This window comes from Salvelinus alpinus, chromosome 28 (assembly GCF_045679555.1).
Source record: "Salvelinus alpinus chromosome 28, SLU_Salpinus.1, whole genome shotgun sequence".
Classification (NCBI taxonomy): Eukaryota; Metazoa; Chordata; class Actinopteri; order Salmoniformes; family Salmonidae; genus Salvelinus; species Salvelinus alpinus.
This window is the reverse complement of record NC_092113.1, coordinates 14,059,509-14,203,687: the sequence shown is the minus strand read 5'-3', so window position 1 is coordinate 14,203,687 and position 144,179 is coordinate 14,059,509. Positions and strand designations below refer to the sequence as shown.

The 144,179-nt window shown below is 43.5% G+C and overlaps 1 protein-coding gene across 1 annotated transcript; it reads left to right on the top strand.

Moving 5' to 3' along the window:
- The first annotated feature begins 53,210 nt into the window (after nucleotides 1–53,210).
- LOC139557235 (multiple epidermal growth factor-like domains protein 6) lies at nucleotides 53,211–141,328 on the top strand. Its single transcript, XM_071371764.1, has 34 exons — nucleotides 53,211–53,543; nucleotides 67,295–67,417; nucleotides 70,263–70,388; nucleotides 73,712–73,834; nucleotides 73,957–74,079; nucleotides 74,405–74,542; nucleotides 74,670–74,792; nucleotides 75,277–75,399; nucleotides 75,664–75,837; nucleotides 79,642–79,770; nucleotides 80,171–80,299; nucleotides 80,492–80,620; nucleotides 82,272–82,406; nucleotides 82,677–82,811; nucleotides 92,082–92,207; nucleotides 93,539–93,670; nucleotides 94,460–94,588; nucleotides 100,653–100,784; nucleotides 100,968–101,096; nucleotides 101,396–101,524; nucleotides 103,251–103,379; nucleotides 104,909–105,037; nucleotides 110,391–110,519; nucleotides 122,271–122,399; nucleotides 122,650–122,778; nucleotides 124,376–124,507; nucleotides 124,770–124,898; nucleotides 125,117–125,245; nucleotides 125,378–125,506; nucleotides 125,859–125,987; nucleotides 126,084–126,212; nucleotides 126,399–126,527; nucleotides 126,759–126,887; nucleotides 140,988–141,328. The coding sequence occupies exons 1-34, from the start codon at nucleotides 53,375–53,377 to the stop codon at nucleotides 141,074–141,076; spliced, it is 4,425 nt and encodes a 1,474-aa protein (XP_071227865.1). The 5' UTR covers nucleotides 53,211–53,374; the 3' UTR covers nucleotides 141,077–141,328.
- The last annotated feature ends 2,851 nt before the right edge of the window (nucleotides 141,329–144,179 follow it).

Below are 144,179 nucleotides of genomic sequence, written 5' to 3'. Positions count from 1 at the left end.
GTGGTTAGCATGCACTTCATTGTGGGTTGCTTCTGCTAGCATCTAATCTGCTTCCATTAGAAAACCCTGAAAGGAGGATGTCATAACCTTCATGTCATAACCATAACCACATAAGGCTATGTCATACGTCACATACACTGTAGATTGTGATACAGTATATTGATGATTTCAGAGATACATACAACAGATGTACAACAGATGTACAACAGATGTACAATATAGGTTGTTAAGAAAAAATAACCACCCATGTTTTAGCCCACATATTATGGAAAAAATGTCCCTCCTTGCGCCAGGACTTCCCTGCTTAGGGCAGGTACTGCTCAGGGATGTGGTATCGGGGACAGTGATTTGTCCTGTAATCATCTGGAATTTGAATCGCTCCTAATATGTGGTAGAACCAGTGCGCATACGATAGGAATCACACCGTTTCACACTTCAGGTTTAGACTTGAAAGTCTTGTCCGCTCAAAACATGCTAAGCATGCAACTCACCCCATTCTGTCCTGTAACTGCTTAGTTTATGCTTGAAAATTATATTTTATGGAAACGATACACAAACTTCATGCTGATCACTATCTCAAATTCCAGTGAGTACTCTTGGTTAAGAGTACTTACCTGGCTTCCGGGTTAAGCGAGCAGTGTGTCAAGAAACAGTGCGGCTTGGCAAGGTTGTGTTTCAGAGGATGCATGGCTCTCGACCTTCGCCTCTCCCGAGTCCGTACGGGAGTTGCAGCAATGGGACAAGACTGTAACTACCAATTGGAGAGAAAAAGAGGTAAAACATACAAATATACATGCAACATGTAAAGAGTTGGTGCCATGTTTCATGAGCTGAAATAAAATATCCCAGAAATGTCCCGTATGTACAAAAGCTTATTTCTCAAAAATGTTGTGCACATATTTGTTTACTTCCCTTTTAGTAAGCATTTCTCCTTTGCCAAGATAATCTATTCACTTGAAAGGTGTGGCATATTAAGAAGCTGATTAAACAGCATGATCATTACACAGGTGCACCTGCGGACAATAAAAGGCCACTCCAAAATTTACAGTTTTGTCACACAATGCCACAGATGTCTCAAGTTTTGAGGGAGCGTGAAATTGGCATGCTGACTGCAGGAATGTCCACTAGAGCAGTTGCCAGAGAATTGAATGTTAATTTCTCTACAATAAGCTGCCTCCAAGTCGTTTTAGAGAATTTGGCAGTACGTCCAACCGGCCTCCCACCCGCAGACCACGTGTAACCATGCAAGCGCAGGACCTCCGCATCCGGCCTCTTCACCTGTGGGATCGTCTAAGACCAGCCACCCGGACAACTGATGAAGCTGAGGAGTATTTCTGTCTGTAATGAATCGCTTTTGTGAGGAAAAACTCATTCTGATATGCCGGGCCTCCCAAGTGGGTGGGCCCATGCCCTCCCAGACTGTGCCTCTGCCCAGTCATGTGAAATACATAGATTATGGCCTAATGAATTGATTTCAATTTACTTTATTTAAAGTCAGTAAAATCGTTGAAATTCTTGCAAGTTGCGTTTATATTTTTGCTAGGTATATGTATAACTTTATAAGCTGGATTGCCTGTCTTTGCAATTTAGTTTATTTTTCGTTTGCGCTCATTGGCATATTTAGCTAGCAGCCTCTATGGAAATGTGCAATTACTTGTGCTAAATTTGTTACCATTCTGGTAATATACTCCCAATGGGCTTTGTTTGTGTTTTAAGCGTCCCCTTGTGTACTAAACTGGTAAAACCATAAATGTCAACGATGAGGGAAGGACGGTATGACGATTTGAAAATCTGGATACCGACAACCCTAGTTACCAGGTCAAAGTATTTATTGTGAAGAGTTACCACAGTAATTCCCCAATATATCATTCAAAGATGCCTTTGAAGACTGTCTCAATACTTCTAAAGTCAAAAATGTTAGTCATGTTTTTACAGATAGAAGTTCTTCTGCTGTTGCTCCACCACATCACTCTACGAAGACCCATCGATGACCAAACTATGTGTCAGAGTTCCTTCATGGTCCGATGCCTTCCAATAAAGCCTTTGTATTCATTAGCATTTCCAAGTTCCTCAACCTAGCCACCAAAGTAAGTCATCCAGCACTTTGACCAAAATTACAAAATAACATCCCAGGTAGCACATTTGGTTCCTTGGAAGTTGTGGGACCGTATGTTTTTTGTTTCCAATTGGTTCTGGGAACAAAGCCATAAGTTTCCTGACCGTTAAAACTGACCGTTTTCTAAACATTCTGAGAATGGATGTGAAAATGTCAAATGTGCAACAATTTGGGACATGTAGCCTATTTGAATCATTATGGAACCCATGCCATATGCATCAGTTTAATCCTGGAGCCTAATGCATAGTTCACGACGACTGGACCATTGTCATCACCGTTCCATGATTAGTGAGGATTATTATGGTAGATTTATAGGACTCCTGTTAAACCTATCGTGTACACTTTTCTCACCTTCCAATATTTCATGGATTGAACAATTAAATATGACAACTTTCAGGATGAATAAAACCACTGTATTTTTGATTCACCAATATATTTAGTGCCTAATGGCTCTCCAAACCATTTTTTTTTTTTCATAAATACTTTCTAACCCTAAATAATATAAAGATCAGAGCATTTTTTATCAACCAATTGGTGCTGAAAATAAGATGAATATATCTGTATTTACATGGCTTTCTTTCATTGATCCCTAATATTCTGAACTGTTCTCTAAATATATTCTAGTGAGTCTGTCGAGAAAATTGGAATTAAAGGTACACCAAATTTTAAAAGGATGGCTTTAGATAAATGTACTGAAAAACCTATTGAATGAAAACTCCACGAGAAAATCTGTTGGCCAGGAAGTGGGAGGCTTTTCAGCTGTTGAATTACATTTATTCAGCGAACGCAAGGGAACCACTCCTTCAAAGCCCGTTACGCACCTGCATAACGTAAATCAAATAAAATGATATTTGTCACATGCTTCGTAAACAAAAGGTGTAGACTAACAGTGAAATGCTTGCTCACGAGCCTTCCCAACAATGCAGAGAGAAAAAATGTAAATAGTAAAAAAGAAAAATAATAACACAAGGAATAAATAGTCCAATACTAACTACTCAGAAGTGTGTAGGAAAGGCGCAAAGTCTGCCCAAACTGAATTAGAACCAGAAGCACCATGGAAATAACAAATCTCCTTCTTGAGTGTTTTATATTGATTCATGTCCTTGACCTTGGAGGCATCTCCCATGCATCTTCCATGCTTTTGCTAATGGATGGTTTGGGAGAGCCAAAGAATACAAGATCTCACAGTTACAAACTCCTTCGCCACACTGGAGAAGGCATAATTTTACTCAGTTATTGTTTTTGTACAACATCTGGTGGTTAGCATGCACTTCATTGTGGGTTGCTTCTGCTAGCATCTAATCTGCTTCCATTAGAAAACCCTGAAAGGAGGATGTCATAACCTTCATGTCATAACCATAACCACATAAGGCTATGTCATACGTCACATACACTGTAGATTGTGATACAGTATATTGATGATTTCAGAGATACATACAACAGATGTACAACAGATGTACAACAGATGTACAATATAGGTTGTTAAGAAAAAATAACCACCCATGTTTTAGCCCACATATTATGGAAAAAATGTCCCTCCTTGCGCCAGGACTTCCCTGCTTAGGGCAGGTACTGCTCAGGGATGTGGTATCGGGGACAGTGATTTGTCCTGTAATCATCTGGAATTTGAATCGCTCCTAATATGTGGTAGAACCAGTGCGCATACGATAGGAATCACACCGTTTCACACTTCAGGTTTAGACTTGAAAGTCTTGTCCGCTCAAAACATGCTAAGCATGCAACTCACCCCATTCTGTCCTGTAACTGCTTAGTTTATGCTTGAAAATTATATTTTATGGAAACGATACACAAACTTCATGCTGATCACTATCTCAAATTCCAGTGAGTACTCTTGGTTAAGAGTACTTACCTGGCTTCCGGGTTAAGCGAGCAGTGTGTCAAGAAACAGTGCGGCTTGGCAAGGTTGTGTTTCAGAGGATGCATGGCTCTCGACCTTCGCCTCTCCCGAGTCCGTACGGGAGTTGCAGCAATGGGACAAGACTGTAACTACCAATTGGAGAGAAAAAGAGGTAAAACATACAAATATACATGCAACATGTAAAGAGTTGGTGCCATGTTTCATGAGCTGAAATAAAATATCCCAGAAATGTCCCGTATGTACAAAAGCTTATTTCTCAAAAATGTTGTGCACATATTTGTTTACTTCCCTTTTAGTAAGCATTTCTCCTTTGCCAAGATAATCTATTCACTTGAAAGGTGTGGCATATTAAGAAGCTGATTAAACAGCATGATCATTACACAGGTGCACCTGCGGACAATAAAAGGCCACTCCAAAATTTACAGTTTTGTCACACAATGCCACAGATGTCTCAAGTTTTGAGGGAGCGTGAAATTGGCATGCTGACTGCAGGAATGTCCACTAGAGCAGTTGCCAGAGAATTGAATGTTAATTTCTCTACAATAAGCTGCCTCCAAGTCGTTTTAGAGAATTTGGCAGTACGTCCAACCGGCCTCCCACCCGCAGACCACGTGTAACCATGCAAGCGCAGGACCTCCGCATCCGGCCTCTTCACCTGTGGGATCGTCTAAGACCAGCCACCCGGACAACTGATGAAGCTGAGGAGTATTTCTGTCTGTAATGAATCGCTTTTGTGAGGAAAAACTCATTCTGATATGCCGGGCCTCCCAAGTGGGTGGGCCCATGCCCTCCCAGACTGTGCCTCTGCCCAGTCATGTGAAATACATAGATTATGGCCTAATGAATTGATTTCAATTTACTTTATTTAAAGTCAGTAAAATCGTTGAAATTCTTGCAAGTTGCGTTTATATTTTTGCTAGGTATATGTATAACTTTATAAGCTGGATTGCCTGTCTTTGCAATTTAGTTTATTTTTCGTTTGCGCTCATTGGCATATTTAGCTAGCAGCCTCTATGGAAATGTGCAATTACTTGTGCTAAATTTGTTACCATTCTGGTAATATACTCCCAATGGGCTTTGTTTGTGTTTTAAGCGTCCCCTTGTGTACTAAACTGGTAAAACCATAAATGTCAACGATGAGGGAAGGACGGTATGACGATTTGAAAATCTGGATACCGACAACCCTAGTTACCAGGTCAAAGTATTTATTGTGAAGAGTTACCACAGTAATTCCCCAATATATCATTCAAAGATGCCTTTGAAGACTGTCTCAATACTTCTAAAGTCAAAAATGTTAGTCATGTTTTTACAGATAGAAGTTCTTCTGCTGTTGCTCCACCACATCACTCTACGAAGACCCATCGATGACCAAACTATGTGTCAGAGTTCCTTCATGGTCCGATGCCTTCCAATAAAGCCTTTGTATTCATTAGCATTTCCAAGTTCCTCAACCTAGCCACCAAAGTAAGTCATCCAGCACTTTGACCAAAATTACAAAATAACATCCCAGGTAGCACATTTGGTTCCTTGGAAGTTGTGGGACCGTATGTTTTTTGTTTCCAATTGGTTCTGGGAACAAAGCCATAAGTTTCCTGACCGTTAAAACTGACCGTTTTCTAAACATTCTGAGAATGGATGTGAAAATGTCAAATGTGCAACAATTTGGGACATGTAGCCTATTTGAATCATTATGGAACCCATGCCATATGCATCAGTTTAATCCTGGAGCCTAATGCATAGTTCACGACGACTGGACCATTGTCATCACCGTTCCATGATTAGTGAGGATTATTATGGTAGATTTATAGGACTCCTGTTAAACCTATCGTGTACACTTTTCTCACCTTCCAATATTTCATGGATTGAACAATTAAATATGACAACTTTCAGGATGAATAAAACCACTGTATTTTTGATTCACCAATATATTTAGTGCCTAATGGCTCTCCAAACCATTTTTTTTTTTCATAAATACTTTCTAACCCTAAATAATATAAAGATCAGAGCATTTTTTATCAACCAATTGGTGCTGAAAATAAGATGAATATATCTGTATTTACATGGCTTTCTTTCATTGATCCCTAATATTCTGAACTGTTCTCTAAATATATTCTAGTGAGTCTGTCGAGAAAATTGGAATTAAAGGTACACCAAATTTTAAAAGGATGGCTTTAGATAAATGTACTGAAAAACCTATTGAATGAAAACTCCACGAGAAAATCTGTTGGCCAGGAAGTGGGAGGCTTTTCAGCTGTTGAATTACATTTATTCAGCGAACGCAAGGGAACCACTCCTTCAAAGCCCGTTACGCACCTGCATAACGTAAATCAAATAAAATGATATTTGTCACATGCTTCGTAAACAAAAGGTGTAGACTAACAGTGAAATGCTTGCTCACGAGCCTTCCCAACAATGCAGAGAGAAAAAATGTAAATAGTAAAAAAGAAAAATAATAACACAAGGAATAAATAGTCCAATACTAACTACTCAGAAGTGTGTAGGAAAGGCGCAAAGTCTGCCCAAACTGAATTAGAACCAGAAGCACCATGGAAATAACAAATCTCCTTCTTGAGTGTTTTATATTGATTCATGTCCTTGACCTTGGAGGCATCTCCCATGCATCTTCCATGCTTTTGCTAATGGATGGTTTGGGAGAGCCAAAGAATACAAGATCTCACAGTTACAAACTCCTTCGCCACACTGGAGAAGGCATAATTTTACTCAGTTATTGTTTTTGTACAACATCTGGTGGTTAGCATGCACTTCATTGTGGGTTGCTTCTGCTAGCATCTAATCTGCTTCCATTAGAAAACCCTGAAAGGAGGATGTCATAACCTTCATGTCATAACCATAACCACATAAGGCTATGTCATACGTCACATACACTGTAGATTGTGATACAGTATATTGATGATTTCAGAGATACATACAACAGATGTACAACAGATGTACAACAGATGTACAATATAGGTTGTTAAGAAAAAATAACCACCCATGTTTTAGCCCACATATTATGGAAAAAATGTCCCTCCTTGCGCCAGGACTTCCCTGCTAAGGGCAGGTACTGCTCAGGGATGTGGTATCGGGGACAGTGATTTGTCCTGTAATCATCTGGAATTTGAATCGCTCCTAATATGTGGTAGAACCAGTGCGCATACGATAGGAATCACACCGTTTCACACTTCAGGTTTAGACTTGAAAGTCTTGTCCGCTCAAAACATGCTAAGCATGCAACTCACCCCATTCTGTCCTGTAACTGCTTAGTTTATGCTTGAAAATTATATTTTATGGAAACGATACACAAACTTCATGCTGATCACTATCTCAAATTCCAGTGAGTACTCTTGGTTAAGAGTACTTACCTGGCTTCCGGGTTAAGCGAGCAGTGTGTCAAGAAACAGTGCGGCTTGGCAAGGTTGTGTTTCAGAGGATGCATGGCTCTCGACCTTCGCCTCTCCCGAGTCCGTACGGGAGTTGCAGCAATGGGACAAGACTGTAACTACCAATTGGAGAGAAAAAGAGGTAAAACATACAAATATACATGCAACATGTAAAGAGTTGGTGCCATGTTTCATGAGCTGAAATAAAATATCCCAGAAATGTCCCGTATGTACAAAAGCTTATTTCTCAAAAATGTTGTGCACATATTTGTTTACTTCCCTTTTAGTAAGCATTTCTCCTTTGCCAAGATAATCTATTCACTTGAAAGGTGTGGCATATTAAGAAGCTGATTAAACAGCATGATCATTACACAGGTGCACCTGCGGACAATAAAAGGCCACTCCAAAATTTACAGTTTTGTCACACAATGCCACAGATGTCTCAAGTTTTGAGGGAGCGTGAAATTGGCATGCTGACTGCAGGAATGTCCACTAGAGCAGTTGCCAGAGAATTGAATGTTAATTTCTCTACAATAAGCTGCCTCCAAGTCGTTTTAGAGAATTTGGCAGTACGTCCAACCGGCCTCCCACCCGCAGACCACGTGTAACCATGCAAGCGCAGGACCTCCGCATCCGGCCTCTTCACCTGTGGGATCGTCTAAGACCAGCCACCCGGACAACTGATGAAGCTGAGGAGTATTTCTGTCTGTAATGAATCGCTTTTGTGAGGAAAAACTCATTCTGATATGCCGGGCCTCCCAAGTGGGTGGGCCCATGCCCTCCCAGACTGTGCCTCTGCCCAGTCATGTGAAATACATAGATTATGGCCTAATGAATTGATTTCAATTTACTTTATTTAAAGTCAGTAAAATCGTTGAAATTCTTGCAAGTTGCGTTTATATTTTTGCTAGGTATATGTATAACTTTATAAGCTGGATTGCCTGTCTTTGCAATTTAGTTTATTTTTCGTTTGCGCTCATTGGCATATTTAGCTAGCAGCCTCTATGGAAATGTGCAATTACTTGTGCTAAATTTGTTACCATTCTGGTAATATACTCCCAATGGGCTTTGTTTGTGTTTTAAGCGTCCCCTTGTGTACTAAACTGGTAAAACCATAAATGTCAACGATGAGGGAAGGACGGTATGACGATTTGAAAATCTGGATACCGACAACCCTAGTTACCAGGTCAAAGTATTTATTGTGAAGAGTTACCACAGTAATTCCCCAATATATCATTCAAAGATGCCTTTGAAGACTGTCTCAATACTTCTAAAGTCAAAAATGTTAGTCATGTTTTTACAGATAGAAGTTCTTCTGCTGTTGCTCCACCACATCACTCTACGAAGACCCATCGATGACCAAACTATGTGTCAGAGTTCCTTCATGGTCCGATGCCTTCCAATAAAGCCTTTGTATTCATTAGCATTTCCAAGTTCCTCAACCTAGCCACCAAAGTAAGTCATCCAGCACTTTGACCAAAATTACAAAATAACATCCCAGGTAGCACATTTGGTTCCTTGGAAGTTGTGGGACCGTATGTTTTTTGTTTCCAATTGGTTCTGGGAACAAAGCCATAAGTTTCCTGACCGTTAAAACTGACCGTTTTCTAAACATTCTGAGAATGGATGTGAAAATGTCACCTTTTCTGGGAATCTTAATGATTTAGCTTAGGTTTTGGGAATGTTAACTATTTAGCTTAGGTTAACTGTTTTGAACACCAAGCACAGATAGAACTTCATTTCCTTAGGCATTAATCATTCAAACACATTTCTTTATTGTTGTGGCATTGCACCAGTGAGATGCAAACCTATAATCTTCTGCTCTTTATCCATGGAATTAGTCCACTGCGCCAACAGGGTGGAGCTAGCATGGCATGTATTTTTTAACTCATACAAAGCTGTTCATTTTAGTCTATTCAAACAGACCCTGTTTCAAAGGAAACAAGCACTCATTAAGATCATCTGTGGCCAATTAGTGGGGGTGGCCAACACACCTGAACACACTTAACAAGATAGTGGATAGAGAGTTTTGTTGATCCTGAGAACGGAATGTATATGTTTTTATATAACGTTTGTTGAACGTTACTGTTTTATTTTAATCCTTATTTTACCAGGTAAGTTGACTGAAAACATGTTCTCATTTACAGCAACGAACTGGGGAATAGTTATAGAGGAGGGAGGATAAATGTTTTTTATGGAAAGTTTTCTTAATGTTCTGAGAAGATGCCCTTAAATAGAACAGTGCAGAACCTGCAGAAAATGTTATGGTGAATAACTGAAATTCCCACAGAAGAATGTTGTTTCTTAACATTTTCAGGAACAAATTGAGAACATTACTTTAGAACCATGAGGAAACCTGTTATAGGAAGGTTGTGTGTAAAATAACCACAGGACAACCACACTCTCACCAATCTCTAAGAAACATACACTGCCTTCAGAAGGTATTCATACCCCTTGACTTATTCCACATTTTTTTGTGTTACAGCCTGAATTCAAAATGGATTAAATAGATTTTCACACCCATCTACACACAATACCTCATAATGACAAAGATTAAACAATACAGAAATATCTCATTGACATAAGTATTCACAACACTTTGTTATGACACTCCAAATTGAGCTCAAGTGCATCCAATTTCCTTTGATCGTCCTTGAGATGTCGCTGCAACTTGATTGGCGTCCACCTGTACCCAATTCAATTGTTTGACATGATTTAGAAAGAAAAACACCTTTCTATATAAGCTCCCACAGTTGACAGTGTGTGTCAGAGCAGAAACTATACCGTGAAGTCCAAGGAACTGTCCGTAGAGCTCAGAGAAGGGTATAAAACATTTTCTAGAGTGTTGAGAGTTTCCAAGAGCACAGTGATCTCCATCATTGGGAATTTGAACTACCCAGACTCTGCCTAGAGCTGGCTGTCTGACCAAACTCAGCAACCGAGCAAGAGGGACCTTGGTCAGGGATGTGACCAAGAACCCAATGACCACTCTGACAGAACTACAGAGTTCCTTGGCTGAGAGGGGAGAACCTGCCAGAAGGACAACAGTCTCTACAGCACTTCACCAATCTGGGCTTTATGGGAAAGTGGCCAGATGGAAGACACTCCTGTGAAAAAGACAAATGACAGCACATCTGACATGCTTTGAGTCTTTCACATAAGGCAAAATATTCAGAGACAAAAAAATCTAACTCTTTGTCCTGAATGCAAAGCGCTATGTTTGAATAAAATCAGGCACAGCTCATCACCTGTCTAACACCATTCCTACCATGAAGTATTGTGGTGGCAGCATCATGCTATGGGGAAGCTTTTCAGCGGTGGGGACTGGGAGACGGGTAAGGATAGAGGGAACAATGAATGGAGCCAAATACAGGCAAATCCTTGATGAGAATCTGCTTCAGAGTGCAAACAACTTTAGACTGGGGGCGAAGATTTACATTCCAACAGGACAATGACCCAAAGCGTGCGTCCAGAGAAATTCTGGAATGGCTTCAGAACAAGAATGTGAATGTCCTTCAGTGGCCCAGCCAAAGCCCAGATGTGAATCTCATTGAAAATCTTTGTAAAAACTTGAAGATCCCCAAATCCAGCTGTGCAAAGCTGATACAGACATACCCAAAATGACATAAAGCTGTAAAAGACACCAAAGGTGCTTCTACAAAGTTTTGACTCTGGTCTAACAGATCCACCTGTACCTGAATATCTGAGACCAGATCCGGGACCCTAAATAATATCACAGGTCTGGGTTGGATCTGATATGATAGTAACAGGTCTTGGTTATGTGTCATTTTAACTGACCTGTCTGGAAGGGCACGTACAGATCCGAACGCAACTGCTGCAGTAGAGAGCGAGAGAGAGAAATATAATTTATGCTGCAGCTCTTGCTTTTCACGAGAGTGGAGCATGGCGCATGTTGGCCAATAAGTCATCAAAGCGGCAATAGGCTACAGTCATAAAACCCTGTGTATGGCAAAAGTTAGGACATATCTAATCAATGGAAGATGGAATTAAAATGCTGGAATTAAAAGTTAAAGGAGGATAGGCTACAACCACCAAGAGCCAACAGGTGGGCTGCTACTTAATATTTGTTATTTGTTAACTGATTAAAGCGCATGCACTGCAGCCTCAATTAGACTAGCTAGCTAACATTTGATGCAGTCATATTTGATAATATATAACCTAGCTATGGTAGCTATTGGTCTACTATAGCGCAAGTTCGCTTGGTTGGTTGCTGTCTCTCCCTCCCTGCTCCTGTGTCTCTCACTCACGGTACGGGCCCTCCCCTGCCTGCTAGAGCGGCACCCCTCTCTCCCTCCTCTCACACTTTTAACAGCTCCGATTTAATAAAGTAACTTAAAAAAATATTTTCTGCTGCTTCTCTCACTCGGATCGGACTGGGTATGGATCTGAGCAGGTCTATACGGAACGTGTCTCGTTCAGAATTGTTCTCTCTATCTATATATATATATACACTGCTCAAAAAAATAAAGGGAACACTAAAATAACACATCCTAGATCTGAATGAATGAAATATTCTTATTAAATACTTTTTTCTTTACATAGTTGAATGTGCTGACAACAAAATTACACAAAAATTATCAATGGAAATCAAATTTATTAACCCATGGAGGTCTGGATTTGGAGGTCTGAATTAAAGTGGAAAACCACACTACGGGCTGATCCAACTTTGATGTAATGTCCTTAGAACAAGTCAAAATTAGGCTCAGTAGTGTGTGTGGCCTCCACGTGCCTGTATGACCTCCCTACAACGCCTGGGCATGCTACTGATGAGGTGGCGGATGGTCTCCTGAGGGATCTCCTCCCAGACCTGGACTAAAGCATCCGCCAACTCCTGGACAGTCTGTGGTGCAACGTGGCGTTGGTGGATGGAGCGAGACATGATGTCCCAGATGTGCTCAATTGGATTCAGGTCTGGGGAACGGGCGGGCCAGTCCATAGCATCAATGCCTTCCTCTTGCAGGAACTGCTGACACACTCCAGCCACATGAGGTCTAGCATTGTCTTGCATTAGGAGGAACCCAGGGCCAACCGCACCAGCATATGGTCTCACAAGGGGTCTGAGGATCTCATCTCGGTACCTAATGGCAGTCAGGCTACCTCTGGCGAGCACATGGAGGGCTGTGCGGCCCCCCCAAAGAAATGCCACCCCACACCATGACTGACCCACCGCCAAACCGGTCATGCTGGAGGATGTTGCAGGCAGCAGAACGTTCTCCACGCCGTCTCCAGACTCTGTCACGTCTGTCACATGTGCTCATGTGCTCAGTGTGAACCTGCTTTCATCTGTGAAGAGCACAGGGCGCCAGTGGCGAATTTGCCAATCTTGGTGTTCTCTGGCAAATGCCAAACGTCCTACACAGTGTTGGGCTGTAAGCACAACCCCCACCTGTGGATGTCGGGCCCTCATACCACCCTCATGGAGTCTGTTTCTGACCGTTTGAGCAGACACATGCACATTTGTGGCCTGCTGGAGGTCATTTTGCAGGGCTCTGGCAGTGCTCCTCCTTGCACAAAGGCGGAGGTAGCGGTCCTGCTGCTGGGTTGTTGCCCTCCTACGGCCTCCTCCACGTCTCCTGATGTACTGGCCTGTCTCCTGGTAGCGCCTCCATGCTCTGGACACTACGCTGACAGACACAGCAAACCTTCTTGCCACAGCTCGCATTGATGTGCCATCCTGGATGAGCTGCACTACCTGAGCCACTTGTGTGGGTTGTAGACTCCGTCTCATGCTACCACTAGAGTGAAAGCACCGCCAGCATTCAAAAGTGACCAAAACATCAGCCAGGAAGCATAGGAACTGAGAAGTGGTCTGTGGTCACCACCTGCAGAACCACTCCTTTATTGGGGGTGTCTTGCTAATTGCCTATAATTTCCACCTGTTGTCTATTCCATTTGCAAAACAGCATGTGAAATTTTTTGTCAATCAGTGTTGCTTCCTAAGTGGACAGTTTGATTTCACAGAAGTGTGATTGACTTGGAGTTACATTGTGTTGTTTAAGTGTTCCCTTTATTTTTTTGAGCAGTGTGTATATATATATATATATATATATATATATCTCGGGTCATATGTGGGAATGCCCCATGTCCATTTCGGAACGGGTCCAACTTTTTGGACCGTGAAGACCTCTAGTGTGAATACTTATATAAATGATATTTCTGTATTTCATTTTCAATACATTTGTAAAATTGTGTTTTCCACGTTGTCATTATAGGGTATTGTGTGTAGATGGGTGAGGGGTGGGGGGGATATAAATGTAATACATTTTGAATTCAAGCTGTGGATTAAGTCAACTTTCTGAACTCACTGTATGGTTCCCAAAATATTATGTGCTAGATGGGATTAGAGGACATCTGGGTGATATAGGTCCTACTGAACACAACCATGGCTTGACGCACCTGGTCCAAGGAGACTATCCTGTCTGTATGTACTGTAGGATGGGGATTAAAGGGTGACTTACTCCTACTAACCACACAATGCCACCCGTCAGGCACTCTGTTTGGGTGTGTTCTCCTTGAACTTGCTGATCACTATGGGGGTCAGGAAGGAAGGTTAAGCTTGTGTGCTTTCAGTGCCAGAGGCATTGGCACTGTGGAGGAGATTTCACAGTTGATTTGTTCTTGTAAATTGGGTGGGGGGGGGGGGTACAGCAGGTCCTCAAAACACTGTAGAACACATGCCCACACACACTCACACAAACTTGTCACATACTTCCACAAGCCGTCTACTATCACGTTAGGCACAAACTAGTGTGCATGTGGAAACATGCTTTTTCAATGTACTCAAAAGTAGCTGATAAATTAAGTTGTTTTGGAGCAGGTTATGTAGAAAGAAGTCATAGCAGTAATTTGGGAATTCTGACATTCCTGTCTGTCTCCTAACCTTGCCTCAGGGCTCTGTGAAACCTTCCAAATGTCAGATGGAGACTCAGAACATACAAACACTGCCCAGAAGGTTAAAGCCAACTGTCCCAGGAACATGTTTGCTTCTGTAATGTAATTTAGTGCAGATAGACAGACAGTTGTTTGGCCTTCTCTGCACAACATCATAATAGTCAAAATCACTGTTGACTTGGGCTACTTGGGCTATAATGCACATCTGTATCTGATTAGATGCCTATTGGTTGGATCCTGCAGGAACATGGTGCATCCTGGGTTTCTATGCCCCCAGCAACGCACACTTGTACACACACACACACGCAGTGTGTGTACACAATCACAGTGCTCAAAGGGAAGTCCATGTTGATGCAGTTCTCATAGGAGAGATCAAACAAGCGTCACGTTTTTTCACACATACAGGACTGTTTGCCATTGGTCCACTGAGCTTAAAGACAATGTTTGGTTGTTCAGGTAACTGTCAAAATGAAGGAAACATGTGAGTCAAATCAAATCAAATCAAATTTTATTAGTCACATACACATGGTTAGCAGATGTTAATGCGAGTGTAGCGAAATGCTTGTGCTTCTAGTTCCGACAATGCAGTAATAACCAACAGTAATCTAACCTAACAATTCCACAACTACTACCTTACACACACACACAAGTGTAAAGGGATAAAGAATATGTACATAAAGATATATGAATGAGTGGTGGTACAGAACGGCATGGCAGATGCAGTAGATGGTATAGAGTACGGTATATACATATGAGATGAGTACTGTAGGGTATGTAAACATAAAGTGGCATAGTTTAAAGTGGCTAGTGGTACATGTATTACATAAAGATGGCAAGATGCAGTAGATGATATAGAGTACAGTATATACATATGAGATGGGTAATGTAGGGTATGTAAACATTGTATTAAGTGGCATTGTTTAAAGTGGCTAGTGGTACATTTTTACATAATTTCCATCAATTCCCATTTTTAAAGTGGCTGGAGTTGAGTCAGTATGTTGGCAGCGGCCGCTAAATGTTAGTGGTGGCTGTTTAACAGTCTGATGGCCTTGAGATAGAAGCTGTTTTTCAGTCTCTCGGTCCCTGCTTTGATGCACCTGTACTGACCTCGCCTTCTGGATGATAGCGGGGTGAACAGGCAGTGGCTTGGGTGGTTGTTGTCCTTGATGATCTTTATGGCCTTCCTGTGACATCGGGTGGTGTAGGTGTCCTGGAGGGCAGGTAGTTTGCCCCTGGTGATGCGTTCTGCAGACCTCACTACCCTCTGGAGAGCCTTACGGTTGTGGGCGGAGCAGTTGCCGTACCAGGCGGTGATACAGCCCGACAGGATGCTCTCGATTGTGCATCTGTAGAAGTTTGTGAGTGCTTTTGGTGACAAGCCGAATTTCTTCAGCCTCCTGAGGTTGAAGAGGCGCTGCTGCGCCTTCTTCACAACGCTGTCTGTGTGGGTGGACCAATTCAGTTTGTCCGTGATGTGTACACCGAGGAACTTAAAACTTTCCACCTTCTCCACTACTGACCCGTCGATGTGGATAGGGGGGTGCTCCCTCTGCTGTTTCCTGAAGTCCACAATCATCTCCTTTGTTTTGTTGACGTTGAGTGTGAGGTTATTTTCCTGACACCACACTCCGAGGGCCCTCACCTCCTCCCTGTAGGCCGTCTCGTTGTTGTTGGTAATCAAGCCTACCACTGTAGTGTCATCCGCAAACTTGATGATTGAGTTGGAGGCGTGCATGGCCACGCAGTCGTGGGTGAACAGGGAGTACAGGAGAGGGCTCAGAACGCACCCTTGTGGGGCCCCAGTGTTGAGGATCAGCGGGGTGGAGATGTTGTTACCTACCCTCACCACCTGGGGGCGGCCCGTCAGGAAGTCCAGGACCCAGTTGCACAGGGCGGGGTCGAGACCCAGGGTCTCGAGCTTGATGACGAGTTTGGAGGGTACTATGGTGTTAAATGCTGAGCTGTAATCGATGAACAGCATTCTCACATGGGTATTCCTCTTGTCCAGATGGGTTAGGGCAGTGTGCAGTGTGGTTGCGATTGCGTCGTCTGTGGACCTATTGGGTCGGTAAGCAAATTGGAGTGGGTCTAGGGTGTCCGGTAGGGTGGAGGTGATATGGTCCTTGACTAGTCTCTCAAAGCACTTCATGATGACGGAAGTGAGTGCTACGGGGCGGTAGTCGTTTAGCTCAGTTACCTTAGCTTTCTTGGGAACAGGAACAATGGTGGCCCTCTTGAAGCATGTGGGAACAGCAGACTGGGATAAGGATTGATTGAATATGTCCGTAAACACACCAGCCAGCTGGTCTGCGCATGCTCTGAGGACGCGGCTGGGAATGCCGTCTGGGCCTGCAGCCTTGCGAGGGTTAACACGTTTAAATGTTTTACTCACCTCGGCTGCAGTGAAGGAGAGCCCGCAGGTTTTGGTAGGGGGCCGTGTCAGTGGCACTGTATTGTCCTCAAAGCGGGCAAAAAAGTTGTTTAGCCTGTCTGGGAGCAAGACATCCTGGTCCGCGACGGGGCTGGTTTTCTTTTTGTAATCCGTGATTGACTGTAGACCCTGCCACATACCTCTTGTGTCTGAGCTGTTGAATTGCGACTCGATTTTGTCTCTGTACTGAGACTTAGCCTGTTTGATTGCCTTGCGGAGAGAATAGCTACACTGTTTGTATTCGGTCATGCTTCCGGTCACCTTGCCCTGGTTAAAAGCAGTGGTTCGCGCTTTCAGTTTCACGCGAATGCTGCCGTCAATCCACGGTTTCTGGTTTGGGAATGTTTTTATCGTTGCTGTGGGTACGACATCGTCAATGCACTTCCTAATGAACTCGCTCACCGAATCAGCATATTCGTCAATATTGTTGTTGGACGCGATGCGGAACATATTCCAATCCGCGTGATCGAAGCAGTCTTGAAGCGTGGATTCAGATTGGTCGGACCAGCGTTGAACAGACCTGAGCGCGGGAGCTTGTTGTTTGAGTTTCTGTTTGTAGGCTGGAATCAACAAAATGGAGTCGTGGTCAGCTTTTCCGAAAGGGGGGCGGGGGAGGGCCTTATAAGCGTCGCGGAAATTAGTATAACAATGGTCTAGTGTTTTTCCAGCCCTGGTAGCACAATCGATATGCTGATAGAATTTAGGGAGTTTTGTTTTTAGATTAGCCTTGTTAAAATCCCCAGCTACGATGAATGCAGCCTCAGGGTGTGTGGTTTCCAGTTTACAAAGAGTCAGATAAAGTTCGTTCAGGGCCATCGATGTGTCTGCTTGGGGGGGAATATATACGACTGTGATTATGATTGAAGAGAATTCCCTTGGTAGATAATGCGGTCGACATTTGATTGTGAGGAGTTCTAGATCAGGTGAACAGAATGACTTGAGTTCCTGTGTGTTGTTATGATGATCACACCACTTCTCGTTAATCATAAGGCATACCCCCCCGCCCCTCTTCTTACCGGAAAGATGTTTGTTTCTGTCGGCGCGATGCATGAAGAAACCAGCTGGCTGCACCGACTCCGTTAGCGTCCCTTGAGTTAGCCATGTTTCCGTGAAGCAGAGCACGTTGCAATCCCTGATGTCTCTCTGGAATGCTACCCGTGCTCGGATTTCATCAACCTTATTGTCAAGAGACTGGACATTGGCGAGTAGTATGCTAGGGAGTGGAGCGCGATGTGCCCGTCTCCGAAGCCTGACCACGAGACCGCCTCGTTTTCCCCTTTTTCGGCGTCGCACAGGGTCGCCGGCTGGGATCAGATCCATTGTATTGGGTGGAAGGCAAAACACTGGATCCGTTTCGGGAAAGTCATATTCCTGGTAGGAACGATGATGAGTTGACGTTAATCGTATATTCAGTAGTTCCTCCCGACTGTATGTAATGAAACCTAAGATTACCTGGGGTACCGATGTAAGAAATAACACGTAAAAAAACAAAATACTGCATATTTTCCAAGGAACGCGAAGCGAGGCGGCCATCTCTTTTCGGCGCCGGAAGGTTCAACATGATAAATGAGGGATACAAAGTATATTGAAAGCAGGTCCTTCCACACAGGTGTGGTTCCTGAGTTAATTAAGTGATTAACTTCCCATCATGCTTAGGGTCATGTATAAAAATGCCCAGTTGCCTATTATTTTGGCTACCATGGCTAGAAAAAAAGATCTCTGTGATTTTGAGGGCTTTCACAACAAATTGGTTGAGAGTGATTTTTCAAATGACCCCCTTGTTCGGTCCGGTTCGTTTGGACTGGTGTGAACACTCTAACCGCACTCGGACGCGTACTAAACAACGCACCGTGGTTCAGTCAAAAAGGGTGGTCTAGGTCCGATTACATTTGTACTGTGGTGCAGTTTGCTGCAGGTGCGAACACAGTCCGGACCAAACACAGAAAAAGAACCATGATGAGCATTTAATGAAATGCACACAGTTAGGCTACCATAACTTGATATCTCTGAAACATTCTTTGAGTAGCTTAGCAACACATTTATGTTATGAGTGCATCCGATGCAGATTAGGGGAGACAGGGATACACAGTGCATTCGGAAAGTATTCAGACCCCTTGACATTTTCCACATTTTGTTACGTCACAGCTTTATTAAATTATTAAATTATTTTTTTCCCGACTCATCAATCTACACACAATACCCCATAATGACAAAGCAAAAACTGGTTGTTAGAAATGTCTGCAAATGTATATAAAAAAAAAAACTGATATCACATTTACATAAGTATTTCGACCCTTTACTCAGTATTTTGTTGAAGCACCTTTAGCAGCGATTACAGCCCCGAGTCTTCTTGGGTATGACGCTACAAGCTTGGCACACGTGTATTTGGAGAGTTTCTCCCATTCTTCTCTGCAGATCCCCTCAAGCTCTGTCAGGTTGGATGGGGAGCGTTTCTGCCTAGCTATTTTCAGGTCTCTCCAGAGATGTTCGATCAGGTTCAAGTCCAGGCTCTGGCTGGGCCACTCAAGGACATGCAGAAACTTACCCCGAAGCCACTCCTGCATTGTCTTGGCTGTGTGCTTAGGGTCATTGTCCTGTTGGAAGGTGAACCTTCGCCCCAGTCTGAGGTCTGGAGCAGGTATTCATCAAGGATCTCTCTGTACTTTGCTCCATTCATCTTTGCCTCGATCCTGACTAGACTCCCAGTCCCTGCCGCTGAAAAATATCTCCACAGTTAAGGTTGGTTACAAAGGATGAACACACTGCAATTTTATTTTTCTCTCTTTTCCTTTCTCTTCCCATCATTGCATTAAGCCCTTCCCATTTTTGTCTTGGATTGCCTGTACAGAACCTCTGCTCCACTTTATCCTTGAATTCCTTTTTAGCTTTCCACATTTTTGACCTGAATTCAGTATCTCCTTTCAGGAACGCAAACTTCCTTTCATTGAGGCACATTTTCAAGTCCTTGGACACCCAGGGCTTGTTGTTGGGAAATACTCGGACAGTTTTTGTGTTAATGATAGTATCCTCACAGAACTGGATGTATTATGTGATGCTGTCTGTCAACTCGTGGGGATCCCTGCAAAGAAGGTAAAAGAACACCTCCCAGTCTGTGATGTCAAAGCAATCCTTGAGCTCAACGAGAATCTCATAGTCTCTGGTGCACACTTGTTCAATCACATTACACTGCGTGGCCCAAGTATTAACTACAAAGATACATAGCCCCCCACCTATTGATTTAAGTGATGTTTAGTCTCCATCTGCTCTAATGAGTGTATCCATCAATGTTCACATCAATATTGTCCTGCTTGAGCCACGTTTCTGTAAAGCAGATTCAATTACTTCTCCTAAAGTCCTATTTAAATGTAGCCATTGCCGCTATCTCATCCAGTTTATTATTTAGTGACCTCACATTTGACAGGGTGATCCCCAGGAGCGAGTGACGGCTTCCCCGCCTCCGTAGTCTCGACCACATCTTGAGCCTCGCTTCGTCTTAGTTTCCCTTTTTGACTTTGTCGAACAACCATCAGGCAAGGCAATGCTGTTTTGGAGAGTGTGAGCTTTTTTTTTTTTGGAAAGAGCAGAAATTCGAAACTAGAGTGCTGCAGGGATGGTTGTCCTTCTGGAAGGTTCTATCTCCACAGAGGAACTCTAGAGCTCTGTCAGAGTGACCATCGGGTTCTTAGTCACCTCCCTGACCAAGGCCCTTCTACCCCAATTGCTCAGTTTGGCCGAGCGGTCAGCTCTAGGAAGAGTCTGGGTGGTTCCAAACTTCTTCCATTTAAGAATGATGGAGCCCACTGTGATCTTGGGGACCTTCAATGCTGCAGCATTGTTTTGGTACTCTTCCCAAGATGTGTGCCTCGACACAATCCTGTGGGGTCTGAATAGTTATGTAAATAAACATTTCTAAAAACTTGTTTTTGCTTTGTCATTATGGGGTATTGTTTATAGATTGATCAGGAAAATAAGAAATTGAATCCATTTTAGAATAAAGCTGTAATGTAGCAAAATTTGGAATAAGTCAAGGGGTCAGAATACTCTCAGAATGTACTTAAGGCTACTGAATATAGGCTGCTAACATTGCAGTTCAAGCAGCTATTGTTTGCTTCCTTATGTTGTTGAAAAAGTTAATATGTAGTTTGGGACACAGGTTAATAATCGAAGATGGATTTAATGTGATAAACAAGTGACTTGCATGGACACTTGGTTTTGTTTAGTCATTTTAGTTAGTCAGTTTAGTTTGTGGCATTGTGAAATCAACCGGACCAAATGAGAAAAAAATACAATGTGACAAATAATCTAACTCTGATTCGAACTATAGTTTAGAAATATGTGTGAAAATGCCCAGAAAGAGGGGTCTCAAAGGAGCATATGGGGTTTCAAGGGTGTTTGTGTGTGACTCAGTCACCAGATCTCAACCCAATTGAAAACTTATGGGAGACTGGAGCCATAGCTGAGACAGCATTTTCCACCACCAACAACAAAACACCAAATTATTGAATTTATCATGGAAGAATGTTGTCACATCCCTCCAATAGAGTTCCAGACACTTGTAGATTCTATGCCAAGGCTCATTCAAACTGTTCTGGTGGCGCCTATTAAGACACTGTGTTGGTGTTTCCTTTATTTTGGCAGTTACACTGCAAAGTTTATGGCTTTAAACTAACTCCTGGCCGTACTATTAGATTGTATAATGATCAATTTGAGAGTGTGATTTAAAAGGTATAGGAATGGGTGACAATGTATCAGTGTTTAAGAATGTTCTTTATGTCATTTAACATTTGCTTTATGATGTTGAAATTACTATAGGATTGTCAAGGCTTTATTGCGCTATCCAGCTTCCATATTATCCATATTATCATATGATCATAGACTTACACAAAATAGACCAATCTGTTGAGGACTCTAATTCACTTACAGCTACAATGAGTCTGTCTAATGTTGGCTCGACGCGTCTTGTCTGGAAACGCTAGCCATGATACTTATATATGTACAGTACAGCGAATCAATACCAGACTCCCTTGTGGACTCTCGGGTCCTGGAGCTCTTGGCCGTTGGCTAGGCCGTCTTGAGGAACTTTTGGAGATTTTTTTTATTTGAAGAATTGAGGGAGATGACGCCTATAGGAAATACTCCAGCAATTTGTCATGACATTAAGCATAGCATATGTAGATGCAGTGATGGACCCACGCATCCAACACTCTCTTTCCACTGTCCTGCATTCACTCCATTTCTGCTTGATTGGAAATCCCACTCATCGCTCACCGAGCCTCCTTTCCACTAAAAATCGCTCGTCGCTCACAGGAACAAAAAACTGCCGCTCCAAATTCGCTCCATTCATCTTTTATAGTCTACCATTTTAAGAAAGAAAGAAAGACATTTTTAAGCATTTGCGACACGCTTTATGCAGCACGACCACTCTGCATTTCAACAACACCTTGTTGTATTTAATCAACAAAGCTTTTAAATCGCGCCTTTAGGCTGTAGAAAATGAAATGCAAAAATATACTTTGAATTTAAGAACAATGTATAAAGAAAAATGCCTTATTAGGCAATACAGACTACAATGCCTTTGAGTTCACTTTTAGAAACACCATAACTGCGCAATGTCGTCCAGCATAGCCTAGTTTTTTAGTTAATTTAGCCTAGTAGACGCTCTTATATTCCCATACCCTAATTACAATCAACATAAATATATTTGATTAACAATATAATGGATTAAAATATAATAAATAAAATAAATAAAAAATCCTATATGAAAAAGTTGCAAATGCATACATGATGATATGCGGCCACTGTGTTAAAAAAACTATCCCCTTTTCTCTAATCCATTGATGATCAGATACTTCAGTTGTAACTGGCCCTGTTGTGCTACATTTTTACAGTTGACAGACAACTTTAGACTATCCACATTATTAACAATATCCTCTGTAGAATGTAAAACGTTGCCGGTGCTGCAGCATTCACTCATTCATTGTCTTGCCATCATCAATTACACAGGCTGTCAGTAACATATTCCTTGGTCGACTCATATCTCTGCGCATTACTAGTGGTGTGGGGTAGGCTAAATAAATACAACAGAAATAGGCCTTATTAAAGTTATAGTGATAAAGGGAACGAAAAATGCTGGGCAAAGCATGCCCAGACCTTATGACTGACCGGTACCGGAGCGAAATTGGAGTGAGAGAGAAGGCCGATGATCTAACATTTTTTACATCCGCTTCACGCTCCAGACAAATTATGCACACTCCACCCCTCGCTTCAATCCAACTGCACCTGCACTCCAGCTACGATCCACTCACATGCTCTGGCTAGTGTGGCTGACTGAGGAGGGGGAGGAATTAAGTTCCTAATATGGATTCCGTAAGGCAACTATTTGGTCACCTGGAGATACAGGCAGCAAGCATCGAAATAGAATAGCACCGACGATGAAGCAGCAAAGTGTAACCGATTATTTGTGCCGTCTCATGGATGAAAATATGATCAATGAACTAAGCATTACTTTCGCAATGGAAATTGCTGTCTTTTGTCATTAAAACAAGAACCGCTGGGCCTCGAAGGACCCCCCCCCTTCAAGCTAATGAGCAGTCATTCTGACTGCAGCATTCGAACAGTGTAAACAATACCTATGGAACCGAAAGCATGTGTTGGAACGCGGTAACAGCTTATTTTTGTAATTAGAAAAAAATCAAATACCCCAACCACCAAGATGCGCGGTCAAATGATGAAAACATCAGTAGCCTAAACATAATTTTAAGCGCCAAGTGTGCTTGATAAAGAGTGAAAATCTGCACAAAAGCAATAATTGCATTATAATGAATATAAGTGTTGATATGACAGCAAGGCCCTTGAGAATGCACTTAACCTAATTGTTCATGTAAGTCACTCTGGATAAGAGCGTCTGCTAAATGACAACGACAAAAAAAAGCTGGTGAGTGCGTTGCTGATGTTGTTTTCTTGCTTGAGATGTAGGGCCTATTTTCTGTGATGACATTTTGTGCTGTTAATCGGCCGTAGCATTGTCACCAGCTTGTTCTAGCCAAACGGGGCCATCCCTTCCTATCTCCCTTACTATCTCCTGTCTCACTATTTGGTGGTGGCGCAGGCACCTTAGTGCGCAACATTCTGGAATTTTTGGCTTAGGCCTCGGAGGTGCAGGTTCAGAATCAGAATAATAATCATCAGAGATGTGATAAGTCATTTCTTCCCCAACTGAGTCGTTTTCATTCAGATTTTGTAGCATCACTAACACAGCATGTGCATCCATTCATCTTGGTCTTCTTGCCATTGTAAATTACCTACTCTCTCACTGTGTACTCCACGTAGGCCAGAGTAGACTGACACAAATTCTTGAATTCGGTGGACTGATATAGGGTACATACCATTTTTAGATTATAATTAGAATAAATCACTAGAATAGAATGGCCGCCCTGTTCTTCATTCGCAATTGGTGATTACATCCCCTCGCTCATCAACTCACCCATTCTCCCCCTTTCTCCCCATCATAGTTTGCTTCATTTATTTCATATGTTGTTTATATGTGTGAAATTAGTTTCTGTGTAGTTTATGTTCAGTTTCCAGGCATTTATCGGGGTTATTATCAACTGAGCATTGCACCTTCAGAAGGCCTTTCTGTCGGGAGAAGGAGGGGCAATGGGGGATACTGGTTATAACTCCAGTTTTGTTTGTGATATTAAGATTCTAACAACGGCAGTGTTTATATAGACTTATTTAGGACAAGTCAAGGATGGAGGGGGGCATGACTTAAAACAATAAATAATAAAATGAGCAGTCCAAATGACCTCATCAGCGGTTCTAGTGTTAACAACATGTTTGACGGTGGCCATGGTGATGGAAGAAAGACACACATGTAGGTCCGTTTGCCAACACAAAGTCAGAGTGTTTGTGGATGCTTTCCTTGGAGATACTAAGGTAGCATAGCATTAGCATATCACTGGTTGTTCCCCAATCTGAGAGGGAAGGGGAACAGGAAGAGGTTTTATCTGAAGTGCTTTCACTGGTTCTTGTGGAGTAGAGCATTCCTGGGGCCTGGGCCTGGGCTGTTCCCAGTGCAGCCTGTCAGGAGTGTCCTCTGTCTTGTATCCTGAAGAATGCAGTGTCATTTTGACAGGCAGCAGAACACTTGTTTGATGAAGCATGTCATGAGAGAGAGAGCGGTGTATAGACTTGCACACTGAAGCATGTCAAGTGTGTGCGCTGTATGTAGTGTTCTATGTACATGGTATGTATACATTGCCTTCAGAAAGTATTCATACCCCTTGACATTTTCCTAGTGTTGTTGTCGCAAAGCCTGAATTTAAAATTGATAAAATTTTAATTTTGTGTCACTGGCCTACTCACAATTCCCCATAATGTCATAGTGAAATTATGTTTTTAGAAATATTTACAAATTAATAAAAAATGAAAATCTGAAATGTCTTGAGTCAATACGTATCCAAACCCTTTGTTATGGCAAGCCTAAATATGTTCAGGAGTAAAAATGTGCTTAACAAGTCACATAATAAGTTGCATGAACTCACTCTGTGTGCAATAATAGTGTTTAACATAATTTTTGAATGACTACCTCATCTCTTCACTCCACACATACAGATAATTGTAAGGTCCCTCAGTCGAGCAGGGAATTTCAAACACAGATTCAACCACAAAGACCAGGTAGGTTTTCCAATGCCTCACAAATTGTTGAGGGAAACTCATTCGCGGAATCGGGCAGGACTCATTTATCAGCAATAAGAGGTTTACTTGAGCAATTGCAAGGAAGATCACTCTCTCAGGATGAACCAGTAATATTAACTTTCAGGACATACCGGAAAGGAATTCTCAGGATATACCGAAGAGGAACTCTCAGGACATATTGGAGAGGATCTTTTTATACTTAATCTGCACAAATAGCTGCTTACCCCTCAAAGAGGGTGGAAAGGTTACAGTACATGAGAAATCAGGGGTACTTAGCTCTACACCCTTAAAGCATTAAAACATATAAAAGCAGGTTATAACCAGTTCTCACAGCCTATGTGTCTAAGATAGGGGAGTGATAAGACCTCAGTCATGTAGTGAGTTTCAAACACCAGGGAGGTTGTCTAATGCCTCACAAATAAGGACACCTTTTGAGAGATGGGTAAAAAAAAAAAAAAAACAGACATTGAATATCTCTTTGAGCATGGTGAAGTTATGAATTAAGCTTTGGTGTCACGCCCTGGCCTTAGTATTCTTTGTTTTCTTTATTATTTTAGTTAGGTCAGGGTGTGACATGGGTATTTATGTGGGTGTTGTAGTGTCCAGGGTGATTGTAAGGTTTAGGGGGTTTATTTAGAGTAGTTGGCTTTATGTTTAGTATAGTTGTCTAGCTGTGTCTATGTTGTGTGTAGTTGTCTAGGAAAGTCTATGGTTGCCTGAATGGGTTCCCAATTAGAGACAGCTGGTTTCTGTTGTCTCTGATTGGGAGCCATATTTAAGGTAGCCATAGGCTTTAGTTTGTGGTGGGGAATTGTCTATGTAGAACGTTTGTAGCCTGTGTGTGTGTGTGTGTGTGTGTGTGTGTGTGTGTGTGTGTGTGTGTGTGTGTGTGTGTGTGTGTGTGTGTGTGTGTGTGTGTGTGTGTGTGTGTGTGTGTGTGTGTGTGTGTGTGTGTGTGTGTGTGTGTGTGTGTGTGTGTGTGTGTGTGTGTGTGTGTGTGTGTGTGTGTGTGTGTGTGTGTGTGTACTACGTTATTTAGCTTCACGATCGTTTGTTGTTTTGGTAGTTTGTATAGAGTTTTGTGTCGTGTTCATCTTCGTGGTGTTAATAAAGGAAGATGGCTTATTTTCCAAATGCTGCGTTTTGGTCCGAATCTCTTCCACACGATCGTGACAGAATTCCCCACCACAACAGGATCAAGCAGCATGATCGGAACCAACAACAGCGGCAAAGTAAGCAGGACTCATGGACATGGGAGGAGATCCTGGACGGCAAAGGACCCTGGACTCAGCCAGGGGAATATCGCCGTCCCAAAGCGGAGCTGGAGGCAGCGAAAGCGGAGAGGCGGTTTTATGAGGCAAAGGCAGAGTGGCTGGAAGCCCGTGAGTAACACCCAAAAATTTCTTGGGGGGGGGCTTAAGGGGCGTGTGGCGAAGCCGGGTTGGATACCTGAGCCAACTCCCCGGGCTTGCCGTGGAGTAAGAGGGCGTCGTACTGGTCAGACACCGTTTTATGCGGTAAAGGGCACGGTGTTCCCAGTACGCGAGCTTAGCCCAGTGCGGGCTATTCCACCTTGCCGCACTGGGAGGGCTAGGTTGGGCATCGAGCCGAGTGCCATGAAGCCGGCCCAACGTATCTGGTCTCCAGTACGTCTCCTCGGGCCGGCGTACATGGCACCAGCCTTACAGGTGGTGTCCCCGGTTCGCCTGCATAGCCCAGTGCGGGCTATTCCACCTCGACGCACTGGCAGGGCTACGGGGACCATTCAACCTGGTAAGGTTGGGGAGGCTCGGTGCTCAAGAGCACGTGTCCTCCTTCACGGTCCGGTATATCCGGCGCCACCTTCCCGCCCCAGCCTAGTACCACCAGTGCCTACACCACGCACCAGGCTTTCAGTGCGTTTTCAGAGCCCTGTCCCTCCTCCACGCACTCTCCCTATGGTGCGTGTCTCCAGCCCAGTGCCTCCGGTTCCGGCACCACGCACTAAGCCACCTGTGCGTCTCCTGAGTCCTGTACACACTGTTATTTCTCCCCGCACTCGTCCTGAGGTGCGTGCCCTCAGTCCGGTACCACGCACCAGGCATATAGTGCGCTTTGAGAACTCAGTGTGCCCTGTTGTTGTTCCCCGCACTAGCCTTAAGGTGCGTGTCATTAGCCCGGTACCTCCAGTTCCGGTACCACGCACCAGGCCTACAGTGCGTCTCAGCCGGCCAGAGTCTGCCGTCTGCCCAGCGGCGCCTGAACTGCCCGTCTGCCCAGCGGCGCCTGAACTGCCCGTCTGCCCAGCGGCGCCTGAACTGCCCGTCTGCCCAGCGGCGCCTGAACTGCCCGTCTGCCCAGCGGCGCCTGAACTGCCCGTCTGCCCAGCGGCGCCTGAACTGCCCGTCTGCCCAGCGGCGCCTGAACTGCCCGTCTGCCCTACGACGTCTGAACTGTCCGTCTGCCATGAGCCTGCAAAGCCGCCCGTCTGCCATGAGCCTGCAAAGCCGCCCGTCTGCCATGAGCCTGCAGAGCCGCCCGTCTGCCATGAGCCGCTAGAGCCGTCCGCCAGACAGGAGCCGCTAGAGCCTTCCGCCAGACAGGAGCCGCTAGAGCCTTCCGCCAGACCGGATCAGCCAGAGCCTTCCGCCAGACCGGATCAGCCAGAGCCTTCCGCCAGACCGGATCAGCCAGAGCCTTCCGCCAGACCGGATCAGCCAGAGCCTTCCGCCAGACCGGATCAGCCAGAGCCTTCCGCCAGACAGGATCAGCCAGAGCCTTCCGCCAGACCGGATCAGCCAGAGCCTTCCGCCAGACCGGATCAGCCAGAGCCTTCCGCGAGCCATGACCAGCCAGAGCCGTCAGCCAGCCATGACCAGCCAGAGCCGTCAGCCAGCCATGACCAGCCAGAGCCGTCAGCCAGCCATGACCAGCCAGAGCCGTCAGCCAGCCATGACCAGCCAGAGCCGTCAGCCAGCCATGACCAGCCAGAGCCGTCAGCCAGCCAGGATCCGCCAGCCAGTCCGGAGCTGCCGTCCCTCAGCCCGGAGCTGCCGTCCCTCAGCCCGGAGCTGCCGTCCCTCAGCCCGGAGCTGCCGTCCCTCAGCCCGGAGCTGCCGTCCCTCATCCCGGTGTTGCCCCTTATCCCGGTGCTGCCCCTTATCCCGGTGCTGCCCCTTGTGTCGATGTTACCCAAAAGATTAAGTGGGGGTAATATGAGGGTGGTCATTTGTAGGGGGAGATATAAGCTGGGTTTGACTATGGTGGGGTGGGGACCTCGCCCTGAGCCTGAGCCACCAGCGTGGTCAGATGCCCACCCAGGCCCTCCCCTAGACTTTGTGCTGGTGCGCCCGGAGTTCGCACCTTAAGGGGGGGGCTATGTCACGCCCTGGCCTTAGTATTCTTTGTTTTCTTTATTATTTTAGTTAGGTCAGGGTGTGACATGGGTATTTATGTGGGTTTTGTAGTGTCCAGGGTGATTGTAAGGTTTAGGGGGTTTATTTAGAGTAGTTGGCTTTATGTTTAGTATAGTTGTCTAGCTGTGTCTATGTTGTGTGTAGTTGTCTAGGAAAGTCTATGGTTGCCTGAATGGGTTCCCAATTAGAGACAGCTGGTTTCTGTTGTCTCTGATTGGGAGCCATATTTAAGGTAGCCATAGGCTTTAGTTTGTGGTGGGGAATTGTCTATGTAGAACGTTTGTAGCCTGTGTGTGTGCACTACGTTATTTAGCTTCACGATCGTTTGTTGTTTTGGTAGTTTGTATAGAGTTTTGTGTCGTGTTCATCTTCGTGGTGTTAATAAAGGAAGATGGCTTATTTTCCAAATGCTGCGTTTTGGTCCGTCTCTCAACCACACGATCGTGACATTTGGATGGTGTATCAATAGACCCAGTCACTAAAAAGATACAGGCATCCTTCCTAACTCAGTTGCCGGAGAGGAAGGATACTGCTCAGGTATTTCACCATGAGGCTCTTTGAAAGAGTTACAAAGTTTAATGGCTGTGATAGGAGATAACTGAGGATGTAGTTAATCCACAATATTAACATAGTAGTTAATCCACAATATTAACCTAAATGACAGAGTGAAAAGAAGGAAGCCTGTACAGAATAAAAATATTCCAAAACATGCATCCTGTTTGCAATAAGACATTAAAGTAAAACTGGGGGAAAAAATGGAAAGGAAATTAACTTTATGTCCTGAATACAAAGTGTTATGTTTGAGGCAAATCCAACAAAATACATTACTGAGTACCACTCTTCATATTTTCAAGCATGGTGGTGTCTGCATCATGTTATGGGTACGCTTGTCATCAGCAGGATAAAAACATAATACACAAGTCCAAATATACAGTACAGTCAAAAGTTTGGACAACACAACTGATTGGCTCAAGCACATTAAGAAGAAAAGAAATTCCACAAATTAACTTTTAACAGGGCACACATGTTAGTTGAAATGCGTTCCAGGTGACTACCTCATGAAGCTGGTTGAGAGAATGCCAAGAGTGTGCAAAGCGGTCATCAAGGCAAAGGGTGGCTACATTGAAGAATCTAAAATATAAACTATATTTTGATATGTTTAACACGTCTTTGGTTACTGCATGATTCCATGTGTTATTTCTTAGTTTTGATGTCTTCACTATTATTCTACAATGTAGAAAATAGCAAAATTAAAGAAAAAACCTTGAATGAGTAGGTGTCTCCAAACTTCTGACTGGTACTGTAAATCGGCTTAAAAATCTATGGGAAGACTTGACAATGCCTGTCTAGGAATAATCAACAACCACCTTGACAGAGGCTGAAGAATTTTTAAAACAATGTGCAAATATTTTACAATCCAGGTGTTTAAAGCTCTTACAGACTTACCCAGAAAGACCAATAGCTGTAACCACAGCCAAAGTTGCTTCTAGAAAGTATTGACTCAGAGGTATGAATACTTATGTCAATGAGATATTTCTCTATTTCATTTACAATGAATTTGCCCAAATTTCTAAAAACATGTTTTTATATTTTCAATATGGGGTATTGTGTGTAGATGGGTGAGAAAAAAATATTGAATGCATTTAGAATTCAGGCTGTAACAACAAAATGTGGAATAAGTCAAGGGGTGTGAATACTTTCGGGAGGCACTGTAAGAGTAAAGGCAAAGGTCATATATTGTAGGTAACACAATTGTTTGCAGTACACTGCAGAAAAAAAAGCTATCTTTAGTGATCATGTTGAAACTTTGTAATTTCACCAATTGATCGTGAAGTAGGTTATGAGAAAATATGGCTGACAGCTAACAGCTTACAGTCATTTGGAAAACAGACAACCACAGAACTAAATATGATTGTTGCATTTGTCAAGTTCCTCTCATCTCCTTGTTACTGGCTGTAATTTTGGCTACCCAGCGTTTGTGGGTAGTTCGTTTTGGGCAGCATGTGATTTATTATATTTATACTTGAAATGAGTGTTCTGCAAATGTACCCATACCTTCCATTGGTTTTATATTCCAGAGTTACAACAGTTTCCAAATTAACTACATTAGTTGGCAAAAAAGGGGATTTGGTTCTTACTATAACTCATTAATGGGAAAAGCACCTTTTGAGGTTTCGTTTAAACTTGACTCATGATTACTCCACTTCACTCTACTGTGACAGAGCCATAGGGACTGGTTCAATTGTTAAAGCCGCTTTTGTCGTGGAAATTCAAATTCATTAATGAGGCGAGACAAGGGCAGTCAGCAATTAAGTTATTTCTTTATTCAAAACGTATTAAGGGAGCAGGTCACACCACACACACAAGTGAATAGACTGAGAGCTCAGCGATTCTGAGTCGGGGCTTGCCTTGTATAGCCCAACCTTGTTTAATTTCCTTAATCCACCACAACCGTCTGAATGTGTCGAACCAACCGATATCTACTGGATCAGGTGGCCATATTCGGAGTCCTCTGTGTTCCCCTGTGAGTACTAAAAACTGTTTGTTCTTAGAATAGACATAAGTAGAGACTTCATTCGGAACAGAGATACCTCGCTCCAAACATGCAAGTTTCAGAATACAGAGGGTGGGGGTAAGAACACGAGATGTGCACAGCCGTGGTGGATTAGGTACAGAGTTAGGTGAAAACAGCAACTTACACAACCAGAGTAATAGGATTGTACATACCAATCATTTAAAGTAGTGCTAATACAATTTTTTCCCCCCACACTTCGCAGAAAGATTCAATTGTTCCTGCACCGCGCGACAAGGCACCCTTTCAATACATTCCAAATGAATGTAGGTTCAAACAGTTAAAGATTTTAAATATACTGAACAGAACAGAGATGTTCTTATAGCTCGCATGCTCATCTAGAAAGTATACATTCTAAATTGACTCATGTAATGGCCGTTGAAATTCAAACCAACTGTCCTCTCTCCCTCAGCAGTCCAATCCTTTGACATTATGAATGACTCTGAGCTACAGCAACTCCTCTCGGCCAGACTCTGACGTACAAATAAAAAAAGGCAGATCCCATTTGGTTCTATTATAGGGCTTCCACTGACTAAGCCCGCTGGCAGTGCCCACAGTCCCATTAATGGGAGATTTATTCCAACAGGAAGTGTGCATCAGGGTTGATTTGAGGCACAGGGAGAGAGGAAAGACTGGGTTTGGCTTGGCCTGGGACAGGACAACGTGGAGATGGCTCAGTCCAGTTTTCATATGAACTTTATTAACAAATGCCATACCATATACAAACAACAACAAGAATAGTCACATACTTCTCAGTCACAAATACAAACTTCTTAAAATCCTTGTTGGAAACTATTCCAGTTGCAAGAACAGTATTGTGATACAGTATTAGTGAACCCAAAGTCACACTTCGTATGATCAAGCTCACATCAGTGCTGTGCAAATTCCAGACTAATCAGCCTTGGGTAGGTTCTGGCACAAACTTATAACGTTTTGTTTATTAATGTTAAGGTTTTAGTAGAACACTCTAAATTACCCTAATCTTCAATAGTTTGATCTTATTTCCCCAGTGGACTTATGTTGATTTCTTCCACTTGTTTTAGTGGAGGCTAATGAGTGAACTCATGGCCACCCCTTGACAAGTTTGATGGTTTTGTACTAAGTCCGTGGCCACATTGGTATTTTGTGTGTGAGAATTACAGATGGAGTAAGTGTGTGTCATGTATGCAACTCATCCGAAAAGTAGAAGGATGAGTTGTTATTTTGTGTTAATGCATGTGTGGCCATGCCCTAAAGATGCTACGCAACCCCCTTTCTTCAGGAGGCCTGTCCTTTTTCTGTTAATCTCTTTCAAGAACCTCTGAATTCTGAATTATTTTATGATGTTTGGTCTATCAAGAAAATATAACAATTAACTGTAATAGCTTTCCATTTAAAATGGTCAAAAGGCTAAAACAAATTGCTTTCAGCAAAAGACAATTCTTCAAACAAGAATTCTGCTAGGACTGTCTGGGAGTGGTCTGAGTGAGGGACCTTTTTGGAGGGGCCTAATGGGAGGGATATGTAACCTGACAACTAGCTGTTATTGGCAGAGAGGATTGGAACTATTTTTGTTATTGGTCTGTTCACTTTTACCGCCTGGTGATGTCATCAGGCAAGCAAAACCTCGGCCCATGCAAAACCTGCTGATTAGAAGGTCTGGTGTAAATTGTATTTTCAACCAGCAACTATCAGGAAATAACACTGATCGCTTTTTCAAATTTTCACAGTGTTAATTTCATCAGCCGTTGTACAATATGATACAAAATACAGGAAACTGAATTTTGACTGCACTGGGCCTTTAAACGTAAGATGGTACAGAACATTGATCACCACATCCCATGGAACTGAATGAAACACTCTTATAAACTGACTTCTATACTAGAACCCCAAAAGACGATTCAGTGTGGAAGTGTTTTACCATGCAAAACATTTTATGATTTATATGGGCCTCACACTTAATTTGGGCCCTTCACACAAATCCTTTATGAGCAGAGGATAACATCAAAACTGTGCACTGGAATTGACTTCTACATATCCATACACATCCATAACTCACTCTCCACACTCTCCTCCTAGCGTAGCTTATGAAAGCGATATCACATGTACATAACCCAGGAGGCCTATGTAGCTCATGCATGTTTCTCCCGATAAATCAAAGTAACTAGTGGATTTGTTGAGCTTTTGGGTGCCAGGAAAGCAATGAAGCTATATTATGTTTCCTAGACAAAGCCCTACTGTATTTTTATGACGCCAGGCCCGAAGCAGTGCCAGGACTTCTTTGCTGTGATGAATGCAGATCTGCTCGCACTGTGTTTACTTTAAATGTGAATTGATTGCTTTCTGTTCCCCGCAGTGCTAACTTAATGTTGTAGAAAATGTTATGCCGAGGTGGAAGTTATTTCAAAAAGTAAAGAGTCGTGGCACAGAGTAGGAGTTATTGCATAGAGAGACCAAAATAAACGGTTGTATTGATAAAGAGTCCACATTTTCCTCCTTCCGTCTAGGTGTCATTGACTTTAGTGATGTATATCAGTGGAGGCTGCTGAGGGGCGGACGGCTCATAATAATAGCCGGAACGAGGTGTTTGATGTGTTTGATACCATTCCACGTATTCTGCTCCAGTCATTACCTCGAGCCCGTCCTCCCCAATTAAGGTGCCACCAACCTCCTGTGATGTACATGTATTCTTTTTATGTTATATTCTTTGTTAAACCAGGTAGTATCAACTTTTGTTGTAATATCAGCCACTGTGAGAACCCCTTTAAAAGGATTTTATAGCGATACATCAATCTTGATAAATGTGACCGACTGGGTTTGAAGCTGGGTTCACTTGTCTGCGCACGGCAACACTGTTAACCTGCTGTGTGTGTGTGTGTGTGTGTGTGTGTGTGTGTGTGTGTGTGTGTGTGTGTGTGTGTGTGTGTGTGTGTGTGTGTGTGTGTGTGTGTGTGTGTGTGTGTGTGTGTGTGTGTGTGTGTGTGTATGCATTTCAGTGAGAAATATATTATTTTGGTGTGTGCTTTGGCATGTCTCTGCGTTACCTTGCACTGACCTGATAGTCTGACCTATTTGGGAGATGAAGAACACACTGCTTTCCCCACTGGACTGGAGGAATATATTTTGGGCCGGCATATGAGGTACATTCTGTTCCATTTGATTTCTGTGTTTGTGGCCATGTCCCAAATCTGGCTTGCCTACTACTTACATCACTTAAAATGCATACTAAGGACCAAAAAACTGACAGCTGTGCCATATAAATTGCAAAATAGTTGGGAAGAGATTTTCGATGTACCCATTCCATGGCACATGGTTTATGAATTGATACGCAAAACAACGCCGGATTCAAAACTTCGAATTTTTCAATTTAAATTACTGTACAAAATTCTTGCAACTAATAGAATGTTATATATATGGGGTATACAATCTTCCCAGCTCTGCAGATTCTGTTGTGAGGAGGCAGAGTCATTAGATCATTTATTTTGGTATTGTCCATATGTAGCTCGTTTTTGGTCACAGGTCCAGGAATGGCTGAAGAATTGCAACATTTGCCTAGAACTAACGCTACAGATAGCAATACTGGGGGATTTGAAAAGCCATAGTCAATCAATCAATAATATAATAATTATTTTAGCAAAAATGTTTATTTTTAATTTACAATCTGTAGAAGCTATGAGAATAGGAAGGTTCAAATCTTTTGTGAAGCATCACAGCACAGTTGAAAAATATATGGCAAATAAAAATCCGAAATGGATGATGTTGGAAGATAGATGGGAAGGGTTGAGTGGAACTGAAGGGTGGGACTAATAACAAGATAAACAATGTAGGGCATACGGGATCTGTGAAATGTGTATAGGTGCGGAGCTTTTGTGAAATAGCACAGTTACAAGTGGAAATAAAATTGGATGGACAACAGAAATAGAGGAAGGACTAAGAACAAACAAGAGACAACTATTATAAAGTAGACTGTGTCTGTAAAATGGGTATAAGATGTATAAATTGAAGGTAAAAGCAGAAGTGTTTATTAGTTTACTCCAATTGGGGAGCGGTGGTAGGGTTGCGGGGAATAATAATAAAGGTATATTCTTTTTAAAAAGTATGTATGTCTATATAGGTATGTGTATGTATATATGTGTATATGTATGCATGCGTGTATGGATATATATATTTACCCCAAAAAATATGGGGGATTGGAAATGATGCAGACAATTACATTGGAAGCAACATTCTTTCCGCAATATTAAGCTGATCCACCCCTAAAAAAAAATAAAAAATAAAAAAATGTAATAAAAAAAAATATATATAAAACATATAAATAAAAAAATACAAAATATTAAAAAAAATGCATACTGTGTACTAATCGTACTACATGCTATTTAGAAGGGACAGTTTAGTACAACAAATATCAACATGCTACTCATCCACACTGAGAAGGCGTCATCAAATCAAATTGTATTGGTCACATAGAAGGCGTCATCGAATGAGCAATTGCGCTTGTTCCCCGCCATTCATTCATTTTTGTAGAGTGTGTCCCCTTTTCTGATTAGCAGCTGTTGTTGAACACACATGAGTGTGAAAAGACAATTCTCTGTGCATCGAATTCTACTAGATGAAAAGCCAAAATGAGTATGACATCCAGGAATTCCGCTCCAGACATTACCACGAGCCCGTCCTCCCCAATGAATGTGCCACCAACCTCCTATGGCGTGTACTTGTGTGTGCATGCCAGGAACACAGACCTGTCTCATTACATGTGTCCACCAGTATAGGCTTGGGTCCTGGAGAACTGGCTGTAAGATTCCCTTGTTCCCTTCTACTATGGCATTGTGGAATCTTTTATGGCTGGAACGTGCTTGAACAACAGAAATTCAATTTTGACCATTCAAATTCTTTGGCCTGAATCGTCAGTGAACAATTTACGCTTTAATCAAGTGAATGTTGATGGATCTGGTTGCTTACAGAATCTATCATTAGTGATACCAGAGGGACCTTAGCTAGGAGCAGTAGCAGAGATACACATGCTTCAACCCTTATGCTTAGAAAGCTTTACATTCATTAACAACATACAGTTCCTGTATACACTTGTCCTCGTTAGCTAACACGCCGAACAGTGAGTGATATGTTTCAAATGTTCGGGTTGAACCCTTGACCTTGATGTTGCCAGCACCATATTTCAGTCAATTGAGCCACCTGGAAAACTTTGATATTGTACATTAGAGTTTGTTGGACTGTATGAAACTAAAAGACACTTTGCTCCCTCAAGCTTCTTCATCGACTTGGTCAAGGCTTTCGACTCTGTCAATCACCGCATTCTTGTCGGCAGACTCAATAGCCTTGGTTTCTCAAATGAATGCCTCGCCTGGTTCACCAACTACTTCTCAGATAGAGTTCAGTGTGTCAAATTGGAGGGCCCGTTGTACGGACCTCTGGCAGTCTCTATGGGGATGCCACAGGGTTCAATTTTGGGCTGACTCTTTTCTCTGTATATATCAATGATGTCGCTCTTGCTGCTGGTGATTCTCTGATCCACCTCTACGCAGACGACACCATTCGGTATACTTCTGGCCCTTCTTTGGACACTGTGTTAACAAACCTCCAAACGAGCTTCAATGCCATACAACACTCCTTCCGTGGCCTTCAACTGCTTTTAAATGCTAGTAAAACTAAATGCATGCTCTTCAACCGATCGCTGCCCGCACCTGCCCGCCCATCCAGCATCACTACTCTGGACGGTTCTGACTTATAATATGTGGACAAATACAAATACCTAGGTGTCTGGTTAGATTGTAAACTCTCCTTCCAGACACACATTAAGCATCTCCAATCCAAAATTAAATATAGAATCAGCTTCCTATTTCGCAACGAAGCCTCCTTCACTCATGCTGCTAAACATACCCTCGTAAAACTGACTATCCTACTGATCCTTGACTTCGGCGATGTCATTTACAAAATAGCCTCCAACACTCTACTCAGCAAATTGGATGTAGTCTATCACAGTGCCATCCATTTTGTCACCAAAGCCCCATATACTACCAACCACTGCGACCTGTATGCTCTCATTGGCTGGCCCTCACTACATATTCGTCGCCAAACCCACTGGATCCAGGTCATCTATACGTCTTTGCTAGGTAAAGCCTCGCCTTATCTCAGCTCACTGGTCACGATAACAACACCCAACTGTAGCACGCACTCCAGCAGGTATATCTCACTGGTCATCCCCAAAGCCAACACCTACTTTAGCTGCCTTTCCTTCCAGTTCTCTGCTGCCAATGACTGGAACGAATTGCAAAAATCACTGAAGCTGGAGACTTAGATCTCCCTCTCTAACTTTAAGCATCAGCTGTCAGAGCAGCTTACCGATCAGTGTACCTGTGCACAGCCCATCTGTAAATAGCACACCCAACTACCTCATCCCCATATTGTTATTTCTTTTTTTTTTCTCTTTTGCAACCCAGTTTCCCTGCTTGCACATCATCATCTGCACAATGCTAAATTGTAATTATTTCACCTCTATGGCCTATTTATTGCCTTACCTCCCTAATCTTACTACATTTGAACACACTGTACATATACTTTTTCTATTGTGTTATTGACTGTACATTTGTTTATCCCATGTGTATCCCTCTGTGTTGTTGTTTTTGTCACACTGCTTTGCTTTATCTTGGCCAGGTCGCAGTTGTAAATGAGAACTTGTTCTCAACTGGCCTACCTGGTTGAATAAAGGTGAAATAGAAGAAATTATACAGTATTTCATTTTCACCTGATTTTTTCTATCGGATTACCAAACTTCCCTAACCATTGAATCCTACAGACATCAATATTCAATAACAGAGCTATGGATGTGTTCCCTTCTGATTATGCAGCTTAGACAAGTGGCAGAATGCACAGATTGAAGCAAACAGTTGTGCTCATTTCTTCTACAGTCACGCACATATTAAACAGTCAGATATGTTTTTTCCTAATGGTTCAATAAAACGAGCTGGAAAATATTTGCTCCTAATGTTGGAAAATTGGATGTGCATCGTGTAGCCATTTCCCTGTCATCTACTTTGAAAAGGTCAGGAGTTGGAGCCAGCTAACAGGAGGTTGTGGTTTTTCAGATCGCTGTCTGTGGTTTCCATCGCCAGTGGTGCAATTCTTGAAATAGAATGAAACGGTTTAAGTCATTTGCCAGGATTCAAAGTTGTTTATGGAAGCTATTTGCCATTGAGTTTTGTCTATTATTATCTGGCATTGGATAGTCCTCGTTACTGTACAAGATGTTTCTGTTTGAACTAATCCATTTTCAAAATGACCTCCAAGGATGTACTATAGCAAATGTCCCTGTGAAATCTACGGTAGGAAAAGCAGTATTGTAATAATCTAAGTGATCAAGGCTGAGGACTGAGGAGTTCACTTTGATAAACCATGTCCACGACACAGCATAAAATAAATCATGTTTAGTCAGAAGTCTTATGACCTATATCGAAGACCCAGAGTTTTCCCTGGTCAGGTCACATGGTCAGCAATGCTCTGGGCCCTACTCAAAAACTCCCAAAAACGGGGGTTCCCAAACCTTTATGGTCCGCGACCCCAGTTTCATATCAACATTTTCTTGTGAACCCATCATGTAAAAAAAGTTTGGTAATGTTTACTTTTTTAATTTGGGCCATGACAATCTATTATAAATCAGTCTGACAGCATTTCAATCTGAAGACAGTATAGTTTGAAGTGACTCAAATGCATCAGAAAGGTATTGGTGGTTATGGTACCGGTACCCCCTGTATACAGTGCATTCGGAAAGTATTCAGACCCCTTGACTTTTTACACATTTTGTTATGTTACAGACTTATTCGAAAATTGATCAAATAGTTTTTTCCCTCATCAATCTACATATAATACACTATTAATACAAAGCAAAAACAGGTTTTTAGAAATGTTTGCAAATGTACTATATATATATATATATATATATATATATATATATATATTTATTTATATTCACATTTACATAAGTATTCAGACTCTTTTACTCAGTATTTTGTTGAAGCACCTTTGGCAGTGATTACAGCCTCGAGTCTTCTTGGGTATGACGCTACAAGCTTGTCACATCTGTATTTGGGGGGTTTCTCCCATTCTTCTCTGCAGATCCTCAAGCTCTGTCAGGTTGGATGTGGAGCGTTGCTGGACACCTATTTCCAGGTCTCTCCAGAGATGTTCAATTGGGTTCAAGTCCGGGCTCTGGCTGGGCCACTCAAGGACATTCAGAGACTTGTCCCAAAGCTACTCCTGTGTTGTCTTGGTAGTGTGCTTAGGTTTGTTGTCCTGATGGAAGGTGAACCTTTGCCCCAGTCTGAGGTCCTGAGTGCTCTGGAGCAGGTTTTCATCAAGGATCTCTCTATATTTTGCTCCGTTAATCTTTCCCTCGATCCTGACTAGTCTCCCAGTCTCTGCCACTGAAAAACATCCCCACTGTCACACCCTGATCTGTTTCACCTGTCCTTGTGATTGTCTCCAACCCCCCTCCAGGGGTCACCCATCTTCCCCATTATCCCCTGTGTATTTATATACATGTTCTCTGTTTGTCCGTTGCCAGTTTGTCTTGTTTGTCAAGTCAACCAGCATTTTTGTTCTCAGCTCCTGCTTTTCCCAGTCTCTCTTTTGATGGCCCTCCTGGTTTTGACCCTTGCCTGTTCTGACTCTGAGCCCACCGGCCTGACCACTCTGCCTACCCTGACCCTGAGCCTGCCTGCCGTCCGGTACCGTTGCCCCACCTCTGGTTTACTGACCCCTGCCTGCCTTGACCTGTATATTGCCTGCCCCGTTGGAATATTAAACCATTGTCAATTTGACGTGTCTGCATCTGGGTCTTACCTTGATTCCTGATAACCACAGCATGATGCTGCCACCACCATGCTTCACCATATGAATGGTGCCAAGTTTCCTCTAGACGCGACACTTGACATTCAAGCCAAAGAGTTCAATCTTGGTTTCATCAGACCAGAGAGTCCTTTAGGTGCCTTTTGGCAAACTCCAAGTGGGCTGTCATGTGCCTTTTATTGAGGAGTGGCTTCCGTCTGGTCACTCGACCATAAAGGCCTGATTGGTGGAGTACTGCAGAGATGGTTGTCCTTCTGGAAGGTTCTCCCATCTCCACAGAAGAACTCTGGAGCTCTGTCATTTTTTGGTACCCTTCCCCAGATCTGTGCGTCGACACATTCCTGTCTCTGAGCTCTATGGACAATTCCTTCAACCTCATGGCTTATTTTTTGCTCTGACATGCACTGTCAACTGTTGGACCTTATATAGACAGGTGTGTGCCTTTCCAAATCATATCCAATCAATTGAATTTACCACAGATGGACTCCAATCAAGTTGTAGAAACATATCAAGGATTATCAATGGAAACAGGATGCAACTGAGATTAATTTCAAGTCTCATAGCAAAGGGTAAGAATACTTATGTAAATAATGTGTTTCTGTTTTTTTATTTAATACATTTTTTTTAAATATATAAAAACCTGTTTTTGCTTTGTCATTATCGGGTATTGTGTGTAAATGGATTAATTTTTTGTTTTAATTTAATCAATTTTAGAATACGGCTGTGTCACGCCCTGACCTTAGAGAGCTTTTTATGTCTCTATTTTGGTTTGGTCAGGGTGTGATTTGGGTGGGCATTCTATGTTAATTTTTCTATGTTTTCTATTTCTTTGTGTTTGGCCTGGTGTGGTTCTCAATCAGAGGCAGCTGTCTATCGTTGTCTCTGATTGAGAACCATACTTAGGTAGCCTTTTCCCACCTGTGTTTTGTGGGTAGTTGTTTTCTGTTTTGTGTTTCTGCACCTGACAGAACTGTTCGTTGTCGTTTTGCTCTTTGTTATTTTGTTCAAGTGTTTTTTGAAAATAAATCATGAACACTTACCACGCTGCGCTTTGGTCCACTCCCTCTTCTTCAGACGACCGTTACAGGCTGTAACATAACAAAATGTGGAAAAAGTCAAGGGGTCTGAATACTTTCCGAATGCACTCGTCATTGTTATTTTATTGTGTTACATTTTTTTTACTTCAGTTTATTTAGCAAATATTTTCTTAACTCCATATTTTTCTTAAAACTGCATTGTTGGTTAAGTGCTTGTAATGAAGTATTTCACGGTAAGGTCTACACCTATTATATTTGGAGCATGTGACAAATACTATTTTATTTTATTTTAAGTTTAGAAGATCATCAGGCAATGATGTTGAAAGATCTGTGTGGAAAATATCATCATTGATGTCCTTTTTCCCCCAGTCTGATTTAGTGCCTGGTCTTGTTCCCTCGGTTCTAAATGTAAGGAGTGACGCTGGAGAGGTGAAGCAGGTACGGGGAGTCAAACATTTAATAGGAAACAGACATAGAACAAGACAGGAAGAGCGTCAGAACACGGGTAACACGGACATATGACAATCAATCCCGAAGCAGGGAACAGAGCTTGGGAACAGACAGATATCGGGAAGGTAATGACACAAGTAATTGAGTCCAATGATCGCTGATGCGCGTGACGAGGGGAAGGCAGGTGTGCATATTGATGGTGGCTTGAATGCGTAATGCTGGGGATCCTGGAACCCTCAAGCACCAGGGAGAGGAAGAGCGGGAGCAGGCGTGACACTAAAGGCTTGTGGGCATAGTAGAGAGAAACAGTATGTACGTGTTTCTGAGAGTCTTATCTTTCTATTTTAGATTCTTCAATGTAGCCACCCTTTGCTTTGATGACAGCTTTGCACACTCTTGGCATTCTCTCAACCAGCTTCACCTGGAATGCTTTTCCAACAGTCTTGAAGGAGTTCCCACATATGCTGAGCACTTGTTGGCTGCTTTTCATTCACTCTGCGGTCCAACTCATCCCAAACCATCTCAATTAGGTTGAGGTCGGGTGATTGTGGAGGCCAGGTCATCTGATGCAGCACTCCATCACTCTCCTTCTTGGTCAAATAGCCCTTACACAGCCTGGAGGTGTGTTGGGTCATTGTCCTGTTGAAAAACAAGTGATAGTCCCACTAAGCGCAAACCAGATGGGATGGCATATCACTGCAGAATGTTGTGGTAGCCATGCTGGTAAAGTGTGCCTTGAATTCTAAATAAATCACACAGTGTCACCAGCAAAGCACCCCCACTCCTCCTCCATACTTCACGGTGGGAATCACACATGCTGAGATCATCCGTTCACCTACTCTGCATCTCACAGTGACATGGTGGTTGGAACCAAAAATCTAAAATTTGGACTCATCAGACCAAAGGATACATTTTCACCGGTCTAATGTCCATTGTTTGTGTTTTTTTTGGCCCAAGCAAGTCTCTTCTTATTATTGGTGTCCTTTAGTAGTGGTTTCTTTGCAGCAATTCAACCATGAAGGCCTGATTCATGTTGAGATGTGTCTGTTACTTGAACTCTGTGAAGCATTTTTTTGGGCTGCAATTTCTGAGGCTGGTAACTCTAATGAACTTATCCTCTGCAATAGAGGTAACACAGGGTTTTCCTTTCCTATGGCGGTCCTCATGAGAGCCAGTGTTTTATTATTAATTTATTATTTCACCTTTCTTTAACCAGGTAAGCTAGTTGAGAACAAGTCCTCATTTACAACTGCGACCTTGCCAAGATAAAGCAAATCAGTGCGACACAAACAACAACACAGAGTTACGCATGGAATAAATAAACATACAGTCAATAACACAATAGAGAAAAAGTCTATATACAGTGTGTGCAAATGAGGTAAAATAAGGGAGGTAGGCAATAAATAGGCCATAGTGGCGAAATAATGACAATTTAGCAATTTAACACTGGAGTGATAGATGTGCAAAATATGAATGTGCAAGTAGAGATACTGGGTTGCAAAGGAGAAAAAAAAATAATAATAACAGTATGGGGATGAGGAAGTTGGATGGGCTATTTACAGATGGGCTATGTACAGGTGCAGTGATCTGTGAGCTGCTCTGACAGCTGGTGCTTAAAGTTAGTGAGGGAGATATGGGTCTCCAGCTTCAGTGATTTTTGCAATTCGTTCCAGTCATTTGCAGCAGAGAACTGGAAGGAAAGGCGGCCCAAGCAGGAATTGGCTTTGGGGGTGACCAGTACCTGCTGGAGCGCGTGCTACGGGTGAGTGCTGCTATGGTGACCAGTGAGCTGAGGTAAGGCGGGGCTTAGATGACCTGGAGCCAGTGGGTTTGGCGACGAATATGAAGAGAGAGCCAGCCAACGAGAGCATACAGGTCGCAGTGGTGGGTAGTATATGGGGCTTTGGAGACAAAACGGATGGCACTGTGATAGACTGCATCCAATTTGCTGAGTAGAGTGTTGGAGTCTATTTTGTAAATGACATCGCCGAAGTCAAGGATCGGCAGGATAGTCAGTTTTACGAGGGTATGTTTGGCAGCATAAGTGAAGGATGCTTTGTTGCAAAATAGGAAGCCGATTCTATATTTAATTTTATATTTAATGTGAGTCTGGAAGGAGAGTTTACAATCTAACCAGGCACCTAGGTATTTGTATTTGTCCACATATTCTAAGTCAGAACCGTCCAGAGTAGTGATGCTAGACGGGTGGGCAGGAGCGGGCAGCGATCGGTTGAAGAGCATGCATTTAGTTTTATTTGCATTTAAGAGCAGTTTGATGGCGCTTAATAGCGCTTGATGGTTTTAGCATCTGCACTTGAAGAAACCTTCAAAGTTTTGAAATCTTCCGGATTGACTGACTCTCGTGTCGTAAAGTAATGATGGACTGTCGTTTCTCTTTGCTTATTTGAGCTGTTCTTGCCGTAATATGGACTTGGTCTTTTACCAAATAGGGCTTTCGTCTGTATACCAACCCTACCTTGTCACAACACAACGGATTGGCTCAAACGCGTTAAGAAGGAAAGAAATTCCACAATTGGACTTTTAGCAAAGCACACCTGTTAACTGAAATATAATCCAGGTGACTACCTCATGAAGCTGGTTGAGAGAATGCCAATAGTGTGCAAAGCTGTCATCAAGGCAAAGGGTGGCTACTTTGAAGAAACTCAAATTTAAAATATATTTTGATTTGTTTAACACATTTTCGGTTACTACATGATTCCATATGTGTTATTTCATAGTTTTGATGTCTTCACTATTATTCCACAATGTAGAAAATAGTAAAAATAAAGAAAAATCCTTGAATGAGTGGGTTTGGCCAAATTTTTGACTGGTACTGTACATGCCTCCTTTAAGACCCTATGATATGTGAACCGTACATGATACAGACAACACCTTGGTGTCATTATAATCCCAATAGTGTGCTCTAAAATATGGAGTATTTATACATTCCGTAATACAATTTTATATATGAATTTATTAAACATTAAAACTATTAATGTTAATGTCTAAAAAGTACCCATTTTTGATTTTGTTAATTTTGTGACATATTATTTTAAGCAATATACTCTACAAGTACATCCACTTTCCAGAGTGGGCTCTCTGCTGCTTTTAAAGTTATGATACATTTTATAAGCACAACCAATACTGTGAAAATGGATTCAAAGGGAACTCCCTCTGCTGGTGTTTTGCTGAATATGCAATCCTACAATAGGGATGTGATCGGTTAATTACCTATAATGTAATTTTCCTTATATCAAATGGATAATTTCTTTAAAAGTACCAGAGAGCCCACTCTTGAAATGTTATGTGTTTTAAATTAAGAGTAAATTGTTCCAAACAATTTAATAAATGCTTAATAAATTAATGTAGACATACTCCATATTTTAGAGTGCACTATAAGGGGTATAATGAAAACAAGCTGTTCTATGTACCATGTACGGTTCACGGATTATAGGGTCTTACAGGAGTCATGTACATGTAGACAATGAACACATAGACCAGCGGTTCCCAACCAGGGGTACTAGCACCCAATGGGGGTACTTGAAAAGACTCACGAGTCCATAGGGTTACTGGTAAAATGCACATGAGGGGGTACTTCAGGCATACTCCGGGCAGAGCAAAATTCAGTTGGTGGTACAGTAACCATAAAAGGTTGGGAACCACTGCCATAGTCCATATAGGTTTAAAAAGGGCCTAAAATAGCCACTTTCATCAAGATCTTCTCAAAAATGGTTTGTGATACAAATGTAAAAAGCATATTAAACATTCTTCCTCCCAATTAAGTTTTTGTGGGAATTGTCAGAACAATCTGGGACACCAAAAATATTGCTCTATTACAGTAGGAAAAATAGGAATCCCAACAGTAGGAATCCCAGCACCCATCTAAAAAAGGCAAAGGTTTGGAAAGCTGTAAGCCATTAAAATTAAGAATGTCCTGTCTGGTTTACATTAACTCTTGGCTTTTTGGGGTTGAAAGAACTGCAAAGTTTTCTTTCCTTGGCATCATTAATCAAAAGAAGCCTTCAGGAGCTGTGTCCATGTGCCGTGCTCTATTACAAGAAGCAGGAGTGTTTGTGTGTGGGTTTGGGTTTGTATGTAGGTGTGTGTGTGTGAGAGAGAGTAATGCACACATGTACTCATGTATACACACACACATGCACAAGCAAGCACACACACGGCAAGGAATTAATCATTTGTCACTGTGGGGAACAATCTATACTGAGCCTATAGCCATAGTAGAGATGTACTGGTGCTACAATGATCGCGCGTGTGTGTGTTTGCACGTGTGTGTGTGTGTCCTATTTAACCCTTGTGTTGTCTTAAGGGTCAAAAATGACCCGCCACTATGTTTAACAGACGAGAAAAACCCCTAAATTATATTTTTTCAACTTGAAATTGGATGACTTTTCAAAGAGTGACCCCAACATTAGAAAATGTGAAACATCACATTTGTTAACATTTCCATGAAAGCTGTACACCACCAGGGTACAAAGACTGTCTTAGGGTCATTATTGACCCGGCAGTTATAAAATCTTTACACACCACAAACCACAAAGACACACACACACACACGCACACACACACACACACACACACACACACACACACACACACACACACACACACACACACACACACACACACACACACACACACACACACACACACACACACACACACACACACACACACACACACACACAATGAGAAATGTAGATTGTGTGCTACTGATTGAACTCAGACAAAACTTAAACGTTCTTGTGCATGTGCAGCATCTCCCCTCCACGACACCACACGTGACTCAAGTTCAGATACAAAATAAAAACAATTTCAGACAAAATAAACTACATTTCCAACAAAATAAAAATGTCTTGAAAGCATTGTTACCTAATGGCGAATGCAGTCAGAGGCAATAAAGGTGATGCAGATGACAGTCCCCTGAGTTCTCTCTTTGCTGAAGCCATGAGTGCACCTTTCAGTGCCCAATAGGTCGTAGATCTGAGTTTTTCAGATGTCTAGGAGGAACAAGAGAACAATGATTTAGAAGAGGAGGTATCTGAAGAAGGAGATGGGGAAGAATTCAACCCAGAGCACGATGCATCATCTTCAGATGAAGAAGAAATCCCCCAAGCTGAAAGAGAGACATTTTTGTCAAAGAACAGCAAAATAACATGGTCCTTGTCACTATATGACAACCAGGGCAGGATGACAGCACAAAATGTCATAAGGATGACCCCAGGGCCCACAAGACATGCAGTTGCCCATGCCCAGGACATCGCCTCAACATTCTACATGTTCATCACACCAGCCAATTAGAGTTGATTGATTTATGTTCTTCACGTTTTTGTTTTGAATCTATTATCTTATTTTATTCTTATTTATTGATGTTGTTTATACACCTTGTGGGTGGGGGCAATGGTTCAAAAAATGGGAGAAGACTAGTATTTTGTAGTTGAAATCCTCATTGTACGGTATATAAGAATATATCACTATGTTGCCAAAAAAGTTCAAGACTGTTATTGTTTCCCTTCAATAAAATGCATTCAAAACTACTTTCTGCTACTTTCTGCTATCTCTTGCTAAAATAATTATGTTTACACCTATGCAGTACCTTTAGCAATAATAATAATAAAAATAAACCTCTACTTTACTAAAGAGAACAATTATGACAGGTGTGTTGTAATAAAAACGAGTGGTGTCCACTGATTAAATGCAGTCTTTCTGCATTGTGAAGAGGGAAAACCCAGATATTCACAAAATGTGTGATGAATGACAGGTTGTATCTTCATGCAAAATAGATTTGGGGTTTAAAATTCAACGAATATGCTTTATTTTAGGAGTTTAGTGAAGGCGGGTCATTTTTACCCTTAGGACAAGGGGAGTATACAGAATGTTAAGACTACACAAGGGTTAAGTCCAGACCTGTTGGCTTGAGGACAGCACCTATAAAAGATAGGACAATACCATGGAAATGACAGAGGATCATTGAGTCAAAGCCAATATCAATGCTCCCACTTCAAAGCAGGCCTTTAGCCTAATCAATGACGGTGCATTAAGGAAGGTACGAACCAGTATGAAGTGAACAGCCCAAATCTCTTAATAATCAGGTCCTACTGGCTGCTGATCTCTGTCTAAAATGTCACGTACCTGGTTTGTATCATAGACTTATGGTACACCAGCCAAGCATTTGCGTTACGGTATCCATATTAGAACAGCCTCAGGATGTGAGACACCATTGTGGGGAATACTGCCTGCCTGCTATATCCGCAGCATCATCAGCACAGCAACGCTTGCGGCTTGTGTTCGAGTGTATGTCCTATTAAGAGTCGTACGTCGAAGGAAGCGTATGCATTCAGGGAAGTGGCTCATGGACTGTTGATTTTCTTCTTCGGGATCGGTGGGTCCCCCACGGAACAGTTGAGCTAACGTAGGCTTAATGCGATGAGGTTGTAAGTAACAAGAACATTTCCCAGGACATATACAGTGGGGAGAACAAGTATTTGATACACTGCCGATTTTGCAGGTTTTCCTACTTACAAAGCATGTAGAGGTCTGTAATTTTTATCATAGGTACACTTCAACTATGAGAGACGGAATCTAAAACAAAAATCCAGAAAATCACATTGTATGATTTTTAAGTAATTAATTTGCATTTTATTGCATGACATAAGTATTTGATACATCAGAAAAGCAGAACTTAATATTTGGTACAGAAACCTTTGTTTGCAATTACAGAGATCATACGTTTCCTGTAGTTCTTGACTAGGTTTGCACACACTGCAGCAGGGATTTTGGCCCACTCCTCCCTACAGATCTTCTCCAGATCCTTCAGGTTTCGGGGCTGTCGCTGGGCAATACGGACTTTCAGCTCCCTCCAAAGATTTTCTATTGGGTTCAGGTCTGGAGACTGGCTAGGCCACTCCAGGACCTTGAGATGCTTCTTACGGAGCCACTCCTTAGTTGCCATGGCTGTGTGCTTCGTGTCGTTGTCATGCTGGAAGACCCAGCCACGACCCATCTTCAATGCTCTTACTGAGGGAAGGAGGTTGTTGGCCAAGATCTCGCGATACATGGCCCCATCCATCCTCCCCTCAATACGGTGCAGTCGTCCTGTCCCCTTTGCAGAAAAGCATCCCCAAAGAATGATGTTTCCACCTCCATGCTTCACGGTTGGGATGGTATTCTTGGGGTTGTACTCATCCTTCTTCTTCCTCCAAACACGGCGAGTGGAGTTAGACCAAAAAGCTCTATTTTTGTCTCATCAGACCACATGACCTTCTCCCATTCCTCCTCTGGATCATCCAGATGGTCATTGGCAAACTTCAGACGGGCCTGGACATGCACTGGCTTAAGCAGGGGGACCTTGCGTGCGCTGCAGGATTTTAATCCATGACGGCGTAGTGTGTTACTAATGGTTTTCTTTGAGACTGTGGTCCCAGCTCTCTTCAGGTCATTGACCAGGTCCTGCCGTGTAGTTCTGGGCTGATCCCTCACCTTCCTCATGATCATTGATGCCCCACGAGGTGAAATCTTGCATGGAGCCCCAGACCGAGGGTGATTGACCGTCATCTTGAACTTCTTCCATTTTCTAATAATTGCGCCAACAGTTGTTTCCTTCTCACCAAGCTGCTTGCCTATTGTCCTGTAGCCCATCCCAGCCTTGTGCAGGTCTACAATTTTATCCCTGATGTCCTTACACAGCTCTCTGGTCTTGGCCATTGTGGAGAGGTTGGAATCTGTTTGATTGAGTGTGTGGACAGGTGTCTTTTATACAGGTAACGAGTTCAAACAGGTGCAGTTAATACAGGTAATGAGTGGAGAACAGGAGGGCTTCTTAAAGAAAAACTAACAGGTCTGTGAGAGCCGGAATTCTTACTGGTTGGTAGGTGATCAAATACTTATGTCATCCAATAAAATGCAAATTAATTATTTAAAAATCATACAATGTGATTTTCTGGATTTTTGTTTTAGATTCCGTCTCTCACAGTTGAAGTGTACCTATGATAAAAATGACAGACCTCTACATGCTTTGTAAGTAGGAAAACCTGCAAAATCGGCAGTGTATCAAATACTTGTTCTCCCCACTGTACATGTCTGATATTGTCAGAAAGCTTAAATTCTTGTTAATCTAACTGCACTGTCCAATTTACAGTAGCTATTACAGTGAAATAATACCATGTTATTGTTTGAGGAGAGTGCACAGCTATGAACTTGAAAAGTTATTAATAAACCAATTAGGCATATTCGGCAGTCTTGACACAACATTTTTAACATGAATGCAATGGTTCATTGGATCAGTCTAAAACTTTGCGCATCCACTGCTGCCATCTAGTGCCCAAAATCTAAATTGCAACGGGCTGAATAATACATTATGGCCTTTCTCTTGCATTTCAAAGACGACGGCACAAAAAAAATACAATATTTTCCTTCTTTTTTTCTTTGTATTTTCTTTTACCAGATTGAATGTGTTATATTCTCATACATTCATTTCACATTTCCACAAACTTCAAAGTGTTTCCTCAAATGGTATCAACAATTTGCATATCCTTGCTTCAATGCCTGAGCTACAGGCAGTTAGAGTTGGGTATGTCATTTTAGGTGAAAATTAAAAAAAAAGGGGCGGATCCTTATGAGATTGAAGTTGTCAACTGCCTTCATCCAGGACACACTTCTTTTCAAATCAAACACACTCCTGAAAACTGCCATCTTCAACAAATGTGTGAACTTTTCAATCCCACTTGGCCGCACTCGGACCACAATTAACTTTCTGTTAATTGCCTTAACTGGCCCAGATTTGTCTGCTATCTGGGACATAGTCCACATCCTAAAAGTTAGTGATTTCCCGGTAATGAACAGCCTGTAAATTTGCCTTTTAGTTCCAATGTTCTTCTATAAGTCTCCTACTGTACATGCAGCCGTGTACTTCAGGATTTGTTATTCTATAGATGAGCTCACATATGGCTTGCCTGGCACATCACTTGAGCACGCTATTACCTATAATTTCCCTCACTCAGCTGAAGTTGGCCCTTCTCTCGCTGCTCCCATCCAAGCACAGCAGTCGATGATTGATTACATCAAAAAATAGCCCTCGCAATTCCCACAATTCCTTTCATGTCCAAAATGGCATTGACGTCTTGATTTATGTCAGGAAGTGTCCGTGTTGAGTTAGTGTAGTGTAGGTAGTGTAGTGTCTTGTACTCGACAAACGTAATATCCTTCAGGGACACTACTATAGTTTTTTGGTCAGATGAGTGTCTTGTAATAGATGTGTTCTTTGTGTGTGTTCTTATGAGAATGTTCCAGTGGTTAGTGCTTTGGAAGCTCCCTTCTGTGGCTCTTGGTTCCCCCTGTTGCTACTTTTACTACATGGGAGACTGAAACTAAGCGACCGACAGTTGCAATATGGGCTCTTCAGATGGCCCATTAATGACCAGAGTCAGTGCTCTCTCACAGAGTGCAATGTAAGGGTTACTCTGAAGACTTTAATACACTGGGAAGGCATTACAGGTCCATTAGCAGTAAGTAATCATGCCTTTTCTAGCCTGGAGCCCTTGTATCAGTACCATTGATGCGCAGTCCATCAGTATGCTAGTAGCATGGATGGACGCTAGACTATATCCAAAAGGTCACCTTTCTCTCCTTTCTGACAGTCCTGGTGACAGAAGCGAGGAGTTGATTCCCTTAGCTCTGTCTCTTCGCATATTACTCCCCCCAGATCCTCCCTCTGTTCTGCTCTCTTTCTCTCGTTCACCTTTAAAGGCCTGCAACAACGATAAATGTAATAACACCGGAAAATGTACGAATATTTCTATTTGTAATAACTTTTCAATTTTTGTATGTAATAAACCTGGTAAATGTAATAACTTGCCAGTAAATGTTGAACTGTAAGCTTAATAATCAATGTTTTTATGTACTACTTCCCTCAATTTGATGCACATACCACCACCCACTGCCAATTATGACACAAACAAACTCATGCACATCATACAGGAATACTCATACATAGAGACACTCACAAGCACACATTGAAATGTACACATGCACACACACACACACGCACACGCACCCACGCACACAGAGATAAAAAAAGACCTGAATGAATCTGTAGGCCATAATTGTAAACATATAATCTGCAATAGTTACCTGCAAACAATAATGAGTTGTTAGGACATCCTGGGACGTCACGAAATGGTCGCCTGGAGGTTTTGTCAAGTTCCCAGTTTGATTGAATCTCCCCTTTCCACAGTGGGGTGACATTAGCTTTAACCCAAACGGTTCAGACGCTACAGACAGAAGTTGGCACGTCGACAGTACCGACTTCAGATGGTCGTAGAGCTAAACAGAGAACACCATGGTGTTCGTGAGAATCTCCCCTTTCCATAACACCGGCAGATGCAGTGGATTGAGACACATCCAATGCAAAACCTGATATCTCTAGCTTAAACTGAGGATTTTTATGGGGATTTTTTTGTTATTTCACTTCAATTCACTCTAGGAGGGTTGACCTCTGTCTGGTGAGCTCTGTGTAATACTTTGGATAAAGTTGTGACATATAAGGCGGCAGGTGGCCAAGGATAGGGAGAGAGACTTTTATTGTGGTTTAATTCAACATCTTGGGAACTCTTTTGGACTGTGTCGTTCATCACCCTGGAAAGATTATTACCTTATTGTGTTATTTGTGTGGGGATGGTTGTGAACGGGGATAAACAGAGCCCCAGGCCCAATGTTTGAGAATTTAAAAGTAACAGTGTGATAATGGTTTTCTGTCTTATCTCCAATGGGTAGTGAGATGAGGTGGGCATGCTGTTACTGTTGACTTCCTTTCTGCTCTCTCTTCAGTAATCACTTCCATTCACATGTCCTCAATTCTGCTTGCTGGACAAGCTGTAAAACCAAAATAGCACCTATAATATAATAATAATAATACCTCTATCCTTTATTGGCAGGTTAATACCTCCATGGCGATCCCTTTTCATGAAGATAATATGTTGACCTCTGCTGTAATATTTCCATATTTTCCTCCATCATTTATTGCATTTTCATCTTACGGTCACCTGTGACGAGCCAGCTAGCTGTCAAAATCCCAGTTACATGTAGAGTAGCCGCAGGCCTACTCAAGCTCTCCCATTTTTGTTGCCATGAAATCAGTGGGATTTACAATAAGTTTCTCTATGGCATTAGGAGTTACAGGAAAGAGGGAAAGGTGTGACAGTGCTTGGCTTTTCTGGTGTGATGTCATCTCAGTGAATGTTCCTGTGCGGTCCAGTTGTTAGAGCTCCTCTGTACAACTGTGTCTCTGTCACTGTACCTGAGGAGGCAGGGAGGAGGGAAGAAGGAGGGAGGAACAAAGGAGCAGGAGAGTGGACCTGTCTTCGGAGAGAGGGAGAGAGGGAGAGAGGGAGAGAGGGAGGAGCTCCCAAGCAAAAGAGAATCACATACAACATGTTTGTCAAATCTGAGAGAGAGAGAGTTAGAGGGAGGGAGAAAGAGAAAAGGGGGGGAATGCTGCCTGAAATACCAAAGAAAATGACTCAACTGGTGCGGTGATCATACCTCCTTTGGAAAAGATGCTATCGACAGCATGGTACAAGCTCTATCTCTCTACACATCGTAGTTATCTTAGTTCTTTGTAGATACTTATCTCTTACTTTCAGTGCTGTTTAGACCATGGCTTCCATAGGATGGTTTATGGTGGTTTTAGTGGGCTTTTGGAGTCAGTTAAGCCCTAGTTGGGGAGCTAATAACAGGCTTGGCAGATACCGCTACCAACGCAGGAACTGCTTCACCTGTTTTTATGGATACAGTGGCTACAACACGGGACACATGCATGGTGCAGGTGAGTGAGAAGTATGTGCTGTGTGCACAGTGCTCTACCATAGTAGCGACTTTGATGGGGGTGGGGGCCATAAATTTTTTTAAGTCATCATGAGGGGCAGCAGTGGCTTGAGGGTCTGCGTACTCACATACATAGCCACAGATGCAGTCAGAGCCGGCCCTAGCCTTTTGGGAACCTTAAGCGAATACATTTTGTTGGGTATTTTGTATTCATGCAATTCTACTCATTTTGCCATGGGGAGGGGGAAAAACTGCTATTTGATTTGAACTCTCAACCTTAAGACTGGAAAAAATATATATAATAATTGTGGCTTAAGCCTACAAAGTTGCCCTTCCCTGATATAGTATACCAGTCCTGGCTGTACTGTATGACGATAGACAATGTCACTTATATCTTCTGGAATGCAAGAAAACCCCTAGTCTGAGAGATTATAATTCTGAATCATGGCGTCTGTGTGTGTTGACATCTGACATGTCACTAAATGATCAGTGTGGGCTTTAGCTTCCGTCCCTCTCCTCGCCCCTACCTGGGCTCGAACCAGGGACCCTCTGCACACATCAACAATAGCCACCCTCGAAGCATCATTACCCATCGCTCCACAAAAGCCGTGGCCATTTTTCCAGCCAAAGAGAGCAGTAACAAAAAGCAGAAATAGAGATAAAATTAATCACTAACCTTTGATGATCTTCATCAGATGACACTCATAGGACTTCATGTTACACAATACATGTATGTTTTGTTCGGTAAAGTATATATTTATATCCAAAAATCTGAGTTTAGGCGGGACGCTACTGTCTCACTTGGCAAAAAGCCTGAGAAAATGCAGAGGGCCATATTCAAATTAATTACTATGAAAATTACTATAAAATGAATCTTTCATTAAATCACACATGAAGATACCAAATTAAAGCTACACTGGTTCTGAATCCAGCCAACATGTCAGAATTCAAATAGGCTTTTCGGCGAAAGCATACGATGCTATTTTCTGAGGATAGCACCATTGTAAACCAAGAGAGATAAGCATATTCCAACCCTGCAGGCACGACACAAAACGCCGAAATAAAAATATAATTCATGCCTTACCTTTGACGAGCTTATGTTGGTGGCACTTCAATATGTCCCATAAACATCACAAATGGTCCTTTTGTTCGATTAATTCCGTCGATATATATCCAAAATGTCCATTTATTTGGCGCGTTTGATCCAGAAAAACACAGGTTCTAACTTGCTCAAACGTGATGACAAAATATCTCAAAGGTTACCTGTAAACTTTGCCAAAAAATTTCAAACTACTTTTGTAATACAACTTTAGGTATTTTTTAACGTTAATAATCAATAAAATTGAAGACGGGATGATCTGTGTTCAATACAGGATTAAAACCAACTGTAGCATGCCTTCTGGTCATGCGCTTCAATCTCACAGGACACCTAGAGTGACTCGACTTCAAGATGGCCGTATTTCTTCATTACACAAAGGAATAACCTCAACCAATTTCTCTAGACTGTTGAGATCCAGTGGAAGCAGTAGGAACAAGCAAGTCGCTTAGAAACCTGGTTTCCCAAACTCATTGAAAAGAGAGTGACCTCAATTTTTTTTTATCTGAATGGTTTGTCCTCGGGGTTTCGCCTGCTAAATAAGTTCTGTTATACTCACAGACATGATTCAAACATTTTTATAAACTTCAGAGTGTTTTCTATCCAAATCTACTAATAATATGCATATCTTATTTTCTGCGGATGAGTAGCTGGCAGTTTAATTTGGGTATGCTTTTCATCCAAACGTGAAAATGCTGCCCCCTACCCTAGAGAAGTTAAAGTGACTAGTGATACATTTATTACATCCAATTTTTTATTATTAAAGTGGCTAGAGATTGAGTCAGTATGTTGGCAGCAGCCACTCAATGTTAGTAATGGCTGTTTAACAGTCTGATGGCCTTGAGATAGAAGCTGTTTTTCAGTCTCTCTGTCCCAGCTTTGATGCACCTGTACTGACCTCGCCTTCTGGATGATAGCAGGGTGAACAGGCAGTGGCTCGGGTGGTTGTTGTCCTTGATGATCTTTTTGGCCTTCCTGTGACATCGGGTGGTGTAGGTGTCCTGGAGAGCAGGTAGTTTGCCCCCGGTGATGCGTTGTGCAGACCTCACTACCCTCTGGAGAGCCTTACGGTTGTGGGCGGAGCAGTTGCTGTACCAGGCGGTGATACAGCCCGACAGGATGCTCTCGATTGTGCATCTGTAAAAGTTTGTGAGTGTTTTTGGTGACAAGCCAGCCTCCTGAGGTTGAAGAGGCGCTGTTGCGCCTTCTTCACCACGCTGTCTGTGTGGGTGTACCATTTCAGTTTGTCTGTGATGTATACGCCGAGGAACTTAAAACTTTCCACTTTCTTCATGAGACATAATAATTGTAATTTGAAGACGATATTAACATGTAAATATAATTATTAACAGAATAAATAGCAGAAGAATTACTGAAGATTAAATAATGCTGTAATTGAAAATTGTACACCAATGTAGGCTACAGGCACTTTGAGAGCTAGAATTGATTTTGTACCATATGTTCTCATCAAATATGTTGTCTTCTCACACTATTCAAACCCCACAATTAAATAAACAGCTTATGAAGCTCTCTTAGCCTATAGATCACATTATCACAAACAAGTAATCTTGAACTAAAATGATGCACATCATCATCTTCTCATCATCTTCTCTCTTTTGTGGCACCAATGTGAGGGTTTATGGCAGGGGAACTGGTGTTGCAGTAGTCAAGTGTGTGGTGTAGGAATAATGACAAGCGAATCTGGGGAGCTTTGTTTTCACATTGCCCTAAAAAAGGGAATTTGACCACCTCTCGAGATGATCTCAGTTCAGTTCGGTTCTCTTTGCGGGCTCTTTGAGGAGTCTGAGTTCCTTTGGAGTGTTCACACTGCCCCCAAAATTAAGCAAACCACAAAAATTGTCTGAAAGGGACTAAGTGTGAAAACACCCTTCGACTAGATATTAGAGTTATAGACTACCTGGCATATTCAATCTGCAGATGCAGCAGTTTCTTTGTTGTTTCTTTGACTTGGTGAATTCCTGTGATCCTCCTGATTTATGACAGTTGGAGTTCAGTTGCTCTTTGAATGCGTCTTATCATTGTCCAGTAAGAGTATGGCAAGCACAGGGAGATCCTGGCACCACACACACCCATGCATGGACACACACAAGAACTCACTCACACATGCACACACATTCATGTGTGCACACGCACACGCCAATGCTACTTCCCAAAACCAAGGTTCGGCTGCACTCCATACCTCTAATCCTGAAAAATGTTGTGATATTGGACCGCAGCGGACCACAGTCTTGTAACCCCCACAGGTTGCCAAACTGCGAACTTGATCTGAGCCATGTGTGTTCCATCTCTGGTCGTGGTTCCAGTTCCAATCATGTTGATGCTGGCTGTGAGTGTGGGAGAGACCCCAGGGCAGCTGTTTAGGACATTACAACTGAGTTGTGTTGTGCTAGTCAGTGTGAATTTCATGGCTGTTGGTGAGAGGTCAGTGACTTGATTTCAAAGAAACTAAGGAAACCATGTTTGTTCTCCATAAATCTTGAATGGAGAATAAGCTCTCGTCTTATTAAGAAAATGTCACTTCATTGCTTTGATGGAGTCAGCAACTCTCTTCATAGTGACATACTGTATTTGTTATGACTGCTTTTTTCTGCAATATGTATCTTGTGCATTGTATGGATGTGGCTCCTTAGAAGAACAAATGTGTAGCTTATAGAGCTAAATCTACTGTGCAGGAAACACCGCTGTGACAACCAACCCCAGTCTCCCCTAGACTACAGTGCATTCGGAAAGTATTCAGACCCCTTGACTTTTTCCATATTTTGTTACGTTACAGCCTTATTCTAAAATGGATCAAATAATACTTTTCCTCATCAATCTACAAACAATACCCCATAACGACAAAGCAAAAACAGGTTTTAAAAATGTTTGCAAATGTATAAAAAAATTAAAATAATAATAGTTTATTTACATAAGTATTCAGACCCTTTGCCATGAGACTCGAAATTGAGCTCGGGTGCATCCTGTTTCCATTGATCATCCTTGAGATGTTTTTACAACTTGAATAGAGTCCATCTGTGGTAAATTGAATTGATTGGACATTATTTGGAAAGGCACACACCTGTCTATATAAGGTCCCACAGTTGACAGTGCATGTCAGAGCAAAAACAAAGCCATAAGGTCGAAGGAATTGTCCGTAGAGCTCAGAGACAGGATTGTGTCGAGGCACAGATCTGGGGAAGGGTACCCAAACATTTATGCAGCATTGAAGGTCACCAAGAACACAGTGGCCTCCTTCATTCTTAAATGGAAGAAGTTTGGAACCACCAAGACGCTTCCTAGAGCTGGCCGCCCAGCCAAACTGAGCAATCGGGGGAGAAGGGCCGTGGGTCAGGGAGGTGACCAAGAACCCGATGATCACTCTTGACAGAGCTCCAGAGTTCCTCTGTGGAGATGGGAGAACCTTCCAGAAGAACAGCCATCTCTGCAGCACTACACCAATCTCACCTTTATGTTACAGTGGCCAGATGGAAGACACTCCTCAGTAAAAAGCACATGACAGTCCCCTTGGAGTTTGCCAAAAGACACCTAAAGAGTCTCAGACCATGAGAAACAAGATTCTCTGGTCTGATGAAACCAAGATTGAACTCTTTGGCCTGAATGCCAAGTGTCACGTCTGGAGGAAACCTGGCACCATCCCTACAGTGAAGCATGGTGATGGCAGCATCATGCTGTGGGGATGTTTTTCAGCGGCAGGGACTGGGAGACTAGTCAGGACTGAGGGAAAGATGAACGGAGCAAAGTACAGAGAAATCCTTGATGAAACCTGCTCCAGAGCGCTCAGGACCTCAGACTGGGGCGAAGGTTCACCTTCCAACAGGACAACAACCCTAAGCACACAGCCAAGACAATGCAGGAGTGGCTTCGGGGCAAGTCTCTGAATGTCCTTGAGTGGCCCAGCCAGAGCCCGGACTTGAACCCAATCGAACATCTCTGGAGAGACCTGTAAATAGCTGTGCAGCGACTCTCCCCATCCAACAAACAGAGCTTGAGAGGATCTGCAGAGAAGAATGGGAGAAACTCCCCGGACTTGAACCCAATCGAACATCTCTGGAGAGACCTGTAAATAGATGTGCAGCGACTCTCCCCATCCAACCAACAGAGCTTGAAAGGATCTGCAGAGAAGAATGGGAGAAACTCCCCAAATACAGGGGTGCCAAGCTTGTAGCGTGATACCCAAGACGACTCGAAGGCTGTAATCGCTGCCAAAGGTGCTTCAACAAATTACTGAGTAAAGGGTCTGAATACTTTTGTAAATGTGATATTTTTGTTTCTAAAATAAATATCTAAAAAAACGTTTAATTCTCTGTCAATATGGGGTATTGTGTGTAGATTGATAAGGGAAAAAAACAATTTAATCCACTTTAGAATAAGGCTGTAATGTAACAAAATGTGGAAAAAGTCAAGGGGTCTGAATACTTTCCGAATGTACAGTTTGTACTGTATGCAGTGTAGTATGTCCTTTAATTCACTGAAATCGGAGGCTAGTATACACTGAATGTAGAAAACTTCAGGAATACCTTCCTAATATTGATTCGCACCCCCTTTTGCCCTCAGAACAGCCTCAATTCGTCAGGGCATGGACTCTACAAGGTGTCGAATGCTTCCCACAGTTGTGTCAAGTTGGCTGGATGTTCTTTGGGTGGTGGACCATTCTTGATACACACGGGCAACTGTTGAGCCTGAAAAGCCCAGCAGCATTGCAGTTCTTGACACACTCAAAACTCTGAATGGCACACATACACAATACATGTCTCAAGTGTCTCAAGGCTTAAAAATCATTCTTTAACCTGTCTCCTCACCTTCATCAACACTGACTGAAGTGGATTTAACAGATGACATCAATAAGGGATCATAGCTTTCACCTGGGTTCACCTCATCAGTGTTTGTCGTGGAAAGAGCAGGTGTTCCTAATGTTTTATGCACTCAGTGTATGTTCTGCACAGGTACAGATAAACCAAATTTTATGGAAATGGCTGTTGTTCCTTCTTTTCCTGCTTTATTAACAATTGTGATGTCGTCTGAGCGTGTGTGCCTGTGAGCGAACTTGTGTGAGCGCGAGTGTGTAAAGTCTGCGTGGCATGTTTCATGAATCCCCATTTTCCATCAGTGTTGATGTGGCTTTGGATTTGATCTGCCTGTTGGCTGCGCCTTATGAAAACCTGTCACGTCTTGCTTATGCTAGCAGCTTAATAAAATGACTCTAAGCCATGTGATTGATTACATGTGGAAACAGCTATCATCTCTCAGATTGAAATGTGTACTGACCACTTTGTTGTGGAGTCTTAACATTCATGACCTGTGAACAGCCACGTTTCTTATTAGATTCATCTTCATGTTTCACCCTGTAATTATCTAGAGGATATAAGGTTATGGAACTGACGCTTAGACCAGATTTAGTTCCGTTGTAATGTGAAGAAAAGTTAATGCTGTTACCCTCCCGTCCCTTATTTTTTCGTCTTTCTCAATTGTTTTGTTTGGTAAAAAGGAACTCATGCCTTTGTCGATTGGGGGAGAAAAACATATAGCATATCAAGTGCCTACCTCCTTAAGACAATGATTGACAACCCAGATATCTTGCCGGCAGAATGTAAATAGGGTTGCCAGCGCAGTGAGAGATAAATTAGTAGTGCCTACTGTATATCAGCTCAGACGCCCCATCAACACAAAGGCTGCTGGCCATCTAAGTACGGTGGACCTCAGGGGTCAGACATAGTTATTTATCTCCTGGAGTAGAATAGGCAGGACTTTAATCATCATCACAATAGTCCTGAATGCAATTAAGGCTTCTGATGAGCCCTTTTATCATCATGGGCTGCCTCAGAGAGTGTGCCAGACTGTCTGTTGAGCTGTCTGGACAAGCTTGTCTTCGTCCATCAGAGGGAGACTGACGTTTAATCAAAGCTGCAGTCTAGTGCCCCTATTGACTGTACTCTTATACCCTACATTACCCTCCTCTACCTTACATCGCCCAATGGGGTTGTCTGGCACTGCTTTGTGTTTTTCAAGACAGGCCACTCGTTCCATCATTGTCAAATGGCAATATTCCACAATTTTTCAACCTTATATTCATTATCTCCAGCACCATACCAGTGTCTGCATATACTGTATGAAAATGGCCATTTGGAAGAGCATGGAAGAACCATGACGTTGTGGTTTTTCTTAAGCATAATTGTATTCTATATGTATAACAGTTGGTGATATGTGTCAGTCAACTTGAAATATGAGTGTTTCACTTTGAGTAACTCCTTGTTTGGCTCCTGAATGTTAAAGCAATTTAACTAAGGTCCCTGACCATTCATTTCTCACCCTCTTTGTGTTATTTTTCTGCTTTCATCTCTTGTCGTTCCACTAATTAATCCGGACATATCTTTGTTTTTATTTGGATTCTCTCTCTATCCAATTGGTCTCAAGGCCCTTCAGCAGTAAATTGTCCCTTGGCTGTGAAAAGTAGCAAGATGTTCAAATCCTTATACATTAACATGCTGTAAATGGGTCTCTGATCCTTATACATTAACATGCTGTAAATGGGTCTCTGAGCTCCACATTTTGGGCAGAACTATTACACGCTCCTTGCAATGTGAAAACAGATAACGTCTGGCAGCAAGAGTCTCTTGGCTGCAAGGCTTTCTGGGAGGAAAGTGATTAAATGCCGTAGCAATGACCCCCTCCCCCCTCCAGCTGTGTCTGGGACCACATGAATGGTGTTTTGTATGGGGAAACAAATGGCTGTAAATACAATCTGAGGATGAAAGAGACAGCTTCGTGAATAAATACATTTATTTTAGAAAGTTTCCTTTGTCTGTTAATGGACTTTCAGGTCATTTCAACTGACAACCTTGACCTCGCCCAGACACATCACGTGGATTACTTGGCCAAATTCTACATGAAATGCAAATATTCCCTCATATGTACATTTGTTTGCATTGGCTGGCAGCAAGGTTTTTGTTGAATTTGATATTTGTCCAAATGTTCAAATATATACTGAACAAAAATATAAATGCAACATGTAAAGTGTTGGTACCATGTTTCATGAGCTCAAATAAAAGATCACAGAAATGTTCCAAACGCACAAAAAGCTAATTTCTCTCAAATTTTGTGCACAAGTTAGTTTACTTCCTTGTTAGTGAGCTTTTCTCCTTTGCCAAGATAATCCATCCACCTGACAGGTGTGGCATATCAATAAGCTGATAAAACAGCATGATCCTTACACAAGTGCACCATGTGCTGATGACAATAAAATGCCACCTCTAAAATGTGCAGTTTCGTCACACAACACAATGCATCAGATGTCGCACGTTTTGAGAGAGCGTGCAATTGGCATGCTGACTGCAGAGAATTTAATGTTAATTTCTCTACCATAAGCCACCTCCAACATTGTTTTAGAGAATTTAGCAGTACTTCCAACCGTCCTCACAACCGCAGACCACGTGTAACCACACCAGCCCAGGACCTTCACATCTGGCTTCTTCACCTGTGGGATCGTCTGAGACCAACCACCCGGACAGCTGATGAAACTGAGGAATATTTATTTCTGTAATAAAGCCCTTTTCTTGGGAAAAACTCATTCTGATTGGCTGGGCCTGGCTCCCCAGTGGGTAGACCTGGCGCCCAAGTGGGTGGACTTACGCCCTAACAGGCCCACCCATGGCTGCGCCCCTGCCCAGTTATCTGAAATCCATAGATTAGGGCTTAATTCATGTATTTCAATTGATTGATTTCCTTATATGAACTGTAACTCAGTAAAATCGTTGAAATTGTTCCATGTTGCGTTTATATTTTTGTTTCATATAGGTTGATACATAGATTGAACTTTGCTGTAACTCCAAATCCCTTATGGTACCAAGATAAATCCAGTAAACATAATTTGGCTGATCACTTCAGGCATTTACTGCTTATCACACTGCCCAGTTTTAATGGCAACTGAGCCACTCTCCACTCCTGGGCCTCCAGACCTTTCCTTCCGGCTTTAGTAACGTCCTCTGAAGGCTCTTTCAGGCCTTGCCCCCAAGTGGACCCTAATATAGCTCCAGACTAGAAGACAGAGGACATCAGAGGATATCCAATGGTCTTTGTTTCAAAAGCCAAATACCTCCTCATAGCCTATCTCTCATTCTGCCATTCGTCTTGTTTTGGTGGTCTCTGGTTTTGTTGAAGTTGGAAGTAGGGGATGTCTGCGTCACAGATGGTTTCTCATAGGCTTGAAAGGCGAGCCGTGTGACCACAGTGCCTTGAAATGATAACAGTAAAGCGTGTCGTGGAATGCTACTGGACTTGACATTGTGGAACGATGGCTCTATTTCAAAGAAACTAAGGAAACCATGTTTGTTCTCCATAAATCTTGAATGGAGAATAAGCTCTCGTCTTATTAAGAAAATGTCACTTCATTGCTTTGATGGAGTCAGCAACTCTCTTCATAGTGACATACTGTATTTGTTATGACTGCTTTTTTCTGCAATATGTATCTTGTGCATTGTATGGATGTGGCTCCTTAGAAGAACAAATGTGTAGCTTATAGAGCTAAATCTACTGTGCAGGAAACTATTACGTTTTTGATAGCTGCAGGTTTGTGCTGAGTATGTATTTTCCCCATGGTAGTGTTCTTTGAAGCGGTGATATCCAGAAGAGAATGTCTTCAAACTGGCCCCTGAAGGACACTTAATGTCATAGGAGCCTCTGGATGAAGTTTTAATAGAGGCACAGAGAACCCTTATGAAAAAAGATTGCAGTCTTCAGTTAGAGTGAATTATAACCACAGTATGCTACAAATACTGCATCCAAAATAACAATTTTCTTACTGCAGTAATTTTGCAGTGTAACTGTAGTTAGAGTGCAGTATAACTGCAGATATTCTGCAATTACAGCGTCCAAAATACCACAATCGACTGCAGTTACTGCACTTTAACTGCAGTTTCAAAACCGCAATATTTTTTTGTAAGGGAATCATTGACCTCTGGCCTGTGAAGCACAAACGTGTTTAATCATTTAGTATAAACGCAACATGCAACAATTTCAAAGATTTTACTGAGTTACAGGTCATATAAGGGAATCAGCCAATTGAAATAAATTCATTAGGCCCTAATCTATGGATTTCACATGACTGGGGATAAAGTTATGCATCTGTTGGTCACAGATACCTTAAAAAAAAGTTAAGGGCGTGACCACCAATTTGCCTCATGCAACGCTACACATCTTCTTCGCATAGAGTTGATTAGGCTGTTGATTGTGGTCTGTGGAATGTTGTCCCACTCCTCTTCAATGACTGTGTGAAGTTGCTTGATATTGGCGGGAACAAGCTGTTTTACACATCGAGCCAGAGCATCCCAAACTCAATCGGTGACATGTCGGGTGAGTATGCAGGCCATGGAAGAACTGGGATATTTTCAGCTTCTAGGAATTGTGTACAGATCCATGCGACATGGGGCTGTGCATTATCATGCTGAAACATGAGGTGATGGCGGTGTGTATGAATGGCATGACAATGGGCCTCAGGATCTCGTCACGGAATCTCTGTGCATTCAAATTGCCATTGATAAAATGCAATTGTGTTTGTTGTCTGTAGTTTATGCCTGCCCATACGATAATCCCAACGCCACCATGGGGCACTCTGTTTACAACATTGACATCAGCATACATGACGCCATACACGTGGTCTACGGTTCTGAGGCCGGTTGGACATACTACAAAATTCTTTAAAATGATGTTGGAGGCAGCTTATGGTAGAGAAATTAACATTAAATTCTCTGGCAACAACTGCTGGTGAGAATTCCTGCCGTCAGCATGCTACTTTCTCCCTCAAAACTTGATACATCTGTGGCATTGTGTCGTGTGACAAAACTGCACATTTTAAAGTGGCCTTCTATTGTCCCCAGCACAAGGTGCACCTGTGTAATGATCATGCTGTTTAATCAGCTTCTTGATATGCCACACCTGTCAGGTGGATGGATTATTTTGGCAAAGGAGAAATGCTCACTAACAGGGATGTTAACAAATTTCTGCACAACATATGAGAGAAATACGCTTTTTGTGCGTATGGAACATTTCTACGATCTGTTATTTCAGCTCATGAAACATGGGACCACCACTTTACATGTTGCGTTTATATTTTTGTTCAGTGTAGCTAGCTAATTATTCTGCCTTATTCATGGGGAGTCATATAAAAAAATAGGAAGTATGTTTTCATTGTTAAATGGCTGATGTTCTGGAATATTACAATTTGAATATGAGTTCTACGTCCTACAAGACAGGTCGCTTGAAGTACAAGCGTTGCGTCGGAAGACAATGCCATTGTAGTGGTTGGTTGCCAAGATGTCGTAGGACTTCTGTGGTTAGAGGGCTGGTTGTGTGTGTGTGTGTGTGTGTGTGTGTGTGTGTGTGTGTGTGTGTGTGTGTGTGTGTGTGTGTGTGTGTGTGTGTGTGTGTGTGTGTGTGTGTGTGTGTGTGTGTGTGTGTGTGTGTGTGTGTGTGTGTGTGTGTTTACCAGCCCTCCAGTACTTGCTTTGCTAACCGTCCTGGCCTTCGTCCATCTGTCTCCAGTTACCTCCTGGCCCTGTGAGATTGACATGCGCCTGTATTTCTTGCTGATTGCTCTGTGTGTGTCTAATGGCTTCTCTATAAGTGGCCTGCTGGGCTTCTGGTGCTTAGGCAGGACCGGTGCCAGAACGAATCAGTTGGAAGGTTATTTGATTTAAATAGGGGGCGCTTTTTTTTTCATGGGACCTCCGATGTCTGCAAGTGCTGCACACATTTTTTTTCAACTAGAACTGCTGGGCCACAAGGGACCCCCCTTCAAACTAATGCCATATTCATTTTGTCCAGACAGCATCAGATACAGTACAGTCGTGGCCAAATGTTTTAAGAATGACACAAATATTCATTTTCACACAGTCTGCTGCCTCAGTTTGTATGATGGCAACTCCAGAATGTTATGAAGAGTGATCAGATGAATTGCAATTAATTGCAAGTCCCTCTTTGCCATGCAAATGAACTGAATCGCCCCAAAACATTTCCACTGTTTCAGCCCGGCCACAAAAGGACCAGTTGACATCATGTCAGTGAATGTCTTGTTACACAGGTGTGAGTGTTGACGAGGACAAGGCTGGAGATCACTCTGTCATGCTGATTGAGTTCGAATAACAGACTGGAAACTTCAAAAGGAGGGTGGTGCTTGGAATCATTGTTCTTCCACTGTCAACCATGGTTACCTGCAAGGAAACATGTGCCGTCATCATTGCTTTGCACAAAAAGGGCTTTACAGGCAAGGATATTGCTGCCAGTAAGATTGCACCTAAATCAACCATTTATCGGATCATCAAGAACTTCAAGGAGAGTGGTTCAATTGTTGGGAAGAAGGCCTCAGGGCGTCCAAGAAAGTCCAGCAAGTTCCAGGACCGTCTCCTAAAGTTGATTCAGCTGCTGGATCGGGGCACCACCAGTACAGAGCTTGCTCAAGAATGGCAGCAGGCAGGTGTCAGTGCATCTGCACGCACAGTGAGGCGAAGACATTTGGAGGATGGCCTGGTGTCAAAAAGGGCAGCAAAGAAGACACTTCTCTCCAGGAAAAACATCAGGGACAGACTGATATTCTGCAAAAGGTACAGGGATTGGACTGCTGAGGACTGGGGTAAAGTAATTTTCTCTGATGAATCCCCTTTCCGATTGTTTGGGGCATCCGGAAAAAAGCTTGTCCGGAGAAGACAAGGTGAGCGCTACCATCAGTCCTGTGTCATGCCAACAGTAAAGCATCCTGAGACCATTCATGTGTGGGGTTGCTTCTCAGCCAAGGGAGTGGGCTCACTCACAATTTTGCCTAAGAACACAGCCATGAACAAAGAATGGTACCAACACATCCTTTGAGAGCAAATTCTCACAACCATCCAGGAACAGTTTGGTGACGAACAATGCATTTTCCAGCATAATGGAGCACCTTGCCATAAGGCAAACTAAGATAACTAAGTGGCTCGGGGAACAAAACATCGATATTTTGGGTCCATGGCCAGGAAACTCCCCAGACCTTAATCCCATTGAGAACTTGTGGTCAATCCTCAAGAGGCGGGTGGACAAACAAAAACCCACAAATTCTGACAAACTCCAAGCATTGATTGTGCAAGAATGGGCTGCCATCAGTCAGGATGTGGCCCAGAAGTTAATTGACAGCATGCCATGGCGGATTGCAGAGGTCTTGAAAAAGAAGGGTCAACACTGCAAATATTGACTTTGCATCAACTTCATGTAATTGTCAATAAAAGCCTTTGACACTTATGAAATGCTTGTAATTATACTTCAGTATTCCATAGTAACATCTGACAAAAATATCTAAAGACAGTGAAGCAGCAAACTTTGTGGAAATGAATATTTGTGTCATTCTCAAAACTTTGGGCCACGACTGTCCACGGGCTACACATACTGAGACAGAGGGGCGCTGTTTTGCTCACTTGGAAGATTTATCTGAGATTGATAGGTCTTTCTGTCGGTGTGCATCTCGGTCAAATAAATTATCAATATTACAAGGTACGATAGGGCAGGCCAGGCCCTCTATGCCCCGCTCATAATGCCGGCCCTGGGCCTAGGCAGACCTGTTCCACCACAATTTACTGTTCTTTACTATTAAAGAGTGATTTGTCATTTCTCTCCCACAGATATTGATGAGTGTCAGGTCTATAATGGGGGCTGCCAGCACCGATGTGTCAACACCAGGGGCTCGTACTACTGCGAGTGCAACCCGGGCACCCGTCTGCACACAGATGGCCGGACTTGCATCGGTAAGATCCAGGGGAGGGTGTGGAGGGGTCACCTGAGGTCAAAGGGGTGAAGGGGTCGGGGGTGAGGGAGGTTTGGGATGAATCAGGTGGATCTGGTCCAACGTACTGGATGTATTCTGTTGTTGCCCTCACCGTCTGGAAGTTAGGCCACGGGAGAAGCTGGGACTCACATCAAAGCAGTGAAAGAGGGGTCTCCACCTTCTGCTTGTGTCAAAAGGGGGAATCAAAGAGTCTGTTGTGCTGGCAGAAGACAAGCTTTCCCACTGTTCCCCAGCAGCCCTGTCAGAGCAGGTTTGTGTCTGGGCGTATATAGTATTGCAGTGTCTCCCCCTTTTCTTTCTCTCTCTCTCTCTCTCTCACATATGTGTGCATGCGCACACACACTCTCTCGCTTAGATCTCATCTGTTTTCCTCTGCGAGTTCCAGTGATGCATCAGAAAGCTTATTTTAATTAACAGCTATGGCACACAACAACAGCGTGTCAGGATACCTCTCTCTCTGATTGATTAGGGAGCATTACCGCACAGCGGGCACAGACGTCAATTCAACGTCTTTTCCACATTGGTTCAATGTAATTTCATTGAAATTACGTGGAAACAACGTTTATTCAACCAGTGTGTGCCCAGTGGGTGGGAAGCACCGAGGCCTGTTGAAACACAGTTGGCTTTGACCAGAGCTGGTCTGGATGAAATGTTAGTGTGCCTGTTATTTTTCAATGAGTAATTACCATAGAGATACTCGAAATGGGCCCCAAATTACACTACCTCAGTTTGTGAATAGAATTCTGCAGAGTGATGATTTAGAGTGCAGGTGGCCAACCCCTTTTCCTGGAGAGCTACTGGGTGTGCAGGCTTTTGTTCCAGCCTGGCACTAACATACCTGGTTCAGCTAATCAAGGTCTTACAGCTATTTAGTAGAAACAGGTGTGTTACTGTTAAAGCTGAGCTGGAACAAAATGTGGACCACTTAGAGCTCTCCAGGGTTGGCCACCCCAAATGCTGTCCTCTCAGCTCAACTACAAAGACTTTCAATCACATTGCTTTTCCTTTCCACCATTGAAGAGGCAGACCATGTGCTTCGACACGCGCTAATTTTAGATTCCCTGTAGTCTTATGCACATCATCTGTGTGCAGTCCAGAAGCACAGAATCAATAGAGTTATTTAGATTTTAATCAGGCTGCTTTGAAGGCACGGAAACCTCTGATGGCATGATGTGTCAACCAAACCGTCTCGTCTTTCTCACGCTGTTTTTCACCAGGCCTCGATTTCCTCCTTTAAATGAAAGGCAGCTGATGAACTCAACGATGTTCCAAACAGTAGAAAAACATAAGACATCCTTAATAAACTGTGTGTGATATGGCTTACTGAAAAAAATATGAGTATTGTGATCCTACTTCACAAAAGTTTAAAGGAAAGACTCACTCTTGATAATGCTTCATTTCCTTTCAATGAAGTCCTCCCTTTCCCTGAAAAAAGTGTCGACCCATGTATGTCTGGCCTTTTAGATTATGAGCCCTAAGTAGTCTCAACTGTCCCCTAGCATACCCAGATGAACCAAACCAGCCAGGAAAGCATGTCTCTCTCCCTCTTCACACTAGAGTGCTCGGGAGCCTCCCTCCACTAAGAGCTCTGTTCCTGTGATTCCTCCTGAAACCAGGAGCAAGTACTATAGAAGCTAACTGCAGACAGTCAGTCTCATTTGATCTTAGCACAGTCAAAAGAGCCAACTCATCCATCATTAGGAAAACTATCATTGTTCTTTGAGAATCAGTGAAACTTGGACCAACGCTATATGCCTACCTGGCTCACATATTGGCTATGTGGAGTGTTGATTGATTTACAAACAATGGAGAGCAAATGGGCAATCTATCTTCCTAAGCAACACTGTCCGCTGACTCATGTTGGCTTCCCGGGGCACGTTGCCAGTCAGGGGAAGACAATCTCATGGCTTTCCTCCATAAACATAGGCCCTGTCCAGAAACAACCCATTGCCCCTATACCACTCTAGGTACTTTAGTAGATCTGACAGGACTAGGTGTAAGCAATATTGGTTAAGCCACTACCATATTGCTTATATCTATCCATTCCTGTCAGATATACTGTACATAAGGTTCCAATGGCCTAGAGGTTAGCGGCAGGGGTTGTTTCTGTACAAGGTTCACTGCAATGAGCCACGTAAGTACCCCCTGCTGTCCGTATGCTTCTTGGCCCAACACGATGACTCGCTAATGGAGCAGCAAAAAATGAATTATCTCCGGCATTTCTCTCCATGTTATTATTGGGCTTTTCTTCCGAGATAGCAATCGAAGGGAAAACAGATTGGAGCAGAGGGGACAGTGTCTGCGATCATCACGTTCCAAGGGTGGAGTGGAGACGGGGTACATGTTTGTTTTGGTTTTGAAACTGGGACTCCCTTTTCTGAGTTCATCCAAATGAAAATGGAGGAGCTACTTCTCATAAAGAGATACAGTTCACCTTGGGTTATGATAAATCAAATGTTTGAAACGATCTCGTGGTGTCTCGCTCTTTGTGAGAAAACATATAGACGAACACTTGCTCCTGCTGTCAGAGAAAGCAGACCTACTGTACATGTAATGTTCATAACAATTACTAGTCATTGTTAGGGCCAGGAGTTTATCCTGCTCTCATGAAAAACTCTGGGCCTGTGTCAATGTAGGTAATTGGAACAAAAAACAATAGTGGTCAAATTGTCTGTCTGCATTAGACTTTGAGAGCATCTAAACAGGTATTTTTTCTTCATATGATAATAAATCAACTTTATTTGTGTACTATACATCACCTGTAATTATTGATCTGTTGTCGCTCTCTGTGTGTTTGTCTCCAGCCGTCCGATCCTGTGCCGTCAGCAATGGAAGCTGTGAGCAGAACTGTGTGCAGCTGTCCCCGGCTCACTACCAGTGTCGCTGCAGACCCAACTATCAGCTCGCAGAGGACGGCAAACACTGCATATGTAAGTGCCGCTAGACTGCCATAAAGAAAAGTCTGTCCGTGTAATATTCCATATGTTCAATATGAATAATAAAGTCATGTCCAGACACAGATCAAGTTGATGGTCGTTTATCTAGAAGTGTTGCATGGCTCACACACATGTGTTCTGTGGCTGACTGATAGCAATGATCCACCATGATGTAGTGTCGCATTACACTAGTTTTGTCAAAACCAATGTAATCAATGTTACTGCACTGTTGTGCCTAAACATTATAGTGGATGTGGGTGCACACGCAATTTCTCAGTCCATCTTGGCCTTGAATCTCCATGCAGCAAAAACCTTTTTTGTCTTTTTTTGCCATGTCAGGGCTGAGGTGAAATTACAAAATGCTGACTGTGCTGGCCATGCTAGCTGTGTTGACTTTGTTGGCTGTGTTGACTGTGTTGGCTGTGTTGACTGTGTTGACTGTGTTGGCTGTGTTGGCTGTGTTGCCGTGTTGGCTGTGTTGACTGTGTTGGCTGTGTTGACTGTGTTGACTGTGTTGGCTGTGTTGACTGGGTTGACTGTGTTGGCTGTGTTGGCTGTGTTGACTGTGTTGGCTGTGTTGACTGTGTTGGCTGTGTTGACTGTGTTGGCTGTGTTGGCTGTGTTGACTGTGTTGACTGTGTTGACTGTGCGGACTGTGCGGACTGTGTTGACTGTGTTGGCTGTGTTGACTGTGTTGGCTGTGTTGGCTGTGTTGACTGTGCGGACTGTGTTGACTGTGCAGACTGTGTTGGCTGTGTTGACTGTGTTGGCTGTGTTGACTGTGTTGGCTGTGTTGGCTGTGTTGGCTGTGTTGACTGTGTTGACTGTGAGGACTGTGTTGACTGTGTTGACTGTGTTGGCTGTGTTGACTGTCTGTCTGTCTGCCTGTCTGTTCTGTCGTGGGGCCGAATAAACCTGATGCAATTCCATGACTTTAACTCCAGCCTGGTGTTTTCCTTACCAACTCCACATTATTTTCTCAAACAAGGCTCATGAAAACCGTGGACAAACACTGCATCCTCATAAAAGTAGCACTTTAAACAAACTCAAATGCACATGTGGCCATTGTTGTTTCCCATGCCCATTTAGTATGACCGCATAAAGGCGTTTGACAGCCATGGCTCGCAATGAATTTGAAACATACTTAAAGGCTAGAGACGGCACCGATTATGTTCATCGATACTGTACTTACTAGCTTGTGTTAATGACTACTAGGCCAAACTATAGCACCCAGATTTCCTCCTGGTAAAGATATAGTAGATAGAGGATACAGCTGTGCTGGAGTGGTTGTCTTCAGATATCGTGCCTGGCAGTCCTTAGTCCTTACCCAAGGCCCATTGGCAGCTCAGATCCTTCAGACGGTTCTTATTGTGGTCGACAAGTAGATCTCAGATATATCATGTCATATTTTATATATCAAGACATATGGACGTATTTAATATTCTTGGAATTTCACATTTTCACATCAAAAGAAAAAAAGCACTTTGAGAGATGTCAATGCTATTTTAGATCCAATAGGATTGAAATGATATTTAAATGGTTTTGATACCAGACATGCATTAGGCCAATTTTAGCACTAAAGGGGGGATACAATTATATAAATGTATTAGGATGTAATATAGAGAATGCAGCTATTTGGGAGTGAACACTGTAATAACCCTATATGTTAAATTACTGTGCACTTTGGCAGGCTTTGAAATTCCTCCTGTCTTGTATCAGACTCCAAGGTCTGAGAGAGAGACCAGTCCGACTAGGCCGTCATCGTCTTGCCAGCAGAATGACTGGTAAATGCAATCTTCAGGAGGATTACCAGAGTTCCGCTGTTGCTATGGTTACCAAACCCCGATCCAAAAGCGACATATAGGAACGCATTAAATAGTTATCCACCTAGGGTGGATTTCAAACAAACCTGCATTGTGAAAAAGTAACATTGTTACTGCTGTATCCTATCTATCTTTGGGCAGATGTGGACATCTCCTACCTTTTCTGATTTTCTGTCCCTTTACAATATATGAAGCCTTCTCCATTTCTTGCTTAGCTAGATGTGCACTGTCTAACTTCGTCTTCCATACATCAACAACTAACTACCAAGAAAACATCTAAAAAGTTTTAAAAAGTGCATAATTTCTAGTAAGTGGAGCTCCTTGGAAATTCACTTCTCGGGGGTGCAGACATGAAAGTAATTATGGCCTGTTCTGCACAGAGAAAGTAACCACACCCCCATTTAACCCCATTACCCACTTACTCCCTTAAATCCACAGGGGAGAAGGGCTAGCAAGAGATGAAGTGTGTGTGTGTGTTTCTGTCAGTCTGTGTATGTTGTAACGGTTTTGACTTGAGTTTATTGTTTGTAGGGGTGCCAGGTAGGTTGTGCCTACCAGAGAAAATATTGATTTTTCCTTTTGGTTTGGGAGGGAATGAGTCCCGTCTGGTCCGTCAAGTCTACACCAATACAAAGGACTCATGTAAAAGTCAGGATGGACATACACTTTTCATAAACCCTTAAAACATTGGAAATAACTTCAAAACAACTCTATTCTTTTGTGTGGGTTGTATTACCAACATAAATGATCACACACATAATAATATAACAAATAATGAGCTCTGGTTCCTTCAGAAAAGTCCCATACAGTGAACTCAAGTAATGTTTGTTCGTTCATAAAGTGTAGCGTAAACCCAGTCTCAATCATACAATCAAAATATAAACTATTTTACCACACAACCATGAAGAATATCACATCTCAATAAGTCTTAAATCTTCACGGTATACATCACTCTAAAACAAATGAAATACTGTATGCAAAATAGTTCTAGTCAATCAGTCAGTCAGACAATCCAATCCACCAACAGATCTCCAGCGGAGAAAGGCCATGAAGAACTAGCGGAGAACAACAGATGTGTAGTCCAAAGGAAGCAATGAGTGGATCCGATCCTGGTTAAACTTGCGACTAGGCTACAAAGCACACTTTTAAATACAACAAAACAAACTGAGTAAAGAAGCTTCGGAACTGAGGGTTGAACACATCCTCATTCATCACCAACCCACTATGAGCTGCTGATGCTGGCTATTTAATTGGGAATTAATAGGGAAGCGCCCTATTGGAAGGAGAAGCACTGAGACGGTTCAGGGCCGTCACAATGTGTGTGTGTATGTTGCTTATGTGTGTTATGCATATATCTCTATTAGTCAGAGAGAGAGAGAAGGCAAGTGACAAGTGCATATTATGAAATGTGTGTGTGCGTGCGTGCGTTTGTGTGCGTGTATGTTTCTTTCAATGTTCGTGTGTGTGTACTCATCCCATGTAACTGTATTTCAGTAAGAAGCCCCTGTGCAGACAGAAATGGGGGCTGTATGCACACCTGCAAGAATGACGGAGGGAGAGCTCAGTGCAACTGTCTTCCTGGATACACACTGGCACAGGATGGCAAAAACTGTGAAGGTGAATATCCATCATTTGCTAAATGAGTCTGGTGATGTTTTTATTGGTTATGGTGGTGATGAGGATTATGATGATAATGCTCAAAAGCAAGTAGTTCAAAGTTGTGTGTGTGTGTGTCCCAGACATTGATGAGTGTGAGACCGACCAAGCTGCTTGTGCCCACGGTTGCCATAACACCCAGGGCTCCTTCACCTGTGTCTGTAACCCAGCGTACGAGCTGGGTGCCGATGGCAGGAAATGCTATCGTAAGTCAACTCCCATTCACTCTGTCAACTATCATTTTCACTCAGTCAACTTCCATTCTCGCTGTCAACTCTCATTCACTCTGTCAACTCCCATTCACCCTCAGTCAACTCACATTCACTCACAGTCCTGTTATTCACTTTGTCAACTCCCTTTCTCTCTCAGTCAACTAACATTCACTATGTCAACTCTTATTCACCCTCAGTCAACTCCCAATCTTTCTCAGTCAACTCTAATGCTAGTTCGAATGTCTGCGTAGATCAGCAGAACTTCAATGCAACGACACTCCTATATTCTGGGCATGTGGCCATATTTATTTCTCTTAAGGAATCGAGATGGAGATCGTGAATGGTTGTGAGACTGCCAACGGAGGCTGTTCCCAAAAGTGCCAACAGTCCACCCTCGGACCTGTCTGCAGCTGTCACCACGGTTACCACCTGGACGACGACCTCAGGACATGTGTGGGTGAGCAAAGAGCAGTTTGATCGATATGGAGTGATTTTTATCTGCAAATAATTTAGGATTTTACATTAATTTGCCACTCAAATCTCTCCATAGACAGGCTTGTCAACAACGACTGTGTATGTTTCAGACTTGGACGAGTGTGAGGTGGGAAGCTCGTGCTGCGAGCAGGACTGTACCAACTATCCCGGGGGCTACGAATGCTACTGCGGGGCTGGCTACCGTCTCAATTCGGATGGGTGTGGCTGTGATGGTACGTTCTATTAAGCAACATAACTTCCTTGATCAAAATGGGATCAAATATGTTTTTTAAAACCTATCTACACAGTGTTATGACTTGCTGCTTACTTAAAGACATCAACAGAATCTAAATCTGTCAATATTGTAATAGTTGGCTCTTCCCAATATACTGTACACTGTATGTATACTACAAGGGGGCAAATTGGATGGCGCCAATAATCGCAGTCTTGGCAGATTTGAGTTCCGTTGTTGATGTTTCTAAGCAGGAAGACACCCCGCTGTGTACGACGATGTCATGTCATGATGATGCTGAACCTATGGTGCTCTTTAATGCCATTTTCTGTGCTGTTTTAATAAGGTTGCTTGCTTCAACTTAAACTGTACATTTGCCTCTAACAATTTAAACCTCTGACACTACCATGAAATATATTTTAGACTGCTGAAGCAAGCACATACATTTTCTTCAGGAAATCTGCATTTTCTGGTTGATGTTGCAGATGTGGATGAGTGTCTGGTAGACAACGGAGGCTGTGACCATACCTGCCAGAACACAGCCGGCTCCTTTCAGTGCTACTGTCACCTAGGACACCGGCTAGATGAGGACCGTGTCTCTTGTATTCGTAAGTGGATCAGATATGAATCCTGTCTTGGTGGTAGTCAGGTAGAAATAATACATTGGGCCAGGAGTTTTCCTGACTAGAAAAAACTCTGGGCCTTAGTGGTAGGCTATAACTGGCAGTACAAGTTAAAGGCTATAGCTAGGGCCCAGAGTTTACAAGCAACAAATTGCTTTATGTTAATAAGTGGCATGCTCAACTGGATATTAGTTTGGAGAGAAAGTGTGCAAGGAGAATGACAATGACTGTTGTACTCTCTCCCTCCAGCCCTGGAGGGGGCAGTAGAGGCGTTGGAGTGGAGCAGCCACATCGCAGTGGAGCGCCCTCTGCCCCAGATAACCCTGCTGAGGGACTACTTCCAGCCGCTGGAGCGTTATGACGACTACGACGAGGACAGCCTGGGAGAGCTGCGGGCCCAGAGCACCCTCACCCAGACCTTTGGTATACATACACCTGTAGTAACATCTACATAAGGCTGTCGTAACACCTATACAAGCAGCTTATAAGCAGTTCCTAAACAGCTTGTTTGCACCGATGTAGAATTTGGTTATTTTAAAAGATTACTCCAAGTCCTTTTCTCAATATTTATCTACGTATACAGTACCAGTCAAAAGTTTGGACACACCTACTCATTCAAGGGTTTTTATTTATTTTTTAAAATTTTCTACATTGTAGAATAATATTGAAGACATCAAAACTATGAAATGACACATGGAATCATGTAGTAACCAAAAAAAGTTTTCAACAAAACAAAATTTATTTTAGATTTTAGATTCTTCAAAGTAGCCACGCTTTGCCTGTAAGGGGTGCGTACTGGTGGCAGAGAAGTCAGGCGCAGGAGAGCAAAAACTGTGTTACAATGGCGCCGTTTAATAATAAAAATCACCGTAAACAGAATAATCAATACAATGAGTACAAAACCCGTTGCACACCAGAAATAACGTGCACAAGCACTTACAATAAACAATTCCGGACAAGGACATGGGGGGAACAGAGGGTTAAATACACAACATGTAATGATGGAATTTAAACCAGGTGTGTGGGAAGACAAGACAAAACAAATGGACAATTAAAAATGGATGAATGATGGCTAGAAGACCGGCGATGCCGAACCGCCGAAAGCCGCCCGAACAAGGAGAGGAACCAACTTTGGCGGAAGTCGTGACATTGCCTTTGACAGCTTTGCACACTCTTGGCATTCTCTCAACCAGCTTCATGAGGAATGCTTTTCCAACAGTCTTGAATGAGTTCCCACATATGCTGAGCACTTGTTGGCTGATTTTCCTTCACTCTGCGGTCCAACTCATCCCAAACCATCTCAATTGGGTTGAGGTCGGGTGATTATGGAGGCCAGGTCATCTGATGCAGCACTCCATCACTCTCCTTCTTGGTCAAACAGCCTGGAGGTGTGTTTTGGGTCATTGTCCTGTTGAAAAACAAATGATAGTCCAACTAATTAGATGGGATGGCGTATAGCTGCAGAATGCTGTGGTAGCCATGCTGGTAAAGTGTGCCTTGAATTCTAAATAAATCACAGACAGTGTCACCAGCAAAGGATCCCCACACCATCACACCTCCTTCGTGCTTCACGGTGGGAACCACACATTGTCGGTTCACCTACTCTGCGTCTCACATGGTGGTTGTGTCACGACTTCTGCCGAAGTCGTTGCCTCTCCTTGTTCGGGCGGTGTTCGGCGGTCGACGTCACCAGTCTTCTAGCCATCATCGATCTATTTTTCATTTTCCATTGGTTTTGTCTTGTCTTCCCACACACCTGTTTTCAATCCCATCCATTACCTCTTGTGTATTTAACCCTCTGTTTCCCCTCATGTCTTTGTCAGAGATTGTTTCTTGTTAGTATTGTTTTTTATGTGTATAGGTGCGCGACGGGTCTTTGTACCCATATTTGTTTATGTTCGTTTCTTATTAGTGTTATGGAGCATGTACTTGGACATTCATTAAAAGACTCAATTTTACACTCCGTTTGACTCTCCTGCGCCTGACTTCCCTGCCACCTATACACACGACTTTGACAGGTTGGAACCAAAAATCTCAAATTTGGACTCATCAGACCAAAGGACAGGTTTCCACTGGTCTAATGTCCATTGCTCGTGTTTCTTGGCCCAAGCATGTCTCTTCTTATTATTGATGTCCTTTAGTAGTAGTTTCTTTGCAGCAATGCGACCATGAAGAAATGATTCACAACAGTCTCCTCTGAACAGTTGATGTTGAGATGTGTCTGTTACTTGAACTCTGTGAAGCATTTATTTTGGCTGCAATTATTGAGGCTGGTAACTAATTAACTTATCCTCTTCCTTTCCTGTGGCGGTCCTCATGGACAGTTTCATCATAGCGTTTGATGGTTTTTGCTTCTGCACTTGAAGAAATTTTAAAGGGATAGGCGTCCCGTCAACGGGACAGTTGTAAATCATGCAGCGCCGTGTGTCACGATCGCAGATTTTAGAGAAACAACAAATGTCAGTACATATAAGTGTCTTGTTTTGGCTGAAAGCTTAAATTCTTGTTAATATAACTGCACTGTCCAATTTACAGTAGCTATTACTGCGAAAAAATGCCATGCTATTGTTTGAGGAGAGCTCCTAACAACAAAACACTTTTTTCACAGCGATAGGTTTGATAAATTCACCTCTGAAGGTGAAATGTGTACTTACATTCTGAAATCTTGCTCTGATTTATCATCCAAAGGGTCCCAGAGATAACATGAAATGTAGTTTTGTTAGATAAAATCCTTTTTCATATCCTAAAAATGTCCATATAGCATGCACGATCGATTTTGTATTTCCACTCATTCAATTTGCAAAGAAAGGAATCTGTGAAAATCTAACCCTAAACGTTGTTTCAACCAGTCAAATTATGTTCGTATTTATTCCTCAGAGGTCATAGGATGTAACCAGAACGTTACCACTATATCATTAGGAAATTTGGTCAGAGAGCGACACCTTCATGGCGCGCAGATGACTCGGGCGGTCTTCACTTGATTGACTGTAACTTTGTCAAATAAGCACCAATCGGGGTCAAACAATCTAGCTAGCTAGATAGCCAATGAGCTGGGCTTTACGGGAGGAAATCCCGTATCTGTCACACAGTTTTGCTGCTGACCTTGTGCAACAGCAAGCCTTTTCCTTCTGGACAAAGATGGCAAGAATATGGAGAGTTATAAAGTTATGAAAACTGGATGTTTTGCAAATGTTGAACTTACAATATGGCTACTAATACTGGAAAAGCTAAATCAAAGGACAGGTACACAGATTTGATGATATTCTTGCAGAAAAATGTAATGTCAATGTAAATGCGTCCTTCACGATTTGCCCAAATGTACCTGGGTGACTTCACACTAAATGTCATGTAGCTTGCTCATTCTTCAAGTTATCAGTCTGAAACGTTGCACGTACACTGCTGCCCTCTTGTGGACACCAGAGTGATGGCTAGATTTGGGACCTTTCTGTTGCATTTCAAAGATGGTGGTAGAGAAAAAATAATATAAAACAGTTGTCTTTTTCTTTGTATTTTCTTCTACCAGATCTATTGTGTTATATTCTCCTACATTCAATTCACATTTCCACAAACATCAAAGTGTTTCCTTTCAAATGGTATCAAGAATATGCATATCCTTGCTTCAGGGCCTGAGCTACAGGCAGTTAGATTTGGGTATGTCATTTAGGTGAAAACAAAAAAAAAGGGGGCTATCCTACATTAAAAGTTCTTGATATTTTCCTGGATTGACTGACCTTCATGTCATAAAGTAATGATGGACTGTTGTTTCTCTTTGCTTATTTCAGCTGTTTTTGCCATAATATGGACTTGGTCTTTTACCAAATAGGGCTATCTTCTGTATACCAACCCTACCTTGTCACAACAGAACTGATTGGCTCAAACACATTAAGAAGGAAAGACATTCCACAAATTCACTTATAACAAGGCACACCTGTTAACTGAAATGCATTCTAGGTGACTACCTCATGAAGTTGATTGAGAGAATGCCAAGAGTGTGCAAAGCTGTCATCAAGGCAAAGGGTGGCTACTTTGAAGAATCTCAAACTTTTTTGGTTACTACTTGATTCCATATGTGTTATTGTTTTGATGTCTTCACTATTATTCCACAATGTAGAACATAGTTAAACTAAAGAAAAACCCTGGAATGAGTAGGTGTGTCCAAACTTTTGACTGCTACTGTGTATATTTTTTCTTCCTCTTCCTTCTTCTCCTCTTCTTCCACCTCCCCAGTGTGTCTAAACAACACGTTTGGTTACGACTGCAGCCTGACGTGTGACGACTGTTCCAACGGTGGCGTGTGTGACATGGAGGGCCACTGTGACTGTCCTGATGGGTGGACAGGCGTTGTCTGCAACCAGAGTGAGTGAAGCCATACAGAGAAAACAAAACATCAAAACATCAACAGGGTTTAAACGCTCAAAGTCACAGGTGATGCTGATCACCTGAGAATGTATTTACTAGGAACTAAACAAAAGCAAACCAGTGTAAACATGGAGGGGACTGCAAAACATTTCCTTTGCAAAACATTTTGCTACAGTTTGTTGTGTTACTAGTCATCTAAGTTCTAACCAAATATTTCTGTTGCTGGGTGAAGCTATAAAAGTGGCCTTCCTTATGTTTAAATGGCATTTCACATTCTGTCAGACATAATCATCATACAGAAAATTCTGTATATAGCTTTGTTGAGAGAAATAACGCCCTACCTCTGTCTCTGCTTCTCTCACCCTCTCTCGCTCTCTCTCCCCTTCCCTATGCCCAGCTTGTCCAGAGGGTACCTTTGGCAGGAACTGCTCCTTCAGCTGTAAGTGTAAGAATGGTGCCACCTGTGACCCTGTGAACGGGCACTGCCGCTGCCCGCCTGGCATCAGCGGGGACATGTGCCAGGATGGTGAGTTGGCACAGATTCATGTTATCATGCAGCACTGGATAAAAATAGCATTGCATTCTCTCAAAAATGTACAATTTATTTAGCTTGCAAATGAACCAATGGAATTGTCCTAAAAGTGCAAATCTTAATATTGGTGCACATTATTATATGTTGTACTTTCTACTCTTGCCTCTGTGTCTCTGTGCTCTGTAGGCTGTCCTAAGGGCCTGTATGGGAAACTTTGCAATAAGAAGTGTAACTGTGCCAATAACGGGCGCTGCCATCGCACCTATGGAGCCTGCCTGTGTGATCCTGGGCTGTACGGGCGCTTCTGTCATCTAAGTGAGTGGAATGATGTCTCGTTGCCTCTCTTCCTCTACCTGTAGTTTCTTTCGCTCTATTTCCTTTATGTCAGTGGTTCCCAAACACTTTTCACCCCCTTCTGTCATAGGGGAACATCCCACGCTATTTCTATGGGCACATGCACTGTCCACGACTGTTCTCACCCCTCTTGTTGGAGGAGAGAACATTTTCCAGGTTTATATCTTATTTCCTGCAATTCTACATATGTTTTGCCATGGTGTGGATAGTTTTTGTTTGTTGCCATTTTAAAGAAAATTTCCTGCAATTATATGCATTTTGATATGGGGTGGAGAGAACATTTTGTGGTTTTAAAGCTAATTTCCTACAATTCTATACATTTTGCCATGTCTTGTATGTGTTCATGTGACACTGTATCTGAGTGGCTCAAACATTAGAACATTTTCTCCCTGAATGTCAAAACCAATGGGCAAAAACACCTAGCTAAAAAATGTTATCTGACCTCGGCTAATTGATCTGGACATTTCTGACAAGTTATAAATAGCTCTCTAAGGTCTGCAGTGACTGACGTGACAAAAGGACAACTGATGATGCGCTACCCAATTTAGAAAGTGCACCTTGTGCATTCTCCTATTACAACTTTCAAGAGTAAGTTGAAAGTCAGACTGAGTTCCTTAAAAACCCAGCATGCCCCACAGTTTGGGATCCACTGCTTTATGTAATTCTTTCACTCCCTGTAGCCATTTCTCTGATTGCCAGGACCAGTGATTACCTCAAGGAAGGACTCATTCCTGGTACATCTGGATCTTACTGTGTTCACAGTGGGGCTGTTCGGCGGGTAGGATTGCTGATCTAGGATCAGGTCCCCTCTGTTGTGATCAATATGATCTAAAAGGCAAAACTGATCCTAAATCAGAACACCAACTCTAAGATGCTTTATTTGATTTGAGTTATTAGGATCCCCATTATCCGACGTCAATGGTGAGAGCTCGTCTTACTGGGGTCCAACACACAACAGAAAATACATTACAGACAAAAGACTTTACAATTTACATACATTTAAAAACATTAACATGTTGTGTGTGTGCATCTATCAGTTACACATACATGTCAGTACATACACACAACAAGTAGGTCACATGGGGGAGAGGCGTTGTGTCGTGAGGTGTTGCTTTATTTGTTTTTTTCAAACCAGGTTTGCTGTTCACTTGCGCTATATGAAATGGAGTTCCATGCACTCATGAACCCGTATAATACTGTTAGTTTCCTTGAATTTGTTCTGGACCTGGGGATGGTGAAAAGACCCCTGGTGGCATGTCTGGTGGGGTAAGTGTGTGTGTTAATGCTGTGTGTAAGTTGACTATGCAAACAATTTGGAGAAACATTAATGTTTATTATGAATACAAGAAGTGATTGTCAGTCTTTCCTCAACTCTTAGCCAAGAGAGACTGGCATGCATAGTATTAATATTAGCCTTCTGATTACAATGAAGAGCAAAACGTGCTCATATTGTCCATATGACTGGACAATAATCAAGATAAGATAAAACCCATATTTATGAATAAGGGCCTCGGACCCCTCTTCCCCTGCACTACCATGTAAACAGTTGGGCAGTGTGTACCCTATCAGGCCTGCAGTCGTGTTTAACGCTTGGTGTGCTGTCTCTCCCCAGCGTGTCCTAAGTGGGCGTACGGCCCTGGCTGCTCGGAGGAGTGCCAGTGTGTCCAACAGAACACCCTAGAGTGCCACCGCAACCATGGCTCCTGTGTCTGCAAACCAGGCTACCAGGGCAAGAACTGCCAGGAGGGTCAGTGGTCCAGAAGATGTTCTGCACACACACACACACGAGTGTACCCAGACACAAGCATACACACGAATGCACATGCACACATAAACACACACACGCATTCACATATACATATAGCTATGTACATGCACGCACACACACACAGACACACAAACAAACAAAACACACATACGTCAATGGAATGGTTCTATCTGGCTTGATCTCGGTCCAGGAAATGGGCCCTAAATGTGTAACCAGTACCTTTAACCCACTTTTGCACCTCTCCTCTAGAGTGTAATAGAGGATACTATGGCCTGGCCTGCAAGAGGACATGTCAGTGTCCATCTGGGGTACCCTGTGATCATGTGACAGGGGAGTGTCTGAGCCAGTGCCCACCTGGCTTCCATGGGGACAACTGTGACCTAGGTGGGTACAGTGCATGGCATACCAACCCAGACCAATGCAGAATAGTACTTTGTTGTCCATGCATTGGAAATGTGTATTTCTTGTTTCTTCTAACTCCCTCAGGCGAGACAACATAAAAAGCTCGGAGACATGCACACAGACACACACACACTCACTCGCACATGCACACATGCACAGTATGGCATCTAAGTCTATTGCACTCATTCTCTGTCATGGCTAGATTCCAAAGCGACTGGTTTCATGTTTGTTTTTGCTAGTTTTCTCATGGTGTTTCTCATGGACTCACGGTCTTTCATACACACAGTAGTTGCAGCTGTTTATGAGTTTGTCTTCTTTTAGATGTGGTACTCAACACTGGTCTTCTGTTTTCCCCTCTCTTGTGGTTTGTGCTGAGCAGTTACACAATAATCAACAAGAGACGGATGGGGTGTCTCCAACTCTGGTACTGGAGAGCTACAGGCCTGGGTGTGCAGGGTTTGGTTCTAACCCAATTCCAACAGACCTGCTTCACCTAGGGCCCTATAAAATCAATAAAACTAAATTCAACAATATTCAAATCAACTAGTAGAAAATCAACTAAATGTATTGAACTTATTGGAAAATGCATGAATTTGCCCAAGTTATTCATAAGAGAAGAACAAAATGCATCAGTGATTTGTATTTTCCTGCAACTTTCTGAAACGGCACACGTGTGTGTGTGTGTGTGTGCGCATATGTGTAGCCGTTAGCGATGATGCTAATGATAACCTTCTTCTGGTAGAGATGGAAAGGCTCTCCCAAAAACCTTCTCCATTAAATATTAACTACAAAGTAACCTATGCCTACCTGGTATATCATAATTGTTTGCATCAATCCAGTGGCCATTTGTTTTGCAAACTCTGCGATCACATGAGCAGTACAGAGACATTGCTAACCAAACAAAGGTATCTTGCTGGTGCGCACTTGCACTTCTTCTATTTTTCTAAGACCTCTAAAGTGGTCACCTGGTGTGGTTTAAAGCTCCAATGCAGCCGTTTTTATCTCCATGTCAAATCATTTTTGGGTAACAATTAAGTACCTTGTTGTGAATTGTTTTCAATTAAAATTGTCAAAAAGAAACACAAATAGCTTCATAGCGAAGGGCAATTTCTCAAGTAAGACTTTTGCTAAGACTGTCTGGGAGTGATCTGAAGATTTGCTGTTATTGGTGGAGGTTTGGAACTCTTTCTTATTGGTCTATTTAACTAATTTACTGCATGGTGATGTCACCATGGAAGGCCAAAACTCCATCCCACAAAAACAAACTGAAATTTCAGGCAGTCTTTTCAAACAGCTCTATAAAATAAAATATAAAACGCAGGTATATCACATTTTTGACTGCACTCATTTTTGTGGACTTTTGTGGACATCATTTTTTAGTTTTTCTATTAAAAAAAGAGAGATTTTGACAATGGAAAAAAGCAGAGCTCACAGCACCCCCACACCAACTGACGTACCCCGGTCTCCCCTACTGGGTTGTGGGTGGGTGGCTACACTGACAAGCAGCTGTGTGAATGTGTGGGGCTATGGTTCATGACCTCGGATGCCTCCAAGGGTGATGGTCTGGGAACCGGGGCTGTTCGTTGAGTCTGCTTCCTCCATCCATCCTTCAATCGTTTTACTTATCCCTCTGTTTTTCCCACAATGGTGTCTGGCTAATAGGATGGTCATTGTGTAATGAATGTACTCAAACTCTGTGGGAGAATAAGGTGATGTGTGTGTGTGTGTGCGTGAATGCGTGTTTACATACATGCATGCTTGCATCCATGAAAGTGTGTGTGTTTGTGAAGATGCACTTACTGCATAAGTGAGTTCCTATATTGGTGTTTTGTGTCTGCGTGTGTATGTAGCTATGCATGCGTGTGTGTGTCTATGTGTGTCCGTTTATGTGTGTGGGTCAATAACAGACAGAAACAACCAGAATAGTTTAATTGAAACACCAAGCTGGCGGTGAGTTTCTTGTCACCTGAAGCCATTAAGCGATCAGACACTTGCATCTCCAATCAATTAGAAATATCGGGGAGCGAGGGGAATCGTGCTGGCCTACCTCCTCTAATTTCCCTCTGTTTATCTGCATCTCTCTTAATGGTATGTTTTTCAACTTTCCCCTCCATTTTAATTTGGATACTCTGGGCACTCTGGAGGGGAAGGATACCCTCAATCTGTAAATTAGTACAGGGTCTCAGAGAAAGTTGCCAGAGGGGATGGCTACTGTTTTACGGGCTCCTAACCAATTGTGCTATTCTGTGTATTTTTTGGGGCCATTGTCTCTTATGACCGAAAAGAGCTTCTGGACATCAGAACAGCGATTACTCACCTCAGGCTGGACAAGTATTTTTTCTTCAATGACTCGGAGGCGAAAGATTTACGGCTCCTCCCGGACCAGGCCCAAATCCCTGTCATTCGCATGAAGAGGAGACACCGATATAGGATTCACAGATCCGGGTGCTTGATGAGAATTTGTCGGCGAGTGGATAATCCGCCTTTACCATCCGTCCTACTGGCAAACATGCAATCACTGGAGAATAAACTGGATGAGCTCCGTTCGAGACTATCCTACCAAAGGGACATTAAAAGCTGTAATATCTTCCAGGATTCATCCGATGGCATTAAGGAGTACTGTATACCACTTCAGTCACCGGCTTAATCAATAAGTGCATTGATGACGTCATCCCCGCAGTGACCCTACGTACATATCCCAACCACATGCTGTAGATTACAGGCAACATCCGCACTGAGCTAAAGTCTACAGCTGCCGCTTTCAAAGAGCGGGACACTGTTATAAGAAATCCCGCTATGCCCTTCGTCAAACCATCAAACAGGCAAAGTGTCAATACAGGACTAAGATTGAATCCTACTACACCGGCTTTGACGCTTGTCGGAAATGGCGGGGCTTGCCAACTATTACGGATTATATAGGTAAACCCAGCCTCGAGCTGCCCAGTGACGCAAGCCTACCAGAAGAGCTAAATTACTTCTATGCTCGCTTCGAGCAACACTGAACCATGCATGAGATCACCAGCTGTTCTGTACAACTTTGTGATCACGTCTCTCCGTAGCCGATGTAAGACCTTTAAACAAGTCGACATTCACAAGGCCGCAGAGCCAGACCAATTATCAGGATGCATACTCAGAGCATACAACTGTCTTCACTGATATTTTCAACCTCTGCCTGACTGAGTCTGTAATACCTACATGTGTAAAGCAGACCACTATAGTCCCTGTGCCCAAGAACACCAAGGTAACCTCCCTAAATGACTACCAACCTGTAGCATTCACGTCTGTAGCCATGAAGTGCTTTAAAAGACTGGTCATGGCTCACATCAACACCATCATCCCAGAAACCCTAGACCCACAACAAATTGCATACCACCCCAACAGAGCCACAGATGACGCAATCTTTATTGCACTCCACACTGCATTTTCCCACCTGGACAAAAGGAACACCAACTTGAGAATACTGTTCATTGACTACAGCTCAGCGTTCAACATCATAGTGCCCTAAAACTCATCACTAAGCTAAGGAACCTGAGACTATACACCTCCCTCTGCAACTGGATCCTGGTCTTCCTGACGGGCTGCCCCCAGGAGGTAAGGGTAGGTAACAGCACATCTGCCATGCTGATTCTCAACACGGGGGCCTTTCAGGGGTATGTGCTTTGTACCCTCCTGTACTCCCTGTTCACCCATGACTGCATGGCCATGCACGACACCAACACCATCATTAAGTTTGCAGGCGACACAATGGCGGTAGGCCTGATCACCGACAACGATGAGACAGCCTATAGGGAGGAGGTCAGAGACCTGGCAGTGTGGTGCCAGGACAACAACCTATTCCTCAACGTGAGCAAGACAAAGGAGCTGATCGTGGACTACAGGCGAAGGAGGGCCGAGCACACCCCCATTCAAATCGACTGGGCTGTAGTGGAACAGATTGAGAGCTTCAAGTTCCTTGCTGACCACATCACCATCAAACTATCATGGTCCAAACACACCAAGATAGTTGTGAAGAAGGCACATCAACGCCTATTCCCCATCAGGAGACTGAAAAGATGTGGCATGGGCACTCAGATCCTTAAAAAGTTCTACAGCTGCACCATCGAGAGCATCCTGACTGGTCGCATCACCACTTGGTATGGCAACTGCTCGGCATCCAACCATAAGGCACTACAAAGGGTAATGCGTACAGCCCAGTACATCACTGGGGTCAAGCTTGCTGCCATCCAGTACCTCTATACCAGACGATGTCAGAGGAAGGCCCTAAAAAAAAAGAAGACTCCAGCTAACGAGAAGTGGTACCGGAGCGCCAAGTCTAGGTCCAAAAGGCTCCTTAACAGCTTCTACCCCCAAGCCAAATGGCTACCCGACCATATGCATTGACCACCTATTTTACAGTGCCGTTACTCACTGTTTATTATCTATGTATAGTCACTTTAATCAATCAAATGTATTTCAATCAAATGTATTTATAAAGCCCTTTTAACACCAGCCAATGTCACAAAGTGCTATACAGAAACCCAGCCTAAAACCCCAAACAGCAAGCAATGCAGATGTAACCCTACCTACATGCACATATTACCTCGACTAACCTGTACCCCCGCACATTGACTCGGTACCGGTATCCCCTGTACATAGCCTTGTTGTTATTATTATTTGTTATATATATATTTTAATAATAAAAAAATTAAAAATTAAATTACTTTATAAAAAAACTCTGCATTGTTGGTTTTAAGGGCTTGTAAGTAAACATTTCACGGTAAGGTTGTATTCTGAGCATGTGAGAAATAACATTTGATTTGAGTCTCTTGATCTCTGGCTCTCTTCCTGTCTCTTTGTCTCTTTGTCTCTTTACCTCTTTGTCTCTCTCTCTCTCTCTGCTCCAACGAGTGTGAATACTTTCTGAAGCCACTGTATACAGTGCCTTTGGAATGTATTCAGACCCCTTCCCTTCCTTTTTTCAACATTTGTTATGTTACAGCCTTGTTCTACAATGGATTAAATTAAACATTTTCTCAGAAATCTACACACAATACCCCATAATGACAAAGCGAAAACAGGTTTTTATATTTTTAGCAAATTTATTAAAACAGAAATACCTTATTTACATAAGTATTCATACCCTTTGCTATGAGACTCAAAATTGTGTTCAGGTGCATCCTTTTTCCATTGATCAGCCTTGAGATGTTTCTACAACTTGAATGGAGTCCACCTGTGTTAAATTCAATTGATTGAACATGGTTTGGAAAGGTACACACCTGTCAATATAAGGTCCCACAGTTGACAGTGCATATCAGAGCAAAAACAAAGAAATTGTCTGTAGAGCTCCAAGACAGGATTGTGTCGAGGAACAGATCTGGGGAAGGGTACCAAAACATGTTTTGCAGCATTGACTGTCCCAAAGAACACCATGGTCTCCATCATTCTTAGATGGAGAAGTTTGTAACCACCAAGACTCTTCCTAGAGCTGGCCGCCCGGCCAAACTGAGCAATCGGGTGAAAAGGGCCTTGGTCAGGGAGGTGACCAAGAACCTGATGGTCACTCTGATAGAGCTCTAAAGTTCCTCTGTGGAGATGGGAGAATCTTCCAGAAGGACGACCATATCTGCAGCACTACACCAATCAGGCCTTTGTCGTAGAGTGGCCAGACTAAAGCCACGTCTCAATGTGACAGCCCACTTGGAGTTTGCCAAAAGGCACCTAAAGACTCTCAGACCATGAGAAACAAGATTCTCTGGTCTGATGAAACCAAGATTGAACTCTTTGGCCAGAATGCCAAGCTTCACGTCTGGAGGAAACCTGGCAACATCCCTACGGTGAAGCACGTGGTGGCAGCATCATGCTGTGGGGATGTTGTTCAGTGGCAGGGACTGGGAGACTAGTTAGGATAGAGACAAAGATGAACAGAGCAAAGTACAGAGAGATCCTTGATGAAGACCTGCTCCAGAGTGCTCAGAACTTCAGACTGGGGCGAAGGTTCACCTTCCAACAGGACAACGACCCTAAACAGACAGCCAAGGCAATGCAGGAGTGGCCTCGGGAACAAGTCTCTAAATGTCCTTGAGTGGCCCAGCCAGAGCCTGGACTTGAACCCGATCGAACATCTCTGGAGAGACCTGAAAATAGCTGTGCAGCCACGCTCCCCATCCAACCTGACAGAGCTTGAGAGGATCTGCAGAGAAGAATGGGAGAAACTCCCCAAATACACGTGTACCAAGGTTGTAGAGTCATTACCAAGAAGAGTCGTGGCTGTAATTGCTGCCAAAGGTGCTTCAACAAAGTACTGAGTAAAGGGTCTGAATACTTGTGAATGTGATATTTCATATTTTTAATTTTTAAGTGGTGGCGGTGATATACAGAAGATAGCCCTATTTGGTAAAAGACCAAGTCCATATTATGGCAAGAACAGCTAAATTAATGAAAGAGAAACGGCAGTCCATCATTACTTTAAGACTTAAAGAGCAGTCAATGTGGACAATTTCAAGAACTTTGAAAGTTTCTTCAAGTGCAGTCGCAAAAACCGTCAATCGCTATGATGAAACTGTCTCTCATGAGGACCGCCACAGGAAACGAAGACCCAGCGTTACCTCTGCTGCAGAGGATAAGTTCATTAGAGTTACCAACCTCAGAAATTGCAGCCCAAATAAATCCATCACAGTGTTCAAGTAACAGACACATCTCAACATCAACTGTTCAGAGGAGACTGCGTGAATCAGTCCTTCATTGTTGAATTGCTGCAAAGAAACCACTCCTAAAGGACACCAATAATAAGAAGAGACTTGCTTGGGCAAAGAAACACGAGCAAAAGACTCCAGGCTGTGTAAGGGCTATTTGACCAAGAAGGAGAGTGATGTAGTACTGCATCAGATGACCTGGCCTCCACAATCACCCAACCTTAACCCAATTGAGATGGTTTGAGATGAGTTGGACCACAGAGTAATGGAAAAGCAGCCAACAAGTGCTCAGCATATGTGGGAACTCCTTCAAGACTGTTGGAAAAGCATTCCAGGTGATGCTAGTTGAGAGAATACCAAGAGTGTGCAAAGCTGTCATCAAGGCAAAGGGTGGCAACTAAAATATATTTTGATTATTTTAACACTTTTTTGGTTACTACATGATTCCATATGTGCTTTTTCATAGTGTTGATGTCTTCACTATTATTCTACAATGTAGAAAATGGTAAAAATAAAGAAAAAACCTTGAATGAGTAGGTGTGTCCAAATTTGACTGGTACTGTATATCTCCATCCCTTTCTCTCTTTCTCTCACTCTCTCTCTGTACACCCCCATCACTCTCTATCCCTCCCTCTCCCTGGCATTTATCGATTCAATACATTTTACTGGTGTGTACACATCCCTGGTTTCCCAACATTAGCAGATGGGGAATTGCTGGACATTCTGTACTAGATACAGTGCCTTGCAAAAGTATTCAACCCCCTTGGCGTTTGTCCTATTTTGTTTCATTACAACCTGTAATTTAATTTAATGTAAGGGACATACACAAAATTGTCCAAATTGGTGAAGTGAAATGAAAACAATTACTTTCAAAAAAACTTAAAACGGAAAAGTGGTGCTTGCATGTGTATTCACCCCCTTTGCTATGAAGCTCCTAAATAAGATCTAGTGCAACCAATTACCTTCAGAAGTCAAATAATTAGTTGAATAAAGTCCACATGTGTGGAATATAAGTGTCACATGATCTGTCACATGATCTCAGTATATATACACCTGTTCTGAAAGGCCCCAGAGTCTGCAAACCCACTAAGCAAGGGGCACCACCAAGCAAGCGACACTATGAAGACCAAGGAGCTCTCCAATCAGGTCAGGGACAAAGTTGTGGAGAAGTACAGATTAGGGTTGGGTTATAAATAAATATCTGAAATTTTGAACATCCCACGGAGCACCATTAAATCCATTATTAAAAAATAGAAAGAATATGGCACCACAACAAACCTGCCAAGAGAGGGCCACCCACCAAAACTCACAGACCAGACAAGGAGGGCATTAATCAGAGAGGCAACAAAGAGACCAAAGATAACCCTGAAGGAGTTGCAAAGCTCCACAGCGGAGATTGGAGTTTCTGTCCATAGGCCCACTTTAAGCCGTACACTCCACAGAGCTGGACTTTACGGAAGAGTGTCCAGGAAAAAATAAGCAAACATATTGGTGTTCACCAAAAGGCATGTGGGAGACTCCTCAAACATATGGAAAAAGGCACTCTGGTCAGATGAGACGCAAATTGAGCTTTTTGGCCATCAAGGAAAACGCTATGTCTGGTGCAAACGCAACACCTCTCATCACCCCGAGAGCACCATCCCCACAGTGAAGCATGGTGGTGGCAGCATCATGCTGTGGGGATGTTTTTCATCGGCAGGGACTGGGAAACTGGTCAGAATTGAAGAAAATATGGATGGTGCTAAATACAGGGAAATTCTTGAGGGAAACCTGTTTCAGTCTTCCAGAGATTTGAGAGTGGGACGGAGATTCATCTTCCAGTAGGACAATGACCCTAAGCATACTGCTAAAGCAACACTCAAATGGTTTAACGGGAAACTTTTAAATGTCTTGGAATGGCCTAGTCAAAGCCCAGACCTCAATCCAATTGAGAATCTGTGGTATGACTTAAAGATTGCTGTACACCAGTGGAACCCATCCAACTTGAAGGAGCTGGAGCAGTTTTGCCTTGAAGAATGGGCAAAAATCCCAGTGGCTAGATGTGCCAAGTTTATAGAGACATACCCCAAGTGACTTGCAGCTGTAATTGCTGCAAAAGGTGACTCTACAAAGTATTGACTTTGGGGGGTGAATAGTTATGCACGCTCAAGTTCTCATTTTTTTGGTCATATTTCTTGTTTGTTTCACAATAAAAAATATTTTGCATCTTCAAAGTGGTAGGCATGTTGTGTAAATCAAATGATACAAACCCCCAAAAATCAATTTTAATTTCAGGTTGTAAGGCAACAAAATAGGAAAAATGCCAAGGAGGGTGAATACTTTCGCAAGCCACTCTAGATCCACCATTCACATGCCAAGGGGGATATCAGACAAACTTGACAAAGGAAACGCATATGCTATCCAACACCCATCCACATATATTTCCTACATATTCATCTAATCAAACATATTCATCCAAATTCAGTTCAATTGAGGGTAGCCAAACAGTTGTGTAAACATAAAATAGTATAGTGTGTTTTTCGTCTGTATATCATCATACTATCTGTCAATAAATCATAAATGTGTGTGTCTTCTTTCACAGACTGTCCAGAGGGTTACTACGGGGCTGGATGTAACCAATCGTGCCACTGTTCTGGCTCCCCATGTGACAACATGACAGGACAGTGTCACTGTCTTGCCGGGATGAAGGGACAGCACTGTGAAACTGGTAAGGATGGGGGGCAACATGCTAATAGGGCGTGTCGTGTAGGGCCATGGGGGAAGAGGAACTTGGGTGGAGGGTGCAAGGGGTTCCAATCAATAAATCAAAAATGTTTTCTCTTTTTTCTTTACGTGTACTGCACAAACATCAGGAAGGAAAAGGCAGGACTCTATCATAAAAACATGAGATTGTATTATCCACTTCAAATTCAAATCATGACGTTTAGGCCGTCAATGCCATGGCCTTCAACAGGCGCTAGGAAAATATCCAAAGACATTTGTCTGGCACTAGGTAGGTAGAATATTAACTGTACAAAAAATGAAGCTGTCACTGAATAAAAAAACTCAACCTCCCAAGGCGTTTAAAAAACAAGGAAAACTGTAGGTAGAGGAACCAGTCCTCCTAGAACCGGAGCCCGTCCTCTTCTGGCTGGCCAGGCATAATGACAAATCCCATAGGAATATCCTCCTGGCATACTGGCATGGAAAAATCCCTGTGCCGCAGTATCGGCCACGGTCTGTCCTCTTTAAAAGCTCTCTTCAATTCAACATGGGCTGACCAGAGCAGTACGTGTGTTATATTCAACAATGTGATGGCACACATCTCTCTTCAACTGCTAACCATAGTAAAACAACCCAGAAAACATGTTGTGATTGCATCTTTAATGTTTTTCCATTCTGGTCCGTTTGAAATTCTCCTGGACATTGTTGGGAATACGAGCTCCTTGGAAGAGGTGATGGAATTGAGCCTGGCAGTTTTAGAGAAGAGAGAGTACTTAAAGGCCCAGTGCAGTCAGAAACGTGATTTTCCTGTGTTTTATATATATTTCCACGCTATGAAGTTGGAATAATACTGTGACATTTTGAAAATGATAATACCCTTTTAGTGTAAGAGCTGTTTGAAAAGACTGCCTTCAATTTCAACTCGTTTTGGTGGGAGGGAGTTTTGGCCTTCCATGGTGACATCACCCTGCGGTAAATGTGTTGATAGGCTAATAAGAAAGAGTTCTAAACCTCTCTGCCAATTACAGCTAATTTATTTTTTTTCTCTCCCCACTCAAACCACTCCTAGACAGTCCTAGCAAAATTATTGATTGAAAAATAGTTTTTTCCTATTTGGGACACAGCACTTTATGAAATTAGATCTTCAAATAAGCCATATGAGAATCAGTACTCTGTTCATTCTTTAGTCATGGAACACTGGTTAGAATAATAATGCTGAGTAGTACTAGCCCCATATGAAGAATATAACATTTCATTCACAAGGACAGCTTTGGAGTCTTTTTTATCTCTAACTTTCTTTCTCTCTGTCCCTCTCTCTCCCCTCATGTCTGTTAGAGTGTGAGGAGGGTCGTTGGGGTGTGGGCTGCTCAGGCTCCTGTCCCCACTGTCAGAACAGGGGAGTGTGTGACAAACACAATGGAGTGTGTTGCTGTCAACCTGGATACATGGGCACCTTGTGTCAGAGCAGTGAGAGACACACACACACACACACACACACACACACACACACACACACACACACACACACACACACACACACACACACACACACACACACACACACACACACACACACACACACACACACACACACACACACACACACACACACACACACACACACACACACACACACACACACACACACACACACACACACACACACACACACACACACACACACACACACACACACACACACACACACACACACACACACACACACACACACACACACACACACACACACACACACACACACACACACACACACACACACACACACACACACACACACACACACACACACACACACACACACACACACACACACACACACACACACACACACACACACACACACACACACACACACACACACACACACACACACACACACACACACACACACACACACACACACACACACACACACACACACACACACACACACACACACACACACACACACACACACACACACACACACACACACACACACACACACACACACACACACACACACACACACACACACACACACACACACACACACACACACACACACACACACACACACACACACACACACACACACACACACACACACACACACACACACACACACACACACACACACACACACACACACACACACACACACACACACACACACACACACACACACACACACACACACACACGTCACCAGTCCTCAGACTAAGTATAATTGACCACACTATCTCTCTTTCGTAGCCTGCCCGGTGGGTAGATTTGGCCTGGGTTGTCGGCTACGTTGTTTGTGTGATAACGGTGGGCGCTGCCACCCAGTGACGGGCAACTGTGCCTGTCCTGTAGGATGGACTGGACCCAGCTGCAGCAGAGGTAAGTAAGGATGATTGATTGTGTGACCCACAATCCTCACTGGAGTACTTTATGGTCTGCACTACCACGTAGACCTGGGTTCAAATACAATACTATTTGAAATCTTGGCTTAATTCCCTGGCTCAACGGAACCAATCGAAGAGTTGCAAAATTGCAAAACCTCGCCCATCTTGCGCTCCAGGCAGGCTAAAGTAGGTGAACCCAGGTCTGCTGCCACCACAGCTTGTAATAATAGTGTAATGACCCGGCTGGGTCATAAAGGGAAAAGAGACGGACTCTAGGTGTGCAGGTCAGAACACAGGTTTATTCCTAAACTGGGCTATTGTTCCGGCCACAGCCCACGCCGCTAAATGCCGAACGTACACAATGTTACCCTGTCGAGTTAAGGGTCACTCTCATAGGAACAGATCAAGGCCCCGAACAGAAAAGAAAGAAAGATGAGACAGTAATCCCTATTTATGCATTTCCAAATCCCGCGGGATTACCCATCATACCCCCCCAACCTTTCCATCTGTCCTGACATATTTAACCCCTGCTAGTAGCCATGAGAACCATAACACACCCACAAACACAGAACACAATACCGGGTCGTTACATAGCCCCCCCCTTTCTAAACCCTAGCCCCTAGGGTTACACAACAAAATCCTTAAAACGACCCGGAGGTCGCATCAGTCTCTTGGGCCTCCCCGTGACTCTCAGCGGTGAACCCCCAGAACACTCCTCTGCCCCAATGTCATTTCCAGCGCCCTCCAAAGAAGCAGCCCCCTCCCCAGGCTCAGGTTGCGCTAGAGTCTCCTCGTTAGACTGTTCCCGTGGGCTCACATCAGAGCCCTCACTCCCATTCCCTACCGTTTTCCTCCCTCTGTAGGGTGCCAATCGATCCCGGTGGACCACCACCTTCCTGCTCCGTGGGGGGACCTCCACCCGGTACGTCACCTCCCCCACTCTCTCTATCACCAGACACGGCCCCACCCATGCACTGTCCAGCTTTGGGCACCGCCCCTTCTTGCGCGTGGGGTTGTGAAGCCACACACATTCTCCCGCTCCAAAGTGCCTCCCCCTAGCGCGCGAGTCGTAGTGGCGCTTTTGGCGCACCCCTGCGTTCTCGAGTTGCTCTCTTGTGAAGGTGTGAGCCGCTTCTAACCGATTCTGTAGACGACACACATAGTTCGGGCCAGGCAAAACCCCGTCGTCATTATCAGGAGGGTGGCCAAACGTCAGTTCGGCTGGGGTGCGCAACTCACGACCTAACATTAGTAGTGCTGGGGAGCACGCAGTCGATTCTTGAACAGCCGACCTACACGCCATAAGAATAAACGGTAAGTGGGTGTCCCAATCTCTCTGGTGTTTTGAGGTAACGATGGCCAGCTGCTGTGCTAATGTTCTGTTAAATCTTTCCACCAGCCCATCACTCTGGGGGTGAAGCGGAGTAGTGCGCGTCTTCTCCGCGCCTAACCGTCTACACAACTCTGAGAACACCCGTGACTCGAAGTTTCTCCCCTGGTCGCTGTGAATAGACTGTGGCACCCCAAACCGACTGATTATTCCCCCCACCAACGCATCAGCTACTGTCTCCGCCTCCTGGTCTGGGAGAGCGTAAGCCTCCGGCCACTTGGTGAAGTAGTCCATAGCGGTTAGAATCCACCTGTTACCGCTGTCTGTGGTTGGAAACGGCCCTACTATGTCTACCCCCAGTCTCTCCATGGGCTCCCCTACTGGGAATTGTTGTAGGAGGGCGTGTGACTGACCTGGAGGTCCTTTTTTAGCAGCACACTCGTCGCACTGCCTACAAAAGTCCTCAACATCCCTCCTGTGCCTGGCCCAATAGAAGCCTTTACGCACGCGCTTTAACGTTTTGGAGAACCCAAAATGCCCTGCGCCTACTCCCCCATGAAGCTGCTGTAACACGCTCCCCTGCAGCCTTTTGGGCACCACTACCTGCCACGTAATTTCTCCAGTCGCTGGCTTTTTCCACCCCCTCTGGAGCACTCCCTCAGCCACTCTAAGGACTGTGAATTTAGCCCACAGTCCTTTGGTGACTGGTGATAGAGGGGCTACTTCCCCCCACGGCGGTCGTCTTCTCTCTTCCACCCACCGCAGCACAGGACGCAGCTCTGCGTCCTCCTCCTGGCGACGCCTCCACTCCCCAACGTCCACAGCCTCAAGCTCCCGGCACTCTGTCACACTCAGCTGACTCACCGTGGCGGTGACTCCCTCCTCCCTGCACAGTTCTCTCTCTCGCTCCACCCGTTTGGCGCAGTACCCACAGCCATCCTCAGCACACGGGCGGTGGGACAAGGCGTCTGCATTGCTGTGGCGAAGGCCGGCTCTGTGCTCCACCTGGAAGTCGTAGGGTTGCTGCTCCTCCAGCCAGCGGGCAATCTGACCCTCTGGCTCCTTGAAGGAGAGAAGCCACTGCAGGGCGGAGTGATCCGTCCGGACCACAAACGGCAGGCCCCCTAGGTAGTACTTGAAATGGCGTACTGCTGCCACGACAGCCAAAAGCTCTCTCCTTGTCACGCAGTAGCGTTTTTCAGCCTTATCAAAAGTTCTGCTGTAATAAGCTACTACGTGTTCCCCATCAGGGCCACGCTGAGCCAGCACAGCCCCCAAACCCTCATTGCTTGCGTCGGTGTCCAGGATGAACGGACGGTTCGGGTCTGGTGAGGCCAGGACAGGGGCCTCCATCAGGGCACGTTTGAGGGCCTCAAACGCCCGCTGGTGCTCTTCGGTCCACTGAAAAACAGTGTCCTCCTTGAGAAGGTGGTTTGCGGGCTACCCCCGCAAACCCCTTCACAAACCTACGATAGTAGGATGCCAGCCCCAGGAAGCTCTTAACCTCTTTTTTCCCCCCTGGAACTGGCCACCCCCTCACAGCCTCTACTTTGTCTGGCATCGTGCTGATGCCCTCACCACCCAGCTGATGCCCCAGGAACGCCACCTCCCTTTGCATGAAATGGCACTTTCCCGGATGTAATTTTAGCCCCGCCCCCGAGATCCTCTCCAACACTCGCCTAATTGCCCCCAGTGCCCCCTCAAACGATGTGCCGTGCACCAATATGTCGTCTAGGTACACAACACACTCGTCTCTCGGAACCCCCGCCAGCACTCTGTCCATGAGCCTCTCAAAGGTGGCAGGAGCATTACAGAGCCCGAAGCACAGCACCTTGAACTGCCAATGGCTCCTATCTGTGGAGAAGGCCGTTTTTTCATGTGCCCCTGGCGAGAGGGGCACCTGCCAGTAGCCACTGCGCAGATCAAGGGAGGAGAACCACGAGGACCCTCTCACGTGGTCTAGCGACTCATCAATCCTCGGTAGGGGATAAGAGTCTTTAGTGGTGACAGAATTTAGGCCCCTGTAGTCAACACAAAACCTAAGTTTACCCCCTTTCTTAGGCACCATGACGACCGGCGCGGACCATGGGCTATCTGATGCAACATGTCAACAATAGCTGTGTCTGCTGCTTCCCTCCTGGCAAGGGGAATACGACGGGGCCGAATTTTAATGGGTCGGGCGTCCCCAGTGTCTATTTCGTGCTGAACTAGGTGCGTTTGTCCTACCTCATCTTCCCCCCAAGCGAAGCTATCTTTAAAGTCCAACAGCAGCTGCTTTAACTGTCTCTGTTGTCCCTCATCCAGACCCTGACAGTTCTTCAGCCACACAGCCTCGACGGCGTCGATAGCTTCCTCCTTCCCCCCGTCGGGCTGATGGGGTGAAGGAGCCAGTGTGTTTTGGGCTACTGGGCTGCCTGTGCTTGCACCATGATGGGGAGTGAAGGCCGTCGCCGCCGGAGACAGCTGCTGGGATGGCACAACGACCAAGGGAGCAGCCGGGATGACCGGTGGAGTTTCTGCAAGCTTGGAGGAAGACGGAGGGACAGCCCTGCCCCCTGCTGGCCCTCCCGAAGGCAACATTCCCACTGTGGGCCCCCCCGACAGCCTCAAAGTGCCCGACGCTAAGTCCAACTGAGCCCCACAGTTTTTCAAAAAGTCCATTCCCAGTATACAGGGTTCCTGCACCGCTGCTACCCACACCGGACACCCCACAGTTCTCCCCCCCACAGTCACAGATAGCTGACACTTCCCTAACATGGGGGCTAGCTCCCCCGTGACAGTCCGTAGCTGGACAAGGGTCGGCTCCACCCGCACCCCAACAGGTAGTATGTCTGGTCTCACCAGGGTTACTGTAGAGCCCGTGTCGACCAGGGCCAAACATTCCACCCCCTCTACCTTGACGATGACATTGCAGAAGTCCCCAACGGTGGTACGTCCCACCACAACTACCGGACTAGGAAACACGGCGGCAGCTACACCCTGGGGGAGCAGGTCCCCACCCTCTTGTCTGCGCTGCTGGGTACCTCCTTTGCTTACAGTGGGTTCGGGGGCGGGGGGGTGGGCCCGCGCTGCCCCCTGCGCGAGAACCCGCTGTCGTTTCCCTGGTGACGGGGGAATCTGCCACACTCCCGCTGAATGTGGCCAGGCTGGCCACAACCCCAGCAGACAATAGGAGTTGAGCTGACACTGCGACGTTGCCTGGAGCCCCTCTCCATGACAAGCGAAGCAGTCTTGACTAGCCCGCCCAACTCGTCAACCCACTCTGGTTTTGTGACACCTGGCACCCTAGCCACCGCTGCTCTCACCTCTGGTTGACTGGCGACTTCCACTCTCACTCCCTCACCCCAGATCAGCTCCCTCTTCCTGGCTATCTCCACTGCAGCCCGCAGAGATGGTGGGTCCGCCATCTGAACATGCTTACCCAGTTCGGTGGAAGAGAGCGCTCTAATAAAACTGTCCCGTGCCAGCTCGTCTTGCACCCCAATCGGCATAGTTGCATAAGCCCGCCTGGTCAGGCTCAGAATACCACTTGCCAACGCCTTTAATGATTCCCCCTGGAGTCTCTTTTTGTTACTCAGTTCAATCCGCAGCATGTTGGGCTGCGCGTCGCTGCCGAAACGGCCCCCCAATGCCTCCACTAGCGCACCGTAGTCGCCCCTCTCGTCCGGGGCTAGCGTTAGCAGGCATTCCGACGCCTCCTCTGCCAGGCTCAGGGCAAGCTGTAACGCTTTCGTCTCGTCAGACCACCTCCCGGCTCTAGCCAACAACTCGAATTGAGTGAAAAAAACTTCCCATTTACCTTGTCCATTGAACTTTGGTAGTTTAGCCGCTACCGTGGCTAATGGCAATAGGTCGCTGCCATCTCTGTTTACATACGCAGGCCCAGCCATTTCCGCACCCGGTGACGTCGATATCCCCGTCGCCGTGATGTCTGCTCTCGTGCGGTGTGAAGGAAAACCCGCCAGTTCTGCCATCTTGCTGACTGACAATTTAACTCCCGCCATGTGGCTCTCCAGCTTTCCTACGGCAGTCGCCGCCTGACCCTCCCGACCGGGTACCCCCGAGCCCACAACGGACACTTTGTCCGACTCTTCCTTAATTTTCCGCCTCGCCCCAAGCATCATGACCGTAGATGCGAGTCACGCTAAAGCCAACCCGGCCTATACTGAACAGCTAACTCGCCTAGTCTCTATCCCGTAGTTCGAAAGCACTTCTGACACCAATGTAATGACCCGGCTGGGTCATAAAGGGAAAAGAGACGGACTCTAGGTGTGCAGGTCAGAACACAGGTTTATTCCTAAACTGGGCTATTGTTCCGGCCACAGCCCACGCCGCTAAATGCCGAACGTACACAATGTTACCCTGTCGAGTTAAGGGTCACTCTCATAGGAACAGATCAAGGCCCCGAACAGAAAAGAAAGAAAGATGAGACAGTAATCCCTATTTATGCATTTCCAAATCCCGCGGGATTACCCATCATACCCCCCCAACCTTTCCATCTGTCCTGACATATTTAACCCCTGCTAGTAGCCATGAGAACCATAACACACCCACAAACACAGAACACAATACCGGGTCGTTACAATAGTTATAATAACATTGTAGTTCATTAGTTGGTTCCTTCTTTGATCATGACTGTTTTAGTGAAAAGGTGTGGGAAAAATATGAGATATATGACTTATGGGGGTCATGACCTTGTGTTGACCTCTGACCACTGTCTCCATGGCAGCATGTGATGCCGGGCGCTGGGGGGCGGACTGTGCTAACATGTGTGAGTGCCCGGGCAGCGATGGCAGCTGTGACCTCATCACGGGGCAATGTCGCTGTGAGGCGGGCTACACGGGACCCCGCTGCCAACAGAGTAAACACTTACACTATATATCCTTGTGTATGCTTGTGCACATTCATGTGTGTGTGTCGATTTGTGTGTAACTGTACATACACTAGCTGGATTGGGAACAATGCCTTAACAAAGTCACTAGAAGGGGAAAGTGTTTTAGTTTCTCTCTGAGCTCTCTCTCTCTCTGTCCTGGCACTGCCACAGAGTGCCCAGAAGGCTCCTTTGGCATAGGCTGCAGACACAGGTGCCAATGTGCCAATGAGGCAGCCTGTGAGCATGTTAGTGGAGCCTGCACCTGCCTCACTGGTTGGACCGGCACATACTGTGAAAAATGTAAGTGTGTGTTTGCGTGTGCTGGATAACTAATTTGAGTATCTGAGCATGCCCACATGATATGTTGAGGTGTGTAAGGTCGTAATTAATTGACTTACCTGTATAAATAAAGGTGACATTTAAAAAAGTGTGTGTGTGTGTGTGTGTGTATGTATGTATGTATGTATGTATGTATGTATGTATGTATGTATGTATGTATGTATGTGTGTGTGTATGTATGTATGTATGTGTGTGTGTGTGTGTGTGTGTGTGTGTGTGTGTGTGTGTGTGTGTGTGTGTGTGTGTGTGTGTGTGAGAAGCATGTCCCGATGGCTTCCATGGGCTGGAGTGTCAGCAGCAGTGTCAGTGCTCTAACGGGGGCCGATGTGACCACCTGACGGGTGCCTGCCACTGTCCAGACGGCTGGGTCGGATCACAATGCTACATCAGTGAGTCCCATTGGCCTAGATCCTCTATGCAAATTCCATCCTGCCCACCCATGCACCCATCCATCCATACACATACAGAACACGCGGCAGGTAGCCTAGCAGTTAAGAGCGTTGGGCCTGTAACCAAAAAGTCACTGGTTCAAATCCCTGAGCCGACTAGGTGCCCTTGAGCAAGGCACTTCACCCGAATTGCTCCTGTAGGTTGCTCTGGAGGAGAGCTTCTGCTAAATGACTAAAATTTAAATGTTTAACACACTGGACAAAAGCACACAAATGAATTATGTCAGTAAACGTATGAGATCTGTTCTATTGCATTATAGTTTACTTAAGATACTTTCAATAGTTTAACTCCGCACCGTAATCAGACTGTTTTAAATTCTCCAATAATTAAATGTTCCACTAACATCACATTAAGAGTTGTTTGTGTGAGAAAATGTTATGGAACACCCATTTAAAAGAGATTCTCTGGTACTTTTGTATACATTTTAGCCAGTAGTTCTGAAAGTAATACTCACGAGACAAAAGTGGTCCCCAAAAATGTATTACTACGTCACATATGTGCAGATATGTTCACTGTCATTGCTCCTCTTTCGCTCTGCTGTGTGTGGATCTTGCTATCTGTCACTCAAATGGCAAGTGGCTGAAGCTCATTGGCTAGAACTCGAATTTCTAGGGGGCTGGCCCACGTGGGGGAAAATGTAGGGAAAATGACAGTCGCTTTCAGACTAGGGATGTTGTGGCTAATTGAGGTAAGACAACAATTTCATCGATTATGCATGTATGAACCACACATTGACACATCCAGCCCCAAGCGGGAGGTTTAAAAAAGACTTAGTATTCGCCAAAGTACCGGAGCAGGTCTTTAACAGCTTGAATAGAACCAAACATGCATCAAACCAATATCCATGGGATTTCTTTAGCCACCAGATAAAAGAAAAGAGAAACAGAAAAACTGGTGGCAGTAGATTTAAGGAAGTGGTTGGTGGAAGTGGACGTGTCTGGTGAATACCCCTCATGTTCCCCGCTTGCATGTGTGTGGGCTCCCGAGTGGCGCAGCGGTCTAAGGCACTGCATCTCAGTGTAAGAGGTGACACTACAGACCCTGGTTTGATCCCAGGCTGTATCACAACCGGCTGTGATCGGGAGTCCCATAGGGCGGCGCACAATTGGCCCAGCGTCATCTGGGTTAGGGAAGAGTTTTGTCGGGGTAGGCTGTCATTGTAAAATAAGAATTTGTTCTTAACTGACTTGCCAAGTTAAATAAAGGTTGAATAAAAATAAATAAATGTGGCATTGCATAACCCCCTGGATCAACATAGTCATTTTTCAGTTCTGACTGGTAATGGGGTGTCAGGAGGGCCATACTTAGTGAATTGGAGGCCCCAGGTATAGGCCAGTCTGAGGCCCCTGCCTAGAGCCAACTCCTTTTGGGGGCCCTTAGTAAGATTTGGTTGTCTAATGGTAAGTCTGAGGAGGGCCCACAAAGAATGTGCCTGTGTGTGTGCGTGTGTGTGTACCTGGGTGTGTGCCTGCCTGTGTGTGTGTTTGTGTGTTTGTGTGCCAGCGCCTGTGTGTGTGTGCGCCTGTGTGTGTGCCTGTGTGTGTGGCCTGTGTTGTGTGGAGAGCCGAGCATGGCACACAACTGTCACAACACCCTTTGTATCTGTATACAGTTACAGTATGTTATGGCTGTTTTCTAACTTTCTGTGCCCTGTTCCTGTGGTAGCATGCCAGGCAGGGTGGTTTGGCCGTGGGTGTGAACACACCTGTGAATGCCGTAATAATGCCACCTGTGACCCTGTGAGTGGGCAGTGCCAGTGTACGCCAGGGTGGATCGGCCCCAGCTGTGAGAAAGGTACTGTCAGTGTGTGTGTGTGTGTGTGTGTGTGTGTGTGTGTGTGTGTGTGTGTGTGTGTGTGTGTGTGTGTGTGTGTGTGTGTGTGTGTGTGTGTGTGTGTGTGTGTGTGTGTGTGTGTGTGTGTGTGTGTGTGTGTGGTATAAAAATAAAATAATATTAACTGCCAGTTAAGTCCCAATTCAAGTAATAGAATTGACCGTAACAGGATTGACATTGCATCTTAAATCAGCCGTAAATCCCCTTGTAACAGGAGGGGTGTAAGCGTGTTGTGTGCTACAGGAAGGGACATGCAAGCTTAACATTTTTATTATTTTTTATGTTCTATCCTGTCTATCTATGGGTAACAGGGTTGACGTGTTATGCTTGATGCGCTGTTTTCCACCATAAAACCCCAGAAAATTGCCAAAAAAGCAGAACTAGCTCACCTGTTTTTACACTATGAGTTTACTGTTATGTTTTCAATGTTTCTTTTGAAGAATAAAAAAAAAAAAATAGGAATAGTTTCACCATATTAAACGAGAGTTCAGTTTTTATAACAGGGTTGGTCTTAAAATGAGATGGAAATGAATCACTTATCACATGAAAATAAATTATATTCTTCATGTAACGGATGTGAAATGGCTAGCTAGTTAGCGGTGGTGCGGTTACGTCACTTGCTCTGAGACCTTGAAGTAGTGGTTCCCCTTGCTCTGCAAGGGCTGCGGATTTTGTGGAGCGATGGGTAACGACGCTTCGTGGGTGACTGTTGTTGATGTGTGCAGAGGGTCCCTGGTTCGCGCCTGGGTCGGGGCGAGGGGACGGTCTAAAGTTATACTGTTACATTCAGAAATGACTTTTTCAAAGCAACAAAAATAACTACGGCTTTACAATGATGGGGAATACTTGGCAAAAGTTTGGGGTTAAGTGAGTTAGTCTTCCTAGAAGTTGTGAGAATTTTGGCACTTTAGCAAGTCTTGATTCATATTCAAAATCTGATGTATTGGATTTTCCATGTGGTGTTTGTTAAAAAGGCACTTCATTTAATATAATAGGCTTTTAAAATTCCATTCTGGTGGACAATTTCTACTTAAAATATCAATATCAATATCAATGTGTGCCTGCGTAACAGAGAATGTATTATTTTGCCTACAAAATTGGAAAGTACATTTGAAAAGCAGGCTATATTTAGCTGCTATTCAAGCCTCCACATCTGTACATTTCCTTGAAGAAATAATGAACGTCCTTGATGATAAGTAATGGTAACATTCCCTCCCTTTCCAAAGACTATACATATAGGACAGTGGCTACACCCTGATTCTCTACCCTTCTCCCTAATGTGTGCAGTCATTCACTCCCCATAAAGGATTGAAATAGAACAGACTATACATACAATACAGTGGCTGCGCTTTGATTATCTTCCCTGTCCCCTGAAGTGTACACTCAACTTTTTCACTCCACTTCATGGATCAAAATGGAATGGACTTGTGTATGTTTGAAATATGGTGGAATCTAGCTTCTGTTTACAGCGATGTGTATCTTTCTTTCAGAATGTGTAGAAGGCTTTTATGGACAAGACTGCCATCATCACTGCCTATGTCACAACGGAGGGGTGTGTGATCAGTTCTCTGGGCGCTGCTCGTGCTCCAGCGGATGGACTGGGGCAGCCTGCGAACTGGGTAAGTGGTGGATCAACTTCCAGGACCAAATTGGGAAGAAGGGGGGTTGGGAGAGTTCCAATGCACTTATGCCCTCTACAACAGTTAAAGGGATATTGCGAGATTCTGGCATTTAAGTCCTTTGTTCTACTTACCTAAAGTCAGATGAAATCGTGGATACCATTTGTATGTCTGCGTTCCGTATGAAGGAAGTTAGCGGTTTGCGTTTGCGCAATTACTGAAAGTCTACAGGGACGGTAAATGCCAGAATCTCGCAGTATCCCTATAATGCAGTAGCAGATAACGTTATAACTTGTCATAATGCAATAACTTTTTAACAGGGTAATGTAATAAGTTGTCAGATAATGTAGGCTAATAAACATGTCGAACAGATAATGTGATCTTTTTCCCACTGTAATAAGTTGGTGTGCTATCCTGAGGTTAATTACGTTATTAGGTGAGTAACAACTTTTTGGATGAATAATTCACTTCAAAACGGATCATGTCCCTCCTCCCCCTCTCTGTCCCTCTGTAGGGTCTTCTCTCCCCCTATGTCCTGTAGGGTCTCCTCTCCCTCTCTGTCCCTCTGTAGGGTCTCCTCTCCCTCTCTGTCCCTCTGTAGGGTCTCCTCTCCCTCTCTCTCTTCCTGTGTTACTGCACTGCTACAGGGTCCCGCACTTGTATGACTTTAGCTCTCTCTCTGGACAGTTCTGCAGCTCTTCCAATCTGTATGCATTTCTCTAAACTGAGATCAGTCTCTCTGAGTAAGCGCTCTCTTATTAAGTGTGGGTCACACGTGCCACACACAATCCTGTCCCTGATAAGAGAGTCTGTGATTACTCCAAAGTTGCAGGTGAACACTAGAGTCCTCAATTCAGTGAGATATTTGTCTAAACTCTCATCTTGGCCCTGACTTCGCATTAAAAAAAATTATATCTCAATTGTTTCATTTTTCACAAAATGCATCCAGTGCTGCAATTACTTCTTCAACAATGATATTGTCTTTTGTACTGCCCACACAGTGGGTCTCACAAATCTCAATGCCTTTTCCCCCAATGAGATAATACAGTAGCTTCACTATTTAGTCATCAGGTTTTTCTCCCATTGTAAGAGCCATGTACAAATTGAATTCCTCTTTCCATCTTTTCCCCAGGTCCGTGCTAAATTACAATCATAAAGTCTATTTTTCCCAGAGGTTTCAGTGCATTTTCCATGGCGATTTATTTGTAGAATGGAATATTCACGAATATTCACAAAGCTTTTCACAAATCTGCTTGTATCCAATAGCCAGCTAGCTTTTAGCATAGAGTCACTCACGATCACCAGTTAACGTTGACGTTAGGCACAAGTACTAGCTTGTAATTGCGGCACTTTTCCAAACTGCTGCTTGGGATGTATTCTTCATTTACATCGATGAGATCCAGGTTCTTTTGAGTACCGCTGCCACCATGTCTCAATATGCTTTGTGTTGTAGTCACAACAGACAAAGATATATAGTTAAGCAAACTTTACTAGGCATGTTGTCAACCAGCACATCCAGTACATGAATAAGGTAAGTAACAATTGGTTTCCGTTTCCTGTGTAACATCAATATGAGTAACATATAGCTACAACACCGTTGCCTCATATTGTATCACATTCCAATGATAATACTGGGGGGGGTGCAATTTCAGAAAGTGGGGGGGCATGTCCCCCCCGTCCCCAGTGAAAGTTGCGCCCCTCAGTTCTCTGCAAAGTCAATATGCACGTTGATCTCTTTCCGCAGATTGTCTTTTAATTCTCTCAGTTTGGAGTATTGGTGTTGAATGTTGTACAGTTGTGGCCAAAAGTTTTGAGAATGACACAAATATTAATTTCCACAGTTTGCTGCTTCAGTGTCTTTAGATATTTTTGTCAGATGTTACTATGGAAATCTGAAGTATAATTACAAGCATTTCATAAGTGTCAAAGGCTTTTATTGACAATTACATGAAGTTGATGCAAAGAGTCAATATTTGCAGTGCTGACCCTTCTTTTTCAAGACCTCTGCAATCCGCCCTGGCATGCTGTCAATTAACTTCTGGGCCACATCCTGACTGATGGCAGCCCATTCTTGCATAATCAATGCTTGGAGTTTGTCAGAATTTGTGGGTTTTTGTTTGTCCACCCGCCTCTTGAGGATTGACCACAAATTCTCAATGGGATTAAGGTCTGGGGAGTTTCCTGGCCATGGAGCCAAAATATCGAGGTTTTGTTCCCCGAGCCACTTAGTTATCACTTTTGCCTTATGGCAAGGTGCTCCATCATGCTGGAAAAGGCATTGTTCGTCACCAAACTGTTCCTGGATGGTTGGGAGAAGTTGCTCTTGGAGGATGTGTTGGTACCATTCTTTATTCATGGCTGTGTTCTTGGGCAAATTGTGAGTGAGCCCACTCCCTTGGCTGAGAAGCAACCCCACACATAAATGGTCTCAGGAAGCTTTACTGTTGGCATGACACAGGACTGATGGTAGCGCTCACCTTGTCTTCTCCGGACAAGCTTTTTTCCGGATGTCACAAACAATCGGAAAGGGGATTCATCAGAGAAAATGACTTTACCCCAGTCCTCAGCAGTCCAATCCCTGTACCTTTTGCAGAATATCAGTCTGTCCCTGATGTCTTTCCTGGAGAGAAGTGTCTTCTTTGCTGCCCTTTTTGACACCAGGCCATCCTCCAAAAGTCTTCGCCTCACTGTGCGTGCAGATGCACTCACACCTGCCTGCTGCCATTCCTGAGCAAGATCTGTACTGATGGTGCCCCGATCCCGCAGCTGAATCAACTTTAGGAGATGGTCCTGGCACTTGCTGGACTTTCTTGGGTGCCCTGAAGCCTTCTTCACAACAATTGAAACGCTCTCCTTGAAGTTCTTGATGATTCGATAAATGGTTGATTTAGGTGCAATCTTACTGGCAGCAATATCCTTGCCTGTGAAGCCCTTTTTGTGCAAAGCAATGATGATGGCACGTGTTTCCTTGCAGGTAACCATGATTGACAGAGGAAGAACAATGATTCCAAGCACCACCCTCCTTTCGAAGCTTCCAGGCTGTTATTCGAACTCAATCAGCATGACAGAGTGATCTCCAGACTTGTCCTCGTCAACACTCACACCTGTGTTAACGAGAGAATCACTGACATGATGTCAGCTGGTCCTTTTGTGGCAGGGCTGAAATGCAGTGGAAATGTTTTGGGGGGGATTCGGTTCATTTGCATGGCAAAGGGGGACTTTGCAATTAATTGCAATTCATCTGATCACTCTTCATAACATTCTGGAGTATATGCAAATTGCCATCATACAAACTGAGGCAGCAGACTGTGTGAAAATGAATATTTGTGTCATTCTCAAAACTTTTGGCCACGACTGTACACGTGTTTCCCCAACTTCTCTTTCAATCCTTTGGAGAAGTCCTACAGTAGAATATGCAGTGTGCCACACACCTTTTCTTTAACTGTCAAATGTAAAGTGAACTTATCCATGTTTCCCTATTTGTTTTTCCTTTTCTCTCTCTTCAGCTTTGTTTTTCCACTCAAACCACCATGTCTGCTCACCAGCATCAAAGTCAGATGTTTTAAGCTCTTTCGCTTGGCAATGGCAGCACTCTGTGTACATGCACTCTTTCTTCAGGATCTCACAGCACAAAGACTCAATTAGGTTCTCATTGTTGCTGCAGCTGATCTGTAGTTTGTCCGCCATGAACTGGAGGTTGGCGTGGGTTTTGCAGAGACATGTGTCCCTATCCTGGACTGTTGGCTTGACAACCCAAAAAGGACGTATTTTGCGGAATTCATAGAAGGACATTTTAATCTCTGAATATTCCCTCTTAAAATTCTGATAAAGGTTCTGAATGGTGCCATTCAAGACGCGCTTCTGCTTTTCTTTCTTGTGTGTCCTTTTTCCCTGTTGTTGCTGTACTGTTGACATCACGTTCATAGAATCTAGTGATTTTCTCTTCTGTGGCAGTGCTAATTATGTTACACTGCTTTTTCCTGTAGTATTGAAGACTTGTTGGCCTGTTTTCATTTGCGCTCAATTCTTTTGCTGAAAATCCAAATTCTCTGTTTGTGTCTTTGACCAGGCCATACTTTCTCAGGATGTTGCCTCTGAGCATTTTTGAAGCCACTTGTTTGTCCTTGGCACAGCGCCTTTTTTGATACTTTTGCTTTAACTCTGCAATGATGGCATTTTGAAACAATAAAATCCTTTTCAAGTTCTTCGGAGTCCCTTCATTTTCTGTTTTGTCTTTGTTTTTGGGAATATCGTCTCTCCATTTTCTTCATCAGTTGATCATACCTGTTTTTGTATTTCTCAGTTTTCCGTTAAGCTTTATCAAATTTGACATTTGTCATGCAAAGATCTCTGTTTTTGAGCAACCTCTTCCAACCTTTTTCCTTCCATCAAGTATTCGACTTCTCATTCCTGTTGCAGATGATGAGGAAGGGGTATCAAGGCGTGCATCAGGGGCAGGTAAGTTAGGGGCAGGTATGATGGCCTCATGTTCTGGCTGCAAGTCATCTGGTGAATAAGGTGTTGTGTTACCTGATAGGTAGGTCGCAATTGCAACTGTTCTCTTTAAAGTCTGTCTTCTATTCCGTTGGTTGCATTTCCATTGCCATCTCTTGCTTCTTTGTTCTCGCTTTGTAAGCTCAGAGATAGATTTCACTTCTCCCCTCTGTTGTTTCTTCCAGTATCTCTCCCTGTCTTTTTGCAGATGTTCGTAAAGGATCGTTTTTTATTTTGTTTCTATGTCTGTGACCTCTGTGCTGTTTTATGTGGAATCTTCTAAAAACAAAGAAAAATACTACTTACGTTTTCCAATTGTGCACACCTTGGAGCATTTTCTAGATGAAAGGAATTTAAAACATGATTAAATAAGCCTAAAGTAAAAAAGAAAAAAAGTAAAAAGTAATAACATAATGGATTTTTGTCATTTCCACCACGTTCTGTAATTTCCACCACAGTTAAGTTTGTGATGAAAATGACTGTGATGGAAATGATGCTTCTACTGTTTTTGGAGAAAAATGACAGACTGCTTAGCATGCTTTGGCTAGTATTACAGCTATCATATAGTTGACACTAAATACATAAAATATATTTTAAAAATCAAAATTCTACCACAAATTAAAGAAATGTATAGCCTGTTTGGAAATGACTGACAATAAAAATATTCTCTACACAAGTAATATTTACCTAGATTTTTCTTCAACTTCTGGACTTCACTTCTGGAACAACTGTCTCCTGCAGCCATGTGCTTCAGTGTCACAATACGTTTCCATGGTAACTAAGTTAACATTCTCGTGACAAAACTTTATTAATGAGGAATTCTTCCTGTCTCTCTTCCTGTCTCTCTCTCTGTCCCCAGAGTGTGCCCATGGCTGGTTTGGGGTGGACTGTGCTCAGCCCTGTGAGTGTTTGAATGGCGGTGTATGTGACCGTCGCATTGGAGAGTGCAGCTGTGGCCCAGGCTGGGTAGGACAGCACTGTCAGACAGGTAAGGAATAAGAATCCTAACCATGTTACTGTAAAATGACATTCTCCAAGATGGCGAAGCAGAAAGATGTGTTTGTTTTTGTCCCGTGTTTTGTCCAATGTAAATATTCTGATTTTCTCTGTTTTTTTTCAAATTTTTCTGTATATATTTCAATCTCTTTTTCCATTTTCGAAGTAAATATACCTTCCTGCAACCCGCCTCACTCTACGTGGTACGAATCTGCTATTCTTTTTAGACCTTATAACTGGAACCTCCATCAGAAGCTAGCTAGCTAATTAGCGACTAGATATTTAGTCATTGTTAGCTACTGCTAGCAGTCTTTACCTTTAGCACAGACACCAGCCGCTTTAGCCCGGATAGCCCGGATAATATCTGCCCTGAGCATATCGGACTGCTTTCCCCCCCCCCCGCTACATCACCGGATTCCTGCCGCAAGCTCTGGACCATTACACCAGATCATCGCAGCTAGCTAGCTGCTACCGAGTGGCTATCGTGGCTAACGCCCTTGTCCAGAAGCAAGCACCAGTTAGCCTGGAGCTAGGCCCATCCCCCAGCTAGCAACTGAAGTACACCAACTACAATACCTCTCTTGCCAATTGGCCTGGACCCTTTGTCGACACGGAGCCCCGCCGATCCATCACAACTGGTCTGCTGACGTATTTCGGCCGATGTGCTCCCAACCGGCCTCTGCGTCGTTGATGTCGGTGAGGATCCAGCTACTAGCCCTGGCCCGCTACCTCTCTGAGCGTCGTGTCTCCCGCTCGCCTAGCGTAGTGACGACTGCAGAGTGGGTCCCTGTTTGGTCCATTGCTGCTTATTGGACCCAATGATCACTCGGCTACACAGTTGATGCCTACTGGACTGTTCATTAACACGGTACTTCATTTTGTTTATCTGTTGGCCCCAGCCTCAAACTCAGGCCCTGTGTGTAGCTAACTGAACCTCTCTGCCCATTCATTGCTATTTACCCGTTGTTGTTGTCTTAGCCCTCCCAATGAACACCTGTAATTGCTTTATGCCTCCCTCTAATGTCAATATGCCTTGTATACTGTTGTTTAGGGTAGCTCTCATTGTTTTGTTTTACTGCGGAGCCCCTAGTCCCGCTCTACATGCCTCGGTTAGCTCCCTTGCCCCACCCCCCACACATGCGGAGACCGCACAACTGACGCCTCCAGAGATGCAGCCTCTCTCATCGTCACTCAATGCCTAGGTTTACCTCCACTGTACGCACATCCTAGCATGCCCTTGTCGGTGCATTATGCCCTGAATTTATCCTACTACGCCCAGAAGTCTGCTCCTTTTACTCTCTGTTACGAACGTACTAGACGACCAGTTCTTATAGCCTTTAGCCGTACCCTTATCATACTCCTCCTCTGTTCCTCTGGTGATGTAGAGGTTAACCCAGGCCCCGTGTGTCCCCAGGCGCTCTCTTTTGTTGACTTCTGTAACCGGAAAGGCCTTGGGTTCATGCATGTTAACATCAGAAGCCTCCTCCCTAAGTTTGCTTAGTTCACTGCTTTAGCACACTCCATCAACCCTGATGTCCTAGCCGTGTCAAAATCCTGGCTTGGGAAGGCCACCAAAAATTCTGAAATTTCCATCCCCAATTACAACATTTTCCGTCAAGATAGAACTGCTAAAGGGGGCGGAGTTGCAAGCTACTTTAGAGATAACCTGCAGAGTTCAATCCTACTATCCAGGTCTATGCCCAAATAGTTCGAGCTACTACTTTTAAAAATCCATCTCTGCCGCTTTTTACAGACCCCCCTCAGCTCCCAGCTGTGCCCAGGACACCATATGTGAATTGATTGCCCCCCATCTATCGTCAGAGTTTGTACTGTTAGGTGACCTAAACTGGGAAATGCTTAATACCCCGGCCGTCCTACAATCTAAGCTAGATGCCCTCAATCTCACACAAATTATCAAGGAATCTACCAGGCACAATCCCAAATCCGTAAACATGGGCACCCTTATAGATATCATCCTGACCAACTTGCCCTCTAAATACACCTCTGCTGTTTTCAACCCGGATCTCAGCGATCACTGCCTCATTGCCTACATCCGTTATGGGTCCGCGGTCAAACGACCACCCCTCATCACTGTCAAACGCTCCCTAAAACACTTCTGCGAGCAGGCCTTTATAAATGACCTGGCCCGGGTATCCTGGGAGGATATTGACCTCATCCCGTCAGTAGAGGATGCCCGGTTGTTCTTCAAAAGTGCCTTCCTCAACATCTTAAATAAGCATGCACCTTTAAAAAATAAGAACAGATATAGCCCTTGGTTAACTCCAGACTTGACTGCCCTTGACCAGCACAAAAACATCCTGTGGCGCACTGCACCAGCTTCAAATAGTCCCCGCGATATGCAACTTTTCAGGGAAGTCAGGAACCAATATACACAGTCAGTTAGGAAAGCAAAGGCTAACTTTTTCAAACAGAAATTTGCATCCTGAAGCACTAATTCCCAAAAAGTTTTGGGATACTGTCAAGTCCATGGAGAATAATAGCACCTCCTCTCAGCTGCCCACTGCACTGAGGCTAGGAAACACCGATAAATCCACGATAATCGAGAATTTCAATAAGCATTTCTCTACGGCTGGCCACGTTTTCCACCTGGCTACCCCAACACCAGCCAACAGCTCTGCATCCCTCGCAGCAACTAGCTCAATCCCCCCCCCCCCCCCCCCTTGCTTCTCCTTCACCCAAATCCAGACCGCTGATGTCCTGAAAGAGCTGCAGAATCTGGACCCCTACAAATCAGCTGGGCTAGACAATCTGGACCCTCTCTTCCTAAAATTATCCGCCGCCATTTTCACAACCCCTATTACCTTTCTGTTCAACCTCTCTTTCATATTGTCTGAGATTCCTAAAGATTGAAAAGCGGCCGCGGTCATCCCCCTCTTCAAAGGGGGAGACACTCTAGACCCAAACTGTTACAGCCCTATATCCATCCTGCCCTACCTTTCTAAAGTCTTCGAAAGCCAAGTGAACAAACAGATCACCGACCATCTCGAATCCCACCGTACCTTCTTCACTATGCAATCCGGTTTCTGGGCTGGTCACAGGTGCACCTCAGCCACGCGCAAGGTCCTAAATGACATCATAACTACCATCGATAAAAAACAGTACTGTGCAGCCGTATTCATCGACCTGGCCAAGGCTTTCGACTCTGTCAATCACCGTATTCTTATCGGCAGACTCAACAGCCTTCGTTTCTCTAATGACTGCCTCGCTTGGTTCACTAATTACTTCTCAGATAGAGATTCTTTGATCCACCTCTACGCAGATGACACCATTCTGTATACATCTGGCCCTTCTTTGGACTGTGTTAACAAACCTCCAGACGAGCTTCAATGCCATACAACACTCCTTCCGTGGCCTCCAACTGATCTTAAAAACTAAATGCATGCTCTTCAAGCGATCGCTGCCCGCACCCACCCGCCCGCCTAGCATCACTACTCTGGACGGTTCTGACTTAGAATATGTGGACAACTATAAATACCTAGGTGTCTGGCTAGACTGTAAACTCTCCTTCCAGACTCATATTAAGCATCTCCAATCCAAAATTAAATCTAGAATTGGCTTCCTATTTCACAACAAAGCCTCCTTCACTCATGATGCCAAACATACCCTCGTAAAACTGACTATCCTGTCGATCCTTGACTTTGGCGATGTCATTTACAAAGTAGCCTCCAACACTCTACTCAGCAAATTGGATGCAGTCTATCACAGTGCCATCCGTTTTGTCACCAAAGCCCCATATACTACCCATCATTGCGACCTGTATGCTCTCGTTGGCTGGTCCTCGCTACATATTCGTCGCCAAACCCACTGGCTCCAGGTCATCTACAAGTCTTGCTAGGTAAAGCTCCACCTTATCTCAGCTCACTGGTCAACATAGCAACACCCACACGCTCCAGCAGGTATATTTCATTGGTCATCCCCAAAGCCAACACCTCTTTTGGCCGCCTTTCCTTCCAGTTCTCTGCTGCCAATGACTGGAACGAATTGCAAAAATCACTGAAGTTGGAGACTTATGGAATCATGTAGTAACCAAAAAAGTGTTTACCAAATCAAAATATATTTTATATTTTACATTCTTTAAAGGAGCCACCCTTTGCCTTGATTACAGCTTTGCACACTCTTGACATTCTCTCAATCAGGAATGCTTTTCCAACAGTCTTGAAGGAGACCCCACATATGCTGAGCACTTGTTGGGTGCTTTTCCTTCACTCTGCAGTCCAACTCATCCCAAACCATCTCAATTGGGTTGAGGTCGGGTGATTGTGGAGGCCAGGTCATCTGATGCAGGACTCCATCCCTCTCCTTCTTAGTCAAATAGCCCTTACACAGCCTGGCGGTGTGTTGGGTCACTGAAGTTGGAGACTTACAGTATATCTCCCTCACTAACTTCAATCATCGGCTGTCAGAGCAGCTTACCAATTGCTGCAGCTGTACACAGCCCATCTGTAAATGGCCTATCCAACCAACTACCTACCTCATCCCCATACCAGTATTTCTACCTACACATCCTCATCTGAACATCTATCACTCCAGTGTTAATTGCTCAATTGTAATTACTTTGCCACTATGGCCTATTTATTGCCTTATCTCCTTACTTCATTTGCGCACACTATATACAGATTTTCTATTGTGTTATTGACTCTACGTTTGTTTATCCCATATGTAGCTCTGTGTTGTTGTTTTTGTCGCACTACTTTGCTTTATCTTGGCCAGGTCGCAGTTGTAAATGAGAACTTGTTCTCAACTGGCCTAACTGGTTAAATAAAGGTGCATTTTTTTTAACTTATTTTACCTGATATACACATACAGTGTTTTGTCACTGTATGTGCATGTTTATGTCTAAGCAGGAGTAGTAACAGATAACATGTCATGGGGATAACGTAATCTGATTTAAAAAATGAAGTAACTCTAATCCACCAGGATTTTTCGGGTATTACTTAATTTAATAAAATTAACATTTGATAAAACTTTATCAGTATCTCTGATATTTATCTCACCCTCAAGACCTCTCTTGTTCTCATCTCAGCAAGATTATATTGTCCTGCTAACCACCCATCAAGGGTGGATGGCTTCTTTTGTATTCATACTGGTTGGTGGCCTCAAACCATTTACACCTGGCCCACTGGTCAGTCAGTCATCTGGACTCCACAGAGTTCCTGCTTGCTGTGTTGTAGCCTATGTACTTTCACTCTCTCTCTAGTAGTGGGAGAAAAAAAAATCTTGTTGCACAACATTTCAAAATGCAATCATGTTTTGACCATGGTGCTTACCTACAGAACAGCAAGAAGAACTGCACCTACCTTCAGGCTATGCCAAACCCTACACCCCAATCCGAGCACTCCGTTCTGCCATCTCAGGTCTCTTGACTCTCCTACCCATATGGGAGTGTAGATCCTTCTCAGCCCAGTCCAAGCTCTTCTCTGTCCTGGCACCACAATGGTGGAACCAGCTTCCCCCTGAAGCTAAGACAGCAGAGTCCCTGCCCATCTTCTGAAAACATCTGAAACCCTACCTCTTCAGAAAGTATCTTAAATAATCCTGCTCCTCACCTCCACCCCCCCACCCCCCAAAAAAATGCGGAACCTGCACTTGACGGCAAAGGTGGCTACTTTGAAGAATCTCAAAATAGAAAATATATTTTGATTTGTTTATCACTTTTTTGGTTACTACATGATTCCATATGTGTCATTTCATAGTTTTGATGTCTTCACTATAGAAAATAGTAAAAATAAAGAAAACTCCTGGAATGTGAAGGTGTGTCCTAACTGAATTGGTACTGTAGACATAAATTACACGGCTTGCTAACAGCAATATTATTTAGAGTTAACACTCTAGCTAACCACTTTCTCAGGTGGCGAATTAGCCCCAAATGAATTAGCCTATGTGATATTTCCAGTTAGCAATGAGTACTCCTCCAAAATCTAGGGCTGTGGTATGACAGCAGAGCTGCCTATCGACTAGACAGGCGGGGTTCCCACTACAGGCCGCTTTTAGTCAGCGAGCAGCCACACTCCTCCAGCGGGTGAGCCTCACACTGCCTCGTCACAATTCTCCCAACTGGCGGCACTACAGATGCCCGTCGGAGCAAGCTGATGCTTATTTTATATATTTATTTATTTATTTTATATACACTACCGTTCAAAAGTTTGGGGTCACTTAGAAATGTCATTTTTTTTAAAGAAAAGCACATTTTTTTGTCCATTAAAATAACATCAAATTGATCTGAAATACAGTGTATACATTGTTAATGTTGTAAATGACTATTGTAGCTGGAAACGGCAGATTCTTTATGGAATATCTACATAGGCGTACAGAGGCCCATTATCAGCAACCATCACTCCTGAGTTCCAATGGCACGTTGTGTTAGCTAATCCAAGTTTATCATTTTAAAAGGCTAATTGAGCATTAAAAACACTTTTGCAAGTATGTTAGCACAGCTGAAAACTGTTGTTCTGATTAAAGAAGCAATAAAACTGGCCTTCTTTAGACAAGTTGAGTATCTGTAGCATCAGCATTTGTGGGTTCGATTACAGGCTCAAAATGGCCAGAAACAAAGTACTTTCTTCTGAAACGCATCAGTCTATTCTTGTTCAGAGAGACGAAGGCTGTTCCATGCGAGAAATTGCCAAGAAACTGAAGATCTTGTACAGCGCTGTGTACTACTCCCTTCACAGAACAGCGCAAACTGGCTTTAACCAGAATAGAAAGAGTGGGAGGCCCCGGTGCACAACTGAGCAAGAGGACAAGTACATTAGAGTGTCTAGTTTGAGAAACAGAAGACTCACAAGTCCTCAACTGGTAGTTTCATTAAATAGTACCCGCAAAACACCGGTCTCAATGTCAACAGTGAAGAGGCGACTCCGGGATGCTGGCCTTCTAGGCAGAGTTCCTCTGTTCAGTGTCTGTTCTTTTCCCCATCTTAATTTTTTTTCTTCTATTGGCCAGTCTGAGATATGGCTTTTTCTTTGCAACTCTGCCTAGAACTTGTCAGCTCTGCCTAGAAGGCCAGCATCCCGGAGTCGCCTCTGGTTAGGGCCAGTTTGCACTGTTCTTTACATGGTGCGTTTATATTTTTGTTCAGGTGGTTCATGTTTCGGAGGACGCATGAACAGACGTTCGCCTCTCCCGAGCCCTTTGGGGAGTTGCAGCGATGAGACAAGGTCGGATTCACAAAATTTGGGAGAAAAAGTGGATAAAGAAAAATGGTTGTCTGTTTTGCATGTTTTTGGGGAATTAATACGTGTCACATATCAGTTTGCAAACAATGTAAAAAAAAATATGTATTGTTAATAAAGCCGCAAACAAACATGGTCTCTTTTTTTGCATTCTGCTTTCTTGAGAAAGGCATCTCCAAAATGCAGGTGTTTCAGCCTAGCTCAGTGCTTTCTTTGGTGGAGGGGCAGCCAGCGGAAAATACAGAGCGTAGGGGTTGGCAATCTTCTCGTGTTGCCCCGTGATTGGCTCAGTGTTCTGTCACTCATGGGGACACTACGTCACCGCAAAATTTACAGAGAGAGCTTGACCCTGCTGGTCATCTATGAACGTTTGAACATCTTGGCCATGTACTGTTATAATCTCCACCCGGCACAGCCAGAAGAGGATTGGCCACCCCTCAGAGCCTGGTTCCTCTCTAGGTTTCTTCCTAGGTTCCTGCCTTTCTAGGCAGTTCTTCCTAGCCACCGTGCTTCTACATCTGCATTGCTTGCTGTTTGGGGTTTTAGGCTGGGTTTCTGTACAGCACTTTGTGACATCGGCTGAAGTAAAAAGGGCTTTATAACTAAATGTTATTGATTGATTGATTGAACGTTCAAGCCCCCTTGGGTGCTGCCATATATTTACATTAGAAGTGCCCATCCAAGAAGGCTCAAGGTAATTGGGCACAGATAAAATGACGTCAAATCACGTTATATCTAAGTTACAGTGGGGCAAAAAAGTATTTAGTCAGCCACCAATTGTGCAAGTTCTCCCACTTAAAAAGATGAGAGAGGCCTGTAATTTTCATCATAGGTACACTTCAACTATGACAGACAAAATGAGAAAAAAAAATCCAGAAAATCACATTGTAGGATTTTTAATGAATTTATTTGCAAATTATGGTGGAAAATAAGTATTTGGTCAATAACAAAAGTTTATCTCAATACTTTGTTATATACCCTTTGTTGAAAATGACAGAGGTCAAACGTTTTCTGTAAGTCTTCACAAGATTTTCACACACTGTTGCTGGTATTTTGGCCCATTCCTCCATGGAGATCTCCTCTAGAGCAGTGATGTTTTGGGGCTGTTGCTGGGCAACACGGACTTTCAACTCCCTCCAAAGATTTTCTATGGGGTTGAGATCTGGAGACTAGCTAGGCCACTCCAGGACCTTGAAATGCTTCTTACGAAGCCACTCCTTTGTTGCCTGGGCGGTGTGTTTGGGATCATTGTCATGCTGAAAGACCCAGCCACGTTTCATCTTCAATGCCCTTGCTGATGGTAGGCTTTGTTACTTTGGTCCCAGCTCTCTGCAGGTCATTCACTAGGTCCCCCCTTGTGGTTCTGGGGTTTTGCTCACCGTTCTTGTGATCATTTTGACCCCACGGGGTGAGATCTTGCGTGGAGCCCCAGATCGAGGGAGATTATCAGTGGTCTTGTATGTCTTCCATTTCCTAATAATTGCTCCCACAGTTGATTTCTTCAAACCAAGCTGCTTACCTATTGCAGATTCAGTCTTCCCAGCCTGGTGCAGGTCTACAATTTTGTTTCTGGTGTCCTTTGATAGCTCTTTGGTCTTGGCCATAGTGGAGTTTGGAGTGTGACTGTTTGAGGTTGTGGACAGGTGTCTTTTATACTGATAACAAGTTCAAACAGGTGCCATTAATACAGGTAACGAGTGGAGGACAGAGGAGCCTCTTAAAGAAGAAGTTACAGGTCTTTGAGAGCCAGAAACCTTGCTTGTTTGTAGGTGACCAAATACTTATTTTCCACCATCATTTGCAAATAAATTCATTAAAAATCCTACAATGTGATTTTCTGGATTTTTTCCCCTCATTTTGTCTGTCATAGTTGAAGTGTACCTATGATGAAAATTACAGGCCTCTCTCATCTTTTTAAGTGGGAGAACTTGCACAATTGGTGGCTGACTAAATACTTTTTTGCCCCACTGTATATCATAGCTTTGATTGGACATGTCACCATCATACTTTCAAAATCTTAGTTAGCAAGCTAGACAGGCAGTCATCATCATGAATCAAGTTGACAATCTAATCCTTGTCATACGAAGAGAAATTATAGATGAAACGTATCGGGGCTCATCGGGCCATTGGACATAAACATTACACAAGTTTGAAATCGCAAATTCAACAATGAGTGGTTTGTTAGGAATCAGTGGCTAACTGCAAGCGTTGCAAAGCAATCCCTATTTGGCTTCCCCTGCCTGCTATTCGGTGGAGAGTGTGTGTGGTCCAAGTCTGGGTTTAATGGTATCTTTACCAAGCTAAAAAATATAAACATTCACATGCAACACCATGGGTCAGACAAGGTTGAATACATCGGCCATGCTGTCAAGCCAGAATGACTTCTGCCACGGTCAAAACAACTGAAAACTCGGAACTGGGAAATCTCAGACTTCAGTGAGTTCAAAACAGGGAACTCTGAAAAAAACAAGCTCCGACTGGGAAAATACATTTTGAACGTCTTCCAACTCGGGAATTCCATGTCGGGAACTCTGGCCTCTTTCTAGAGCTCCAACCTGAAGATCACTGACGTCATAATTCAACCTTGTTTTTTTCTGAGTTCCCAGTTGTCTTGAAAGCACCATCAATCCAAAGAATGACAGACTTTGATGACAAAGATGACAAAACTTGCCCACATGAAGGACCGCCGCGCCACAAATGTGAGTCCAGAAAATGTCTTGTATGCTGCTGCATAAGTGATGCAAGATGCCAGGGGGATACGTACACTGTAGCTAAGAAAGTAATACTAAGTGTATGTTGTGTAGTAAGATGTTAGTAGCCCATGTGCCTCACCCTAATAATTTGGTCTCTTTCCTTCTCAGAACTTTGCCTTCTGTTCTGACTTGGTGGTGCACATGTAGCCTAAAGCCTGTTTTAGAGAAATGTCATCATTTAATATTGTAAGAGCTTTCATTGTCTGTTTATATGCCCCCTTTTATTTATCCTGCGGTTCTGAGTTGGTGAACAGGGAAAATACTGTAAGAACTGCCCACGTTCTGAATTCTGTCGCAGTACATTTAAAAAGTGCTGAACAAATAGTTACACTGACTACGTCCGTCTTAGCTCGCTCATTAATGTCTTTATCAAAATTACGGATTTCCTCTTATCCGCTCATTGTTCCCTTATGTCATAGTTTGTACGTCTCAATTGTCAGTAGAAACCACATTTGTTTAAGCAAGTCAGCCATATCAGTTATGTTTTTTAAAAAGGCAGTAAATGAGATGTGTTGTCTAGTGCCTTTGCTGGCATGCATCCCCACAAATAATGTTGAGTTTGCCCCACCAAGATTGACATGCTAAAATCGACACTGGTCATGGAGATGGTACTTTTTGGTACAGTTGAAAAGCCAGCATTTAAAGAAATGCTGCAGGAACTTGACAAACAGTTACCGTCGAGGAGATACTTTTTCCAAACAGCTGTTCCCAATTTGTATGAGAAAGTGATGGAAGAAATTCTCCAAGAACTCAAGGACATACCCAATTTCTCTCTCACAACAGATATGTGGTCTAGTGCAACCATGACCCCGTACATGAGCCTGACTGATCACCACATCTCGAGTGATTGGTCTCCCAAGTCCCCCTGGGAAGACTTATGTGGCAGCATCGTCAGTTAAGCCCATTCTTCAACCTTTAATGGGACAAATTCTCTCTCCAAACCCCCAAGACTCCAAGCTCACAAGAAATATAAAAATGAAGATGGGCAGTGTATTGCAGGACAAGTACAGAGCACTGGAACTACAGGGACTTTTGTCAAAGGCCTCCCTTCTCGATCCCCGGTACAAAAGCTGCAGGAGAGATAGCTTGGGGGACACGAAAGAAACCCTAGGCCTACTTGGAACTGGGGGCAGCACTCAGAGTCGGCGCTAGTGGTGCCGCTGCCACTACGGATGGGGATGGCTGTGCACCTCCCCCATCTAAAAAGAGGAATCTAGGGGATCTTCTTAAGGAGGAAATGGGACCTCTAAGCTTAACTCCGCCACCCTTGACAGTGCGCTGTGACACCGAGATGATGCACTATTTGAAAGAGGAGGTACCGGACGCATCAGATGACCCTCTGTCATGGTGGCGGGATAACCACTCTAGCTTTCCTTTCTTGGCTCAACTTGCCAAGAAGTCCATGTGCATTTGCGCAACCAAATCCGGACGTGATTGGGAGTCCCATAGGGTGGCGCACAATTGGCCCAGCGCCGTCCGGGTTTGGCCAGGGTAGGCCGTCATTGTAAATAAGAATTTGTTCTTAACTGACTTGCCTAGTTAAATAAAGGTTAAATTAAAAATAAATGTAAAAAATAGCACCGCGCCAGAGAAAGTGTTCACCACAGCAGGGAACATCTCTGTCCAGTCTTCACTGAACCCCGATAAAGTAAACATGCTGGAGTTTCTTTGTCTCCAAGCCAAGGGTAAGAGCTACGTCTTGCGGTTCAATATGAGAAGCAGCAGTGCAGAGGAGCATAAGCATTTTGACAGCAGTTCAACATGTTTTTGTTTTTTGTGCACTTGTGTCCTAAACAGCGTGTGAGGCTGGCCTGTTTGGCCCAGGGTGTGAGGAGCGGTGTCGATGTAGCCATGGGGATGTGTGTGACCAAGTCAGCGGTGTGTGTTTGTGTCCTCCTGGCTGGAGGGGACCCAAGTGTGACAGAGGTAAGGCCAGAATGCTGATCTAGGATCAGTCTAGCCTTTTAAATCATAATGAATAAGATTACATGGACAGGGGATACCTGATCATACATCAGCAAACCTACTCAGAGGCGCTTTATAAATACAGGTCCTGATATATAGTAAAATATGAATGTATAGTAACTATTTATTACAAGGACCTGTATATACTGTAAATCACAATAGACTATGCATTGACTTCATTGAACATATGTAATTTCCCTGTTCACCACAGCCTGTTTACCTGGCTCCTATGGGAATGACTGTCTGAGCTACTGTAACTGTCCCCACGGCACTTCCTGTAACCATGTGTCTGGCAAATGTGGCTGTCCCCCTGGAGTCACTGGCAATGGCTGTGAGCAAAGTGAGTGACTTGGGGAAGCTGAAGGATAGTGAAGATGTGTTGTGTATTGTACTGTTTTTCTTGTTTTGTGTTGCATTGAACAAAATAACAGACTCTGCAATGACATTTACACACGACACATGCAATGATTAGAAATCAGCTGTTTAGCAACCTAACAAGTTAGCATTAGTTTGGTGATAGATTGTGGTGTGTCATAGTGTATTAAGTGCCTGTAGAGGGAGCTCTGGTCTAGCCTAGAAGCTAGAGCCAGAGGGATAGGAGAATAGAGTAATGGAGAACAGAATGCTATGGCCATATTTGAATAGTTCAGAAATGTATCCTTAGTTCCTTGAGGTAAGCACAGATCTAGTATGCTTTCACCATCAACAATCCAACCATTGCAGATCTATGATAACCTCAAGGAAATTAGGAAGGAAGGATGCATTTCTGAGGTATTCGAACAGGGCCTATGAGGTAGATATGCATTGTATGTAATGGTGGTGCTGCATGAAATTACAGTAAATATACATGTTTTCTTATTTCCAGCTACAGTAGGCATACAGAACATTTGGAAAGTACTCAGACCCCTTGACCTTTTCCACATTTTGTTACGTTACAGCCAATTTCTAAAATGGACTAAATAGATTTTTTTCCTCATCAGTCTACACACAATACCCCAAAATGACAAAGCAAAAACAGTTTAAAAAAAAAATGTTTGCACATTTATTAAAAATATAAACAGAAATATGTTATTTACATAAGTATTCAGATCCTTTGCTGTGAAATTGAGCTCAGGTGCATCCTGTTTCTATAGAGATGTTTCTACAACTTGAATGGAGTCCTCCTGTGGTAAATTCAATTGATTTGACATGATTTGGAGAAACAAGATTCTCTGGTCTGAAGAAACCAAGACGGAACTCTGGAGGAAACATGGCACCATCCCTACGGAGAAGCACGGTGTTGGCAGCATCATGCTGTGGGGATGTTGTTCAGCGGCAGGGACTGGGAGACTAGTCAGGATCGAGGCAAAGATGAATGGATCAAAGTACAGAGAGATCCTTGATGAAAACCTTCTCCAGAGTGCTAAAGACCTCAGACTAGGGCGAAGGTTCACCTTCCAACAGGACAACGACCCTAAGCACACAGCCAAGACAACGCAGAAGTGGCTTCTGGACAAGTCTCTAAATGTCATTGAGTGGCCCAGCCGGAGCCTGTACTTGAACCCTATCGAACATCTCTGGAGAGACCTGAAAATAGCTGTGCAACGATGCTCCCCATCCAACCTGACAGAGCTTGACAAGGATCTGCAGAGAAGAATGGGAGAAACTCCCCAAATACAGGTGTGCCAAGCTTGTAGCATCATACCCAATAAGACTTGAGGCAGTAATCCCTACCAAAGGTGCTTCATTTTTTATAAATTTACTAACATTTCTAAAAACCTGTTTTTGTATTGTCATTGTGAGGTAGATTGATGAGAAGAAAAAAAACTATTGAATCCATTTTAGAATAGGGCTGTAACGTAACAAAATGTGGAAAAAGTCAAGTGTTCTGAATACTTCAGAATGCACTGTACCTTTGTTGTATGGGAGTTGGTGTGTGTCGTGTGTTTCTCTGCCAGTATGCCAACCTGGCACGTATGGGCTGAACTGTAACCAGGTGTGCCAGTGCTCTGGCACCAACCAGCTGTGCCACCCTGTCACCGGCCTCTGCTTCTGCGCCCCGGGTTACCATGGCAACAACTGTGATCAAGGCAACCACCCCACACACATACACAGACAGACACACACTTCCTTAACCAATGTCACAAAGGAATTCCACTGTTGAAAGTTTGTTAGCTTACAATAGTCATAGTTAGGTTCAGGAGTTTTTCCACAATGTGATCTGATCAGGAAAAACTCTTGGCCCTAGTTATGACATCAGCTGATCAGAAGAAACCGTTGCTCTTACCAGTAGGTAATGTTTTAACCATAATAACTACCACAACTAGGTCCTGTGTGTGTTTGCCTCGACAGAGTGTGACATGGGACGGTATGGCCCAAACTGTGAACGCCCGTGCCAGTGTCTGAATGCCGGTGTGTGCCAGACCACCACGGGCACCTGTCAGTGCCCATCTGGGTACATCGGAGCAGACTGCAACACCAGTGAGTACCAGCGTGTGCCAGGGGAATGGGCATATCCATAGGCTATTGACAGAAGGAGGGGAGAGTGGACATTTACATATATAATACATTGATATGTGCATAGTATTTAGTTCAACATTAGAAAGTAAAATGGTAATTGCATGTATTTTTGATCAGTACCATATAACATTTGGTATGGTCTCCTCTCTTTCCCCTATCTTTTCCTATGGTTCTACCAGCATGCCCATCAGGGCGCTATGGGCAGGACTGTGCCAGGGTGGCCCTGTGTGGCGAGGGGGCACGAAGTGACCCAGAGACGGGCAGGTGTGTGTGCAAGGCGGGCCAGCGGGGAGAAGACTGCAGACAGGGTAACACACACACATATTTATGTTTATTCTTGCTCCACAATGAGTGTAATCAATGTAATAATCCACCCCGTCAAGTTTTATTGACATTCTATAGTATGTGTGTGTGTGCGTGTGCGTGTGTGTGTGTGTCAGGTTGTGCCCAGGGCTGGTATGGGGAAGACTGTGGTCAGCACTGTAACTGCAGTAACGGTGGTGTGTGTGAACTGGTCTCTGGAGGCTGTACCTGCGGACTAGGCTGGACCGGACCCAGCTGTGATACAGGTGACCTGACTATACATACTATTTTAAATCTTTCAATGTCTTTGCTTATTTGCTTACTCCAACCTGGAGTGCCAGGTAGGTGATGTTTGCAGAGACATTTATATTGGTTCAATTGCATCAGAAAGCTCAATCAAGCACATACACAGTATTTCATTTATTTCAAATAGTATTTAAACCCCTGTCGTGACAACCATGTCAACAGCTCACATTTCACATTTACCTCGTTGTGTTGTTTTGTGAATTGATGTGAAGACTCCATTTGAGTGCCCCTGATATCATGAGCCCGTGACACCATTCCATTGCTTACCCATGACAAGGTTTTGTATGTGTTTTCTGTTGCTTGGTCATTCAGAGTGCCCATCAGGGAGTTACGGAGCCAACTGCAAACTGCGGTGTGATTGTCATAACAACGGGACGTGTGACAGAGTGACGGGAGAGTGCCAGTGTGACCCGGGATACTATGGTCACCTGTGTGAACATGGTGAGGCAGGGCCATTCAGTCTGTCTGATGTTCTGTTGTTCTGTTTGATGTTCTAAAGTTCTAATATTCTGTCTGATGTTCTAATGTTCTGTCTAGCCTGCCCTGCTGGTTTCTATGGCCACCGCTGTCAGCGCCAGTGTAAGTGCCGAGGCCTCGCCCCCTGTGACCCAAGCACAGGGCACTGTCTCTGCCCTACTGGTTACCATGGATACCACTGTGAGAAAGGTGAAAAGCAGTTTAACAGTCAGAAATAAGGATTAGGCTGAGATTTAGTAGATACAATTGCTGATAAAGTGGGACTGTTACATGCCCCAGTCATAGTCTTTTACCTGCAATGCTGAAGGATGGGGATTACTTTTCATTCTCATATCCATGTGTGCCATGAATGCTCCCTCTCATTCCCTGTTACAGAGTGTGAGCAGCGTCGTTTCGGGGTGGGCTGCAACCAGTCATGTGACTGCGAGGGGGACACCCCATGTGACCCCATGACCGGCCACTGTCTGTGCCCCACAGGGAAGATGGGAACGCGCTGTGACACAAGTAGTTGTTTGTTTCTTTTGATCTAATATTGAAGTAGTGTGATTTATCAACATTCTTCAAATGACTATGGGGTGACTCCTAACTTCCACTTAAGTCAAATGTTCACTTAGTCTCCCATTAACATCAATGCAGTTAGACTTAAAGTCAATGTAAGGATTCAACCATGCCAAACAACACTACAATCTAAAAGTGTTGTCGTACTTCTTGTTTCCCTGTCTGGGTCGTGTCCAGATTGTCCAGTGAACCACTACGGCCCGGACTGTTCTGAGAGCTGTGAGTGTAGGAACGGGGCACGGTGTGATCCACGGAACGGCCGCTGCACTTGTCTACAGGGCTGGATAGGACCTACCTGTCAGGAAGGTACGTGTATTAATAAGGTGACGGTACAGAGCATGCTACACTAAGGACTGCATGACAAGGATAAATATCCCACTGATTATGGCGCTATACAAAAACACACATGTACAGAGACATTTAAGATAAAAATCAACTTGGGACACACTTTACAATAAAACAATACAAATAAAGGACATAAAAAGCAAGCAGATGGCAATACAATATATGAACAGTGGTGTAAAGTACTTAAGTAGTTAACCTCGACAGGATAGGTGTTTCTATACCGGAACGGTTAAGCTAACGTGCGCTAATGTGATTAGCGTGACAGTTGTAAGAAAAAGCAAATTTTCCAGGACATAGACATGTCTTCTATGGGCAGAAAGCTTAAATTCTTATTAATCTAACTGCACTGTCCAATTTACAGTAGCTATTACTGTGAAAAATATCATGCTATTGTTTGAGGAGAGTGCACAACAACAAAAAACATCACGGCAACTGGTTTGATACATTCACCTCTGAAGGTAAATAATGTACTTACATTCAGTAATCTTGCTCTGATTTGTCATCCTGAGGGTCCCAGAGATAAAATGTAGCATATCTTTGATTGATAAAATACAATTTTGTATTCAAATGTAGGAACTGGATTCTACAGTTTGAGTCCCTGCTGTCTCTGGCTCTACACCCACCCCACCCCGCCCGGTCATCTAGATGTGTGAAAGTTAGTGTATAAGCTAATGATCCATCATGGAGTCTAAGCAAGAGAGGGTCACCTCGCTTCTAGTCCTTAGGAAACCATGCAGTATTTAGTTTTTAAAAATGTATTATTTCTTGTTATATTTTGCTGCACTGTCGGATCTAGAAGCAAGCAAGCACAAGCATTTCGCCACACTCGCAGTAACATCTGCAACCATGTGTATGTAACCAATCAAATCTGATTTGTATGACATTCCTGGGAGTGTGTAAACTTAAATTTTGTATTACCATATCATTTTTGTATGTTCTCTATAGTTATGTACTTGAAAATGTATCAATTGACCAATTCAGCACATTTGGGAAGACTTGATGCAAAATATTGTCCAATATTGCCATGCTTCACTAGATCAATCTGAAACTTTGCACACCCACTGCTGCCATCTATTGGCCAAAATCTAAATTACGCCTAAAGTGCAATAATACATTATGGCCTTTCTCTTGCATATCAAAGATGATGAAAAAAATGCATGTTTATTTCATTGTATTGTCTTTTACCAGATCTAATGTGTTATATTCTCCTACATTAATGTCACATTTCCACAAACTTCAAAGTTTTTCCTTTCAAATGGTATCAAGAATATGCATATCCTTGCTTCAGGTCCTGAGCTACAGGGAGTTAGATTTGGGTATGTCATTTTAGGCGAAAATTGAAAAAAATAGGGTACGATCCTTAGGTATCTTTACTTTTATTCAAGTATGACAATTGGGTACTTTTCCACTACTGTATATGAATAAAAGATGACATTTCTAAAATGATAATGAAAGCTGTTTCATAAGAATTCAGTCTAAAGAAAAGAACGCTCTTTCTTCTCTCTCTGTCTTCTCGTCTGCAGGAGGGTCCTCACGTCTCCACAGCAGTCCCAACAGAAACCAAGAAAATAAGCACTCACAGACTCCTGTTCCAGTATAGCACCCCCTACTGACTGACCCCCAGCTGGGGCTTACTGGTCACCTCTAGAGGTCACAGAGCTCAAAACTGAACTGACACACTCAAAACAATAGACTGTTTATACAGAGATGGGAGTGCAATGGCATGGACTTGATGAACTAAATACCAGTAGGTGTCAGAGAATTTGTACCGAGACATTCTATTGGTGTTAGCGCCGGGACCTATGAACTGGTAGATGCCATTTATGGAGAGTTGTCTAGTCGCAGACATTGATGAGACAATGGAGTTCACATAACACACTAGGATTGATTCTGCTACACTTCACGCTACGGGGTTGACTCTGCTACACTTCACGCTACGGGGTTGACTCTGCTACACTTCACGTTACAGGGTTGACTCTGCTACTCTTCACGCTACGGGGTTGACTCTGCTACACTTCACGCTACGGGGTTGACTCTGCTACACTTCACGCTACGGGGTTGACTCTGCTACACTTCACGCTACGGGGTTGACTCTGCAACACTTCACGCTACGGGGTTGACTCTGCTACACTTCACGCTACAGGGTTGACTCTGATACACTTCACGCTACAGGGTTGACTCTGCTACACTTCACTCTACGGGGTTGACTCTGCTACACTTCACGCTACGGGGTTGACTCTGCTACATTTTGCTTGACGGGGATGACTCTGCTACACTTCACGCTACAGGGTTGACTCTGCTACTCTTCACGCTACGGGGTTGACTCTGCTACTCTTCACGCTACGGGGTTGACTCTGCTACATTTTGCTTGACGGGGTTGACTCTGCTACACTTCACGCTACGGGGTTGACTCTACTACACTTCACGCTACGGGGTTGACTCTGCTACACTTCACGCTACGGGGTTGACTCTGCTACACTTCACGCTACGGGGTTGACTCTGCTACACTTCACGCTACGGGGTTGACTCTGCTACACTTCACGCTACGGGGTTGACTCTGCTACTCTTCACGCTACGGGGATGACTCTGCTACTCTTCACGCTACGGGGTTGACTCTGCTACACTTCACGCTACAGGGTTGACTCTGCTATACTTTTTTTATGGGGTTGACTCTGCTACACTTCATGTTATGCGGTTGACTCTCAAAAGGTACTCAAGAGTTACCTGGCACTGGTACACTTTTTCTAGTTTGCCCTGTATAAGAGGACATTTCTGGGTCAAATTCCAAAAAGGACAAAGTTATGCAGAGGTTTGCGGCATTATTTACTGTAAAATGCAGTTTAGTTGTTGAAAATCATGAACCATGATTAACTGTGTGTATTTGTCTGTACATTGCATGTATGTAAATGTATTCACGTCTACAATACAATCATGTTGTACTTATACTCTCACGATATGGTAGTACCTCATTGGAAGGAGGTTTTCACATTGAGGAGATTTGCTTTTCATTCATAAAATTTGTTGTACATTGGAGTAATATCATTGAAGTTGTAGTCCTGCTTATTGGCTTCTCCAAAAACAATAGTTTACACACACATGATCCATTTGTTCTCTTTGCTGCCACCGTTGCACTATACAGACTCCTATGACACAGTTGATTTAACGATAAGAAACAATTCAGGATAAAGTTCATCTGAATGAAATGTTCTACAGTATTTAGAAAGTCTGCACCCACTATTGATGATGTGCACATTCATGCACACAGCTCAATAGGCTTTAGTCCATATGCTTTAAACTCTATTTTTTTTATTTTACCTTTATTTAACTAGGCAAGTCAGTTAAGAACAAATTCTTATTTTCAATGACGGCCTAGGAACAGTGGGTTAACTGCCTTGTTCAGGGGTAGAACGACAGATTTTTACCTTGTCTGCTCGTGGACTCGATCTTGCAACCTTTCGGTTACTAGTCCAACACACTAGGCTACCTGCCGCCCCAAGTAAGTTACAGCTCCTCAGCGAAATGGAGGGAAAATTGCTGCGGTTTTCAATAAAGCAATTTTGGGATTGTAGCATGTGCGCTGCAAAATATAACTTAAACCAGAAGTAAAGCTTTAGAATGTATTTAAAGAGGAATTCCACTGCTTTTCAAGCTCATATTCATCATCTCATGCAGTCTAAGCGCAAATGCCCTTAGGCTGCATCTGCCCTATATAGAGCCAGGGATAGCAGAGGGGAGTCATGTACAACTATTCTACAGATGCTATACATTTACTTAGCCTGATCCCAGATCTGTATGTACATTAGCAAACCCCTCTGACTGTATGTATGGGAGCAATAATCACAAGAGTTTGCTAAAGCACATACAGGTATGGGACAAGGATTAAAATGATAATCTTGGTCATTGCCAGCCAGTGTGATCAAACTGCATGGTCAAATGCAATATGATGCAAATGCAAGGTGTTCTACATTCCTGCAGAAGCCTCTGTCACCATCTTCTGGTGGATCTCCACATTACATATTGTGATCTGTCTGGCTTCCAAAAAGAGCTACAACAACTATACAACAAGTTAACATGAATTTTTAGAATTGATTGCCATATACACACACACACACATACATACATACACACTACCGTTCAAAGTTTTTTTTGTCCATTAAAATAACATCAAATTGATCCAAAATAAAATGTAGACATTGTTAATGTTGTAAATTACTATTGTAGCTGGAAACGGCAGATATTTCATGGAATATCTACATAGGCGTACAGAGGCCCATTATCAGCAACCATCACTCTTGTGTTCCAATGACAAGTTGTGTTAGCTAATCCAAGTTTATAATTTTAAAAAGGCTAATTGATCATTAGAAAACCCTTTTGCAATTATCTTAGCACAGCTGAAAACTGTTGTTCTGATTAAAGAAGCAATAAAAGTAGCCTTCTTTAGACTAGTTGAGTATCTGGAGCATCTGCATTTGTGGGTTCGATTGCAGGCTCAAAATGGCCAGAAACAAAATACTTTCTTCTGAAACTCGGCAGTCTATTTTTGTTCTTAGAAATGAAGGCTTTTCCATGCGAGAAATTGCCAAGAAACTGAAGATCTCGTATAATGCTGTGTACTACTCCCTTCACAGAACAGCGTAAACTGGCTCTAACCAGAATAGAAAGAGGAGTGGGAGGCCCCGGTGCACAACTGAGCAGGACGACAAGTACATTAGAGTGTCTAGTTTGAGAAACAGAAGACTCACAAGTCCTCAACTGGCAGCTTCATGAAATAGTACCCGCAAAACACCAGTCTTAACGTCAACAGCGAAGAGGCAACTCCGGGATGCTGGTCTTCTTCTTCTTATACTTAAAAAAACAAAAACACAATTTGACTCACCAGGGCTGCGTTTACACATAACTTTTCACATCAGATCTTTTTCAGAGCTACATAAAATACACATTTAAAAAAGATCTGATTTGGCTGCCTTTCTAAACGCAGCCCAGGTAGCCATTTAAGCATATTTTACACCTGCATTAACGTGGTTTGTTGCATCTACACATGGTATTAAAATGTGTCTCTTATCTGTTTACTGTGTCCGCATTGTGACCAGATTACCTGATCTCTCCCTGAATGCTAATTATTTGAAAGATATTTCAAAATAATATCCATTTTAAGACAGATTGATGCCATAAAACAATGGTGTCACCTGTAAATGACTTTAAAGGGCAGGATAATGGATATGTTTACATGCACATAATAATGTTTATAGTGAATACTTAATATAATAGTTTGCTTAAAACATGTCCACTATTTAGAGGTCCAATCCTGCAAGGGCGTGTTAATCCTTAATAGTCTAAGATGGGGGAGGGGGTGGGGTTCTACAAAGCTATATGGAATTGTTTTAAGAAAGTATTACCAATAATCATTTATCTATTTGATTTAGAATTTTAAGACCCCTTGAAGTATACAAAATAATATATACACTACCCGCCAAAAGTTTTACAATACCTACTCATTTAAGAGTTTTTCTTTATTTTTACTATTTTCTACATTGTAGAATAATAGTGAAGACATCAAAACTATGAAATAACACAAATACAATCATGTAGTAACCAAAATAGTGTTAAACAAATCAAAATGTATTTTAAATGTGAGATTCTTCAAAGTAGCCACCGTTTGCCTTGACAGCTTTGCACACTCTTGGCATTCTCTCAACCAGCTTCATAAGGTAGTCACCTGGAATGCATTTCAATTAACAGGTGTGCCTTCTTAAAAGGTCATTTGTGGAATTTCTTTCCTTCTTAATGCATTTGAACCAATCAGTTGTGTTGTAACAAGGTAGGGTTGGTATACAGAAGATAGCCCTATTTAGTAAATGACCAAGTCCATATTATGGCAAGAACAGCTCAAATAAGCAAAGAGAAAGAAAGTCCATCATTACTTTAAGACATGGAGGTCAGGCAATCCGGAAAATTTCAAGAACTTTGAAAGTTTCTTCAAATGCAGTCGCAAAAACCATCAAGAGCTATAATGAAACTGGCTCTCATGAAGACCGCCACAGGAAAGGAAGACCCAGAGTTACCTCTGCTGCAGAGGATAAGTTCATTAGAGTTACCAGACTCAAAAATCGGCAATTGACTGCACCTCAGATTGCAACCCAAATAAAAGTAACAGACGCATCTCAACATCAACTGTTCAGAGGAGACTGTGTGAATCAGGCCTTCATGGTCTAATTGCTGCAAAGAAACCACTACTAAAGCACACCAATAATAAGAAGAGACTTACTTGGGCTAAGAACCACGAGCAATGGACATTAGACCAGTAGAAATCTGTCCTTTGGTCTGATGAGTCCAAATTGGAGATTTTTAGTTCCAACCGCTGTGTACAGTGCCTTAAAGTATTCAACCCCCTTGGCGTTTTTCCTATTTTGTTGCACTACAACCCGTAATTTAAATAGATTTTTATTTGGATTTCTTGTAATGGACATACACAAAATAGTCCAAATTGGTGAAGTGAAATGGGAAAAAATTACTTGTTTCCCCAAAAAATTGAAAAGTGGTGCTTGCATGTGTATTCACCCCTTTTGCTATGAATACCCTAAATAAGATCTGGTGCAACCAATTACCTTCAGAAGTCACATAATTAGTTAAACTAAGTCCACCTGTGTGCAATCTAAGTGTCACATGATCTCAGTATATATACACCTGTTCTGAAAAGCCCCAGAGTCTGTAAACCCACTAAGCAAGGGGCACCACCAAGCAAGCGACACTATGAAGACCAAGGAGCTCGCCAATCAGGTCAGGGACAAAGTTGTGGAGAAGTACTAATCAGGGTTGGGTTATAAAAAAATATCCAAAACTTTGAACATCCCACGGAGCACCATTAAATCCATTATTAAAAAATGGAAAGAATATGGCACCACAACAAACCTGCCAAGAGAGGGCCGCCCACCAAAACTCACAGACCAGGCAAGGAAGGCTTTAATCCGAGAAGCAACAAAGAGACCGAAGATAACACTGAAGGAGCTGCAAAGCTCCACAGCGGAGATTGGAGTTTCTGTCCATAGGAACACTTTAAGCCGTACACGATCCAGTTGCAGAGGGAGGTGTTTAGTCCCAGGGTCCTTAGTTTAGTGATGAGCTTTGAGGGCACTATGGTGTTGAATGCTGAGCTGTAGACAATGAATAGCATTCTCATGTGTTTCTTTTGTCCAGGTGGGAAAGGGCAGTGTGGAGTGCAATAAAGATTGCATCTGTGGATCTGTTAGGGCAGTATGCAAATTGGAGTGGGTTTCTGGGATAATGGTTTTGATGTGAGCCATAACCATCCTTTCAAAGCACTTCATGGCTACAGACGTGAGTGCTATGGGTCGGTAGTCATTTAAGCAGGTTACCTTGGTGTTCTTGGGCACAGGGACTATGGTGGTCTGCTTAAAACATGTTGGTATTACAGACTCGGTCAGGGACAGGTTGAAATGTCAGTGAAGACACTTGCCAGTTGGTCAGCGCATACTTGGAGTACACATCCTGGTAATCCATCTGGCAATGCAGCCTTGTAAATGTTGACCTGTTTGAAGGCCTTACTTACATTGGCTAAGGAGGGAGTGATCACACAGTCGTCCAGAACAGCTGATGCTCTCTTGCGTGCTTCTGTGTTGCTTGCCTGGAGGCGAGCATAGAAGTTATTTAGCTCGTCTGGTAGGCTTGAGTCACTGGGCAGCTCATGGCTGTGCTTCCCTTTGTACTCTGTAGTAGTTTGCAAGCCCTGCCACATCCGACGAGCGTCGGGGCTGGTGTAGTACGATTCAATCTTAGTCCTGTATTGATGCTTTGTCTGTTTGATGGATTGTCGGAGGGCATAGCGGGATGTCTTGAAAGCGGTAGCTCTGCCCTTTAGCTCAGTGCAGATGTTGCCTGTAATCCATGGCTTCTGGTTGGGGTATTTACGTATGGTCACTGTGGGGATGACGCCATCGATGCACTTATTGATGAAGCCCGTGACTGATGTGGTGTACTTCTCAATGCCATCGGAAGAATCCCGGAACATATTCCAGTCTGTGCTAGTAAAACAGTCCTGTAGCTTAGCATCTGCGCCCTCTGACCACTTCCTAATTGAGTGAGTCACTGGTGCTTCCTGCTTTAGTTTTGCCTGTAAGCAGGAATCAGGAGGATAAAGTTATGGTCAGATTTGCCAAATGGAGGGTGAGGGAGAGCATTGTACGCGTCTCTGTGTGTGGAGTATACAGCTCATCTTACTGCCAGCATCAGATTGTGGTGGACAAATAGACAGCTGCAAAAAATATAGATGAAAACTCTCTTGGTAAATTGTGTGGTCTACAGCTTACCATGAAATACTCTACCTCAGGTGAGCAAATCCCAGAGAATTCCTTAATATTAGATTTTGTGCACCAGCTGTTATTTACAAATAGACACAGACCGCCACCCTTGTCTTACCAGAGGCAGCTGTTCCATCTTGCCGATGGACCATGACATCGTTCAGCCACGACTCTGTGAAACACAAGATATTACAGTTTTTAATGTCCCATTGGTAGGATATCCTTGATCGGAGCTGATCCATTCTGTTATCCAGTGATTATACGTTGGCTAATAGGACTGATGGTAGAGGGTGTTTACTCACTCGCCTACAAATTCTCAGAAGGCAGCCCGACCGCCGCCCCCTTTATCGCACTCTTTTCTTCACGTAAATGACGGGGATTTGGGCCAGTTCCCGAGATAGCAGTATAACCTTTACGTCGGACTCATTAAAGGAAAAAATCTTTGTCTAGTTCAAGGTGAGTAATCGCTGTTCTGATGTCCAGAAGTTATTTTCGGTCATAAGAGACGGTAGTAGCAATATTACTGTATGTACAAAATAAGTTAAAAAAATAAGATACTAATAACGCGAAAAAAGGAACAAAACAGCACAGTTTCTTTGGAGCACATAAAACGGCAGCCGTCCCGTCAGGCGCCATTAATGAATACAATATGTCTACACAAAAGTATGTGGATACCCCTTCAAATTGGTGGTTTCGGCTATTTCAGCCACACCCGTTGCTGGCAGGTGTATAAAATCGAGGACACAACCATGCAATCTCTATAGACAAACATTGGCAGTAGAATGGCCTTACTGAAAAGCTCAGTGGCTTTCAACGTGGCAACGTCATAGGATGCCACCTTTCCAAAAAGTCAGTTCATCACATTTCTGCCCTGCTAGAGCTGCCCTGGTCAACTATAAGTGCTGTTATTGTGAATTGGAAATGTCTAAGAGCAACAGCGGCACAGCCGTAAAGTGGTAGGCCACACAAGCTCACCGAACGGAACCTCCAAGTGCTTAAGTGCATAAAAATCGTCTGTCCTCGGTTGCAACCGAGTTCCAAACTGCCTCTGAAAGCAACGTCAGCACAGGAACTGTTTTTCGGGAGCTTCATGAAATGGGTTTCCATGGCCAAGCAGCCGCACACAAGCCTAAGATTATCATGTGCAATGCCAAGCGTCGGCTGGAGTGGTGTAAAGCTCGCTGCCATTGGACTCTGGGGCAGTGGAAATGCATTCTCTGGAGTGATGAATCACGCGGATGCCAGGAGAACGCTACCTGCCCCAATGCATAGTGCCAACTGTAAAGTTTGGTGGAGGAGGAATATTGGTCTGGGGCTGTTTTTCATGGTTCGGGCTAGGTCCCTTAGTTCCAGTGAAGGGAAATCTTAATGTTACAACATACAATGACATTATAGACGATTCTGTGCTTCCAACTTTGTGGCAACAGTTTGGGGAAGGTCCTCTTAAAGGCAAACACTGCTATGGCCTAATAGTCATATTACATGGACATTTACACATAAATGTAAGCCTACAAAGTTTTATATGCATTTTTATTATCGTCTACTTCGTCACTTATGCGTTATTTGACTCGAGGACAAACAGTGGATCGTTTTTTCCTAAAATAAAAACCTTGGATTTGAACTCTCGTCCATCGTATTTTGCTTTCTCTGGACTTTACTTCTTTGTGGACCATACCACCAATTAGTGATAGCGGTAAGGGAGGTGTAGATTACAGCTATTTGACGTAATTACAAGCGTCAGCGACCTTTTTTAACATTGTATGAATATACATTTACATGTTACATAATCCTCCTACATCTTTATTTCTGTGAAAACACATGAATGTGTGTGATTGGCAAAATCATGGGATTTTGTCATATGCAAAAACGTGCTTTTTAAAAATTGAGTAGCTAGTAGCCTGCCTTGTCAAGGATGCATCATGCAATATTGAGTGGGACACTACACTTTACAGATCTAGTGGAACAAAAGTAAGCCTTGAATTTGGAGGTTTAAAATATCCTTCTGGTGGCCAAGTTGACCTGTTTTAAGAAATACCATTGGTTGGTGGCTACAAAGTCTAAGATCTTTGTTAATAAGATTAAGCAGAATTTGGTACAGGAAATAGTCACTGTCAGCTGGTGAAGTTAGCATAGGATTACTAACGTGTGCCAGGTTATCTGATGGGACCACAGGGCAAACGTGTGCCAGGTTATTTGATGGGACCATAGGGCTAACGTGTGCCAGGTTATTTGATGGGACCACAGGGCTAACGTGTGCCAGGTTATCTGATGGGACCACAGGGCTAACGTGTGCCAGGTTATCTGATGGGACCACAGGGCTAACGTGTGCCAGGTTATCTGATGGGACCACAGGGCTAACGTGTGCCAGGTTATCTGATGGGACCACAGGGCTAACGTGTGCCAGGTTATCTGATGGGACCATAGGGCTAACGTGTGCCAGGTTATCTGATGGGACCACAGGGCTAACGTGTGCCAGGTTATCTGATGGGACCACAGGGCTAACGTGTGCCAGGTTATCTGATGGGACCACAGGGCTAACGTGTGCCAGGTTATCTGATGGGACCACAGGGCTAACGTGTGCCAGGTTATCTGATGGGACCACAGGGCTAACGTGTGCCAGGTTATCTGATGGGACCACAGGGCTAACGTGTGCCAGGTTATCTGATGGGACCACAGGGCTAACGTGTGCCAGGTTATCTGATGGGACCACAGGGCTAACGTGTGCCAGGTTATCTGATGGGACCATAGGGCTAACGTGTGCCAGGTTATCTGATGGGACCACAGGGCTAACGTGTGCCAGGTTATCTGATGGGACCACAGGGCTAACGTGTGCCAGGTTATCTGTTGGGACCATAGGGCTAACGTGTGCCAGGTTATCTGATGGTACCATAGGGCTAACGTGTGCCAGGTTATCTGATGGGACCACAGGGCTAACGTGTGCCAGGTTATCTGATGGGACCACAGGGCTAACGTGTGCCAGGTTATCTGATGGGACCACAGGGCTAACGTGTGCCAGGTTATCTGATGGGACCACAGTGCTAACGTGTGCCAGGTTATCTGATGGGACCACAGGGCTAACGTGTGCCAGGTTATCTGATGGGACCACAGGGCTAACGTGTGCCAGGTTATCTGATGGGACCACAGGGCTAACGTGTGCCAGGTTATCTGATGGGACCACAGGGCTAACGTGTGCCAGGTTATCTGATGGGACCACAGGGCTAACGTGTGCCAGGTTATCTGATGGGACCACAGGGCTAACGTGTGCCAGGTTATCTGATGGGACCATAGGGCAAACGTGTGCCAGGTTATCTGATGGGACCACATACAGTGTAGCGTTCTATCATGTTCAAGTACCTCAACGATTTTAATTGGCTGATGCGCATTTTGACCTGGAGGTCCAGGTTAAATTGAAACGTTTTCTAATGTTCGCAAGTACAATTACAATTACATTGTTTACAACCAATGGAGTTAAACAAGATTTGGGGGTTTTGATGAGGTACAACAGTTGAACTAAGCTCATGAGGCATTTAGTTATATTCTTCAATAATCAACTACTATATATCATTAATAAAAAAATAAAAAAAATGGATGTACCAATCACAGACTGCAACTTCAATCTACATAATTTGGGCATGTCTCAAATTAGTTTCAAATTATAATTTAATTAAACACAAACAATACAATGTTATAGCTATTTTTCAAATGTACTGGCGAGCTGTGGAAATAATTTCATTTTTGATGAAGAACAATACATTTAATTATTATGAAGAACAATAATAATTATTCATTCATTCATTCTCCTCATATAGCAGTTATACTGCTGACGTCAGCTGGCTAAAGATCTGAATTGTGGACCTGTGAAATGTTCTGTGTTTGGTATCTCTTGTACCTATGTCAGATGACATGATGTAGTATTTATTCATGAGTGATTTAATAATGAAGTTATTCTGTTCTGTACAGCGTAATCCTGTACTACTCCAGTGGCACATTGTGTAGATTGTAATTTATCAGCTCTTACAAAGGAATGCAATAATTTTTTTCGGTATGATCCTGGGATGATATTCTCCTGGATAAACCATGCTATATATGAGTTATTTAGCAGTATTTGGACTGAAATAATGAAAAAAGTGATTGTTTGGCGTTTAGTCCCAGCACACATGACGATGCAATCAGAGGACTCTTGTGGGGGGAGATATCGTAGGCGGGCTGATTGTAATTGAAACACATTACTGTTTGATTTATTCTATTCCAGTCATTACAGTAAGCCCATTCCCACCGAGATCTCCACCCACCAGCCAGCACTGGATGTAATACTTCTAAACGGACGTGACATAAAAGAATATGGTACAAATGTACAAATGCATGACCCTCTGCCACCTAATGGATAAAGCAAAAGATATGGTACAAAAAAAGACTGAAAATGCTATGTGTTGTGTAGGTAAGTAGTCTTGACTCTCCTACAATACAGTTGATAAAGAGGCGAGAGGAGATAGGGTGCAAGGTATCAATGAATTGAGATAAATCCTTTGATCTGTCACTCTACTTGTAGTTCAGAACAACAACAGTAGAGGGCAGCAGAGGAACATGGTCAGAGCAGACTTGAAAATCAATAAAACCTCTGAGATAATAACTCCCCATTCAACAGCTGGGTTTATGAAAAACAGTAAATTCTTGTTTACAATTGTGGCAATAATTCCATAGTACCATACCATCACTGTCATAGTCAAATATAAATTACGGATACAAATGTCTATTTTATAGTGTTTAGCCAACATGTACTCAAAATAGTTAGAAAAACATCAGTCTGGAAAATCACCAGGAATTCAGAAAAATCACCAGGAATTCAGCTACTAAATCAGCACTTAAAAATAATATGTTTCACCAATTCCACTCCTGGCCATTCAGTCATTTTACACAGTTTGATATACGTTTAATTTCCATAATGTGCAAGTTTGGCTCACACAATTAATAATAACATGTCTACAAACAATGAGGTTTGAGGTCAATCTACTTGAGTATCTGGAGCAAAACACCAGTCTCAATGTCAACAGTGAAGAGGCGACTCTGGGATGCGGGCCTTCTTGGCAGAGTAGCAAAGAGAAATTCATATCTCAGACTGGCCAATAAAAATAAAAGATTAAGATGGGATAAAGAACACAGACACTGGACAGAGGAACTCTGCCTAGAAGGCCAGCATCCCGGAGTTGCCTCTTCACTGTTGACGTTGAGACTGGTGTTTTGCGGGTACTATTTAATGAAGCTGCCAGTTGAAGACTTGTGAGGCGTCTGTTTCTCAAACTAGACAATCTAATGTACTTGTCCTCTTGCTCAGTTGTGCACCGGGGCCTCCTACTCCTTTTTCTATTCTGGTTAGAGCCAGCTTGCGCTGTTCTGTGAAGGTAGTAGTACACAGCCTTGTACTAGTTTCCAGCTACAATAGCCATTTACAAAATTAACAATGTCTACAATGTATTTAAGATCAATTTGATGTTATTTTAATAATACTGACTTTTATAGTCAAACTTTTTAGCAGTTTAATAATCTATAGTACAACATTACCACACAATTTATAATATACAAAATCACCATAACCTTGCTGGAGTCAATGATATTGTATACCTAAAAATGTGTAACACTAGGTTGCCTACCATTAGATTACACAAATACAGTAAATGTAGTACATCTTTTTGATCTATATATCAATCTTCTCTTGCTTTATCAACTATTCACTCTGTTATATGTACAGTGCCTGAGGAAGTACCGCAGCATCATCATGGACCACACACCCCAGCCACGAGCTGTTCACTCCCTTACCGTCGGGAAAACGGAGCATGACGTCTGATACCAACAGGCTCAGAGACAGTTTCTATCTACAAGCCATCAGACTGCTGAACACTTGAACTGGACTGACCACCTGCACTGATTCTCTGCAACTTAGCACACATGCACTCACACACGCATGCCCACACAGACATCACAATTGCTGCTACCAGATTCTTATTTACTATTGCGAATACTGCACAATTTAAGCACTTTCCTCCCAATCCCCCTTTCTCTGATGTGTAAATATTGTACAATAAATTGTGCCTTCCTGAATTATACTCTTCCTAAAATGTTTATTCTATTCTACTGAGCCATTTACTTTAAGTTTGTATTCTAATCTTTTATTATTTCTTATTGTTGTTGCATTGTCGAGAAGGAACCTACAAGTAAGCATTTAGTTGGATGGTGTATACCATGTGTACACCAACTTGAAATAAGACATGTGAGTTGCTGGGCAGTCTTACATAGAACAAACTCACTGTGATAGCTCTGTTAATCCACACAGTATATTTGTACTCAGCAGTGCCCTCTACTATTTCATTAAAGGAACTTCTCTAGGATAGGGGGCAGCATTCGGAATTTTGGATGAAAAGCGTGCCCAAATTAAACTGCCTGCTACTCATGCCCAGAAGCTAAGATATGCATATTATTAGTAGATTTGGATAGAAAACAAATTTGGATAGAAAATTTGGATGGAAGTTTCTAAAACTGTTTGAATCATGTCTGTGACTATAACAGAACTTACTTGGCAGGCGAAACCCAGAGGACAAATCATTTGTAATTTTTTTAGTTTTTGAGGTCACTCTCTTTTCAATGGGTTTTCATTGGGAATCCAGATTTCTAAGGGACCTTCTTGCAGTTCCTATTGCTTCCACTGGATGTCAAGTCTTTAGAAATTGGTTGAGGTTTTTCCTTTCAGAAATGAAGAAGTAACACTTCAGAATGAGGGTAGAGGGAAGTGTACTCTTTGTTAGAGGTGCGTGACCTGAAAGCTAGCTACACTTTGTTTTCCTCCGGTATTGAACACAGATCATCCCGTCTTCAATTTTATTGATTATTTATGTTAAAAAATACCTAAAGTTGTATTACAAAAGTAGTTTGAAATGTTTGGACAAAGCTTACAGGTAACTTTTGTAGTCATGTTGCACGAGTTGGAACCGGTATTTGTCTGGATCAAACGCGCCAAATAAATGGACATTTTGGATATATATCGACGGAATAATCGAACAAAAGGACCATTTGTGATGTTTATGGGACATATTGGAGTGCCAACAGAAGAAGCTCGTCAAAGGTAAGGCATGAATTTTATCTTTATTTCTGCGTTTTGTGTCGTGCCTGGAGGGTTGAAATGTGATGGTCTGTGTTTGTTTGCTTGGGTACAATTATCTGAGGATAGCACGTTTGCTTTCGCCGTAAAGCATTTTTGAAATCTGACACGTTGGCTGGATTCACAACAAGCGTAGCTTTAATTTGGTATATTGAATGTGTGATTTCATGAAAGTTAAATTTTTATAGTAATTTATTTGAATTTGGCGCTCTGCATTTTCACTGGATGTTGGCCAGTTGGGACGCTAGCGCCCCACATATCCCAGAGAGGTTAAAGGAATGACTCTCCACAGCCTATTTATGGTCTGTCCTGTACTGGACTGGGTCCATTGACAATTGGAGCTTTAAAACCCAGGCCAATCCACACCAGTTATGGAACTGAATAGCAGACATGACTAATATATTAAGGTGATCATCAAAATAAAAGTCCTCTTTAACCAAACACAAAAAAGGAAGAATATCTCTGTTTTTGACAGAAACAAATTCAGTAATCACCATTGAATTACGTATAGAATTATATAGGATCTCTATGGGAATCAGTACCACCACAAAAACACACCAACACTTGAAGAATGCGTGTTATGCCGCATGGTGATCCCATAGTTTCATAGTCCAAGATTGGTTGGGTAGTGGTTGGTAAACACACATTAGACTTGATGATTCCTCAGTCGCTGAGAAACACTCCGTCCCAAATAACTTTGATGTCAAAGACAAAAGGGAAAATGTCTCCCTCGGGCTTTGAAATTCAAGTGCGGAGACCACAAAAACAACACTTAATCAGGACCATTCAGACTGGTGATCAGCAATACATGTGGGAATTCAAAATGAGAGACAGTGTATAGAAAGACCAAAGAGATTTGTCTGGTCCCTTCCTTACATCCTCTCGCGAGCGACTTGATTGTGTACAAAATGATTGAAAAACAGCTCAGTGTGGCTCGATTGAATTTAGCCAAGAATAGGTTAGTGGGAAAGAGGAATGGTCGGTTCGGTTTCAGAAAAGTTAATTCACAGAGAACACTGGAACAAAAATCACATTTCAGCGAGTGTATCAATCTGCCAGCCCAGAGAAGAAAGAATGGAGGTGGTGTGGGTGAATAAGAAAGAGAGAGAAATGTGGAGGGGGAGAGAAAGCAGGGTGTGAGGTGGAGGGAGAGAGAAAGCAGGGTGTGAGAGAGAGGAGAATGGGGAGAAAAAGCAGGGTGTGAGAGAGAGAGAAAGCAGGGTGAGAGAGAGAGCGAGAGAGAGATGTGGACGGAGAGAGAAAGCAGGGTGTGAGAAAGAGAGAGAGAGAGAGATATGTGGAGGGAGAGAGAAAGCAGGGTGTGAGAAAGAGAGAGAGAGAGAGAGAGAGATATGTGGAGGGAGAGAGAAAGCAGGGTGTGAGAGAGAGAGAGAGAGAGAGATATGTGGAGGGAGAGAGAAAGCAGGGTGTGAGAAAGAGAGAGAGAGAGATATGTGGAGGGAGAGAGAAAGCAGGGTGTGAGAAAGAGAGAGAGAGAGATGTGGAGGGAGAGAGAAAGCAGGGTGTGAGAAAGAGAGAGAGAGAGATATGTGGAGGGAGAGAGAAAGCAGGGTGTGAGAGAGAGGAGAATGGGGAGAAAAAGCAGGGTGTGAGAGAGAGAGAAAGCAGGGTGAGAGAGAGAGCGAGAGAGAGATGTGGACGGAGAGAGAAAGCAGGGTGTGAGAAAGAGAGAGAGAGAGAGATATGTGGAGGGAGAGAGAAAGCAGGGTGTGAGAAAGAGAGAGAGAGAGAGAGAGAGATATGTGGAGGGAGAGAGAAAGCAGGGTG

Excerpts from the sequence above, each read along its gene's own strand:
- LOC139557235 (XM_071371764.1), top strand. The coding sequence starts at position 53,375 with ATGGCTTCCATAGGATGGTTTATGGTGGTTTTAGTGGGCTTTTGGAGT. Across the intron at positions 79,771-80,170 it reads AGGCGTTGTCTGCAACCAGA|CTTGTCCAGAGGGTACCTTT; the intron begins GTGAGTGAAGCC and ends CCCTATGCCCAG. Across the intron at positions 122,400-122,649 it reads GGGACCCAAGTGTGACAGAG|CCTGTTTACCTGGCTCCTAT; the intron begins GTAAGGCCAGAA and ends TGTTCACCACAG.